Source organism: Lactuca serriola, chromosome 1 (assembly GCF_051521515.1).
Source record: "Lactuca serriola cultivar US96UC23 chromosome 1, Lser_US96UC23_V15, whole genome shotgun sequence".
Classification (NCBI taxonomy): Eukaryota; Viridiplantae; Streptophyta; class Magnoliopsida; order Asterales; family Asteraceae; genus Lactuca; species Lactuca serriola.
This window is the reverse complement of record NC_136408.1, coordinates 227,885,856-228,030,034: the sequence shown is the minus strand read 5'-3', so window position 1 is coordinate 228,030,034 and position 144,179 is coordinate 227,885,856. Positions and strand designations below refer to the sequence as shown.

General features: G+C 41.0%; 1 protein-coding gene across 1 annotated transcript; it reads left to right on the top strand.

Annotated features, from left to right (window-relative positions):
- Nucleotides 1–82,942: 82,942 nt before the first annotated feature.
- Nucleotides 82,943–84,505, top strand: LOC145049693 (uncharacterized). Its single transcript, XM_078998069.1, has 2 exons — nt 82,943–83,607; nt 83,871–84,505. Exons 1-2 carry the CDS (start codon nt 83,004–83,006, stop codon nt 84,293–84,295), a joined length of 1,029 nt encoding a protein of 342 aa, XP_078854195.1. The 5' UTR covers nt 82,943–83,003; the 3' UTR covers nt 84,296–84,505.
- The last annotated feature ends 59,674 nt before the right edge of the window (nt 84,506–144,179 follow it).

The window sequence follows — 144,179 nt, the reverse complement described above, 5'->3', positions numbered from 1 at the left end:
CCCTTCTGGTTGATGAGGTGTCCAAGGAATTACACCTCGCGCAACCAGAACTCACACTTGGAGAACTTCGCGAACAGTCTCTCCTTCCTCAAAATCTCTAGCACCTCCCTCAGGTGCTCCTCATGCTGCTCCTGAGTCTTGGAATAAACCAAGATGTCATCAATGAATACTATCACCGACCGATCCAACAACGGCCTACATACGTGGTTCATGAGGTCCATGAACGCGGTTGGGGTGTTGGTGAGCCCAAACGGAATCACCATGAACTCATAATGACCGTACCGGGTCCTGAAAGCAGTTTTCTGCACATCCTCATCCATGACTCTCATCTGATGATACCCAGAGTGTAAATCGATCTTGGAAAACCAAGACGCTCCCTGCAGCTGATCAAACAAATCATCTATCCTTGGGAGTGGGTAACGGTTCTTCACCGTTACCTTATTCAACTCCCGATAATCAATACACATACGGTGCGACCGGTCCTTCTTCTTCACAAACAAAATCGGTGCTCCCCAGGGCGAACTGCTTGGTCTGATAAAACCCTTGTCTAACAGCTCGTGCAGCTGCGTAGACAACTCCTGCATATCTGGGGGAGCCAATCGATACGGTGCCTTGGCTATCGGAGCCGCACCAGGGATTAGCTCAATCCCGAACTCGACCTGCCTCTCGGGAGGTATTCCAGGCAAATCCTCTGGAAATACATCCGGGTAGTCTCGCACTACCGGAACATCATCAACTGTTATCTTGCCCTTCTCCCGGGCATCTAAAACATAGGCAACATAACCGATACAACCCTGTTGAAAATAGCGCCTTGCTCTCGCCGCTGAACATAGAACTGGTCCGCGCTGTGGCCTCTCGCCCTGAATCACTAATTCTCCCCCACTGGGAGTACAAACCCTCACTAACTGCAGCTCACAGTCTATCACTTCCCCATTGGGGCTTAGCCAATCCATACCTACTGTAACCTTATTCCCTCGCAAGGGAATAGGGACCAAGTCCACCGGAAACTGCTCATCGAATAAGTGTAGGGAACACCCTCTGTGCACCCTTGCAACCCTAACGGTCCTATCAGCTGCTATCTCAACCTCAAGTGGACAATCTAACTCCCTTGGAGGTCTGCTAAACCTCTTACTAAGTGCAACAGAGACGAATGATCGGGTAGCCCCAGAATCAAACAATTCTGTAGCTGAGATGCCGTTCATTGAGAACGACCCTGAAACCACGTCAGGAGTCGTTCTGTAACATCCCGAAATATCAAGAGTAGAGTTGAAGGGCTAAAAGTGTAAATTGGGAAAGAGCGACTCGGCGAGTCCATGGGTGGACTCGGCGAGTAGAGTCGCGACTTGGTCGCGTGTTAAGTAGCCGACTCGGCGAGTCAGTAAGATGGACTCGGCGAGTAGGCGCTGAATGGAGAAAACCCTAATTCTCGGGGTTGAGCCCTATATAAGGAACATTATGTTTCCTCCCCAGCCTCCTTATCACCCCTTGAGTCCCAGAAACCCTAAATTCGTGGAGAAACCCCATTGATGAGTGATTGGAGCTTGGAGAGGTGGTTATTAAAGAGATCTTGAAGAAGAAGAAGCTTGGAGCAAGGGGCTTTGCTTGGATACGAGTTCCATTGCAGTTGGGGCATTCTTTTGAGGTAATATCTCGTCCTTGGGCTGTTAGTTTTATGGATTCTTCATTATGGGGTTGTGGGGAGCATATCTTTTGGTGTTTTTAAGTTTAGAGGTTAGATCTGAGGTTGCTACCTTAGATCTGGAATGGAGAAGGGTTGGAATGCCTGAAAGTCCCTGTGTTCAAGTGTGTAGTGAAGCAATCATGTCCCAAACCCTAGCCCTAAGTGTTAAAGGTCTAGATCTCCTTGGATTCACGTAAAGATTGCCACTTTACGTGATGGATGGGGTGTAGGAGGCTAGATCTATGTTTTGGATCAATTGCATGGCCTGGAGTGCTCCTGTATGGATTCAGACCGGTAGTACTCGGCGAGTCACATGGGTGGACTCGACGAGTTGCTTGAAGATGAGCTGGAACTCGACGAGTTGGAAGAACAACTCGGCGAGTAGGTTGAAGATAGCCTTAGACTCGGCGAGTCTGTTCTTGGACTCGGCGAGTCTTGTCGAAGAGTCCCAATATTTTCTGGTTGAGTCGAGAATCGGCGAGTCAAGGGATGACTCGGTGAGTTGTGGGCGAGTGGACTCGGAGTTGTTGGACTCGACGAGTCTCGGGGTGACTCGGCGAGTTAGGTCGCGGATTGAGGGAAGTTCTGAGTATGGGGACTCGGCGAGTCATCGGGTTGACTCGGCGAGTAGAGTCAGTCAGGGGTTGACTTTGACCTTGTCCAAAGGTTGACCAGTTGTCTTCCAGGGGTATTTTGGTAATTAAGGGTATTTATTGAGTTGAGTATTTTGGTGTTCAGTGGAGGAGTTCGTGTCGGAGTTTTGAGCAGCGGGATCTTATCTTTTCAGCCGACAGATTCGAGGTGAGTTATCCTCACTATATCAACAGGGTCTAAGGCACCAAGGCGGGCCCTTATCGGATTGAGATCCGGGTAATTGTTGTTATGTTACTGCTTTGATATGTTTGCATCCTGAGAGCTAGGATGGTATATGTTAGAGAACTGATTGAGATCGGTATCCGGAGAGATAGGGTGATGCTATGCTAGTGACCTGTTAGGTCGGTATCCTGGTTAGGATGATGACATGTTATGTGACCTATTTGATCTGCTTGTTGACTGTGAATTGCTATATGATTGTATGTATATGTGCACATGGTTGTTTGGACTGGAATTGGGTTGAGGCGGGTCCTGCTTTGTGCTGTAAGCCAAGATACCCAGGGCGGACTGGTTGTTCCGAAGGCCCAGCGAGCGGTCCGGATAGGCTGTAGGCCCCAAGAGGGCGGACCAGACGTGCCGAGGCTCGGAGAGTGGACCAGGCCGACTGAAGGCCCGGTGTGGGCGGACCAGTCATACTGTAGACTTAGAGAGCGGACCAGGTGGATTGAAGGCCCGGTGCGGGCGGACTAATCACACTCCAGACTCGATGTATGTGGTTAGATTCGGAGAGTGGACCAGGTGGATTGAAGGCCCGGTGCGGGCGGACCAATCACACTGCAGACTCGATGTATGTGGTTAGATTCGGAGAATGGACCAGGTGGATTGAAGGCCCGGTGCGGGCGGACCAATCACACTGTAGACTCGATGTATGTGGTTAGACTTGGAGGGTGGACCAGGTGGACTGTTGGCCGGTGCGGCGGACCAGTCCCACAGTAGACCCGAAGTGCATGGCTGTTCTGTGATCAGATATGTTGTGGCATGTTATGCGTGTATAGTATAGTGGTTGGTATTTTGGGGGTATCCCACTAAGCTTTCGGGCTTACAGTTGTGGTTTTATGTTTTTTTCAGGTTCTTCAGGAGACCGTGGCAAGGCGAAGGCGTGATCGTACCGCTCCTCATGATTTTGTAGTAATGTGATTCTGGGAATACGTTAAATGTTTTGTATTGAAAACCTTTTTGTAAAGATTTAATGGAATCGAGTGGTTTTTGGAAAATTTAAAATTGGTTGTATTTTTCGGTCGTTACAAGTTGGTATCAGAGCCTTGGTTTGAGTGAATTGGAGAAACACTCGTGTAACTCCAGTCTCAAATCGAGGAGAGTTTTCAAAAGAGTATTTAAAATGGTTTTCAAAATGAGTAAAGGAGGACGCGGAGGTACGATCAGCCGGAGCCAGTAAGTAACCCCAAAATACCATGCATGTTATTTGTTTTTGAGCTTTGATAGAACAGCATGCTAGTGTTAGGCTAGGGATCTTCAGGATTTCATGATAATTTTGGCTAATTTGTGATGCCTGTAGCCTAGGGTTTCCTTGTGGGAGATTTTCAGTGTTCCTCTAGTGGTGAGGGTTGAGCGTTGTTATGCATGTTTCTCTAGGGTGTTGTGGTAGTAATTCATACAAATATGGGTAGGTGTGGAAGGTAGTATGGGCCCGTACTACTGAAAGCACAGGACCCATACGCGTATCAGGGAAACCATGATCTCTAGGGTTAGGTTGAGAGAGTTGGATCCCAGGTTAGTGGGAAGAGTCTGAGTTTTTGCGTGGTGTTTTTCAGTATGGAGATTCCGAGGCATGATGAGAGTGGATCTGGATCAGGATCGGGAGCAGGAGAGGGAGTTCCGGGCGGGTCAGTACCGCCCGAGGTTATCGGTCAGATGAGCACGTGCGAGTTGGATGCGAGGATTCATGATATCCTGCGTGATGAGATTGCTGAGTTGTTCCGGGCTGAGTTGCCGGAGCTGTTTGGGTCGATTAAGACCGCCATGGTTGAGTATTTTGATGAGCGCTATGCAGCTCTCACGGAGACGGCTGCCACGACGACTACAGCAGCTGTAGCAGCGGCATGGGGAGGAGCTGGTCGGGGCTTTCAGTATCGGGACTTCGACAATACGAAGTCTCCCACCTTTGATGGAGTTCAGGACCCGATTGTTGCTATGAGGTGGTTATCGGACGTGGAGGGGTGTTTCTTCACGTGTTCATGCCCTGCTGATCAGAGGGTGAGGTGTGCTCTGAACCTGTTGAGGCTCAGGGCGAAGGATTGGTGGAGATTGAACACGGGGTCATATTTAGATGCGCAGAGGGCTGCGGTTTCATGGGATCAGTTCAGGGAGATGTTCGGCACTCGTTATGTTCCGCAAGTTGAGAGGGAGATATTGGCTTAGGAGTTCCTTGAGCTGAAGCAGGGTTCGGAGTCGGTGACTGAGATCACCAGGATGTTCACTGAGAGGGCAATGTTTTGCCCAGAGTTAGCTTCGGAGCAGGCTCAGATGTCTCGATATCTGAGCATGCTCAAGAGGGATATCAGACAGTTTGTGTCTACCCAGAGGTGCGAGACCTTGTTGGAGTTGCAGGAGGCCGCTAGGCGGCGTGAGTTAGAGATTGAGTTGCAGTTGCGTTAGCTGAGTCAGGCTCCGGTGCAGTCGCAGCCGGCGCCGAAACGGTCCAAGACCGTTGATGTTAGAGTGGGGGATTTGAGCAGCCACACTTGTGGGAAGTGTGGGAGGGGTCACACCGGAGTTTGTAGGTCCGGTGGTGCATGCCGCAAGTGCGGAAAGGAGGGGCACTATGCGAAGGATCGTCGGCAGTCAGCACCGGTTTGGGATTTGAGGATTTGTTATCATTGTCATCAGGTTGGACATTTGAGGGTCAACTGTTCACAGCTTGCTGCAGGACCGGTGCAGGCTCCAACACCGGCCACTTTGAGGATTACAGGTGGAGGTCAGGGTGGAGCGGAGCCCCCAAGGGCTCAGGGTTGGGCTTATCAGCTTGTGGCAGAGGAGGTCAGAGCAGTGTCGGATGCAGCTGCGGGTATGTTTCTTTCTTGATATCTTGTTATCTCGTGATTATTTGTGGTGTATTGTTTATGTGCTGGTATCTTTGTGTGGTTTTCGATGCGGTATTCGTCGTTTTGAGAGTTTTGCGTTGGTTATGGGTTATTGTATTGGGAATTTTGTTGATTATCATTTATAAGGGTTATTAGTGGAAACCTGGCATTGGGTTGAAGGCCGGGTAGCATCTGTTTTTTTTAGGAATGGTTAGATGCAGGTTGAATTTCTTTTGAGCGGGTTATCAGTATTGATGTGGGATCTTGTTAGGTTGTTTATGCTTGTGGGAAGCAGTCCGCGTGTAAGTGTTTTCTTTGTGCAGAGTTGTTCTGGGAGGTCGGTGATGGCGACCGATGGATGTTAATTAGTGCTACAAGTGGGGGAGAATTGGAGAATTCTCCTGGAGATCGATGAGTATTTGAGGGTGCTTAGCTGTTGGGATTCAGCAGTGTTCTGTCAGCCCAGAGTATAGGCTGATAGGAGCAAGAGTTGGGCATGTGGGGCGGGATACAGACCTTGGGCATTTGATTGTGGAGGGCCTGGGAACAGGCCGGGATCGAGCATTTGTGATTGAGACAGAGTTCGGAACCCTTAAAGGGCTAGAATAGTACGCATAGGAGGATTTCCGGGAGTGATAGCTCGGAATGATGAGTGCTAGTTGAGCGGTCCGGATAGACTGAAGGCCGGTAGGCGTACCAGTCAGGCCGAAGGCTCGGAGAACGGTCCAGCCTAACTGAAGGCACTGAGAGCGGTCCAGCTTGGCTGAAGGTTCTGAGAGTGGTCCAGATTGGATGAAGGCCTGGTGAGGCGGTCCAGTCATGCTGAAGAGTCTGTAGGTATTATTGGATCGGTTCGAGGATATGTATTGTGTATGTTGCAGCGTGATTGCATTAGCAGGTCTGGCCCTGGGTAGTAATCTTGAGTAGTTGAGATAGTGCATGGGCTTGAGAGTCCCTGTGACTAGAGTCAGAGCATGCGAATTGCTTGGATAGCGTTTATGCTATAAAGGGGTGGTGCAGTGTTGGGTGAGCATCGTGGCAATTGTCGTGGCGACAAGGCGGCCAAGTGGATTTCCTTGGTAAGGGAAGAGAAAGAGGAGTGTAGCTCCGAGAGGAAGAGTAAATTCACGGAAGTGAAAGCGACAGTGTAGAGTTGCGATCGGAGAGGTCCGACGGTGGTCTTTGAGCAGCGTGATTGCGGTGGTAGTATGGGATGACATCACGATGGGATGTCTGCTGAGGACGCGGAAGGGATTCTGCGGGTGTAGAGCCAAGAGTCTCAGGATGGATGCAGGGATGGAGTCTGGGACTCCCGGCTTGATTCTGATCAAGGAGTTGTGTATGTATTAGTGGTTCATCCTGGGGGATGTTTGAGGATATCATCAGTGTATCGGGTTTTCCCAACCTGAGGGTGCTAGAGCTAGTTCAACATGTGTATGTGATTGCAAGAGGAGAACTCGTGGGAGTTGCTCTAAGATTGAAGAATGGGTCTTTCTGTGAGCATGGAATGGATAGAGTGGGATTCGGATCGAGGATCCGATGGTTCATGGTTTTCTAGCTCATATGGGTCGAGTGATGGTTGTGATTTGGTGCAGTGATGCATCTTGGGTAATTCTCGATTGTTGAGTGTGATTATCAGAGGGTACAGCCGGTGCCCGGTTTGAGACGGTGGTCAGGACACCGCAAGGAAAGAGGAAATGAGTTCGAGTTCGATGGTCATGCCTTGAGGAACCTGGTCTGGTTAGGGCCAGGTGGTGCGTCATGGGAGTATTTTGGAGTTGAGTTGCCGTAGGCTTCGAGGACGAAGCCTAATTTAAGTGGGGGAGAATTGTAACATCCCGAAATATCAAGAGTAGAGTTGAAGGGCTAAAAGAGTAAATTGGGAAAGAGCGACTCGGCGAGTCCATGGGTTGACTCGGCGAGTAGAGTCGCGACTTGGTCGCGTGTTAAGTAGCCGAATCGGCGAGTCAGTAAGATGGACTCGGCGAGTAGGCGCTGAATGGAGAAAACCCTAATTCTGGGGGTTGAGCCCTATATAAGGAACATTATGTTTCCTCCCCAGCCTCCTTATCACCGCTTGAGTCCCAGAAATCCTAAATTCGTGGAGAAACCCCATTGATGAGTGATTGGAGCTTGGAGAGGTGGTTATTGAAGAGATCTTGAAGAAGAAGAAGCTTGGAGCAAGGGGCTTTGCTTGGATACGAGTTCCATTGCAGTTGGGGCATTCTTTTGCGGTAATATCTCGTCCTTGGGCTGTTAGTTTTATGGATTCTTCATTATGGGGTTGTGGGGAGCATATCTTTTGGTGTTTTTAAGTTTAGAGGTTAGATCTGAGGTTGCTACCTCAGATCTGGAATGGAGAAGGGTTGGAATGCCTGAAAGTCCCTGTGTTCAAGTGTGTAGTGAAGCAATCATGTCCCAAACCCTAGCCCTAAGTGTTAAAGGTCTAGATCTCCTTGCATTCACGTAAAGATTGCCACTTTACGTGATGGATGGGGTGTAGGAGGCTAGATCTATGTTTTGGATCAATTGCATGGCCTGGAGTGCTCCTGTATGGATTCAGACCGGTAGTACTCGGCGAGTCACATGGGTGGACTCGACGAGTTGCTTGAAGATGAGCTGGAACTCGACGAGTTGGAAGAACAACTCGGCGAGTAGGTTGAAGATAGCCTTAGACTCGGCGAGTCTGTTCTTGGACTCGGCGAGTCTTGTCGAAGAGTCCCAATATTTTCTGGTTGAGTCGAGAATCGGCGAGTCAAGGGATGACTCGGTGAGTTGTGGGCGAGTGGACTCGGAGTTGTTGGACTCGACGAGTCTCGGGGTGACTCGGCGAGTTAGGTCGCAGATTGAGGGAAGTTCTGAGTATGGGGACTCGGCGAGTCATCGGGTTGACTCGGCGAGTAGAGTCAGTCAGGGGTTGACTTTGACCTTGTCCAAAGGTTGACCAGTTGTCTTCCAGGGGTATTTTGGTAATTAAGGGTATTTATTGAGTTGAGTATTTTGGTGTTCAGTGGAGGAGTTTGTGTCGGAGTTTGGAGCAGCGGGATCTTATCCTTTCAGCCGCCAGATTCGAGGTGAGTTATCCTCACTATATCAACAGGGTCTAAGGCACCAAGGCCGGCCCTTATCGGATTGAGATCCGGGTAATTGTTGTTATGTTACTGCTTTGTTATGTTTGCATCCTGAGAGCTAGGATGGTATATGTTAGAGAACTGATTGAGATCGGTATCCGGAGAGATATGGTGATGCTATGCTAGTGACCTGTTAGGTCGGTATCCTGGTTAGGATGATGACATGTTATGTGACCTATTTGATCTGCTTGTTGACTGTGAATTGCTATATGATTGTATGTATATGTGCACATGGTTGTTTGGACTGGAGTTGGGTTGAGGCGGGTCCTGCTTTGTGCTGTAGGCCAAGATACCCAGGGCGGACCGGTTGTTCCGAAGGCCCAGCGAGCGGTCCGGATAGGCTGTAGGCCCCAAGAGGGCGGACCAGACGTGCCGAGGCTCGGAGAGTGGACCAGGCCGACTGAAGGCCCGGTGTGGGCGGACCAGTCATACTGTAGACTTAGAGAGCGGACCAGGTGGATTGAAGGCCCGGTGCGGGCGGACCAATCACACTGCAGACTCGATGTATGTGGTTAGATTCGGAGAGTGGACCAGGTGGATTGAAGGCCCGGTGCGGGCGGACCAATCACACTGTAGACTCGATGTATGTGGTTAGACTTGGAGGGTGGAACAGGTGGACTGTTGGTCGGTGCGGCGGACCAGTCCCACAGTAGACCCGAAGTGCATGGCTGTTCTGTGATCAGATATGTTGTGGCATGTTATGCGTGTATGGTATAGTGGTTGGTATTTTGGGGGTATCCCACTAAGCTTTCGGGCTTACAGTTGTGGTTTTATGTTTTTTTCAGGTTCTTCAGGAGACCGTGGCAAGGCGAAGGCGTGATCGTACCGCTCCTCATGATTTTGTAGTAATGTGATTCTGGGAATACGTTAAATGTTTTGTATTGAAAACCTTTTTGTAAAGATTTAATGGAATCGAGTGGTTTTTGGAAAATTTAAAATTGGTTGTATTTTTCGGTCGTTACAAGTTGGTATCAGAGCCTTGGTTTGAGTGAATTGGATAAACACTCGTGTGACTCCAGTCTCAAATCGAGGAGAGTTTTCAAAAGAGTATTTAAAATGGTTTTCAAAATGAGTAAAGGAGGATGCGGAGGTACGATCAGCCGGAGCCAGTAAGTAACCCCAAAATACCATGCATGTTATTTGTTTTTGAGCTTTGATAGAACAGCATGCTAGTGTTAGGCTAGGGATCTTCAGGATTTCATGATAATGTTGGCTAATTTGTGATGCCTGTAGCCTAGGGTTTCCTTGTGGGAGATTTTCAGTGTTCCTCTAGTGGTGAGGGTTGAGCGTTGTTATGCATGTTTCTCTAGGGTGTTGTGGTAGTAATTCATACAAATATGGGTAGGTGTGGAAGGTAGTATGGGCCCGTACTACTGAAAGCACAGGACCCATACGCGTATCAGGGAAACCATTATCTCTAGGGTTAGGTTGAGAGAGTTGGATCCCAGGTTAGTGGGAAGAGTCTGAGTTTTTGCGTGGTGTTTTTCAGTATGGAGATTCTGAGGCATGATGAGAGTGGATCTGGATCAGGATCGGGAGCAGGAATGGGAGTTCCGGGCGGGTCAGTACCGCCCGAGGTTATCGGTCAGATGAGCACGTGCGAGTTGGATGCGAGGATTCATGATATCCTGCGTGATGAGATTGTTGAGTTGTTCCGAGCTGAGTTGCCGGAGCTGTTTGGGTCGATTAAGACCCCCATGGTTGAGTATTTTGATGAGCGCTATGCAGCTCTCACGGAGACGGCTGCCGCGGCGGCTACAACAGTTGTAGCAGCGACAGGGGGAGGAGCTGGTCGGGGCTTTCAGTATCGGGACTTCGACAATACGAAGCCTCCTACCTTTGATGGAGTTCAGGACCTGATTGTTGCTATGAGGTGGTTATCGGACGTGGGGGGGTGTTTCTTCACGTGTTCATGCCCTGCTGATCAGAGGGTGGGGTGTGCTCTGAACCTGTTGAGGCTCGGGGCGAAGGATTGGTGGAGATTGACCACGGGGTCATATTTAGATGCGCAGAGGGCTGCGGTTTCATGGGATCAGTTCAGGGAGATGTTCAGCACTCGTTATGTTCCGCAAGTTGAGAGGGAGATATTGGCTTAGGAGTTCCTTGAGCTGAAGCAGGGTTCGAAGTCGGTGACTGAGATCACCAGGATGTTCACTGAGAGGGAAATGTTTTGCCCAGAGTTTGCTTCGGAGCAGGCTCAGATGTCTCGATATCTGAGCATGCTCAAGAGGGATATCAGACAGTTTGTGTCTACCCAGAGGTGCGAGACCTTGTTGGAGTTGCAGGAGGCCGCTAGGCGGCGTGAGTTAGAGATTGAGTTGCAGTTGCGTGAGCTGAGGGAGGCACCGGTGCAGTCGCAGCCGGCGTCGAAACGGTCCAAGACCGTTGATGTTAGAGTGGGGGATTTGAGCAGCCACACTTGTGGGAAGTGTGGGAGGGGTCACACCGGAGTTTGTAGGTCCGGTGGTGCATGCCGCAAGTGCGGAAAGGAGGGGCACTATGCGAGGGATAGTCGGCAGTCAGCACCGGTTCGGGATCTGAGGATTTGTTATCATTGTCATCAGGTTGGACATTTGAGGGTCAACTGTTCACAGCTTGCTGCAGGACCGGTGCAGGCTCCAACACCGGCCACTTTGAGGATTACAGGTGGAGGTCAGGGTGGAGCGGAGCCCCCAAGGGCTCAGGGTTGGGCTTATCAGCTTGTGGCAGAGGAGGTCAGAGCAGTGCTGGATGCAGCTGCGGGTATGTTTCTTTCTTGATATCTTGTTATCTCGTGATTATTTGTGGTGTATTGTTTATGTGCTGGTATCTTTGTGTGGTTTTCGATGCGGTATTCGTCGTTTTGAGAGTTTTGCGTTGGTTATGGGTTATTGTATTGGGAATTTTGTTGATTATCATTTATAAGGGTTATTAGTGGAAACCTGGCATTGGGTTGAAGGCCGGGTAGCATCTGTTTTTTTAGGAATGGTTAGATGCAGGTTGAATTTCTTTCGAGCGGGTTATCAGTATTGATGTGGGATCTTGTTAGGTTGTTTATGCTTGTGGGAAGCAGTCCGCGTGTAAGTGTTTTCTTTGTGCAGAGTTGTTCTGGGAGGTCGGTGATGGCGACCGATGGATGTTAATCAGTGCTACAAGTGGGGGAGAATTGGAGAATTCTCCTGGAGATCGATGAGTATTTAAGGGTGCTTAGCTGTTGGGATTCAGCAGTGTTCTGTCAGCCCAGAGTATAGGCTGATAGGAGCAAGAGTTGGGCATGTGGGGCGGGATACAGACCTTGGGCATTTGATTGTGGAGGGCCTGGGAACAGGCCGGGATCGAGCATTTGTGATTGAGACAGAGTTCGGAACCCTTAAAGGGCTAGAATAGTATGCATAGGAGGATTTCCGGGAGTGATAGCTCGGAATGATGAGTGCTAGTTGAGCAGTCCCGATAGACTGAAGGCCGGTAGGCGTACCAGTCAGGCCGAAGGCTCGGAGAACGGTCCAGCCTAACTGAAGGCACTGAGAGCGGTCCAGCTTGGCTGAAGGTTCTGAGAGTGGTCCAGATTGGATGAAGGCCTGGTGAGGTGGTCCAGTCATGCTGAAGAGTCTGTAGGTATTATTGGATCGGTTCGAGGATATGTATTGTGTATGTTGCAGCGTGATTGCATTAGCAGGTCTGGCCCTGGGTAGTAATCTTGAGTAGTTGAGATAGTGTATGGGCTTGAGAGTCCCTGTGACTAGAGTCAGAGCATGCGAATTGCTTGGATAGCGTTTATGCTATAAAGGGGTGGTGCAGTGTTGGGTGAGCATCGTGGCACTTGTCGTGGCGACAAGGCGGCCAAGTGGATTTCCTTGGTAAGGGAAGAGAAAGAGGAGTGTAGCTCTGAGAGGAAGAGTAAATTCACGGAAGTGAAAGCGACAGTGTAGAGTTGCGATCGGAGAGGTCCGACGGTGGTCTTTGAGCAGCGTGATTGCGGTGGTAGTATGGGATGACATCATGATGGGATGTCTGCTGAGGACGCGGAATGGATTCTGCGGGTGTAGAGCCAAGAGTATCAGGATGGATGCAGGGATGGAGTCTGGGACTCCCAGCTTGATTCTGATCAAGGAGTTGTGTATGTATTAGTGGTTCATCCTGGGGGATGTTTGAGGATATCATCAGTGTATCGGGTTTTCCCAACCTAAGGGTGCTAGAGCTAGTTCAGCATGTGTATGTGATTGCAAGAGGAGAACTCGTGGGAGTTGCTCTAAGATTGAAGAATGGGTCTTTCTGTGAGCATGGAATGGATAGAGTGGGATTCGGATCGAGGATCCGATGGTTCATGGTTTTCTAGCTCATATGGGTCGAGTGATGGTTGTGATTTGGTGCAGTGATGCATCTTGGGTAATTCTCGATTGTTGAGTGTGATTATCAGAGGGTACAGCCGGTGCCCGGTTTGAGACGGTGGTCAGGACACCGCAAGGAAAGAGGAAATGAGTTCGAGTTCGATGGTCATGCCTTGAGGAACCTGGTCTGGTTAGGGCCAGGTGGTGCGTCATGGGAGTATTTTGGAGTTGAGTTGCCGTAGGCTTCGAGGACGAAGCCTAATTTAAGTGGGGGAGAATTGTAACATCCCGAAATATCAAGAGTAGAGTTGAAGGGCTAAAAGAGTAAATTGGGAAAGAGCGACTCGACGAGTCCATGGGTTGACTCGGCGAGTAGCGTCGCGACTTGGTCGCGTGTTAAGTAGCCGAATCGGTGAGTCAGTAAGATGGACTCGGCGAGTAGGCGCTGAATGGAGAAAACCCTAATTCTCGGGGTTGAGCCCTATATAAGGAACATTATGTTTCCTCCCCAGCCTCCTTATCACCCCTTGAGTCCCAGAAACCCTAAATTCGTGGAGAAACCCCATTGATGAGTGATTGGAGCTTGGAGAGGTGGTTATTGAAGAGATCTTGAAGAAGAAGAAGCTTGGAGCAAGGGGCTTTGCTTGGATACGAGTTCCATTGCAGTTGGGGCATTCTTTTGAGGTAATATCTCGTCCTTGGGCTGTTAGTTTTATGGATTCTTCATTATGGGGTTGTGGGGAGCATATCTTTTGGTGTTTTGAAGTTTAGAGGTTAGATCTGAGGTTGCTACCTCAGATCTGGAATGGAGAAGGGTTGGAATGCCTGAAAGTCCCTGTGTTCAAGTGTGTAGTGAAGCAATCATGTCCCAAACCCTAGCCCTAAGTGTTAAAGGTCTAGATCTCCTTGGATTCACGTAAAGATTGCCACTTTACGTGATGGATGGGGTGTAGGAGGCTAGATCTATGTTTTGGATCAATTGCATGGCCTGGAGTGCTCCTGTATGGATTCAGACCGGTAGTACTCGGCGAGTCACATGGGTGGACTCGACGAGTTGCTTGAAGATGAGCTGGAACTCGACGAGTTGGAAGAACAACTTGGCGAGTAGGTTGAAGATAGCCTTAGACTCGGCGAGTCTGTTCTTGGACTCGGCGATTCTTGTCGAAGAGTCCCAATATTTTCTGGTTGAGTCGAGAATCGGCGAGTCAAGGGATGACTCGGTGAGTTGTGGGCGAGTGGACTCGGAGTTGTTGGACTCGACGAGTCTCGGGGTGACTCGGCGAGTTAGGTCGCGGATTGAGGGAAGTTCTGAGTATGGGGACTCGGCGAGTCATCGGGTTGACTCGGCGAGTAGAGTCAGTCAGGGGTTGACTTTGACCTTGTCCAAAGGTTGACCAGTTGTCTTCCAGGGGTATTTTGGTAATTAAGGGTATTTATTGAGTTGAGTATTTTGGTGTTCAGTGGAGGAGTTCGTGTCGGAGTTTTGAGCAGCGGGATCTTATCCTTTCAGCCGACAGATTCGAGGTGAGTTATCCTCACTATATCAACAGGGTCTAAGGCACCAAGGCCGGCCCTTATCGGATTGAGATCCGGGTAATTGTTGTTATGTTACTGCTTTGATATGTTTGCATCCTGAGAGCTAGGATGGTATATGTTAGAGAACTGATTGAGATCGGTATCCGGAGAGATAGGGTGATGCTATGCTAGTGACCTGTTAGGTCGGTATCCTGGTTAGGATGATGACATGTTATGTGACCTATTTGATCTGCTTGTTGACTGTGAATTGCTATATGATTGTATGTATATGTGCACATGGTTGTTTGGACTGGAGTTGGGTTGAGGCGGGTCCTGCTTTGTGCTGTAGGCCAAGATACCCAGGGCGGACCGGTTGTTCCGAAGGCCCAGCGAGCGGTCTGGATAGGCTGTAGGCCCCAAGAGGGCGGACCAGACGTGCCGAGGCTCGGAGAGTGGACCAGGCCGACTGAAGGCCCGGTGTGGGTGGACCAGTCATACTGTAGACTTAGAGAGGGGACCAGGTGGATTGAAGGCCCGGTGCGGGCGGACCAATCACACTGTAGACTCGATGTATGTGGTTAGATTCGGAGAGTGGACCAGGTGGATTGAAGGCCCGGTGCGGGCGGACCAATCACACTGTAGACTCGATGTATGTGGTTAGACTTGGAGGGTGGACCAGGTGGACTGTTGGCCGGTGCGGCGGACCAGTCCCACAGTAGACCCGAAGTGCATGGCTGTTTTGTGATCAGATATGTTGTGGCATGTTATGTGTGTATGGTATAGTGGTTGGTATTTTGGGGGTATCCCACTAAGCTTTCGGGCTTACAGTTGTGGTTTTATGTTTTTTTCAGGTTCTTCAGGAGACCGTGGCAAGGCGAAGGCGTGATCGTACCGCTCCTCATGATTTTGTAGTAATGTGATTCTGGGAATACATTAAATGTTTTGTATTGAAAACCTTTTTGTAAAGATTTAATGGAATCGAGTGGTTTTTGGAAAATTTAAAATTGGTTGTATTTTTCGGTCGTTACATGCTCGTGCCTCCTCTGTCGTCAGCTGAAAAGCCCTACTATTTGCCACCGGCGTCTCAGATTGGCCCTGACGGCCATCTGTAATCCTCAAGGTAGCAGGAGCAGGTGCTGACACCTTTCTTGCAGCAGCTAAACTCGGACACTGGGACTTTTTATGTCCCCTCTGATTGCAATGGAAGCAAATCAGATCTGATGCTGCAACGACGGCAGTAGTGGCTGTACGATCCCTGCTCATATGCCCAGTCCGACCGCACTTGTAGCAGCCGGCACTCCCTGCTTTGCACGCCCCATCGTCTAATCTCCCACACTTGCCATACCTAGCATGACTCTGCTGACTCCTAGCTCTGTGATCTGAACCCTTGGGCTTTTTGCCCGCATTCCCTGTACCTAGAGCCGCCTCCGGCTTCCTTTTTCTCTCCATCTCAAGGTCAATCTCTCTCTCTCTCTCTCTCTCTCTCTCTCTCTCTCTCTCTCTCGAGCCCTAGCAATCATGTCATCCAGCGTTTTACAGCTGGACCGGCTCACGAACTGACGTATATCACTCCGCAGCATCTCATGATAATAAGTCTTCTTCATTTCCTTATCAGCCGCGTACTGAGGAACAAGAAGAGCCCTCTCCCTGAATTTGGCGGTAATCTCCGCCACTGTCTCTGTAGTTTGGGTAAGATCCTGAAACTCGCGTGCTAACTGCTGCACCACAATAACCGGTGCGAACTCGGCTCTGAATCTGGTAGTAAAGTCTGCCCAGGTCATAGCATCCAGGGTTGCGTCATCCCCGATGGCATGACCAATCTCCTCCCACCAATCCTGTGCCCTGTCCTTCAGAAGACAGGACGCCAATCTGACCTTGTCCCCCTCGGGACATCTGCTAGTGCGGAAGGCGTTGGCCACGCCTGCCAACCATCTGGTGCTCGCTATGGGGTCCCGTGCCCCGTGATAATCCGGAGCCCCGCATGCCTGGAACTCCCTAAAAGTAAGCGTGCGAGACCCCATCATGGCCGCCACCTCAGCACGGAAGGTGCTCAACCTCTCGTCCATCATCTCTAAGATACCCTCCTTGATCGAACTGAAGATCACATGATTCTGCTCAAGTATGGTGCGAGTAATCTCTGAAGAGAGAAACTCCTTAGTCTGCTCATCCAACTGCCCGACCTCCGGGCCTGATCCTGATCCCCCTCCGGCACCTGAACTGCCGACTGCTGGTCTTGGGCGTAATACCACCATTCTGAAACACAACAATATAACGTCAGGAACGTTGATAATTCTCGAGGGATCACTACTACACAAGTTTCCTGATCTCATCTCAGCTTTCCTTGATTCGAGTACGGATCCTCTGCTTCCAGTAGTACGGGCCCATACTACCTTCCACATCTATCCGTACTTTCCTCAAGTACTGCCTCGACTCCACCAAGTCACTTCTACTACTACTGATCTCTGCTACTCTCATCCTAGGCTTGCCCTAGGGAAATCTATGACTATACCCGATCCAGTCCTCAGCTGCTGAAGGCCTCCTTGTGATGCTAACTAGCCGTCACCTGAATGTCATCACATGCCGTGAGGCTCAGATAATCCTTCAAGTAGAAGACTCGTCCCTATAACGGTTAGACTCAGACAAGAGCTGCGCAATAGGGCTAAGTCTAGCACTCTGAGATTATTCAACCCTGTTCACATGTGACGTGACGCATTCACCTAATGGCTAACTCCCAACACTTAGAGTCCCATAAAGCACAAGCAAGCAGCATTCAGACATAGGAGACTACTCAAGCAATTCTATCCTCGTAATGGGAAACTGTACTAGCATACAATGCTAAGCTCCTACTATCAAGCATAACCTAAACAGGCTATCCTTCTGCTGTATACTCAAAACTAGCATGCAATTCTCATAAAGCTGAAACACATATAGCAGGCACATAAGGCATCCTCCTAGATCCTTAGTCCTATTCTAGCATGCTGTTCTACTGGAACTGAAATAGATAATCATAATATAACTTGTATGGTAATTTGGGAGTACTTACTTGAGCTCGGTGATCGCAAACACCACACCCTTTTCCTTTTATAAAACTCTTCTTCCTTCTAAGTTCTTTTTTTTTTTCAAAAAATCATTTTCGAAAACATTTTTCTTTTGAAAATCTTTACCGTTTCCTTAGTTGGAGTTCAGACACACCCGAAAGTGTATCCGAATCCCTTAAACCAAGGCTCTGATACCAACTTGTAACGTTCCAAAATACGACCCAATTTTTTTTTGTTTAGTAATTACTAAAACACCATGTTAATATCATAAAGTAAAAACTCGTACGTCAATATCTTAAAACAATAGCAAAGTATTACGAGGAAACTATATCAAGACTGTATCAAACCACATCTATGAAAAGCTAAAACAACTCCCAGGACAAACTGAAGCTGTGGTGTGTGCGATGCCATCAACCCGAGCTCTTCCCTTTACTTGCGGAAGTACCTGAAATCAAAACTAAAACTGTAAGCACAAAGCTTAGTGAGCTCCCCCAAACTACCACATACCATACAATATCATATAAACACATACTGGGCCTTGCCCACTGCATCAGACCGAAGTCCGGAACTAACCAGGGCCTTGCCCTCTGCATCGGACCGAAGTCCGGAAACTACATCGGACTGAAGTCCAGAACTGACTGGGACCTTGTCCCCTGCATCAGACCGAAGTCCAAAACTAACTGCATCAGACCGAAATCCGGAAAATGATTGAGGATAACACCGCATAGCATAAACATATCGACTAGCATGAACACCTAAACTGCATACAGCATCGGGCTGTAGCCCGGAACACATAATCCATAAACCCTGTCTGAGCCACGAAGGCATCAAACATCCTAACTACTGCATCAGACCGAAGTCCGAAAACTACTGCTAGTTAGACGGGCCGACATTGTGGCCTTAGACCCGTTCCTACTGAAAGGAAACTCATCTCGTGACACTGGTTGCTGAACTCCTGAGTGAGAAATCCCTGACGGCTGCTCCGGCTGCTTCCCAGCTATAATGGGAAATAAATACTAAATCAGAATAGGGATTCCCTTATGGGTAAAATGACCATTTTACCACTACTATGGTGTGGGACACAACAGGGCCCAAAACCTCAATTCCTTCTAAGTCCATCTATGGCCCCACTATAGGCCCACTAATGGCCCAATTTGCTATATTGGGCCTAGAACCCTTTTATTGGGCCTTACACAAGCCCAATACTAAATCCTTGGTCCTTAGCAACTGAATTCTGATGGGCCATAAAGGCCCAAGGACCCTAAGCCTGAAACCCAGCCCACGCCGAGGCCCAACACTCGAAGCCCAAACTGGTAGCATACGCGGGGCGTACACCAAGGTACGCTAAGCGTACTGGCTGCTGGTTTGTATGCGGCGCGTACTTCCTTGTACGCCCAGCGTACAGCCCTGTTAAGCCAACATCTCATTAAGTGCTTAATAATCTGATCTAGAAGCTACAAATCCAGATCCTAAGCTTATTCGATGACTTAAGCCATAAAGTTGCTTACTTGATGGCTTACAAGCCTCATAAAGGCTCAAACTCTCACAAATAAGATTCTACTTCCATAAAACCAACTAGATCTCATGCATGGTTCCATATAAGCCTCAAAGATCAAAACTTTACTGCTATGGGGATACTTGAGCTTCAAGGATAGCAATCCCAAGCTCCAAAAACGTAGTTGTAAGATAAAGGTCCCTCCTTTGGACCTAAAAGGTCCAAACTTCCAAAAACTCCTAGATCTAAACTTACAAGAGGAAAGTTGGAAGCTTTATACCTCTTTTGAATGCCAAATGAAGGAATGATCCCAGATCTATGAGCTCAAGGTACTCAAGTTCTCCTTCTTCCACCTCTCTTCTTCTTCTTCTTCTTCACAAAAATAAGCTCAAAGATCAAACACACACAGGCAAGGAGCAAAGGGGACGGACTAGGGTTTCTCTGGGGTGAATGATAAGTGATGAGGCCAAATGGGAGGCTATAATGGGGGTTTAAATACGTCTTAAACCCTAAAATTAGGGTTTTTCCTCTGGCCGCGTACGCTGGGCGTACACTATGGTACGCTGCGCGTATGCCTCTCCTTCCCGCGTTTCATTTAGCCATTACGCCCAGTGTACAACAGGTTACGCCCCGCGTACGGCTTATGGGCAGGCTATAACTTGGCCCAAAACAAAAGGCCCACTCTTATATATAATTCTATAATACCCCAAATAAAACTTCAAAATTTAAATAAATTTATACCTCGGAAAACGATCGTCACAGTAGGTCAGGGAGAATAATTGGAGGAGGTGGAGGAAGTGAAGTATTATTTCCAGTTCCATCAATGCACGACAAAGAGATTGATCTTTCACCTTGATTACCATCTGGAATATCATCTTCGTGAGGAAAGCTTTTTCCAAAAAGATAAGGAAGACCATAGTTGTCAAAATTAGACATCTAAAAGGGGAGAAATTCAAGTAAGTTGATTTAATTAACACCCAAATGAAATATTAAGGCTAGGACCCGACATAATAATTTACAATTCGGAAGAGGGATGCCGTAATCTAATTACAAACTATTTGTCGGTAGGTAAATGACGATTTACGAATTCCACCATGAAAACGAAAATTTTTAAACGAATTAGGCTTTAAATGAAACTCCTAGATATTTTGATATTCATTTAATTTTTCAATGACATGTTTGATCTCGATTATGCCCTTTAAGTTTGTGACAGGGGTACCGAGGATCACAAAAAAAGTATGAATAACCATGCAAATTAGCTTGGTACTCTCGATGTCATTAATCACCTAATCAATGCGCCGGTTAACTGCACACGCTCTATTGATCAATGATAATTTACAAGCTACCCATTGCCATCCTTCATTAGTCCCATATTAGTGTGCCGGTTAACCACACACGCTCCGCTAACGACCAATAGGGTGCAATGTGCAATTTCATGGGTTAGCATCAAATTCACATTTTTCCTAAAGTATCTAAGATTGGGAATTTATAAAAGGTTTAGTTACTTTATATTTCATTATACTTTTAATGAGGATTTAAATGTCCAATCAAACCCGTTCGGCTAACGAACCTCCACTGGTCAAGGGTGTTGTGGGTAAGAGTGGATACCCAATGACGGTCATTTTACAGGCCGCTTCCTTAAACACCCCTTACAAACCAGCTTCGTGAATGAGGCCTACTAATGGTAAGACTGACTTTTAACTTATACATATATAATATATTAGACTTCTAATTTTATATAGTATAAGGGTGTATTTTAAACCTTTAAAATAATAAGAGGTTTAATCATTTAATTAAATTAGACTTTTAATTCAATTAAAAATTTAAAACATTCTATTATGGATTTATTAATACTCTTTTAATTAATTATCAACAAAGCCATAATTGAAACCTTTTAATTCTAAATTTAGGTTATGAAACCAAAAGGTTTTAGTATTTAATATTTCACAATTAAAACTTTTAATTAAATTTTAAATTCCAAAATTTGAGGGCAAGTTTTGAAACTCTTCAAAACCTTTTGAATTCCAAAACTTGATGGCAAGTTTTGTAACTCTTCAAGACCTTTTGGATTTTAGAACTTAATGTTTCATAAATGAGACTTTTCAAGTTCCATAACTTAAGGGGTTTGAAACCTCTTTTGATTAAAATTTTAAACTAATAAAATAATCACATAATTTATCCTTTAACAATTTGACCTATTTCAACTCATATAGCAAAATGATTCAAATTCTACAAATAATTATTTTTTCACAAAATCAAGTAATTATCTTAAAGTTTGACAATCATCATTTAATTGGATGAGGATAATCATCACTTTATCAAAAAAAAATTGAATTTTATGATCTAAAACAGTTTGTGGTAATGATCCTAATCCAATTCTAGCAAAAAAACCCTGAAAAACTGCAAACAGATGATCTAGCTCGTCGAGTCAGGAAATGGACTCGTCGAGTTCATCATCATACGACCCAACTTGTCGAGTCCACTCATGGTACTCGTCAAGTCCCGCAGTAAGAGGCCAAATATGTCATTTTTTCAGCTTTTAATCAAACAATTGCATCAATATAACAGAAAACACCCTAGAGTCTGATACCACTGATGGGTTTTGAGCACTTTAACATCCCTATGGTGCACATACAACCCTAATGATTTGTATCTAAGTTTTCTCTAGTTATACATGCAATTTTCATTTTCCAAGGCATAAAGCCTAACTAGCATACAACATTGATATTTAAAGCATAAAAAACAAGTAAAATGATTACCTCTTGTTGTAGCTTGTAGAAGTTGGCCTTTCAAGAGCTTAGCACCTCAAGTGTGATGCCTCAAATGTGTCACAAACACCAAGAACAATGGAGGACAATGAGAGAGAACTTAGAGGCACCAAAAATCGACTAGCTTCTTCTTAGAATGCACATGTATCATTTTTAGGGCTTAGGATATACATATATAGTGTAGAATTCCAAAGGTCATTTGTAAAAGCTAATCCATACAATTAGGCTTTTGACCCAATAATTCATTTGGGGCTAACACTTCATGGACTCTCACATAAGCTTAGTGCATTACTAATCAATCATGGATCATTAGCCTAAACTATATGTATAACTGATTTACATAACCAGCCCCCGTTAATTTAATTAGTCTCTTTTGATCACTAAATTAGTTCGAAATTAATTCTTTATTAATACCAATTAAATAATATAATTTCTCAATTAATATATTATACTTATAATATATTAATAATTCAGAAATAACATCTTTCTCAAATATCCATCCTATCAAATTGCTTCGGTGAAGTCAACGCAAAATGGACCATGCTACTATCGGGTCAAGTACATATCAATTATAGTTATGAGCTTAGACACCTAATCCAACAGTGACTTCTGGCCAGAAGGCCAAAATCTTCATTAAATGTTTAATCTCTTCAGACATAGACCAATAACCTTATATTTAGTTCCTAAATAGATTCTTAATGGATAAATTTTCCAATTTTATCCATTAGGATGGTCCAAACAATCAAGATCTAGTCTTTAAGTCTCAAAGGGGCCAAGAATGCATCTTTCTCAGCTAAATCCATTGTGACAATCGTCAAAATTTGAGACAGTTCTAGATTTAAATAAACTTAGTTGCACATGTAGGAACGACACATACTAGACTTTTTAACTTGGAGCTATGTCATAACCTACTAGAAACTTGGAAGCAAGTAGAATCGAAGGATAGTGTATTGAGATTTCACATTTGTATGTGAATTCTACAACTACTTAACTGTAATGACTATCTATATTCGGGTCATTCCTCGAATTGAACATCTTTGCAAGAATCACGTAGACACATCATGCACTTGACCTAGAAGTACAACTTAGGTCAAAGTCTCATAGAAACCTAAGTCAAATTTGAAACTAGGACTAATATACTTCATTCATCAAATTCACTTGAATCTCGGAGCCACTACATAGAATGCCATTAAACCGATAAAAATGAATTAAAAACATTATTTCTAACGTAAATAAGAGTTACGAAACAAAAAAATAATGTTAAGTCTCAAAGATTCAATTTATGTTTATATCCAAAGATTTACAAAATTCCTTAAAACCTTAAAAGTCGTAAAAACTTAAATTTATGAAGTTTTATATTAAAACCCATAAAAGCTTTTATAAACACTATAATATCAAATTAATATAAATAAAATGTGGAAATATAATCAAGAAAATTAATTTAATTCATTAACATTAACCTTACACTTATAAGCTAAAAATCCGAGAGTTATGAACAAAATTTATATAAAATACACATTTTATATAAATTGAAAGAAATTTTATAAAAATGAAGGACTTAATTAGAAAAAGAAAAAAAAATCAAATATCCTCTCTCCTTTTCAAAATTTGGAATCCCTCTCTCTCTCTCTCTCTCCCTCATTTCTCCTTCCAAATTCAATCATTTTCACTTCCCATTCACTCCACCTTTCTCTTTTGCTCTCTAAAAAAATTCTCTCTTAATTCTCTCTATCAATGTCGAAACTAGAAGCAATATCACTACGAGAGATTTTTACATTCAATTCTTCATGAGTCCATAAGCATTTATGTATTTTGGTAGAGTATAACCCCAAAGAGATGACGAGAGAGATGAGCTATTCAGAGAGATAGAATCTCTCTTTTCTCTCTTTTCTTCTGTCTAAAGCCCCCACTCTTTACCTCTATGAATTAGCTCCAAAACCCATGAAATTTCTAGAAACTATCCCTCATTTTACTCAAAAATCTTCATCATTTGAAGTTGATATTCAAGGTAAAATTAATTTCATTATAGTTTCTTTACTTTTCTTTCAAAAGTTTCATGTTTTCTTGCATTTTTCTCCCTTTTCTACACTTTTCTTTGAAATTTGATGATGAAGTTGGTAGACTTTCACCCAAAAACAACATGCATGTTGTTAGAGGTGAAATCTAATGATTAAAACCTAAATCAAATCCATCAACTTGAGTATTACAAGTTTTAAAGATACAAAACCACATACATTCAATTTTTTCATTTAGAAACATATTTTGAACAAAATAAGCTCATTCATGGTCTTCAAATCATAATGCAAGTGATGAACATCAAGCTTAAAGGCATGATTATCAAAGTACATTGTTAAGAATGCTCATAAAGTATTTATTCATAAATAAATATCTAAAACTTCTTTTCTGATCAAATTTGATTTTTTCCAGAATTCAACCAACAAAATAAGATGATCTGGAAGTTTTCAGAAAATAACTTGTCTTTTTTGATTTATTGTACTTTTTGCAAGAAAATAGAGCAATAATTCATATAAAATACCTTTGATGATTAATAAATTCTGGTAAAATCCGGGTATCACCTATGTACAGAGTAAAGACTTTTTATGAACTTGTATGCATTTCTAAGACTGTTTTCCATTGATTTCTAATTTATTTTTGTTGAAGAGAAATAAAGAGCAAAATATAGTTATAAATGTCCAAAGCCATATTTCATAATTTTCTCTTCTTCTAGACATCATAAAGAATCTGTGAAAAATTTTCCAGATTTTTCCAAGACAGTTTCTTATTTTTACTGATTTAATGAATGTTTAAGGGATTAAATTGATGAAAAATAGCTACACTTACCCAAATATTATTAACCTTCATCTGAATATCTTATATTAGATATAAATCATAAATAAAAAGTTAAGTAAAATTTACCTATTGTTTAATAATTTGTCACGAATTAGTGCTTATTTAAATGAATAAAACAAAGAGAAATAGTTAAAGTGTTTGAAAATCAATTTTGATATTTTTTACAAATTATATATGTTAAATAACAGTGGCACAAAATGTTTGGAGACTTTAATAAACAGATTCATATTTATATTGATTTTTGCTATAATAAATACAAAAAAAATCATAAAATCGGGTTAAACTGTTTGAAAATCAATTTGAGTATTTTTTTCCCAGTTTATATACATTGTATAACAATTTTACAAAAAGATTGGGAATTTTTATTAGCTGTTTATTATTTTTCACGAGTTTATGATGTTTTCAAGGAATTAAATGGTAGAAAAATGGTTAAACATATTTAAAAATAATGAAAAATTACAAGAGAGTTCTAAATTATAGTTAGAACTGAAATGTAAAGTTTTGGAAATTTTTGAACTGGTTTGATTTTGTTTTGGATTTTTAGTTTGTAAAGCCTTTCCAAAAGTGCTAAAATACATTTCAAACAATAACACAAAATGAGATTTGTCACTTGCAAATGTTAATAAGTCAATTGGTGTATGGAAATCTGAATTTTTAGAAAAGTATTTGTAACTTGTACAAAACCTAATTTTGACACAATATTGACATACTTCTATTGTAGAAATTAAGTATACTATTGTAGAAATTGTTTGTTGTATTTAATTTGACTTGTATCAAACTTGGTTGCTATATTTTTCTATGTATGTGTATGATATTGTTAATTCATGACCCATGAGGGCTTATCGCGTTTTATTCCCTGGATTCAGTTCACACAACTCATTAACTCATTTGAGCCCATGGTCATTATGGATAGCGTTATTAGGAGGTAGACAACTCCTCACTCGCATGATTTGCTTCAGTGCATTTTACCATTATTTCTTCCTATGTTAGCGATAGACATAACATTCAAGAGGGCATTCGGTCTTAGGCTTGGGTTGTGAACTCATGATTTGATCACTATGCACATACAAATTTTTTTTCTCATTATAGCAACAAACTTTTATTACTGGAAACTTATTTACTTGTCTTAGCAATGAACTTGTTTGCTGTTTGTAGCAATGAACTTGTTTGCTCTTTGTATCAACGAACTTGTTTGCTCTTTGTAGAAATGCACTTGTTTACTCTTTGTAGCAGTGAACGTGTTTACTCATTCGAGCAACAGACTTTGTTTCTCATATTAGCAACAAAATTCTATTTATGGAAACTTTATTACTCATTTTAGCAACGAACTTATATTCATGAAAACTTATTTACTTATTTTAGCAATGAACATTTGTTTATGGAAATTGTTATCAATATTATGATTTTCATGATTTCAAACTATATTATGTTATAAACCTGTGAGTACTCACCAACTATTTTTATAGTTGACGCTCGTTTTACATGCTTTTTCAGGAATCATCTAGTAAGAGGCACGTAGAGACACAACACTTGTAGGAGCATTTGCATGTGTCGACTTTCAAATACAATGTAATTTATTTTAAAAAGCTATTCAAACTCACTGTAAACTATAATGATTTTTAATACTATGGTTGGTGTTGTCTTTTAACTTTTGTTATGAGACCTTTTGTAATGCCACGCCCTGTGTTTCCGCTTTAGCGGGGTGTGACATCCATTAAGTCTAAGTCTCCAAACTTCTGATCTGAATTAATATGATGTTTAAATGGTTAAAGTTTCCAAATTTATCCATAATAATGTCTCAAGCTTTCAAGATCTAAACTTTAATACACCAAAATGACCTAAATGACCAAAATAACTTGCTTGACTGAAAAGGAAGGCAAAAGATCAAAACTTTCCTAGTCCATGAGGTCCAAAAAAAAAACATTCTAAACTGATCAAAAAGGTGTTGGAGTCCATATCTGAAACATACAATGTTCTTGGGACCTTGGAGAGTAATAAATTTCCAAACTTTATTCCCAAGTCTCACTCAAAACTCATTAAGATGGACCAAAACACCAAATACACTTAGATCCAAAGATGAAATGCAATAAAGCTTGGAACTTTATAACTTACAAAGGTCTAGAAGGTAGATGAAAGTTGAGATCTTTAATTTCCAAGCTTCAAGGATCAATATTGCATGAAAACATTGTGCCAAAACCACAAATTCTCCAAAAATGGATGCGTGAGGAGAGTGGATGCTTGAATCTTGAAAATAGAGGCTAGGGTTTCTCCCAAGAGGTTCTAGACATGATGGAGACTATGAAAATACCCTAAAACATGAATGCTTACCTTTAAATACCTTGAAACCTCTAAAACTTTGGTAGGCTTTAGGCTGCATAGTTCTCATGTCGTGAGAATATATTCTCACCTTGTGAGCACTCTCATGTCGTGAGAATTACTTTTCACCTCGTGAAAACGGGTTTTCACCCAATTTCACTCCAACTTTAAACATTCATAACTTCTTCGTTTCAACTCCGTTTTCGACGATCTTTATATGCACAGATTGGTATTGACGAGCCCCACAACCCTATATAATTACTTTTGACTTAAATCACATAAAACTAAAATGCTTAATTCATAAAATAAGTTTGAAACATCACTTTTACCATTTTACACTTTGACTCCAAGACACAAACCAAGACTTTAATCACTTATCTAACAATATAATCATCCAATAAGGTCTAAGTCCCATTACCTTGAAGCCCAATACCTTTACTTAATCCATTCATTGTTTACAATCCCGAAAATAAGAAACTTCTCGAAACATGATGTTACAACTCTCCCCCACTTAAACTGGACTTTGTCCTCGAAAGCCATCTTGGTTAGGATGTTTGAAAACAACGCCAACACATTCCATAAGATTCCTCCAATCACTTCGAAATCAATGCATTTTATAAATAAAACTTGAGATCACTCGGAAACCCACAACTACCAACAAACAATCCAATAACTTGAAATGCTCAGCCGCAACCAGAACTGTAAGACCCAACTTCTAGAGATAACCACTCAAACCTGGAACACTCAAAACTACAACCACAAATTAACTCCATCAGTATACTTCCCGTAACCGGGAACCCATCAGTTTAAACTTTAGAAACCATACCCTAAGACTGATGATCGTCCATATGTCATACCTACCCCTAGTCCCTAACTAGGATCACCCTAAATCATGCATAAAGAACACTCAAAAGACACCAATCGTGAATTTCCATAATCCAAAATCTGAAAATTATGCCCAAAAACCTTAAATACGCACTTGACTTCTTGATAAGTAATCATCAGCCAACTGCTCCCACGAGCATAATGATGGTCCATCCACGAATTTCACGTCACATCCAAATCCCTTATTAGCTCAGATGCATATCTACCTGATAAATCCATCGAGACATTTACAACGAACTTCATGACTCAAGATATTGAAACTGACACCCAAGATTGGTAACCAACTCCTAATAGACAACCTACAAGAAACGGGGTCATAATGAAAGCATTTCAGAAGGAGACTTCTGATGCATAATTAATACTCCCAACAACCTTTTACTGTCCACACGATCCAAACCAGTTGGTCACTAAGTCTCCTGACTCCCAACAATGCAGTAACACCCAAACATGCCAACAAGACTAACAATCCAAGGCCTAAGAGTCTCAATCAAATGACTACTGGGTTCCATCCATATGAATCATACAACCACTAGTCCACGATACATCATGACACCCTCTATCTATTAGAACAATAATCTCACGGTACTATGGCGATCTCACTGCTATTCCACCACTATCGTGAAGACTCACGACCTATACCACAGGAGCCTAAAGATACTCAATCACCAGTACACCGACTTGCAGGAACCCAATCAACATTCCCATCAATGCTAACCGGACACATCACTGTCCATACCTTTTTATCACACATAATCACTTTCACAGTACATGTTGTTACCAATGCAAAATCAGACGAACACATGGTCACACACAACAAGAGGAAGAGATAGGCGGCCAGAATCTTGTTCCAATTCAGAAGCTATAAAATACAATAGAACCATACCAATAAATTCAGACCAAGTGTTTTCATGCCATCACACTCAGCCCATATATACTACCTCATGACCATAATCGAGGCACTACCACAATATACACCCCCAAAGGGAGACACATAACCAAATCTAGATCTACGACATTCCTCCAACCTTACACCCTTATCCAAAAGGTGAAGTACCAACAAATATAACGAAATGATGAGCCTCAATCATTGACCAAAACATCCTCATGAACGATCGACACAAGATCCCACACCTCGATTGAAACCGAACAGACCCCATCAATAAGTAACAAGCTTGATAAAACTTCCAAATTTATTCGGAATTGTTGTCAAAACCCTGGTTGCATCAATCCAAATACCAACCCTGCCGACATGACATGCTAAAATTGGATTCTGTGTAGATCCAAAGCCACACGTGAAAAACTAAACAAAATTGCTCCAACGTACGAACTACCAATAACCTAGGACACCTGGCAAAACAGAGCCCGCTTTGAACAATACTTCCAAAACTAGCAATTGAGGGTACCCATACCTAGAAACCAAAATGTACAATGTACAAATAGGTTAACACATCCATTGAACTTCAACTGATAAAACTCGAAACATTCAAATAACCTCAACTATTGACGATAAACGAAATGACAAATAATCGAGAATGCATTGAAAACTAATGCAATGATTCAATACAGTAGTGAACAAAACCCAAGTGGACTAAGCATGCCAAACTCTGAAGCTGATTTACCAATCAACAACTACCTATCCTAGACTATAGATAACAATCTATACAAAAAGTTGACAAATCCCTCAACAATCGATTCTGAACGTGAGCGAACCAAACGCCTCATGCTCTATTCATTGACATTCCCGAAAGGAGCCATTGGATACGATAAACCAAACAACCTCCTTCCATGAAGATAACTCATGTATTCCTGAGCACGTACATCTGATGAAAAATTTCCCTGCACCTTGTTTTCACCAAATCTTGAACCAAAATCTTGCATACTCGAACCACAGATATTTGTGACCCATTCTTCTGAAAACCATAACCTCTAACAAATCGATGATCCTAAAAGAAGAATAGCCAGTTGTCCCCCACTTAGGGTTTGGACTACCACCAACACATTACACATATCAAGTCTCAAACTGGATCAACCAGATACATAACATCCTATACCTTCGAAATGTATAACAAAACACAAGATAATCTTCTAGATGAAGATCAAGCAAAATCAAAGAGATTCTGAATCTCAGATGGAGACCTCAAAAACTCCCCAATCATAACTGCCTCTAACATCAAGAATCTCATGTAGATGCACAAGCAATAAGTATGATATTTCATTCATAAGCCCCATTCTCTATCTAGAAATGAATGGACTACTAGACACCTTGCCTATAAATCCACAACCATCAATTCATCGCGAGAATCATTCATAAATTCAAGAGGCATCATTCTTATAGTCGGGATACATAAGGGACAATAAAGTTGTCATTCCTGATTCACTTCCCAGATCACCTGAAACAATCAACTAGCACCTAACCTAACTATATTCAAAGAAATTAGACCCATGATCTCATCTTAAGACAACCATACTACAAGGATCCTCTTGTAGTATGGGTCCACATCCTGACTCTGAAAATCACATGTCTGCTCTCCCTTTCCTTCGAACATGGAAAGATGGAAGAACATAACCCCTGTTGTTGATAGTGTCATCTCAATCCGTATGTCAATCACTCAGCCTCCTACTGCAATCCTATATCATCCCAAAACTTCATAGTAAAATTTTCATTTTAAAACAATAAACCACACAAACAAATTGTTCTAAAACCGATCAAAGTGAATATATTATTTAAACATCAGAGTAAATATTGAAAATTGCCAATGCGGATAACTCTGGTGGATGCGGTGCAATCACGCCAAGCCCTTCCCTTTCATACAAGAAGTGCCTGAAACCATAATCATAAAATCGTAAGCATAAAGCTTAGTGAGTTCGCCAAAATACCACATACCATACATACAATAGAGAATTGTATGTGCCATCCATAGCCTTATAATTTCCATTATGCCATGAGTCGTATCATGGTCTTTACGTTCCAGGTCGGGGGCCAAACCCTGGGTCTCACAGACAAGTACTAAAATCCACTTCCTGGTCTTCCATGCAAGTATCACAAAGACAACTAGCATACTACATACAACCGTCAAGGTCCAAACCGTGGTCTTGCATATAATTTTCCGAGAGCCGTATGCATGTCTTTATGAAATTGCTATTGGATTAGGTGTCTAAGCCCATAAATATAATTGGTATATACTTGAACTGATATTAGCATGGTCCTTTTGGGTTGACAAGATGACTTTGGAGAGAGAGGTTATTTAATGATTTATTAATATATTATAAGAATTATATATCAATGGGAGATCATATTATTTAATTAGTATTTAATCAAAAATTAATTTGGTATTAATTTTGGGATTAAAGGAACTGACTAAAAGTAAGGGGACTGGTTATGCAAATCATTGATAGTTGCAAACCGGGATGCTGGACTACCTTGGAATGGGTTGGACGAAATCTATAGAAGGCCATATAGACATCGCCCAAGGCCTTCTAGAAGGGAGGTCCATGGGTTTCTTGGAGCCTAAGTTAGGAATTAGGGTTTTCCCTGGAAACCCTAGCAGCCACAAGTATATAAAGGCACCTACACCTCTTGAAATCGGCCACTGCTTCACAAGGAGAAACCCTAGCCGATTTATACCCCTCTCTCACTCATCCTTTTCTTTTGGTTTTTGTGATTCCATTAGAGGTGCAACACGTGAGGCACTCAAGCTTTCAAGAGTCAAGATCATCCATGGATTACTTGTTATTACGAGATAACAAGAAAGGTACAATCAAACCCTAGTTTTAATATTGATTTCTGAAATTATATGCTAGTATTAGGGTTATTGCTTTGGAACTTCTATATGCATGTATAACTAGAGAAAAACTTAGATCCAAAGCAATTAGGGTTGCAAGAACACATAGGAATGTTGGTGTGCTCAAAACCCATCAATTGCCAGGTGCCACCACCTAGTCTTTCTACATAGCATAATCCTATGGGCCGACATTGGTGCCTTCGACCCCCCAAGTATAGTGAGGAGACTCTCCTCAATCCGAGATAACTGAAACACACACATGTTGCTGCTACCGGGTTCCTCACACTGAACACATCCGAATTATACTTAATTAATATATAGGACAATTTCTCATAATTCAAGGTCCAATTCATTTATCCTTATAATAGTGGGTAAAAGACTACTTTACCCTTCCTATACTTGGCCCAACAAAGCAAGGCCCGAACTCAAAATGACTCAAGGTGAAAAAATTGCCCAAAATCCATACAAATGCGTACGCCCAACATACCTATCTGGTACCAACATACGATGCTAAAGCACAAATTCATTTCCAAACCTCTTAATGCCTTAAGAAAACATGTATAACTTCCATATTTGATTCATATGATACATCCTAAGCCATAAAGTTCTTGAATTTATGTCTTTTCATGGCTTACTGGTGTCCAATCCAAAGCCCTAAATCTCTTACTTCATCAAAAGATCACCAACTCATGAACAGAAGGAAAAGAAGGACCAAGATCACATTTTTATGGTTCCTAATAACTCCATAATGGATAAAGTTTCCAAATTTATCCATTAGAATCCTCACAACCAAGATCTAGTCTTTAAGTCTCAAAGGGACCAAAAGTGGATCTTTTTCAACTTAATCCATTATGTCCAAGTCTCTAACTTTTAGATTTAAATCAATATGATGTTTAGATGGAAAAAGTTTCCAACTTTATCCATAACAAGGTCACAAACTTTCAAGATCTAAACTTTATGCACTAAAGTGACCAAAAGCTCATAACACCCAAAACTAGCTAGATCTAACAAATACATCATCAAGATTCAAGCTTTATACCTCTAAAAAAGATCAAGGTGAACAAAATCTGGTTCTACAAGCTCCAATGCAACCAACACTTCTCCAATGAGGTCCTTCTTCTCCAAGATGCACCAAGAACACTCCAAAGCATTCAAGAACACCTTCTTTTGCTCACCAGGCTCAAACTAGGGTTAGGGTTTCAAGGAAGGGTGTTGGAGATGTGGAGGTTGATAATGGAATGTGTTTGGGGAAGTTAAGGAGCTTAAATAGGGCTCAAACCACAAAAATAGGGTTTGGATTCTGGTCGCGTACGCCCAACTTACTCCTGGTATGCCAACGTACTTCCGGTATGCCCAACGTACTAGACTAAGCTCCAAACTTTCCTAACTTCTAACGGTTATAACTTCTTCGTTCCAACTCCGTTTTCGATGATCTTTATATCATGGAAAGTTATTAAGGAGCTCTACAACGCTAACTAATTACTTTTGACTTAAAACACATCGAACTAAAATCCTTAATTCATAAATGAAGTCTGAAACACCACTTTTCCCATTTTAGCATTTGACTCCAAAGCCCAAACCAAACTCTTGGATCACATAATCTACATTACCCATATCCAAATGGGTCTAAACCTCTCTTTCCCCAAAGCCCGAAGCCTTATGATACTTGATCTTTGGGTCACGACCCCGAATTATGAAACGAATCAAAATAGGGTGTTACAAATCCTCAAGCTGATCATCAAAATCGTTTCCTTCTTGAGTCTCACAAATCAACTGGAACTACCTCGAGCAAGGCCCTCGTGACCTCAAAATCAACTAATTCGCATGGGTCTGTACCATTCAAATCCAAACTGACATGGCCATTGAGGCCCAAACAATCACCGGACCCATCCTCATCCTAAGCAACCATAACTGATAAACCGAATAAGACAGAAACACATTGCAATGAATGATGGTGTCAAACCATACAATATATCCTCAATCAGATCCTTATAATCCCTATAATTTTTTCTCGACTCGAGTACGTATCTTGTGCTTTCAGTAGTACGAGCTCAATACTACCTTCCACACCTATCCATACTTTCCTCAAGGATCATTCTGGATCCTCTAAGTAACTACTCATTTCCACTACCATCCGATCAAAGCACATATACATGTTCTCAAGCTAATACCCACCGCTAAACAACACATCAATTCCTCTAAGGAACTTCTTAGGCTCTCATAGGATTCCAACCTCACCCTACCATCAGCTGCTGAAGAACCCCTATTAATATCAACTAACTACTTCATGAATATAATTACATGCAACAAACCTTAAATAATCTTTCAAATACAAAACCCAACCCTACAACGGTGGGACTCAGAAAAGTTCTACACAATAGGGCCAAATAAATCACTCTAAAATTATTTAACCTTTACTGCATGTAACTTAACATATTCACTTAATAGTTAGTTCACATCAGTATCAATTCCACAAAGGACAAAGCAAGAAATATTTGGGCAGTAACACCCTAAAACATAAGGACATCCTCCAACTCACTTGCTACTACGATGCTAGGAACTTCCACTAACACTGTTGGTTTCCTTATGCATGAAAATTATACACAAAATGGAATTACGTAGATTGTTGAATGAATGATTTTACCCTAATCCCACAACCAGACAAGGAACAGGAAATTGGGCCAAATCGATCCATCTAGGGCTATATGATCCTAATCATATACAAATTTTGAAGCATACACCTAGAAATCAATTCCACCAACATAGTTTCCAAATCTAACATAGCATCCAATTCCTCCTATGCTACAAGGTATCACAAATCAGACAATTCTATCCAACATATGGAGCCCATACTAGCATGCAGTTCCAAAAGCTCAATCAACAGGTCCTAGCATTCTATCATGTAATCTTGACCAGATCCATAGCCCTAATCTAGCATGCAATTCTCATATACTCATACAAAAAAAATAAGCATAACACATGTATGAGTATTTTGGGAAATACTTACTTGAGCTCAGCTGATTGCACGCATCACACCCCTTTTTCTTAAAAATCTTTCTGGAAAATAAATTTTCTTTTTAAAAGATTTTAGAAACCCTCAGTTTGAGTTCAGACACACCTGAGAGTGTGCCCGAATCCCTCAAACTAAGGCTCTGATACCAACTTGTAACGTCCCAAAAATACTAAGTAAAATATTCATTTTATATAAGTCAAAACCATTCATTCATTATCCCAAAAGTAGGTCATAATAAAAGTATTCTCAAAACATCAGAGTAAAATCATAAATATTCAATGTGGAATAAATCTCTAGGGGATGCAGTGCGATCAAGCCGGACCCTTCCTTTTGAAATCAGTAGTACCTGAAAGCATTTTAAACATAATGTAACATCTTGATTTCCATGTATTTACCTTTTGATCATTAATTGTGGAATTGTTTGCAAATAGGTTCCTTATAGCGTTTTGGAAAAAACGCATTCTTATCAGAATGCGTAGCGTCCATCTAGGTCGCGTAGCGTTCTCGACCTGAATGCAAAACCCTAATTTTTAGGGTTTGGAACCTATATATTCATCATTAACTCCCAAGACTCTTTCATGTAATCAACCTCCAACCCAACTTCGTCCCCATGAAAACCCTGATCCATTTTCAGGCTTTTTGTGCATTCTTGAGCCATTAAAGTGTATTTTGTGAACTTGAGGAAGGGAGAAAGAATATGAGACCATCTTAGAAGAGTGGAGCACCTTGGATCTAGAATCACATCTTCATTTGGCATCTTTTGGAGGTAAAAAACTTTGAACTTGATGAAGTTATGTTAGATCTTGTTTAGCCTCGGTTTTATGTTCATTTTGGTCCTATAAGCTTGGTACTATGAGTATGGGTTACTCTAAGTCATATAAGCTGTCCTTTCATACATTTTGGATCATTTATAAGCATAAAAATGTAGTCTTAGTCATTAGTTTCCTTCCATGCATGAACTAGGATGTATTTATGGGTTAAGAAGTTAGAATTTTTGGTATTGGGCTCTTAATAGCCATGTTGGACTATAAGGTTGGAAACATTATGGTAAAGGACATCATTTGAGGACTAGATCTAGAATTGGATGAAAAGAGCTTAAGGATTAAGCTCTTAATAAGAGAAAAATGGATCAACTGAAGAACACTTAGCGTTCTGCATGAAAACGTAGCGTCTGAAGTTCTTATCACGATTTCTAATCAAAAGCTTGAGTACGCTATACGTCCATTCTGAACATTGTGCATACTCAGCTGAGTTGACTCGCATGACTTCTTGACTTTTTGACTTTGACTAGGATTTGACCAATTTTGACATAAGGGTATGTTAGGTATTTTTGAGTTGTAATTAAGGTTGGTTACTATTTGATGAATATGTGACGGGTCATGGGTGTAGCTGATATGCGGAGCCACAACAAATTCAGCTATTTGTTCGGATTGAAAGGTGAGTCTCCCTCATTGTAGTTGTGGGTCGAAGGCACTAATGCCGGCCAACTAGGTTTTTGTAAACACTTTATGGTTAATGGGTTGTTTTTGAAAAATTTTAATTTATGATATTTTGGGATGTCACAAGTTGATATCAGTGCCATGGTTTGAGAGAATTGGATAAACATCATGTGAATCCAAACACAAACTAAGGAGCTGAAAAAGTTTTTAAAATGGTTTTCACAAGTAACCAAGGAAGGATGTGATGTGTACGATCAACCAGAGGAATAAAGTATACCCCAAGTTACCACACTATTAGTTGATATTATATTTATTGTAGAACAGCATGCTAGTGATAAGCTAGGGATCTTCAGAAGTTACATGATAAAATTGCCTGATGTTTTTATTCCTGATAGCCTAGGGTTACTTCTTGTATGAAATTGACATAGTTACTATAATTGCTTAGTGTATGCATCATAGTTGTACATAACTAAGATTTTATAGCCTGAGAATGTTTGGTTTAGGCTTATTTTCTGTTTCTTGTGTGGGTGTGGGCTCAGGTTAGAATCAAGTATTCGACTGTCTATAGGATCCAGTGTTATGTATGACTAGCATACACGAGTGTTGTAGGGTTGGTGGAAGTTTCATGGGTGAGTATATGTGTGAGCAACCAACCAGATGAAGAATGTTTAGCCATTCTCAAGAGGGTGAGGATAGAATGTATGCTTGTCCTAGTTGTTGTATTTGGTTCTGGGTGGTTGTGATGATCCTTGAGAAAATGTGGGTAGTTATGGAAGGTAGTATCGGTTTGTACTACTAAAAGCACAAGACCTATATGCTTAGCAAGGAAGTCACAAACCCCAAAAGTTTAGTCTCATCTTGTGATTCTTGCAATGTGTATTGTGTCTTTTTCTGAGGTGTCTTGGTTTAATTTTAGAATGGTGGAGACGATAGGATCAGGATCTAGAGCGGGTGGCCAAGATAGGCCAGGATTCATGATCAGATTCGGGAGATCATCACACGTAACACTTGAATCCTGGTACAGTTCTTATTTTACCCTTGTTATTGAAACATTTTTCATTTTGGTCCTTGTGCAGTACACGTGGCGTACCACTCGGTACGCTTAGCGTACAAGCAGTAAAGAGAATTACACGGGGCGTACCACTTAGTACGCTTAGCGTACTGATCCAAATTTGGGATGGGGCTCCGAGCACATTTGCAGGACGTACATCCATTCACGTTGGGCGTACATGTGATTTAATGAAACCCAAATCTAGGGTGATGCACACTCTATAAACACCTTAAGTCATTAGGGTTGACCTCTTTACTAGCCCCTAAGCCTTCAAAACCCTAGAACTCATTCCTTAGCCTCCATATTGTATTTTGAGCTCATTGTGTCTATTTTGGTGTGTTTTGGTCCATATTCAAGAAGTAGATTCCTGGTGCAAGGTTGTTGATCAAGGAAGAGCTTGTGGATCCTGATTCTCTACTCCATGTCTAGCTTGTTTGAGGTAAAAGCTATGAACTTGATCATTAATGGCTTAGATCTTATATATATATATATATATATATATATATATATATATATATATATATATATATATATATATATATATATATGAGTTTTGGTCCCTTTTTGGCCTTATGAATGAATCTAGTGGTTTGATACAGATCTAACAAATCACTATAATACTCAATCATGCAATAATCATGATAACAATCCAAAGGGCCGACCTTTGTACCTTCGACCTGTAAGTATAGTGAGGAACACTCACCTCACGAGTAGTGCAGAACTGATAAGATCTAACTCTGAATCTCAGCTCCCGACTTAAATGCCTACAACCACGATGTGACCAATTCCATCGAAACCCTGAAATACCCAAAATGCCCTCAAAAGTCAGCTTGGTCCACCATGGTAAAAGCCAAAGTCAAATGTCAAGGTCAACAGTCCATGTTGACCCAACTCGTCGAGTGCACCAACAAACTCGTCGAGTTTCTATAGTACTTAGATGGTCAGGAAAACCCTAGCCAACTCGCCGAGTAGGCTGGAAAACTCGCCGAGTTTTCCCCAGCTTAACTCATTCAGTCCTTTTATTAAATCTAATGCTTTAAATTGTAGATCTAATATTTTGGGACTGGGAAACCAAGTAAAGTTGCCAACTTTACGTTCATGCCTACCAAAAAAAGCTCTAGAACTCATAAAATGGTTAATAAAGAACTTAATGCCTGGATGAGACCTAGAACCTCATAAAGCTTGCAACTTTAAGCCAAGTGAGGTCACAAAATGGCCAGATCTAATGTGACAACCCATGAAATGCTCAACCCCTTTAACAATATGACAATGATCCAATAATCACACTAAAACTTTCAAGGAAGAGATCTAAGAAATAAGAAAGAAAGGTGTTGAATTATACCTCAAAAGACTACAACAAGTGGAGAGGTCTTGGATCTATAGCCTTCATTTCAAACTAGACACCTCGAACTTCAAATCTCCTTCAAAAGAGTACGAAAATCAACTCTCTAAGTTCTCCACAAGCTCACACACTCAACTTCGGAAGATGATGCACGAAATTTGGGTTTTTGGACAGAGGAGGCTGGTAAGGAGGCCAGCCAAGGGACTTAAGGCCTTTAAATAGTGTGCAACACCCTAAAAATAAGGTTTCTTACTCAGCTGCCAACTCGCCGAGTTGAGGAACCTCGACTCGCCGAGTTGGTCCATAAATATCCGCGGCCAAACATCACCTTAGCATGCCGAGTTGAGGCTTCCAACTCGTTGAGTTCCAAAGAAAACATGTTTAAAGAATTAAATTTCATGCGTGAGGATTGGGATGTTACAAATCTCCTCTAATTGGACTAAGCTTCGTCCTCGAAGGCTGCTGCGGTGAATAATTCCGGATAATGCTCCCGCATCTCCACCTCCGACTCCCAGGTCCACTCAAATCCCCTCTGATGCTGCCAACGTACCTTTACCAAAGGTACTTCCTTGCTCTGCAAAAACTTTACTTTTCTTTCCAAAATAGCTACGAGTATCTCAACATGATCCAGGCACTCATCAAACTGAATCTCATCTAATGACACAACCGCATCCTCGTCTAACACGCACTTCCGCAGTTACGAAACATGGAAAGTGCTATAGATCTGACTGAGCTCCTCGGGAAGGTCTAATCTGGAGGCAACCTTGCCAACCCTGGCTATAATTTGGATTGGTCTGATATATCCGGGGCCCAACTTCCCCCTTTTCCAGAAGCAAATCACACCTTTCCAAGGTTAGACCTTCAGCAACACCATATCACCGACCTGAAACTCCAACTCAGATCGGCAACGGTCGACATAGCTTTTCTTCCGACTCTGAGCAGTCTGCAATCTCTGTCTGATCTGCTGAATCATCTCGGTAGTATGTATAACCACCTTGGTCCGACCCATGAACCTGTGACCAACCTTGTCCTAACAAACTGAGGTATAACATCTCCGCCCATACAAAAGCTCAAAAAGCGGAGCACCAATGCTAGAGTGGAAACTGTTGTTGTAGGAGAAATCTGCAAGAGGTAGGTAGGAGTGCCAATTCCCACCAAAATCAATGACGCATGCTCGCAACATATCCTCGAGAGTCTGGATGGTCCGCTCACTCTGCAGATGATAAGTTATGCTGAAGTGCAGTCTTGTGCCCAACTCCTCATGGAACTTTAGCCAAAAATGGAAGGTGAACCGAACATCACAGTCTGAAACAATAGAGACCGGAACCCCAAGGCAAGCAATGATCTCACAAATATACACATTAGCCAACTTCTCGGCCGATGAGCTCTCCCGAATGCCAGAAAGTGGGCACTCTTGTTCAACCAATCCACAATGACCCAAATAGTATCAAAACCCTTTGCCGTCTTCAGAAGCTTGGTGATGAAATCCATTGATATCTGCTCCCACTTCCACATGGGAACCTCCAAAGGCTGCAGCTTGCCATGCAGCCTCTGATGCTTGACCTTGACCATCCTACAAGTTAAGCGCCTCTCGACGTACCAAGTGATCTCCTTCTTCATGCATGACCACTAATAGCTCAACCTCAGATCCTGGTACATCTTGGTGGCTACCGGATGAATAGAAAAATGAGACATATGATCCTCCTCTAACATAATTTGTCTGAACCCACCAGACATAGGAACCCATACCCGACAGAAATGGGTCAACAAACCACGACTGTCCAGAACAAACCTGTTGATCACACCCCTGATCCTCTCAATCTTCCAATTTTCTTCCCGCACCCCCTCTGCCCGAGCCTCCCTAATCAATCCCAAGAGCGGAGAATCCACATATATCCTTATACATGTCACACCCCCGAACCAGACAGCGGAAACGTCCAAGGGCTCGCGTGACTCAAATTGAATATCGTCACAATGAATATACATGAAACATAACATAAACTTCACCATGCATTAATACATTACAACTGACATTGGTCACATCAAGTACATTGTTTAAACACTAAATAATCATAACATAAATTGTTTAGTAGTTTTCAAAAGCATAACACCCTAATATACTTGGTATTACTCCTCAGCTTACCTGTTACCTGAGAATACAAGTTATTTTGAAAAACGTCAACATATGGAATGTTAGTGAGTTCATAAGCAGTGTTGTTGTGAAAATGTTTTGTGTATTTTATAAAAACCCAGAAAATCTGATATTTTCTGAAAATACAATTGTTTATACCAAAGTGTGAAGATCCATAAGTTTGTGCATGAATGATTTCAAAGCGTGTATAAATGAGAAGTTTTGCATTATAGTTATTGAAAAGTACAAGTCAATGGTGTTGATTTCCTCGAAAAACCCGATGTTTTCCGATATTATCATATAATTGTTTTGAATTGTTATACCATCACAAAGAATGATCATGATTTTCCTTGATTACTCGGGTAGTATTTGATTTATTTTGTGTGAATCGTTATAACCATGCATGATAATGACTAGTTCGTCTGTCTTGGCATTCTAATGAATGCCAGAATTGATCTTAAGATTTTGTCACCCTAGACTGGCCGAGTCTAACTGTAGCGAACAACTGAGGTGTGGGGGAGTCACCCCCGTATAGATATATACACAAACTCTCGCTCTCCCTCCAGGAGACTTTGATTATAACTACAAACTACAAACGACCCATAAAGGTGCCGCCCGTTATTACTCACTGAATCCAAAATTAATTTGATTACCATTGATTAACGACCTGTATTTTTTTTACTGAATTGAAGGTAAGTCTAACAAACGAGGAGAAGAGGATTACAAGGTCCTGCTAATCTCGTGTATTATTTAAGGCTATTGAGTATACGAAGGACACGTTGGCCCATTTAGCATTTGATTTATTTGGACCTTACTAGCAATGCTAATGGCCCTTTTTCAGCCCTTTTTTAATAACAAAGTAATTGACTCAAAATATTGGTTTGACCTTTTCATCCCTTTTTTAATAAAAATGACAATTTTAGTCCCGTATTTTTAAAAAGAGACATTTTAGGCCCTTAAACCATTTTCTTGACATTTTTGACCCATAGACTTGTTTAAGTGATGTTTTTAGCTCAAAATTTACTCTTTGGCAGTTTCAGCCCCTCCAGTAAAGAGTTTGATAGTTAAAGTCCAATCTTTTTGCAACTTTTACAATTTTGGCCCAAATTTCGAAATTCTTACATTTTTTATTCTTTTTGGAAAAATATCATTTTTAACCCCTGTAACAGTTTTGTTTACCCTTTTTACCCCATGTTTTGAGAAATTTACCATTTCAATACCTTGAAAACAATATTTTCGCAATCTTTGGGCCTATGGGCCGAAAAGCCCAAAAATTTGGCCCATTAAGCTACAAATTACATTTCTAGTCCTTTAAAGAGTATAATATTCATAAAACATTTATTTTTACTGTTTTGACTCTTTTGGTCCTTAAGAAAACCGTGAATGACAAATTTCAACCCAACTTTTGTTTATTTGACAAATATAGCCCAAATGGGTTTTATGTTGCAATATGTTTATTATCACATTAATTTTTCTTGACTTGTTTTGTGTAACATACATTAGATCATGTTTATCTTCCTCCTAGAGCCATAGATCTCGAGATTTCTTTCATTTTTTGTTACATATTTACCACATAATCACATGAAATCACACATAACATACACATACACATAGATCTACACATTTTACTTGTATTCTCCCCCATAAAACTTGTAAAAACCGAAAAGAGATGGGTATGAACTCACCTTTGCTTGTTGTTTTCGATTTGAAGAAGAAAGGGAAGAGTTTGATGTTATTTTTCGGCCCTAGCAAGCTTTCTTGGTTTAATTTCGAACTTAAGAAGCTTCTAAGGAGTAGATCATGAAAATTGTGTGAGTTAGGATGAATTTTTGATGAAATAAAGAGACTAGGTCATGGATTTAAATAATAACTTACCGATGATGGTGATTCTTATGGAATAACCTCTTGAATTTCCCTAGATCTCGAAATTTTTTGATGAAGAAGTGAAGAAGTTGTTGTGAGTTCTTGAGAGAAGCTTAAGTGAATTGTGTGCGTGTGGTTTTCCTTTTGGCCAAGAATTAAGAAGAAAAGGAGAAGAGAGAGAGGTGAAAGGATGGGTGTATGGAAGTATGTGATGGTGCATGGAAATCTATAATGTAATAAGGAGGTGGCTAACCCTCCTTATTTCCTTGATTTTATTTTGTTTTCCACTTGGGCCAAGAAAAGGGAGAAGAAAAGAATAGTTTGGGCCTTTGTGTTCTTGAGTCCATATTATGGGCCCATTTTTGATGATTTTCGGCCCATTTGGTCTTTGGAGATGGTTCACGACCCAATATTAATCAAGGTATGAGTTTTATGGCCCATTAGGGCTAATTAGATTTGTTATGGCCCAATAAGGCCCATTAAAGATAACTGGTTCATTCTACGCTTATGAGGCCCAAAATGTTAAGTTTCATGCAAATGGGTCCAATTAAGGCCCATTTAAGAGTTCTAATCCCAAAATAGTCAAATTAGAGGCTTATTGGTCCATTAGGCCCAATAAGAAAATCCTAGTCCAAAATGGACTTAAACCGGGATTTTAGGGTTTCCAACTTTTGTTGACTATTTGAATGTTCGTTTAGGGTATTTGATGGAATTTTGTTGACATTATACAAACACCATACATGTTTTCAAGTTTTAGCTACATTGTCATTCTTTGTTAAGTGTTTACAACGTACCATAATTCCTAGTTGTGACAATACATGACATCCCAACAGAAAGTCCAGCCAACTTGCGGCTCAAGGCATCCGCCACCACATTCGCTTTACCTGGATGGTAATGGATCTCACAGTCATTATCGTTGAATACGTCCAGCCACCTACGCTGCCTCATGTTCAGGTTCCGCTGATCCATAATGTGCCTCAGACTCTTGTGGTTCGTGTAGATGCTACATTGGACCCCTTAAAGATAATGCTCTAAATCTTGAGGACAAAAACCACACCCCCAATTCCAGGTCATGCGTGGGATACCTCGTCTCATGTAGCTTCAACTGTCGGGAATCATAAGCTATCATCCGTCCTCTCTACATGAGAACTGCTCCCAATCCGGTGATGGACGCATCATAGACAACCACAAAATCCTCGATTCCCTCAGGGAGGGTCAAAATTGGGGTCTTGTAAAGTCTCCGCCTAAGGGTCTTAAATGCTGACTAGTACTCAGGGGCCCTCCAGAACTCCACCCCTTCCTCATCAAATGAGTGAGGGGTACTTAATCTTGGAGAAATCTTGAATAAATCTCCGGTAGTACCCTGCCAAACCCAAGAAACTCTTGATATCCGAGGAGATTTCGGAACCTCACACTGCATCACCGCCTCAATTTTGGCCGGATCGACCCAAATCCCATCCTGGTTAACGAGGTGTCCGAGGAACTGAACCTCTCCTAACCAAAACTCGCACTTCAAGAACTTAGCATAAAGTTGTTCTCGACTCAAAACCTCCAGGAGCTCACGAAGATGCTCCTCATGCTACTCTCTGGTCTTGAAATACACCAATATATCATCAATAAACACAATGACCGAGCAATCAATCATCGGCCTGCATACCCGATTCATCAATTCCATAAATACCGCAGGCACATTGGTGAGCCCGAATGGCATCACCATGAATTCATAATGCACATAGCGATTCCGGAACGCGGTCTTCTCTATGTCCTCTTCCCTCACCTTGACCTGATGGTACCCAGACCTCAGGTCTATCTTGTAGAACCAAGATGCTCCCTGTAACTGATAAAAGAGATCATCAATCCGTGGAAGGTGATAACAGTTCTTCACCATCATTGTTTACAAATTGTTTCCAAAATAAGTTTCACATAAGAGAAATCCCAAAATCGTAAGATAAAATATGAGGAGGTTCACGATCACGCCTTTGCCTTTCTGCGATCCTATGAAGTACCTGAAAGACAATCCAAAACTATAAGCCCAAAGCTTAGTGATTTTCCCCCAAAATACCACCATAACACATAAGCATAAATATCAAAGCACAACACGTATATAGAACCTTCAACATGTCTGGATCACCGCAGCGGGCCTTCAGCCTGTCTAGACCGTTCTAAGGGCCTTTGGCCTGACTGGTCCGCCTCACAGGCCTTCAGTCTATCCTGGCCGCCCTGGGTCTATTGGCCTTCAGCACAAAGCAGGACTGCCTCAACCTAACCACACACATATTGATGTATACATAAATCATAAACATATAATCAATCAACAGACAAGCATAGATCTTATAGATCAATAAGCATAACATTATCCTATCTACCAGGATACATATTTAACAGATCACTATAATACTCAATCAAGCAAAAATAAGGATAACAATCCAAACGGTCGGCCTTGGTGCCTTCGACCCGTAAGTATAGTGAGAAATAATCACCTCACAAGTAATGCTGAACTGAAAAGATCTAACTCTGAATATCAGCTCCCGACTCAAATGCTTACAACCACCATCTGACCTATTCCATCTAAACCCCGAATTACCCAAAATGCCCTCAAAAGTTAGCTTTGTCAACCATGGTCAAAGTCAAAGTCAAAGGTCAAGGTCAACAGTCCATGTTGACCCAACTTGTTGAGTGCACCAACAAACTCGTCGAGTTTCTACAGTACTCAAAGGGTCGGGAAAACCTTAGCCAACTCACTGAGTTGGCTGGAAAACTCGCCGAGTTCTCCCCAACTTAACACATTCAGTCCTTTTTATCAAATCTACTGCTTTGAAAATGTAGATCTTATACTCTAGGGATGGTAAACCACGTAAAGTTGCCAACTTTACATTCATGCGTGCCAAAAGAAGCTCTAGAACTCATGAAAGGATTAATAAAGAACTTAATGCATGAATGAGGCCTAGAACCTCATAAAGCTTGCAACTTTAAGCCAAATGAGGTCACAAAATGGCAAGATCTAAACTGATAACCCATGAAATGCTCAACCCCTTGAAAAATCCGACAATGAGCCAATAATCACACTAAAACTTTCAAGGAAGAGATCTAAGAAATAAGGAAGCAAGGTGTCGACTTTATACCTCAAAAGTCTGCAACAAGTAGGGAGGTACTGGATCTATAGCCTTCCTTTCAAAATAGACACCTCAAACTTTAAAGCTCCTTCAAAAGAGTACCAAAATCAACTCTCAAAGCTCTCCACAAGCCCACACACTCAACTTTTGAAGATGATGCATGAAATTAGAGTTTCACGACAGAGGAAGCTGGTGAGGAGGCCAACCAAGGGACTTAAGGCCTTTAAATGGGCCGAAACACCCTAAAAATTAGGGTTTCTTACTCAGCTTCCAACTCGCCAAGTTGAGGCACCTCTACTCGCCGAGTTAGTCCATAAATATCTACGGCCAAACATCACCTCAACACGCCGATTTGAGGCTTCTAAGTCGTCGAGTTCCAAAGAAAAAATGTTTAAATAATTAAATTTCATACCTGAGGATTAGGATGTTACAAGTATGCCTTGCGTACTCAGTCTGTTGGGCTTCACATTCTTTGGGCTTTAGATGGGCCATTCCTTTGGGCTTTGATGCATTGGTTCTTGTTGGGCCAACTGAAGACGTATGTTTTGGACTAGAATAAATCATTGGGCTTTAGGGTAAGGCTCGTGTGAGGGTTTGGGCCCAATTTGGAAAATTGGGCCATGGATGATTAATTGATTTTGGGCCTTTTGGACTATGAGTTTGGGCCTTAGGATTGGACAAAATTAGGTGAGCGGTAAAATGGTCTTTTTACCCCTCACCTATTGTTAGATATAGACTGGGACCCAAATGTTAATTGGGTGTTATTTTGTATGGATAGCTCGGGGATTCGTCGGACTGGCAGTCATGGATTTTTAGTGAGATTCAGCAGTCAAGGTGAGTTTCCTCATTAGGTTTAGCGGGTCTAAGGCACCAATGCCATTCCTTATAGTTTATGTTAAGATGCTAGGAGTCTGCATGATCCTTGCATATGTTATGTGCTGTTATGTATACCGGGTGGGGCTCAATGATGGGCGAGACCCGATGACTGAAACGTATGCTATTGTTATGATCATTGTATGTGTTAGCTTGATTATGTGATATATATTGTATGTGTACAGTTGGTCGGGACCGATGTCAGGCGGGGCCTAAGAATAAAAGATCTTTATACCGAGCGGGGCTAGTTGTCGGGTGGGGCTTGATGCAGGGCAGGGTCCGATGTAGGGTGGAGGCCTAGTATGTGATTTATTATGTATAGTATGGAGTAGTTTGGGGAGCTCACTAAGCTTTATGATTATGGTTTTCAGTTTATGTTTCAGGTACTTCTGGTTCCAAAAGGAAGAGCTCAGGATAACTGCATCGCACACACCATGTAGTTCCGCTTTTGTGATATACTCTGATTGTTATGATGTTTGATACACTTATTTTCACTTGGATTGTATTGATGATGATTTTGGAATACATTTTTATCTAAATTAAAAATGAAATTTTTGGGTCATATTTTGGGATGTTACATCGCTACTGCGGTGCCTGCTACTGTCTGGAGGTCTATGGCAGAGATTTTTGGGTCTATCAAAATCGCTATGATTGAGCTATTTGATGATCAATATGCTGCTCTTCCTGAGGCTGTTGTTGCTGCAGCTACCATGAATGTTTATGCAACAGGGATTCGAGGGGAGAGATCCTTCTAGTACGGGGATTTAGACAATATGAAGCCCCCAGAGTTGGATGGTGTAACATCCGAATTCTCAGGTATATTATTTGATTCATTTATTTTGGAGTTTGTGGAGGGACTCGGCGAGTTGGTGCTTAGAATCGCTGAGTAGGGTCGCGAATTCTCATCCGGATTAATGACCGGACTCGGCGAGTTCATGATTGGACTCGGCGAGTCCACGTTGTTTTATGAAACCCTAATTTCCCGAGTTTGGGACCTATTTAAAGGCCCTTAGGGCCGTCATTTGTGGCTACCAAACCCCAGAGAGAAACTCTAAAAGAGCTAGAGCGTTTGTGAGAAGAAAGGAGCCATTTCTTGATCTTTGTGGTTGATTCTTGCAAGAAGGAGGTGATTCTAGCTTAGAGGAGACCAAGGAGGTTGTGCATCTGGGGATTTCTAGCAAAAGACTTCATCTTTGAGGTATTATATCACCCCTTTATCTGTTTTGTTGAAGGAATCCATAGATGTAGAGTTTTTATGTCCTTTATTGGAATGAATTGTGAGAATATGGCCCCTATTCATATTGAGACTTCAGATCTGGACCCATAGTGGTCTAAAGAGCTTATTCTAGCTTGCTTTATGTTGAGCTATGGAGGTAATGAGCTTAGGGTGTTGTTTTTGGGGCTAAATCACCAAGTGAAACCTCCTAGACGTCACATGAGTGTCAAGATCCGAGCTTTACGTGATTATTAAGCTTGGGAAGGTCAGATCTATGGATCAAAGGAACAGATCTGACCTCAGGAGGCTAATTGAGTTTATGCATGGCATGAACTCGCCGAGTCCAAGGGCAGACTCGACGAGTAGGGCTAGGGTTTCCCGTAAGTCACTCAGTGAGTAACTTGCCGAGTTGGGGGGAAATGACTCAGTGAGTCAGAGGGGGGATAGAGGACTGGAGTTGAAGGTGGAACTCGCCGAGTTGATCTTGAGACTCGGCAAGTTGAGTCGGGGTGGCCCCACGATTCATGACAGGTGTAGCTCGTCGAGCAAGGGGAAAGACTCGATGTGCCAAGCGAGACTAAAGAGATAGTGGACACGTGTAGACTCTCCGAGTCGCCCAAGTGCACTCGACGAGTCGGGTCAAAGTTTGACCGTTGACTTTTGTTGACTTTTAGGGTTTGGTCAAGAATGGGGCCGTTGAGCCAAGAGAGGGGTAAAATGGTCTTTTACCCTTCTGAGGATGCCAAGAGAGAGTTGAGTCTAGTCTTGAGAGTTATATTTATGAGAGTATTTACCTAATGTGATCAGGCGGAGGCTAGACCATATTTCTACCGAGTCAGAGATTTACCGAGATATCTGAGGTTAGTCTTCTCACTATACTTTACCTTGAGTAGGTAATTAGAGTTATGTGACAGAGTTATTGTATGCTATCTATGTGATGTGTTGCACTGCATTATTTCTATGTGACTTATGTCGTGTGTATATCAGAGTTAGAACCGGGAGGTTCACAGAGCTAGGACCAGAGGGTCCATAGAGTTAGGGCCCAAGGGCCCACAGAGTTATAGGCTCGAGTGGCTAGTATGTGATATGTGTGGTATTTTGGGGAACTCACTAAGCTTCGTGCTTATAGTGTTTTGTGTTATGTGTTTAAGGTTTTCTCAGGATCACGGGACGACACCGGCTCGATTGTACACACCAGAGGAAAAGTTTGTTTTGAGGATCCTGATTGTTTTGAGGAAAAGTTTATTAAGTGATTAAACAAAAGAGTCATGTATTGTAATTAAAATAAAAAGGAGATTTTTATGAAAAGTGTTAAAGAGATAAACTATTTTAAATGAAAAATTTGTTTTGAAAATTTCGGTGTTACAAGTTGGTATCAGAGCCTTGGTTTGAGGATTCAGATGCACCTTCGGGTAAATCTGGACTCAAACTGAGAAAGTAAGAAAAGTTTTCAAAGAAATGATTTTCTAAAGGTGAATAAGAGTTTAAATAGAAAGCGAGAAAGAGCAGTGTGTACAATCAGCCAGAGCCCGAAGGGTGATTTCCTAAAATACCTCTATTTTTGTGATTGAGATATTTATGATACATTTTATGAGATATTATGCATGCTAGAGACAGGCTAGCTATTTCATATCTTAGGACTAGAGTGACCTGATTTGTGATGCCTTAGCCTAGGAGTTGCTGTTATATGTGATGCACTTTTGAGTATGAGTGAGAGTATTCAGTTGGAATCCTTCTAGGGGATTTGAGTAGAGGAGTAATCTAGGAGAGGCACCTAGATGAGTATTGTGGTGCTTATCGAGAGAATATTTAGAACCTGCGATGGGTAGAGTTGCAGAGTTCAGTGGTACTTTGGAGAATGAGTAGAGCAAGCGGAGCTATCACCCGGAGTGAGTTCTATGTATTCTTCGATGCCCGAATGCTGCTTGCTTCGTGCTTTGTGGAACTCTCGATGATGGGAGTCAGCTACCGAGTGAATATGACGATATTCAGGAGGTAGATGGCTGGCATCATTAGGAGCTCTTCAGCAGCTGATGGCATAGAAGTGGGAGGACCAAGGAAGATCCTAGGGAGTAACCTTAGCCAGATGAGTACGCTGGCGGAGTAGAACATATCGCTGAGGAGCGAGCACGTGTGACGGAATTGGTGAACGAGAAGATTGAGCAGCTACTTAGGAGCTCTGGGATGGTCCGTGTGGAAAGTATGGGTAGATGTGGCAGGTAGTATGGGCCCGTACTACCGAAAGCAGAGGACCCATACTCGATACAGGGAGTATTCTGAAGGTTCTAAGGAGCAGACCGAGGAGTGATGTTATGGTTTGAGTACCATACATCGAAGTAGACTGAGGAGTGATGTTATGGTTCGAGTACCATACATCGGAGAAGATTGAGGAGTGATGTTATGGTTCGAGTACCATACATCGGAGCAGACTGAGGAGTGATGTTATGGTTCGAGTACCATACATCGGAGCAGATTGAGGAGTGATGTTATGGTTCGAGTACCATACATCGGAGCAGATTGAGGAGTGATGTTATGATTCGAGTACCATACATCGGAGCAGATTGGGAAGTGATGCCATGGTTTGAGTACCATGCATCTTAGCGGATTGAGGAGGTGATGTTATAGTTCGAGTACCATATATTTAGCCGATGAGGAGAGATGTCATGGGATGAGTACCATGGTTCTTAGCAAATGATGCTTGCGATTCTCCGATTGTCCAGTCAGTATTGATTGGTGGAGTTTGGACGCGATGGGGTTTTAGGCCTAAGGGCCATGATTGAGTCCGAAGAGGCATCCCTTAAGAGGGAGGTCAAGAGCATTTCAGAGTATTATTGGTAAGATGTCAGATGTAGTTGCAAGACTCATGGATTAGTAGAGAAGGCATTTATGGGGGATTGCGGTCTGAGTGAGCAATCAGTCGATGGAGGAGATGTCACCTTTTGAGACCTGATGGGTGCTATTTATGTTTCTTGTGGGAAACAAGAGAAACGTGAGATTTCAGATCTAGGTTTAGGAGTAAACCCTACGGGTTGACATTAATGTCGATTTTTCCACTAGTATAGCAGGTAGCAGGTCTTCCGCGAGGAAATGATCTACCATGAGCAGGTAGTCAGTGGGGACTGAGATGGTCAAGGACCACATTACACCCTAATTGGGTATAATAGGGCGTGTGGTAGCGGTATCAGCGGGTAATCCAGACGAGTATATCAGAGCGGTGGCTATTATGTCCATGATGGGTATTGAGTATGGTAGTGGAGTCCCTATTCTCGTGATGATTCACGTGTTGGAACGGGGGTTGAGAAGTTAAGGGTGAGGAGTTTGATGATTTGTTGTTCAGTCTAAGAGTCAGTGATAGTACTAGACAGTTGAGATGTTCGGTATTGGGATGGTATGAGGCTCCGTACGGCTAGGGGCAGTCGTGATGAGAAATTCCTAAGGATTTCATCAGAGATTTAGGGTATTTGAGGTTTCTTGATCCCTACGTGGGGAGATCATTGGGCGTTGTGTGGCACCTTCCAAGCATAGATGCGATGTTTCTGATGGAAACCGTCTGTGGGGTAGATTGTTGATGCGTCAATTGGTGATGGTTCGAACCCTAAGTGGGGGAGAACAGGGTATTTTATTGGGGAAACCATAGATTTGTGAAAGAGCGGTTAGGGGTTGGATACAGAGACCTGCAGCTCGAATTCATGAGACCAGGGTCATTGGTGATCAAGGAGAGGTGCAAAGCGAGATAATGCATGTGGTGCGTGTCTGAGAAAGGATGAGTGTCTCCACGGCAGGTGGCCGATGGTCAAGAATCTGGTGGTGGTCAGGGCCGTTTCGAGTGGTAGGCTCGTAATGATGGTATGGGCAATTGAGGACTTCTGGGTCGAAGTATGGATAGAAGATTATCAAGCAGCCAACTCCCGGACCGGTATGTGTATTTTTGCTCGGATTTTGAGCGGTAGGGGAAAGGGTTTCGGAGGATCATCAGCGTGTTCTGAAGCGTTAGCGCTTTCTTTTTATTCCAATTTAGTGTTCGGATACACTGAAGTTGCGCCTTGGGTAAATGAAGAATTATTTATGGGGTTCAGAGGAAATGTATTGTTGTATCTGTATGGTGCTGGGAGTAGTAGATCAGTAGTTGAGGAAGAACATTGTGATGTTCTGTAATGGTGTTCCGTAATACCCGGGTATAATGTTCCGATTTCGGAGTTATTTGGAATCTTGAGTTTGAGACGACTAGTGGTGTATCATGTATCTACAGTTCCAGTGGGAGCCCTTCAGGTATTAACATCAAGAGGGATTAATTAAGAAAGTGGATCTCCGCAGAGTTAGGTATTTTTTTATAGCGGTTACCGCCAGAGTCTGTGATGCACATGTGGGACAAGGGTGTGTAGCTATCTATGATAATCTACGGAGCATGGGTTAGTGGATGTAGTGTGGCGTTGTGATGAGAATGAGAGTATGGGGTGAAGCTACGGGGAGCCGTAGTATTCACTAGTCAGAGGGTGTTGTGATGCTACGGGGAGTCGTAGTACTTACAAGTCAAAGGGAGGGAGTCGTGGTACTGCAGGGAGCCGTAGTACTCACTAGCCAGAGGGTGTCGTTATGCTACGGGGAGCCGTAGTACTCACAAGTCAGAGAGAGGGAGTCGTGGTACTGCGGGGATCCGTGGTACTCACTAGTCAGTTGGTGTTGTGGTGCTACGGGGAGCCATAGTACTCACTAGTCAGAGGTTGTCGTGATGTTGCGGGGAGCCATAGTACTCACTAGACGGCAAGAGAGTGTGATGATGGGGTGTTCTCCTATTAGTGTATGATGTAGAAGAGTTTTAGGCTTGAGTAGCCCTAGTATTGTTTTTTTGGAGCCTGGTGGTTGAACCAGGGGTGAGACTGGGGTCTCCGTCTCTGTTGGGAATCATTATATTTTGTTCTGAGTTGTGATTGTCACAACATGAGGAAGTTGGAAAAGTGGTATTGCACGGGGCGCAGGCCGATTCATGAGAAGAGTATCTTATTGGGTAGCGAGGTTCCAACTTTGGGTCGGACCAAACTCTCGAGTTGAGTTTGGAATTGATGGTGCATGGGTAAACGAGATGAAATTCTGGAATTCTAAGGTGAATTCTTGGATGAGGGTATTGTTGTCGTCCGATGTCTAAAACCTATATAGGTCAGTAATCGTGTACGAGAGATACCGCGAGATGCACATGAGATATGCACAGCAGACATCAGAGGTCGGGGTTGAGTCGATCTTCGGTTGGATTGTAGTTTTCGTATGAGGTAAAGAGAATTTTGTGACTTGTGTGTCACTGGGCCGAGATAGTTGACACGAGAAGGAAGTTAGTGAGACATTTTGAATCATGTCATGGGTAACCATGGAAGTTCAACTATGGGGTTGAGGTTTTATGAGTTTTCCTATAGCAACAACCATCATTCGAGCATCGGTATGCCACCCTTTGAGCTGTTGTATGGGAGGAGGTGTCGGACCCCAATTGTTGGGTGCAACGTGTGATGGGTAGTACAAAGATTGCGCTTCAGACAACCGAGCAGATTTAGCAGGTCAGACAGAGGTTGTTGACCGCTTAGAGTCGCCAGAAGAGTTATGCGGACAGGCTCCGGTCCGAGCTCGAATTTCAGGTCGGCGATTTTGTGCTCCTGAAGGTCTCTCCTTGGAAAGGAGTGATCCGATTCAGGAAGAGGGGCAAGCTGGGGCCCCGATATATTGGACCTTTTGGGGTGATCGCAAGAGTAGGCAGGGTAGCCTATCGTTTGGAGCTACCTGCAGAGTTGGGCCAGATACATGACACCTTCCACGTGTCGCAGCTGAGAAAGTGTATAGCCAACGAGTCGGAAGTGGTACCATTAGAGGATATTCTGGTGGATGCAAGCCTGAACTATGTTGAGAGACCGGTGGTGATTAGGGATCGGAAGATCAAGGTTCTGAGGAACAAGGAAGTGCCTTTGGTGCAGGTCCAGTGGCAGCATCGAAAAGGGTCAGAGTTGACTTGGGAGCCGGAGCGAGAGATGCGTGAGCATCATCCAGAGTTGTTTGCAAAGTGAGACTTCGAGGATGAAGTCTGATTCTAGTGGGGGAGAATTGTAACATCCGGATTCTTAGGTATATTATTTGATTCATTTATTTTGGAGTTTGTGGAGGGACTTGGCGAGTTGGTGCTTAGACTCGCCGAGTAGGGTCACGAATTCTCATCCGGATTAATGACTGGACTCGGCGAGTTCATGAGTGGACTCGGCGAGTCCGCGCTGTTTTATGAAACCCTAATTTCCCGAGTTTGGGACCTATTTAAAGGCCCTTAGGGCCGTCATTTGCGGCTACTGATATGTGCATATTTAGTGTGTATTTATTATAGTTCTTTTATTCGTATATTAGCTAAATTATCGCATATTATGGACAAAAGGTACTTAAAAGTGTTAAATTATGTTTTTCAGTCCAAAGATGAAGCTCGGAAGCAAAAGGAAGCAAGAGAAGCGGTTAGGAGCTCGAGAGTGGAATGAAGAAGGAAAAACACTAAAAAAAGCTTCTACTCATCGAGTCAGATAGCTACTCGACGAGTCCAGTCGAGGAATCAGAAGGATAATGACTCGGGATCCCAGATAGTTATCGCAATACGAGGAATGCGAGAGGGACTCGACGAGTCACCAATTGACTCGACGAGTCGGACCGCTTATTTATAGATAATTCCACAGATCGATGAAGGGGGAGTTCTGGGACGATTCAGAGGTTTTGTTACGATTAAGAAGCCTGAAAAACCCTAGAAGACGAAGAAGGAAGCTAGAATTCAATTCCGGAGAGTAATTAAGATAAAATTACATCATTCCATTTATTCTGTTGTTTATTCATCATGACTAAGCAATTTGACTTTGATTGTTTGCTGTTATTTACTTTAATTATGAGCTAAAACCTTTAAACTTCTATTTGGGGATACGAAATTGGTAGTATGGTTTAATTGATTGGTAGGATTAATTCTATGTTGGTTAATTTAGTTATTTTAGCTTGCTAAAGAACCTTGTGTGTGAATGATAATTGATTTTCTGTTAATAGGGAGATAATTAATTAGCATGAACATCTATTAGTTATCAATCTCATATGCTTAGTGAACACTTTTTGTCATATGTCTAGTGTAGTGAACATGAAACTAGGATTAATAAGAAAATCAAGTAAATTTATGTGCAAGCTTGTGAGATGACCATTAAATTAGAAGTTAATTAAAAGGATAACTTAATTAGCTATTGCAAGTCTAACTTAACCCGAATATTATATATAGTAAATTTAATTGAAATAGACAACTGCCCATTGTTTAAATTGATTTATTTGCTAAGGATTAATGAAGTGAATACGGAACTAATCAATTGAATCGGTAACTAGCAAAAGAATTAATCCATTGCACTTTTACCTTGAAATCAACCATAGGATCAATTAAGTTGAACTAAATAGAAGTACTTCTCCGTTATTGAATCTAGTCAAAGTCTTTATTTTCTAGCTTAAATTAGTAATAATTAGTAAGTTTCTAGTCTTGTAAAACTAGAGAACAACTCCTGCTTTTTAATTAACTTAGATTAAATTAGTTTTTAGTTTAATTTGTCGTTCCCTGTGTTCGATACCCTGCTTATTTAGCTATACCACAATTGATAGGTTCACTGCCTTTTGTGTGTTATTTGATAATTAAAAGTAGGTTTAAAACTAGTTGGTTTCACACACATCAAGTTTTTGGCGCCGTTGTCGGGGAACGGTTCTAAAATTGATAATAAAGTCTATATTAATCGATCCTTTGTGTGGGATTTATCTTACACAAAGTTATTTACAAAGCAAATCCAGTAAGTAGACTTAGTTTTATTACAATTCCATTTTTTTTACTAGAAAATTTTCTTTTCTGTTTTTGCCTTGCACTCGCCGAGTGCACTCGCGTCGACTCGGCGAGTCCATCGCTGTGTTAGTCTTTATTTTTATTCCGTTTTTGTTCCTTTTACGCGTTTCGTTTCTTTTGTTTCGTTTTTTTTAGCTGTTTCATGACCCGAGGATCGGACACACCTCTAGTACCACCTTTGGAAGACCCGGAATCCGCACTAAAGAGAAGCAAGGGAAAAGCCGTAGGAGAAACCGCAAGTTCAAAGAACTCACCATTCAAGAACTTGAAATCCGTTTTCAGCAAGAAGAAAGGCAGCAAATCAGGAGCATCCAGTGCCTCATTAACAATTGAAGAACCAATTCACGAAGATATCGAGTACGAGACCGAGGAAGAAAAAGAGCATATTTCCGAGCACGAAACCGATTCCGAAGAAGAGTTAGCTATCATTATGGCTAACATCGATGAAGTCCCCATGGGGGAGTGGAAGAAAAGGATGCGTGATGACACCAGGCCGGGACTTGTGCAACCCGCAATTCCCGCAACCGCTACGTTTGAGCTAAAGGGCCATATTCTCGCTCAACTCAAGGAGATCCCTTTTTACGGGAGAGATCATGAAGACGCTTACAAGCATTTGGACGAAGTAAATGATGTGGCCGATTACTTCAACGTGCCTAATGTTCCACGCGAGACCCAGCTTCTTCGAATGCTCCCTGTCACGTTTAAAGGCGTTGCAAAAGATTGGTTAAAATCACTTCCTCCCGGATCAGTCACCACATGGGCCAAGATGAAAGAAGAGTTCATTGACCATTTCTGCCCACCTTCCAAGATAGCCAAGCTAAAGAAAGCCATTGCCAACTTCGAGCAACAACCCGGAGAATCTCTTTATGAAGCTTGGGAAAGATACAAGAGCCTACTTAGAAATTGCCCACACCATGATCTTAATAGCCAACAAGAGGTCTCCATCTTTTATGATGGAGTTAATGTCACCACAAGGCAACTACTCGATTCACAAGGCCCGCTCACCCGAAAGCCACCTCCGGAAATAAAGGAATTAATTGAAGAATTCTCTAAGCATTCTAGAGAATACCACAATCCGAGGAATGAAGTGAGTCGTGGAGCAGTAAACTCGGTGAACGATGGCATGGCGGCGGTAATAGCTAAACTCGATAGCCTAGACCGAAGAATGACGAAAATGGATCAAACGATCCATGCTATTAGGGTAGGATGCGAAAATTGTGGCGGCCCCCATCTTACCAAGGATTGTGATCGAGACGATAATGGAAATAGAAAGGCTCAAGTATTCTATTCCAGTGGCGATAGATACGATGAAGACTGGAGGAAACCGAAGAAGGAATGGCTCCCATACGAAGAATATAAAAAGGCTAAGGAGGAGAAATACAAACAGAGGGAGAGGGGATTCTATCAAAAGGAAGAGCCGGTGACGGAAAAGAAGGCAAATTTAGAAGATATACTTACAAGGTTCATAACCGCGTCTGAGAAAAGACATAATGATCATGATGTAGCAATGCAAGAAACCAGAAACATGTTGAGGAATCAGCAAGCTTCCATTCTCAACATTGAGAAACAGCTGGGATAGCTTGCACATCAAGTGAATGAAAGAAGACCGGGTCAACTTCCAAGCAACACCGAGCCCAATCCAAGAATGGAGAACGTGAGCGTAATAACCTCCAGCGGTGAAGAAAAATTTACAGAAACACTAAGAGTCTCCAAGAAGAAGGCAGAAAAGGAAGAAAAACCAGAACCAGAAAAACCCGACCAGACTCGCCGAGTCACTCTCATGGACTCGACGAGTCCAGTCGGGAATGAAGATACTGCCAGTTTTCTAAAGCCATACAATCCTCCTTTGCCATACCCAACCAGAGCCATGTCTGCAGAAAAAGTTCAAGCCTATAGAACCTTCATGGAGCATGTTAAAGCTTTACAAGTCAATATGCCATTTGTGGAAACAATGCTCCAAACTCCTAAATACTTTAACTTGCTTAAAGGCCTTTTTGCTGCTAGGAAAGATCTGGCTGAAGTCGCGGAGTTATTGATGAGTGAGCTGCCTGAGAAGAAGGGTGATCCGGGTAACATAGTAATTCCGTGCCAATTTGGTAATGAAGTTTCTACACGAGCATTGGCTGATTCAGGTGCAAACATTAATTTGATGCCCTATTCATTCTTTAAGAAGCTGAATTTACCAGCACCAAGGCCGGTAAATATGAGAATCCATTTGGCAAACAAAACAATAATTCATCCACAAGGCATTTGTGAAGATCTCCTTATCAAAGTGGACAAGTTTATTTTTCCAGTAGACTTCGTGGTGGTGGAAAATGAAAGAAGACCCCGAAATACCAATTATTTTGGGAAGATCATTCTTAAACACCGCGTGTGCCCTAATTGACATATGTGAGTCTACATTGACATTAAGAGTGGGTGATGAGTCGGTGATGTTTAAAGCTAATCCAGAAGTCAAGCAAGAAGAAGAAAAGAGAGAAGAAATCTCATTTATCCAATTGGATGATGAGGTATTACAAAAAGAGCTTGAAATTTTACTAAAAGAAGACCCAAGTAAGTTCACGCTACACTCTGAAGGAGTTGAAGATGCTAACAAAGACTTGGAGGAGCTAGAAAAGCTACTGGAAGGAGCCAGCTCAGAAAACACTCCAGAATTGATGGAACCCGATCAGACTCGCCGAGTCACCATAATGGACTCGACGAGTCCAGTCGATTTGGATAAAAACTTGACCAAAGCTGATTTGTTTGTTGATAGTTCTTCACATACCCGGGGTTCAGTTACTGTTTTTGATTCTTTGGAAGAACAATCGGCAGAAGAAGTAAAAGGAATGGAGGTCCAACACGCCGATGTGGCATGCCTTGATACGATGCCATTTGGAGAAGAGTTGAGCACAAAAGAGGATGAAGACATAAAGGGAAGCAGAGTGGAAGCTGATCACCAATTCACCACTAAACCTAGAGCACGGACCATTATGAAATATGAAGTTATTAAATTTAAAGAGAAGGAGGTTCAAGAGTTGGTGAAAAAGAATGGGTTGAAAAAGAAGAGGAAAAGAGAAGCCCAAACAGCTGAGGATGATACTGAGAAAAGGAGAAGAGACGAATTGAAGAGGGCTTACAAGAAAAAGATTCACGCCTACAAGACCAAGTATAAACCACAAAAAGTGAGGCGTACATTCCCGATGCTTGAAGATGACAAAACGTAAATGGGAAGGAGTCTAGCTAATGACTCCTTAAAAAGAAGCGCTTGGCGGGAGGCAACCCGTCGTTAGAGTTTGCTTTCTTTTACTCTTTAGTTTTTTTTTAGTTTTTGTTTCGTGTCACGATTTTAATCTTCCAAATCATCGGACATGTCTGCTTGAGAGTGTGCCTAGCTTAAGGGTAGGGTGAAAAGATTTTGAATAAATAACAAAATTTTGAAATTCAGTAATGTTTTACAAGAGACTCGCCGAGTCTGACCCTGAATCGATGAGTCGGTTTTATTTACAGAAAAAAATAATTTCGAAATTACTTTTACATCTGGTAAATAGGGTTTTAACCCTAAAATTCAGTTTCCACACCACACTCGCCGGGTACCTCTTTCTCAAACTCTCTCTCAAGCATTCAAGTTTTCTTCAAATTTTCTTCCAATTTCTCAAGGTTTAAACTCAAAAGATAACAACTTTCTTCTTGATTTCTAGAAAGAATGTGATTATAAGGTCATCTATACCTGCAATTGCATGAAAAAAAAAAACCCGTTTTTGAAAAGTAATGAAATTCTAGGGTTTCGATTTTTCATGAATATTGTTGTATTGAACGTTTATTTTGGCCTTATTACTTAGTAGGAAGTCCCTGAACAAAACCCTTGACAGAAATTACAGGTTTTATGGTCCAATTTACTGCGACCCGTCGACTGACTCGTGCAGGTTGCGAGACTCGTCGAGTCGGGCATGGACTCGACGAGTCCAATCGATTTACAGATACAATCCAGTTTTTAATTATATTTTGTGTTTCTGGGTTTTGTTTACATGTTTTGCAGAAATCATGTTCAGAAGAGGACAATCCTCAAGTAGTAGCCAAGGGGAGTTTCCATGGCTAAACTTCCCGCAAATTGAATCCGCTTCAACAATGAGGAAGTGGAAGAAGAAGCTCTCCGACATTAAGAAGAAGGAGGTATATGTGCCGAACAGAATTGATTAGGAATGGCTGCAAAGTGTTAGATATGAAGAAGAACTAGCTCCTTACCTTTTGAAGGAGTTCCAACATGAAGGCCAAACAATGATCTGCGATGGGTGGAGCCGGGTCTTCCGTATACAAGAGCCGGTCTATTTAGAGCTTTGTTTGGAGTTTTTCTCCACAGTGTCTTTCACCGGGGGAGTGGATGTCTTTCACCCAACAAGCTTCAGTTTCTGCCTTGGGGGAGAATTTCGTCAATGCTCGGTAGTGGATCTTGCCTGCCGACTAGGGATCTACGATCACCCCTTGGTTTCAACAAACATCTTTCGGGCCTTTTTAGCACAAGCACATATGGCATTTCCCGATGGAGTTACAAGCACGGGTTGGTGGAACACCATTGGAAATAAAGTTTACATCCCGAAGTCTGCACAAGAAGGGAGCATCCGTTCCCCAACTCACCGCCTTATTTCCTCCACCATCAACCAAAGGAAAGACGATGACAAGGTCTCCAACCTTGACGTTTTCTATTTATGGAGTATAGTTACATCCGGCGTCTTTTGCAACATCCCGTGGTGTATTGCTTCATACCTTTCGGAGGGTGCGGTCAAAGATCGCAAAACCTCCCGTATCAATGGAGGAATGTTTGTCACCCGATTGGCTAATTCATTCGGGTTGATGAACCGCGGTGCCTGGAACTTCATGACATTGATCCCGACACCTCCGTTCAATCCCATTCTTTTCCGAAGAGCACGGATAATTGAAGACTATGGTGGTGGCCATTATGCCATTCCAAACGATGACCCCGTTGTTGGTCCCGAAGCACCGGGAAGGAGGGTAAGATCAAGAAGAGAGCGGGATGTGGAGGACGAGCCGCCAGTGATTCCGGTCGAAAATGAAGACGTACCAATGGATTGGTACAATGTAGAGATGAGGCGGATGCAGGATCAAATGGCGAGGGGGCTGAACTTTTGCAACCAATCCCACATACGACTTTTTGACCACTTCAATATTCCACATATTGATGGTGGGAATTACCCATTCATTCCATCTTGGGATGAGAGGATTGGTGCACGACAAAGCGGAGCCAGGGGAAGTGGAGCCGCCAATGATGATGAGGAGGATGAAGATTAATTTTGATGTTTTTGTTTATTTTTCAGGATTGAATTATGATTGCTTGCTTAGGATGGTTTAGAGATGTAAAGCATGGATGTTTTCGCGAGTGAGAGCGAGTCAAGGAAGCGGGTTTTTAACGTCAAAGTGTCGAGTCCGGTCCTAGGGGTATGAGCAATTGAGTCCAAATGTGAGGAAGGGTTAGAGAAGTTTTTAGAGGCTAAAACAGTTGCAAAATACCAAGTTTTTTCGTTCAGTGGCCTACTTGACGAGTGCACTAAGCTGACTCGATGAGTCGCCTTGTATTTATACATATTCTGAGAAGGCGCGCTGGTACTCGACGCGTCCACCATAAGACTCGACGAGTCGTTCAATTTTTATACCAACGGACTGTTGATTTGATGCTGCTACTTGTCCCACTTGCTCACTTATTTCTCCATTTCCATTCTTGAAGATCTTACACTGATTTCCGCGTATTTGGAACGACCCACACGAGACGAGACACCCAAGGCATGGATGAGATGTTACCATGTCTAAAGTTGAAGTTGGAGCTTAAATAAGTGTGATCAGCCTATCCACTGCTATCCCAGGGGAGTTTGTTCCAATTCCCTCTTTAGTTTCTTTTTATGTTTTTATGCATCATATGCAATGAGGGCATTGCATCACATAAGTGTGGGGTAGGGGGTTGGTTACATAATAGTCAATTTTAAAAAAAAATTTGCATACCAAAAGTATTATTTAGGTCTTAAATTAGAAAATTTTGGTAAAAAAATTAGGATTCCATATTAGAATTGTGTTAATAATTGCATGATAACCCAAATGTTTAGTTGAGCCTATATACGTTCTAGTGCATTTGTGGCTTCCTTATTTCAGTGAAATCATGAGACAAAAACACAATCTTGCTCAGCCTGAGGGATGCAATATGTTTAGCAGCCTAAACCTGAAATGTATCCAGGAAAATTTTTATCATTAGCCAATAAAGGTTGAGATTGAGCGCCCCTGCTTAAGCATGTAGGGTTTTGAGTGAAAGAAAAAGTGAGGTATACATAAAAAAAGAGAGAGAATTGCAAGAAAAGTTATAAGAATTTTGGAGCAAATAAAGTGAAGATCAAAAGATCAAAATTCGAAGAAATCCAAAAAAGTTGAAGATGCCAAAAGTCAATACAAGTTGGTGAATTCAAAGATATCAAAGATCAAATTATCAAGAAAGTGAAGAATTCAAAAAAAAAATTCATAGTGGTATCGGAAAATTGTAATTTTCTAGAATATGTATGCTTGGGTTGCTCAATTAAAAATACCTTGAGGGTAAAGAGGTTTTCTGCGGATGGATTCGGAGGGTTGCATAAAACAAGCATAGTTCGGGGTGAGTGGGTGAATGTTTATGAGGATTGTGAGTATTTGGAATATGGGGGGTTCTTTAGGAAAAATTTTAGACACAAATGCATGCGTTGCGGTCTTGGCATAATGGCTGGGTTAGATTGGAGTTGTTATACATAATTCTAATGTGTTAAAATTCAGTTTTGCTTGAGGGCAAGCAAAAGACAAGTGTGGGGTATTTTGATATGTGCATATTTAGTGTGTATTTAGTATAGTTCTTTTATTCGTATATTAGCTAAATTATCGCATATTATGGACAAAAGGTACTTAAAAGTGTTAAATTATGTTTTTCAGTCCAAAGATGAAGCTCGGAAGCAAAAGGAAGCAAGAGAAGCGGTTAGGAGCTCGAGAGTGGAATGAAGAAGGAAAAACACTAAAAAAAGCTTCTACTTGTCGAGTCAGATAGCTACTCGACGAGTCCGGTCGAGGAATCAGAAGGATAATGACTCGGGATCCCAGATAGTTATCGCAATACGGGGAATGTGAGAGGGACTCGACGAGTCGGACCGCTTATTTATAGATAATTCCAAAGATCGATGAAGGGGGAGTTCTGGGACGATTCAGAGGTTTTGCTACGATTGAGAAGCCTGAAAAACCCTAGAAGACGAAGAAGGAAGCTAGAATTCAATTCCGGAGAGTAATTAAGGCAAAATTACATCATTCCATTTATTCTGTTGTTTATTCATCATGACTAAGCAATTTGACTTTGATTGTTTGCTGTTATTTACTTTAATTATGAGCTAAAACCTTTAAACTTCTATTTGGGGATACGAAATTGGTAGTATGGTTTAATTGATTGGTAGGATTAATTCTATGTTGGTTAATTTAGTTATTTTAGCTTGCTAAAGAACCTTGTGTGTGAATGATAATTGATTTTCTGTTAATAGGGAGATAATTAATTAGCATGAACATCTATTAGTTATCAATCTCATATGCTTAGTGAACACTTTTTGTCATATGTCTAGTGTAGTGAACATGAAACTAGGATTAATAAGAAAATCAAGTAAATTTATGTGCAAGCTTGTGAGATGACCATTAAACAAGAAGTTAATTAAAAGGATAAATTAATTAGCTATTGCAAGTCTAACTTAACCCGAATATTATATCTAGTAAATTTAATTGAAATAGACAACTGGCCATTGTTTAAATTGATTTATTTGCTAAGGATTAATGAAGTGAATACGGAACTAATCAATTGAATCGGTAACTAGCAAAAGAATTAATCCATTGCACTTTTACCTTGAAATCAATCATAGGATCAATTAAGTTGAACTAAATAGAAGTACTTCTCCGTTATTGAATCTAGTCAAAGTCTTTATTTTCTAGCTTAAATTAGTAATAATTAGTAAGTTTCTAGTCTTGTAAAACTAGAGAACAACTCCTGCTTTTTAATTAACTTAGATTAAATTAGTTTTTAGTTTAATTTGTTGTTCCCTGTGTTCGATACCCTGCTTATTTAGCTATACCACAATTGATAGGTTCACTGCCTTTTGTGTGTTATTTGATAATTAAAAGTAGGTTTAAAACTAGTTGGTTTCACACACATCAGCTACCAAACCCCAGAGAGAAACCCTAAAAGAGCTAGAGCGTTTGTGAGAAGAAAGGAGCCATTTCTTGATCTTTGTGGTTGATTCTTGCAAGAAGGAGGTGATTCTAGCTTAGAGGAGACCAAGGAGGTTGTGCATCTAGGGATTTCTAGCAAAAGACTTCATCTTTGAGGTATTATATCACCCCTTTATCTGTTTTGTTGAAGGAATCCATAGATGTAGAGTTTTTATGTCCTTTATTGGAATGAATTGTGAGAATATGGCCCCTATTCATATTGAGACTTCAGATATGGACCCATAGTGGTCTAAAGAGCTTATTCCAGCTTGCTTTATGTTGAGCTATGGAGGTAATGAGCTTAGGGTGTTGTTTTGGGGGCTAAATAGCCAAGTGAAACCTCCTAGACGTCACATGAGTGTCAAGATCCGAGCTGTACGTGATTATCAGGCTTAGGAAGGTCAAATCTATGGATCAAAGGAACAGATCTGACCTCAGGAGGCCAATTGAGTTTATGCATGGCATGAACTCGCCGAGTCCAAGGGGCAGACTCGGCGAGTAGGGGTAGGGTTTCCTGTAAGTCACTCAGTGAGTAACTTGCCGAGTTGGGGGAAATGACTCAGTGAGTCAGAGGGGGGATAGAGGACTGGAGTTCACGCTGGAACTCGCCGAGTTGATCTTGAGACTCGGCGAGTTGAGTCGGGGTGGCCCCGCGATTCATGACAGGTGTAGCTCATCGAGCAAGGGGAAAGACTCGACGTACCAAGAGAGACTAGAGAGATAGTGGACACGTGTAGACTCGCCGAGTCGCCCAAGTGCACTCGAAGAGTCGGGTCAAAGTTTGACCGTTGACTTTTGTTGACTTTTAGGGTTTGGTCAACAATGGGGCCGTTGAGCCAAGAGAGGGGTAAAATGGTCTTTTACCCTTCTGGGGATGCCAAGAGAGAGAGTTGAGTCTAGTCTCGAGAGTTATATTTATGAGAGTATTTACCTTATGTGATCAGGTGGAGGCTAGACCATATTTCTACCGAGTCAGAGATTTACCGAGATATCCGAGGTGAGTCTTCTCACTATACTTTACCTTGAGTAGGTAATTAGAGTTATGTGACAGAGTTATTGTATGCTATCTATGTGATGTGTTGCACTGCATTATTTCAATGTGATTTATGCCGTGTGTATATCAGAGTTAGAACCGGGAGGTTCACAGAGCTAGGACCAGAGGGTCCACAGAGTTAGGGCCCAAGGGCCCACAGAGTTATAGCCTCGAGTGGCTAGTATGTGATATGTGTGGTATTTTGGGGAACTCACTAAACTTCGTGCTTACAGTGTTTTGTGTTATGTGTTTTAGGTTTTCTCAGGATCACAGGACGACACTAGCTCGATTGTACACACCAAAGGAAAAGTTTGTTTTGAGGATTCTGGTTTATTAAGTGATTGAACAAAAGATTCATGTATTATAACTAAAACAAAAAGGAGATTTTTATGAAAATTGTTAAAGAGATAAACTATTTTAAATGAAAAATTTGTTTTGAAAATTTTGGTGTTACAGATGGGGTCAGGGACCCGATTATGGAGATGAGGTGGTTGTCTGATGTGGAAGGTTGTTTCTTCACATGTTCTTGTGCTGCTGACTAGAAGATCAAGTGCGCCCTGAACCTTCTCCGGTTAGGGGTGAAGGATTGGTGGAGATTGGTGACAGGATCTTGCACTCCTGAGCCGAGAGCTGCTATTACTTGGGAGTAGTTCTCGGAGATGTTTCATACGAGATATATCCCCTTGCTGGAGAGGGAGAGATTGGCTCAAGAGTATCTGGATATGAGACAGGGGATTGAGACGGTGACAAAGATCACCAAGATGTTTACTGAGAAGGCTCTTTTCTGCCCTGATTTTACTACTTCTGAGCAGGCTCAGATGACCCAGTACTTGAGTATGCTCAAGACGGATATCCACCAGTTCGTGTCCACCCAACGTTATGGTACTGTCACACCCCAAAAACCGAAGGCGGAAACATTTCCGGGGTTGACTCCACGTTGAGTATCAAATCCAATGCACATAGTAAGTAAAGTAAAACAACCATTACATTACATATTGAAAAGTTTTACAATTGTTTCAAAAACAAAGTTGTACAGTTGTGATACATAGTATATATAAACAAAACGAGACAAGTCTTCTGCGTACTCCATCTGTGGACAAAAGGATCTTCGGTACATGTTCTACACTGACCTGAGAACACAAGCGGTTTGAAAATCAGCATAACGCTGGTGAGTTCATAAGCGGTTTTTGTTTTGTGAAAATGTTCAAGTTTCCTTTCTGTTTCTGAAAATGTTACACACACCAAGAAAATCCCATATTTTCTTAAAAGGTTGGTTACTGTTTCACAATATGTAAAGAAAATTTGTACACTGAAAAACACGTTTACCCATGTGAAAATGTATAGTTAGGTTATCTGGTTTGTTACACTGTTCTGGTTATGTACTAATGAACTCCCAGGAAAGTCCCATACCTTCCTGATTATGTATTACCAATTGTGAAAGATGTAAGGTTATCCGATTTGTTACACTTTTCTTGTTATGTAAATGTTTCCCAGGAAAGCCCCATGCTTTCCTGAATGTTGGTTTCCAATGTGAAAGATGTATTCTGTTAGACCTGGTTATGTACAAGGTTTCCCAGGAAAGTCCCATACTTTCTTGAATGTTGGTTTCCAATGTAAAAGATGTATTTTGTAAAACGTGGTTATGTTCAGTGTTTCCCCAGGAAAGTCCCATACTTTCCTGAATGTTGGTTTCCAATGTGAAAGATGTATACCAAAACCTGGTTATCTTGTGAAGTGTGTTACGTTATTCATTATTACTATTGAGTAAATCTCTGTTATCCTAATTGCGAGTTCCATAACCATACGATAGACTAACTGTGGCAATAAGAAGTCCACATCACCTTATGACTTTCGTCACCCTTGAACCATTTCGGTTCGGCTGTAGGTAGCAGCCAGGTGTGGGGTAGTCAGCCCCGTATAGATCTATACACTCAAGTCACGCTCTCTAATCCCAGAGATTCTGGTTACGGGTGCAGTCCTCCACTCGTGTATCTCTGTGGAGTGTTTGCCGAGGACGTGTCTCCAATCATACAGGACTAACGAATTTACTAGTAATAATATGATAATCCTCCACTCGCGTATCTATGTGGAGTGTTACCGAGGACAAAACAGTGTATAAGTTTTATGTTCATAGGTTCTAATGTCATGCTTTTAACTAATAAAATGTGGAAAACCATTTGTGAAATATATAAAACATAACAGTTTATAAACCCATTTCACAAATAAATGTTTACGTGATCTGCATGTTCAAACGGTTATCAGTTGTATCAATCAGTGTTAAAAGCATATAAAATGTGAAACACACTCATGAAAACAAGTTTTGAGTACAAGAAATCCCTTGTACTTTGCTTGTGTTCCCCCCTGAAAACAGTGAAAACAATGAAAAAGGGTAGGGGTATGAACTCACCAGACTCGGAAATGCGACGGTTTCAGACACTACACGTTGGTTTGGGGCTTGATTACTCGCGATGTTCCTATGTAAAATGAAATAATGTCCAAATATATCTAATTAGATCTACATATACTAATTAGATGCAACATTATACGCCGATGAGGTAAAACACCTCAAAACGAGTGTTTGGAGTGACCTGGGTGACATCTACGAACGTGTAATGGTACGAGGGACTTGGGATTTGAGTTTACTCCCCAAGAGTAAACACTTTAGGGAGTTTACTGCCATAAAACCCATACATACATGAGTTCACGGCCGTGAACTCATGTTTGGGTGATTTTGAGTGTTAAATGGTTTATATGGACATGGGGAATGCTAGTATGGATTTTTCTAATGCCATGGATTGAATTGAATCAATATATACATCACAAATGGGAGTTCACAGCTGTAAACTTGGATTTTATGGCCGTAAACTCCCCCAAGCTCAAACCATAATTAATTTGTGATGCTTAGGACAATCATATATGGTTCTAACTAATTTTCCAAGCCTTGGTATGAATTTAGGGTATCATTTGACACATATATAGGAGTTTACGGCCCATGAACATGTTCTTGGAGTTCCTTGGCCGTAAACACTTAATAAGAGGGTGTTTGATGTGTTTAAGGTCCCCAAACTATTTTTAGATGGTTCTAGGATTTATTCTAAGGCTTTTGGTTAAGTTACAAGACATTCTAACATGTAAAAGTGAGTTTACTCCCCATGTTTGAGGGGTTTACGGCCCAAGAAACTACATTGGCCGTAAACTCATATTAATCCCTCAAAAATCCAAGTTAAGGTGTTCCAAGTCCCGGTTTGCAAGCCTCAAGGTCGTATCTAAGTCCCAACAATGATTTGGAAGGGTTAAATTGCTCAAAAACCCCAATATTATGTGTTTACGGCCCAAACATGCTCCTTGGCCGTAAACACATGTTCCAGGTCCTAAATCATAATTTAAACACGGATTTGAAGGCTTAAGAGGTTGAATAACAAGCTAGGAAGGTTACCTCTATGATTTGTAGCCTTAAATCTTTGATTTTGGACCTTAATCTATGATGAGGAGAGAGGTTAGAGAGAGAGAGTAGTGAGAGAGAGAGAGAGCCAAAAGCTTCAAATGGAAGCTTTGAACACTTTAAATAGTGTTCGGGAATTGGACATGGCGGCATTCTACCCGATACCAGCGTTAGACGGGGCTTTTAGTCGCACCCGACCAAGTTGCCATAACCCGATATGGCTGATTCTAGAAATGTTCCGATCACTAGAATGGGGTGTTAGAATAATTTTTAAATGTATTAAGACACCCATTAAGTCATTTTAGATCAATACCAGCTAATGACTTAATTAAACGACGAAATCGGTATCGAATTTGGAAATGACAATTGGTTGATCGAAATGGTTTATGAGAAGGGTTACAAGTAATGATACGAAATTTCGGTTTGTTACATTATCCCCCCGCTAGAGGGAATTTCGTCCCGAAATTCAAAATTAAGATACAAGACAAGATACAAATCATGGATCTGGAAAGAGTTGTGGATACTTTTGTTTCATTGAGTCTTCCCGCTCCCAAGTGAACTTCGGTCCCCGCTTGGCATTCCAGCGAACCTTCACTAAAGGGATGCGACTTTGTTTCGTACGTTTGACTTCTCGATCCATGATTTCGATCGGTTCCTCCACAAAGTTGAGGTTTTCATCGATCTCGATCTCGTCTAAAGGAATCACTAGGGTTTCATCGGATAGGCACTTCTTGAGATTGGAAACATGGAAGACGGGATGAATGTTACTGAGCTCGTTGGGTAAACGAAGTTTATAGGCTACCGGACCGACCCTAGCGAGGATCTCAAAGGGTCCAATGTACCTCGGATTAAGTTTCCCATGCTTACCAAAGCGTACAGTGCCTTTCCAGGGCGAGACCTTCAACAGGACACGATCTCCAACCTGGAATTCCAGTGGTTTCCGACGGTTATCAGCGTAACTCTTTTGGCGATCACGTGAAACTTTTAGTCGTTCTCGGATTTGGATAATCTTCTTGGTGGTTTCACGGATGATTTCAGGACCAGTGAGAGCACTGTCGGGGACTCGACTCTTGGCTAACTGTGTATCCCCCACTTCGGCCCAGCACAGAGGGGATCTGCACTTGCGATCGTATAGGGCTTCAAACGGGGCAGCCCTAATGCTGGTGTGGTAACTGTTGTTTTCTGATTTATAATAATGTCGAGGTTCTTGTATCGTTAAATAAGTTATTTTGTATTGACACAATCGAAGGGTTAATCTTCGAAATGTTAAATTTGGTATTGAATCTTAATATGAGCCGTTATAACCATACATGATAATGACTAGGTTGAATGTCTTGGCATTTTTCCAAATGTCGGTATTTGCTCAAGGTTTTGTCGCCCTAGACTGGCCTAGTCTAGCTGTAGCGAACAACTAAGGCGTGGGGGTCACCCCGTATAGATCTATACACAAACTCTCGCTCTCCCTCCAGGAGACTCTGATTTTAACTACAAGCTACGATTGTACACTCAAGGTGCCAACCAACACGTCTCACTAGATTCTTAACCTTTCGTACTATGTTTAATGTTTACGTGTATGTGGTAGGTTATCAAACCCAAAGGTACATATGTAAGTATACGAAGTTCAATAGTTATGGAAGGGTATAGCTACGATCTACTAAGCATTGAATTTCAGTCCAAGCCCAATTAGCATGTAAATGGGTCACAAATGTCTAATAAAATGTAAGTGGGTAATTTGGGCCCAATAGGCATGTAAGTGGACCACCAAGGCCCAACAAACATGTGACTCATAGCTCAGGCCCAAATTAACTTATAAATGGGTCGCAAGGCCCAATAAACATGTCATGGAAAAATATTGGGCTCAATATACACTTGAATGGGCCCTTAAGGCCCATTGGCCATGTAATGTGAATATTAGGCCCAATAAAACTATTATCGATGTATTTCGTCCGTTCGTTATTGTTTCGTTGTTTATTTTAGCTCGTGGTTAACCAAATTTATTATAAAAAGGTCACCTTTTTTATAAGACAAAATTTTTGGTCAAAAGCCTCAAAATTTCAATTAAGGCCTAAAGTTTTGTAAAAATGACACTTTAGTCCATAATTTGTAAAAATTTGTAATTTTGTCCCTAATGCCTAGAAATTCACGGTTTTAGTCCAAATATATATATTTTGACATTTAAGGCCCATTTTTGCCGAAAAGTGCATTTTCAACCCCTTGTTTGTAGAAATTTACAGTTTCGGCCCAATTTTAATAAAAGTTATATTTTTGGTCCAATTTGGAAATAAATGTTATTTTCACCCATAAATTTGGTTTATTTAAATTTATGACTCAAATTTTGCTCAAATAAGATTTTTAGTCCCAAAACTTTCCCTTTTTCGCAATTTTGGGCCCAAAACCGTCAGACCCAAAAGTTTGACCCATTAAGCTAAAATTTACATTTTTGCCCCTTTAGAAAGTTGGCTTTTCATAAAAATCCATTTTTATACAAGTAGAACCTGTTTGATCCTTAACAAAGTTTTTGCCTTAATTTTTTTTTTGTCTTAAACATATGACATTTTTAACTTGATAATATGATGTATAAGGTGTCTTAGTTCATGGATCTTAACTCAATGTTACTTAAGAAGTCGTGATTTGCAAAGATCTAACATATTTTTACAAAATGAACTAAGAAATCACACAAGACATGCATATAACACACATATCTACACATTTTACCTACATTCTCCCCCAAAAATCATGTAAAACCGAAAACAAGGTGGTATGAACTCACCTTTGCTTGTTGTTCTCGTTTTTGAAGAAGAAATGGAGAGATCTTGACCTTTAGCAAACCTTCTTGAGTGATTTTTTTCACACCCCCAAACCAAGGATGGCGGAAACGTCCGGGGGTGGAGGACTTCATGTACAGTATCACAACAACGTGTATAATAGTGCTCAAAGTAAATACAACCTTCATAAATATAATTGAAAAAAAAAAGTTACACCAATGTATATGTTTACATGTTTCAAAATCAATTACATTATGATGACAAAAATAAATTGTTGACGGTTTAACGTCCCATCCTCAAAGCGCTGAAGTTTTCCTGTTTCACTGATTTCCTGAGAATACAAGTAGTTTTGAAAAAGTGTCAACAATTAAGTTGGTGAGTTCATAAGAGTTTTGTTTGAAGTAGAAACCGTTTTCCTTATAAAATCGATATAGTTTGATTTCCAGAAAATCCAATATTTTCTTAGTTAAGTATGAACAGAATATTTTTATATGATGCGTTAATGAACCCTAGAATGACCCGTAGATTTCCCCTATGATCGTCCAACGTATATAAGTTATATAAGATTTAGGTTAGATAAAACGTTGAATATAGTGGGTCTGCCCTAGGTCCACAACCCAACGAGGAACAGGAGATGAGGCGGGCCCCACCAATTCTAAGCCAATCAAGACTAAATTCTTATATGACTCAAGCATATACGCTCAGCGATTATGGTTGAAGTCTAACAATGCGAAATTGAATGTGGACTTAAATCCAAAAACCGGAACCAAACCCTAGTGCAGTGTACGAAATAGTAATAGTGGCTATGAACATAAACTATACATATCATAGTTCATCAAATAGTGATAGTGACTAGTGAACATGTACTATGCATATTATAGTTTACCAAAAGTGGTGGTGATGGTGAATATAACATATACATATCATAGTTCATCAAATAGTGATAGTGGTAGTGAACATGAACTATGCATATTATAGCTTATCAAAAGTGGTGGTGATGGTGAATATAACCTATACATATCATAGTTCATCAAATAGTGATAGTGATAGTGAACATGAACTATGAATATTATAGCTTATCAAACGTGGTGGTAATGGTGAATATAACCTTTCTTGTAATTAAATTCGTAGTGTAGATGAAACATAAATTATACCTATTATAGTTTATCACTTTGTTTGTAATATATATATATATATATATATATATATATATATATATATATATATATATATATATATATGCCATAACTATACCGATTATAACTAGCATGTTCGTTTGTGGGGGTATAATGGGCTTAACTATACTTATTATAGTTTATCATAATTGTTCATAGTGGTAATAACTCTTTTGTATGTGTAATACCTTTAATAATGTGTTTGTCATGTAAAAGAACCCTAAACTATACCTATTATAGTTTATCAAATATTTGTTTGGGTAGTGAGCATAAGCCATACTTGTCATAGTTTACCAACGTTTGTATTTTAATGGATATAGCCTTGTAATACCATTTATATATTTACCATACTTATGGAGGTAAGAATCCATTTGTTTTCTAATGTATGTCTATATAATAAGACAAGATGACATATATGGTAATAACATATCATCACATGAAGGTACACACCTTGCTCAACAAATTACAAGGTGTATATGAAATTAAAAATATTTTTCTAGTATTGCCATTTCTATTCTGTTTTTAGAAAATTCATAGAAAAATAATTAAAGGTGCAAATCAGAATCTGTAAATTCTGAGAGTTTGGAAAATGAGTCTAGTTTGTTCATAATGTTTATTATAAATTTTAATGACCTCTTACTTGTGTGAAAAAGTCCATAATCACAGACTGGTCCGGATTGATGTTTGAAATGATAGGCAGTTTTGTAAAAATCACCATAAATTGTAGAAAAATCGTATGGAGATGTGCAAGTAGTCATTTTAAAGCTAAGAAGTGGAACTACATGCACCTAAAACAGTTTTGAAAACTAAAATGCTTAAGTTGTCCAAAACAGTCCGTGAATGGAGTTGAACTTTTCTGATGAAGGCTGTTAGAAAAGTTTAGTTATGTTCTTGGTGTTTTTAACTTGTATTCCCCCCCTAAAAACTTGAGAAAACATAAAAATGTAGGGGCATGAACTCACCTTGAGTGATTTCAAAAGATGGATGATGGAGAGAAGAAGTGTTCAACTCAAGAACACTTGAAGAATCACTTGAAGATTCGAAGATCTAACACAATTATGATGGAGTTTGTGTAAGGTATCCATGATTTGAGTAGAAAGAAGTGAAATAATCATAAGGAGAAGGGATTATGCTTACCAAATGTGGAGGAAAAACCCAAGATCAGCTCTTGAGTCTCGAATTCTAGAGAGGGAAAATGAGAGAGAAAAGAGTTTGATCTTTTTGGTGAAAAGAGAGAAAATGAGAGAAATGAGGAGAGAGGAGGCTTTTCTAGCCTTTGACCAATTGTGGGGTTGGAAAAAGGTGGGAAAAGTACAATGAAGTGACTAGGTAAGGGTTGATGGGGAATAGTGACATGGAGTGGGTAATGGAGGTTGCTTGTGTCATAAAATAAAGGAAAGTCAACACTCCACCTTTGTACTTCACCCACTCTTTTGGATAAGGTTTTATCCTTAAAAACGTGATAATTTAATAATTAAGGGTCCTTATATGTTAAAATAAAGTTTTGGGTGAAAATCCCGTGTTAAAACAATTAAAAACGGGCCTAAAACGCAAATTTAGACGAAAACCGGGAGAAAAGAGGCTTCCCAGCGAGACCTCTCGGTCCTAGGCCGAGGTTCGGTCCCTAATGATGCCGAGCCAGAGCGAGATGGGGCAAACCAGAAGCGAGAAGCGAAGGCGAGGGGCTCGGTCCGAAGCAGTCAGAAGCGAACTAGACAGAGGGCACCATGATCCGAAATGGACCGAAGGTTCGGGTTCGGGTGTGGCATGCGAGGTTCGGGCCCGAGAGGACCTTTCGGGTTCGGTTCAGCAGCCTTCGGCTCAGAAGGGTTCGGTCGCTTAAGAGGACTTTCAGGTCCTAAGAGGGGTTTCGGTTCCTAAGAGGACTTTCGGGTCCTAAGAGGGGTTTCGGGTCCTTAAGTCCGTTTTTCGCGTAGACTTCCGTTTTTGGGCTGTTTTCGCCAAATTTGAGGGTCGGGATGCCCCGAGTGATTATAGAAAGTTGAGAGAGATTTTGAGAGAGATTTGAGAGAGATTCCACATACTTAGAGAGATTTGGGAGAGATTTGACATTCTTGGAGAGATTTCACATACAAAGAGATATTTGGGAGAGATTTCACATTCTTGGAGAGATTTGGAAGAGATTTGACATTCTTGGAGAGATTTCACATACAAAGAGATATTTGGGAGAGATTTCATATTATTGGAGAGATTTGGGAGAGATTTGACATTCTTGGAGAGATTTCACATACAAAGAGATATTTGGGAGAGATTTCACATTCTTGGAGAGATTTGGGAGAGATTTGACATTCTTGGAGAGATTTGGGAGAGATTTGACATTCTTGGAGAGATTTCACATACAAAGAGATATTTGGGAGAGATTTCACATTCTTGGAGAGATTTGGGAGAGATTTGACATTCTTGGAGAGATTTCACATACAAAGAGATATTTGGGAGAGATTCTCGATAAAATGGGATAGAGTGAAAACGATTGAGAGCGGTTTCATGTGTGACCTTTTTGAGTGTCCGGCTTCGCAATGCAAGGTCCGTAAATCTCGTTAAGCCTTGTTTAAGGATCTTACACACTCTCGATGAGTATGCAACATTGTTTTATCGGTTTGGCTCGTTACTTACCATAGTTTTAGGTTAAGGAGATCTAGATGTACGCACTTTTTGATTTATGATCTCTCATTAGAATAGCGAGTTGTTTAGAAATTACATAACGTAAACTCTAGTTTGTTGACTTTAGTTGACTTTGACTTGACTGAAGATTGATGGTTGTCACAATTTTCGAACCTAGGGAGCTTCTAAGAGTATGACCACAAGTATTTGTTTAGGAGGAGTGATCTAACATAAGAATGAAGTTATATAACTTAGAGGTGTAGTGACTTACCAAGGATTTATGATTTTTGTGAAGGATCCTCTTGAAGCACTTAGAAATTTCGAATTTTTTGATGGAAGAGAGGGGATGTTCTTGAGTGCTTGAGAGAGTTTGAAGGAAATTTTTGAAGATGTGTGTGTGTGTTTTCTTACTCTCGGCCATAAGTAGAAGAAGAGAGGGAAGCGAGAGGTGAGGATGTGATGGATACTTGGATGCATGAGATGTATGGGTTATTTAGTGGGTAAATTGCATGGAAGTCCATTATACAATAATGATGTCTCTAATGCTAGTTAATCCTCTTATTTCTTTTTTTATACATGGGCCGAGATTTGGGCTAGGAGGAAGGAGGATGAATTAGTTTGGCCTAATTCTTTCTTTGGTTCGAAATTATGAGGTCCATAGAGAAAATTATCGGCCCATTGGGCCTTTAGGGGGGTTCTTGGCCCAATAAAAGTCCATTAGGGTGATTTAAATCATTTATGACCCAAAAAGGCCCAAGAGAGGTAAATTAGTCATTTTTAGGCCCATATGGCCCAAAAGGTTAAATTTTATGAATGTGGGACCTTTTAGAGCCCAATTAGGGTTTCTAGGCCCGCATTGGTCCACTTGGACACTTATTGGTCCATTTGGCCCAACAAGAAAATCCTAGACCATACTAGACTTAAACCAGGGTTCTTAGAGTTTTCAGACTCTTTGTTGGACATGAGAGATGCATTTAAATGAGCACTGAGTGATATTTACTTAGAGTATATGTTTTACAATGGTTGAATGGTTACACATGAATAGAAACTCCTAGCTAAAATGCTAGTTGTTACAGAAAAGAAATAGAAGTTGAGGAGAATGAGAGATGGGATGGTGACTGGTGGGACCCAACTTAAATTTCTCAAATGTGGTTTCAGGTTTAGGGTGAGGAGATACATATAAGTGGGATCTATTAATTTTTTTAAATATGTAAAATATAAATACATAAATAAGAAAATTAATTAAAAGTAAACTAAAAAGGGCACAATAGTCTTTTGAGGTAAGATATGGACCAAACACACAACGAAAATAAACAGTAGTTATCATCCGAGTTAAAAAATAAGTTTGGAACCAAACGCACAAATTAGCCAAACCACAGGGACCATTCATGTAATTTACACTTACCTTTTGGGTTAGTTCATATCTGGGTAACTATCTTTTTTTGTATACATCTAGATAGCGAACATTTTGTAAGCGTTTACATATGACTATTATGACCGGAAGTAACCTGCTATAGTGGTAATAATGGTCATATGTGAACACTTCCAAAAAGTTCATTACCTAAATGTGTACAAAAAAAGATAGTTACCCAGATGTGAACAAACCGAAAAGTTAATTACCTTAATAAGTCTATTTCCCATGTTAAATTGATGCAAGTATTTATATATTAGATAAACAAGTAGGTTTGATTGTTTTCAGTCAATGTATATATTTATGAAATCTGATAGGACGTTCTAATTGATCAAGATGGGTAAAAAAAAGAAGGGGGGAATTTATTTAAACCTAATGTCGAACAACGACAAGGAAAAGAGCTGGGGTGTAGATCGGCATACTCGACATATTTTCTAATCAACAAATTATTAACACATAGTTTTCAAAATAAATCTTTTGAACAAAACAATATGATTAGGTAACTATTTTTTTTACACATCTAGGTAATGTGCTTTTTGGAAGTGTTCACATATGACTATTATGACCGACTGTAGCAGGTTACATCCGGTCATAACCGATCATAATGGTCATATATAAACACTTCCAAAAAGTTCGTTATCTAGATGTATACAAAAAAAGATAGTTACCCTAATGTGAACAAACCAAAAAGGTAAGAGTAAATTACCCGAATGGTCCCTGTGGTTTGAGAAATTTGTGCGTTTGGTCCCTAACTTATTTTTTAATTCGGATGATAACTACTGTTTATTTTTGTTGTGCATTTGGTCCATATCTTACTTCAAGAGACTATTGGGCCATTTTTAATTTATTTTTTTAATTAATTTTCTTATTTATGTATTAATTTTTTTTTATATATTTAAAAAAATTAATTGACCCCAGGGTAGTAGTAGGAATTGAGGTTTCAGTAGGTGCAGGTTCTTGGTTATTGTAAGTGGGTGGGGAAGGCGGTGTGATATTTATAGGTGAGGATATTTGTGGTGAGAGTGAGAGATTTTCTGCTTCGGATGCAGATACACTTGAGAGGGGTATGTCATCCCAAATTTTAATGATCGGATGGGTGGATGATGAAGAAGTCTTGGAACCCGGTTTCCTCTTACGAAGGTTAGCTTGCTTTCGTAACCTTTTTGTAATCTTCTCTATCTCCGTGTCAATTGGCAGTGGTGTACCCGTATGAAAAGATCTAGGCATAAACAATTATTAACACTGTGTCACCAACAACAACGCAAATTTTTTAAGTGTTTCACGCCCAACAAATAAATGGGTACAAAATGACTCCGAAAACACTACTACGTTGCACTAAAAATCTAATACAAGGTAAGCAGTGTCGATCCACAGATACACGAAACATGTGACACCCCCGAATCAGACGGTGGAAACGTCCAGGGGTTGGGTGACTTCACCTTGTAATATCATCACATTGTATATAATTAAATCAAAGACAACATCATCATCACACATGAAATATAACAACCATCACAGTTTACATCAGTGTGTTAGTTTACAAATTTCATTCCAAATGTCAAATGTATGATGATAGCAATTATATGCAAAAATCCACGTGTTCTTGATGACCAACCTGCTTAACGATTCCCAGAGAATACAAATTATTTTGAAAACGGTCAACATATATAATGTTGGTGCGTTCGTAAGCATGTTTGTAAGAAAAGTTTTGTATCATTTGTAAACTCCAGAAAATCCGATATTTTCCGCAAAAATTGTTTGAGCGTTTTGTTTCAAATCTTGTATTATAGCATGTGTGTTCATATTTTGAAAATGTATAAAGTGAGGGTTCTAGAAATTTCTATATTTTCCATTGTAAGTAAAATGTAACACGTCGTGTTTGTTTCCCAGAAAATCCGATATTTTCTGTCTGTAAAAGAGTTGTAGTCTTTAAACCATAAGACCCGAGTGTTATAGAAATGAATAGCTCATACGTGTATCAAAAGTATAGTATAGGTATTCCGTAAATTTATCATGTTGTTAAACTCTATGTAAGTCATTATAACCATGCTTGATATGACTGATCTGCCTATCATGATGTTTTTCAGGCGTCGACTTGTTTAAGGTATGACATTTGTCACCCTAGACTGCCTTAGTCTAGCTGTAGCGAACAACTCAGGTGTTGGGTTCAACCCCATATAAATCTATACACAAACTCTCACTCTCCCTACAAGAGACTTTGGTTATAACTACAGGACTTAAGGTTGTACACTAAGTAGGTCCGAATGAAAGAACATCTCACAAGATCCTTAACTAAATTTACGCGAACATTGTATCATATTGTTTACCATTTTAAAATAATGTTTCGAGTATGAATTTGATTACAAAACATTGGTGATGAAAATACCATTTGTTTTTATCAAGGTGTCAAGTATTGTTTGTTATTGGCCCGATTAACATAAAATGTGTTGTGAGGCCCAATAAGAAAGTCAAAGGGCCTATAAGGCCCAAATAACATGTAATGAGAACACAAGGCCCAATAAGCATGTAAATAGGTAAATAAGGCCCAATAAACATGAAATGAATATATGAGGCCCATTAAACGTGTAAATAAGTCAATAAGGCCCAATAAACATGTAATAAGTATACAAGGCCCAATTAAGTGAAAATAACGTAATTAGCCCGTTTGTTACTATAATGCTTGTTTTGGCTCAATTACTACCAAAGTGACATAAAAGGCCCACTTTCCTTAGAATTGACCTTTTGGCCCAAATAATCAAGATTTTTCAATAAAAGCCCATTTTTGTCAAATTTTAATTATTTGGCCCACTAAAACCAAAATCTACAACAAAGTCCATTTTTCATTTTCAAATGACATTTTTAGCCCATTAAAAACTAAAAGTTTGTAAATAAGGCCCATTTTGACAAAAATGACATTTTAAGCCCATTAAGGCCAAAAATTTACATTTCAAGCCTATGAAACTGTGAATTTTAACATAAGGCCCCTTTTTATGAAAAATGACCATTTAAGCCCATTAAAACCGTGAAGGCCCAAAATAAGCGCATTTTATTAAAAATAACACTTTTGACACATATAAAACAGTGAATGTCATAATAAGTCCTTTTAAGAAAATGACCATTTTGACCCCTTTAAAACCGTGAATGTATTAAGAACCCATTTTTATCGAAAAATGACTCTTTTGGTCCTCTCAAAACCGTGAGTTGTCACAAAAAGGCTCACTTTTTTTATTTGCCGAAAATGGCCCCTCATTAGGTTTTCTTCTGTTTTAAAGTCTTCTTTAACATGTTTTATTTTTTCATCAACATAATGAGTTACATAAAGTAACTTACTTTCCTAAGATCTTCAAGACTTGGAAATATATCAAGTTTATGAGGGTTTAACATAGATTTATAACACATTTGCACAAAACATCATAAAAATACACACAAGCATACATAAATACTTAGATCTAACACAAAACCAGCTTGTATTGTCACCCAGAACATAGTAAAACCGAAAACAAGGGGGTATGAAGCTCACCTTGGGTGATGGATTAGTTTTGATGAAAAATGAGAGGGAATGAAGGTGTTTTCAGTCTAGCTTGGTCCTTTGATGAGGTTTTTGGACTTAGAGAGTTCTAAGAAGCAAGAATCACGAAATGAAGTGTTTATGAGTGATAAGTTTATCATAAGAATGAAGTTAAACTTCTTGAATAGAAGTAACTTACCAAGAATGATAGACTTTGATGAAGATTTATTGATACACACACACAAAGTCACAATTTTTAGAAGGAAAAAGGGAAGAATTTTTCTTTGTGTTCTTGAGAGATATGAGAGGGTTGTTTGTGATTAAAAAATGGATGAAGTGAGGAGTGTGGTTCTTGGCCGAGAATAAGAAGAGAAGAGAGAGAGAGAGAGGATTAATTAGCTATTATATGGTGGTTTATGGAGTTTGTGTTGGATTAGATGTCTATGAACATAACTATTATTGGTATGTACTTGACCCGAGAGTAGCATGGTCCATTTGGGTTGCATATCATCATGACAATTTGTTAGGATGGAATCTTGAGAGAAGGTTATATATGATTTATTAATATATTATAAATACTAATATATTAATATGAAATCATATGGTTTTAATTAGTATTGATCAAGAATTAATTTATAATTGATTTAGTGATCAAAAGGAGACTACTTAAATCTATGGGGACTAATTATGTTAATTAGTTATATTCATGTGTGTTGGGCTTCGAATCCATGTTGGACCAAGTTTATATATGGATACATAAAGAATTGGGCCACATGAACCATGGATCATAAGACCCATGGGTATGGATTTGGGTTATATCCATGACCCTAGAAATCCCACATATAAATACATACTTCATTTACCAAAAACGACACTTATGTATTCTTGGAGTTCGTGGTAGTTTTGTGTGCATGGAGATTCTCTCTCAAGTTCCTCCTTTGTCCATGATGTGTTGTGATTCCACTTGAGGCTTCCACATTATTAGGGCTAAGCTCTTAAGGCTAGATACATCAAGACTTCAATCTCCACCATAAGGTATGTTATCCTAACTAGATTCATGTGTGGTATATGACAATTGTATGCTAGTCATAGGTTTAATACCTTAGAAACACCATTGCATGTATAATTAGTGAAAACATAGATCCAAGGTATTTAGGGTTACATGAACACCTTAGGAGTGTTAGAATGCTCAAAACACAACAGTTTGAAATTATTTACATGTGAGGCAATTAGCATAGATATACACTATACATTAGTGAGGTGTCAAGTAATAGTATAATCGCCATTGTTTTTTATAAAAACCAAGAGTGGAGAGGGGAGAAAAGAAAAGGGTATTGGGCTTGATTACCAATCAAGAATATTTTAGCCCAAATACGAATTTTCGGCCCATTGGGCCCACATATGTGTTTACGGCCCAAAATGATAAAAGGAATGGGTTTTCGGCTCATATAATCAAAGAAGATGGTTTTCGGCCCCATAAGGCCCATGATTAGTCTTATGTCCCAAGATGCTATTGTTTATTGAATGTGGGTCCAATTTGGGCCCAAATGAGGTTTCTTAGCCCAAAAGAATCAAGTTGAGGGTTTATTGGTCCATTAGGCCCAATAAGAGGATCCTGGTCCAATAAAAGTTTGAACCAGGAAGTTAGGGTTTCGAACCCAAAGTTGAGTGAGTGTAGTGCATTGAATTAGGTTTAGGGCTTCATGTGTGAATTTTGATTCGAATTGTTGTTGTTGAATGGATAACATGTATAACATAATACTTAGGGTTACAAGGATTCTCCAAAAGTAATTACACATGGACAAAATTTCGTAGCCTTAAAGTACTAGTTGTGACAAAACAAATGCTTATACCTTTTGCGTAAGGTACAAAAATCGTCATAGAAGTGGTGGGGTTTATATGCAATGATTTAAACAACAAAATAAAACAATAAGTAAATGATCGATTAAATGAATCAACTTTAGAATTTGTGAGGACTCAAACTCTATGCAAAACAAGTTAGCAATGTGATTCCAAGGATGATATGATATCTACTCAATTCTACCTAAGTTGGTGCTTGAAAGTGTTAACAAGCTCTAACACTTCCCCTTCACCAAGTTGTCAAATTCGAAACAAGATCTTTGAAACTAACCTAACCTTGTAATTCAAGTCTAAACAAGCTCTTAGATAGAAATCAAAAAGTTGTAATAAGATTTATGTGATTGTACCCAATAACACCCAATACTCCTCACAAGCTCAGGAGCGTAAGAGTATGTAAATAAGATTTACACTATATTTATTCAATGGAAGCCAATTTAGTGCTTGTTACTTAGTCCAATTCATAAACCAATTACTGATTTTGCAATTAGATAACTTAAATGACCTAACCTAATTCAAATGGCCAATAAGAATTACAATTAGAATCAAACATTCCATTGAAACAAAATCAAATTCACTAGATAGAAAATGGAAGAAAACATCAAATCACATGATTAAAATCACAACCAAAAATTCAAGACATGAAGTTGGAGAAACTAGGGTTCTAGCTATACATGACTAGAACAAAATCACAAATCAAAAAAATGAAATTAAAGTGCTTACAAAATGAAATCAAATTTTCCATAATGTTAATCAACTCCAAAATTCTCTAGAAAATAGCCTTCTTTGCTCCAAAATCTGATAGATCAAAAAATGAAGTTGGTTGCCTCTTTTTAGGAAAGATGAGAAACTGCCACTAAACTCACGTCCATGTTTACACAGTCCGTGTAAATTTACGCTGACGTTTACATAACCCATGTAAATGCAATAAGTAGATTGCTCAAAATGGTTGGGACATCAAAGTGTGTTGCTGAAGTATGCTCGATTCCACGACCCATGTAAACTCATGCCTTAATTTTCCACGGCCTCGAAAGTTCCTAAATGGCTGAATTCTCCAAATTTTCCATATCTCCCTCCCTGAGGCTCTGAAAGTCGTGAAATTTTGTCCGTATCTTCTAGTCGCCTCCCTAAGTGACATCCCACCTCCAAGAGTCCTTGAAATATCATAAAAATGTACGAGTAAAATAATATTATAGAATATCTAGAAAAACATGTAAAATGAGTGGACTTTAAGACTAAATACAATGCCATGAAATGAAATAAAAGTACAAAATGGTGCATAAAATGCAGCTAACATATGGTTATTTTTAGAAGTGTTAAAAATTTAGTTATTTTGTTTAAAAAAAATCTTTTAACTGTTTCTATTAAATTTATCTTAAAACCATATATTAGAACTTCTAATGGGTGAAGTGTGTAACTTCTTATTTTGACAAGAAATATAGCCCCTTCTTGTCAAAGTAGAAGGACCTATACTGTAACATTGACTTGTTTTATACCGTTGCAACCATCCTGTTCTCTTCCCCAAAATAGATACTCAGAACTGAGAAATTTCAATTGAACGCTGAAGAAACAAAAATGGGTTCTTCCTTATCATCAACAAACGCATGGATTCTCTCCTTAAAAGTTCTGTTGTTAGCGTTCGGCGTCGTATCGGTGGCTATGGCGGTGGAATACATCGTTCCGCTGCTGTTAGACTTCGCCGTCAACGATCTCCCGGCGATGTGGTCCCTTCTCCAGTCGTATCTCAAACCACCGTATCTCTACCTTCTAATCAACGTTATTATTTTCACAATCTTCGCCACATCAAGCTTCCACCACCGCATCATGCACGAAAATCAATCTCAGCCACCGTTGGTTAATCCACCGACGTCGAATCTCCAAGGAGTTCCGATTCAACATAATTTTGGTATGTTGGAGCCCCCATTGGTGGTTTACGACACTGCGCCTATCGGTTTTGAAGATCCTCAACCTCCGATTTCAGATCTTGAAACAGCTCCGATGAATGATTTAGAGGTGGCTGGAGTTGAAAACGAGGATGAATTTGTGATTTCAAGGTCCAGCTGGAATCCGCCGCCGCAGATAAGCAACTATCAACCACCGCCGGTGATTACTCAGTCGGAGAAACCACTCTTTACTTCCCGATTCGCACACCCGAAACAGACAAAAACCAGTCCCGATGGTAATTTTCTCAATTTCTTTACTTTAATTTTTTTTTATTTAAATTTAATTTCGATAAATTGCAGATTTTCATTTCAAACTTTAGTTATTTAATCGACTGATAATTACGAACAAGCTGTAACATTAATTATCGTCCATGTTTGGATATTTGAATATTTGAAAAATAAAAGATATTTAGAAATTATTTTTTCAAGTATTAAATATACATAATCGTAACGGCTATATTTTACTTTTGACAAAGTCTTACGACGCCGTATTATATAGGTTACAGGGCCCTAAAGGTATCGAAGCCGAAGAAACAGGAGACGTTAGAGAGCACGTGGAAAACGATAACCGATGGCCGTCGCATGCCGCTCACGCGCCACCTCCGGAAATCAGAGACCTTCGAGAACCACCGTAACTCGGATGTGTACCCGCTGGAACAACAACCGGCTGCGGCGGTGGGCAAGGGAAAGAAGGTGATGAAGAAAGCTTCGACGCTAAGAGACCGTACGAACTACGACAACCAAAACAACCGTCCTCCGTCGCCGGCGTCCGGTGGGAAAGTGAGGAAAGATGGGTCACTGAGTCACGATGAGTTGAACCGGCGAGTGGAAGCGTTTATAAAAAAGTTTAATGACGAGATGAGGCTGCAACGACAAGAGTCGATGAAACAGTACACAGAGATGACAAACCGTGGGACCCATTAAAGAAGTACTTTTTGCTATAAAATTTGTACCTTGTGGAGTTATTATTGATAATTCATTTATTTTATCCCCGGAGGAATGTATTCGTTACCTTTCCACCCACTGATTAATGTGGGTTTTAATAGGTATAGATGTGCTATGTTCCATGTTTTAAGGAAATGGATAATTTCTTTATCAATGTTATTTAACATAATCATGTTGTTTTGTTCAAAAGTTTTATTTGAAAACTATGTGTTAATAATTTATTGATTAGAAAATATGTCGATCTACACCCCATCTCGTTCCCTTGCCGTTGTTCGACATGAGTTTTAAATCAATTTCCCAATTTCCCCTTTTTTTTACAACATCTTGATCAATTAGAAGTTTAGAACGTCCCATCAGATTTCATAAATATATCCATTCAGTTAAAACTTAAAACAATCAAACCTACTTCTTTATCTAACATAGAAACACTTGCAAACGATTTAACATAAGAAATAGAGTTATTAAGGTAATTAATTTTCAGTTTTTTATATTTGGATAACTATTTTTTTTAATATATATATATATATATATATATATATATATATATATATATATATATATATATATATATATATATATATATATATATATTTAGGTAACGAACCTTTTGATCTCATAATTATTTTGTATATATAAGTATTCATATATACCCTAATTATGGTTATTTGAAAACATGATATTTGGACAGAGTAACAACTAAGTACTGTGCATATCCCAAAATTTGACCAGCATAACTTATAGGTAGTATGTTATCCTAGGTAATTGGTCATTATAACATCTATGTATTATCTCTTCCTACATTACCGAACATCATATCTCTTAGGTATAATATTATAACTTATAACTAGGCATAATATCTATAGCTACATTTTCCTAAGTTTTACGCTTTATAAAATGATTTGATATTTGTAACGATAAATATATTTGGATAAAACCATTTGATAAGCATGTATACCCCCATAAAACATTTAAAATTGTGAAAATATGGGTCGTATACTCACCCTAGTCGCATGAAACCTTTAACGTAGATTTGAATCGAGATCGGGACTCCAAGAATCGCTCTGGATGACAGCTACTTCGGGAGAAAGAGAGAGAGAGAGAGAGAGAGAGAGAGAGAGAGAGAGAGAGAGAGAGAGAGATAGAGATATTTGAGGATGCATGAAACTGGAATGGCATAGCCCTCTATTTATAGTTGAGTTTTGGAGGTGAATGTCGGGCAAATATCTTCGTGCACCGCGCGTGACAATCGTGGATCCATCCGGAAGCTGGCACATGTCACCCCCGCACTCGACCACATCTCTTGCAATCTACTCGAATCGAGTGTCAGGTGCGCGGCGTGCAAAGACACGCACTTGGCATGCACGATCTAAGCCTTCTCTATATCTATGTGATGATCTCAATAGGTACTAAAACTATCCTTCAGGTTGTTTTGGTTAGTTTTGACTTTCATTTTCGTGCCTAATTGGGTTAAAAATAAATGATTTTATAAAAATCATATCTTTCTCGTACGGACTCCATTTTTGGCAAACCTTTTCCTAAAGTTTATATCTCAAGGAGTACTACGAAACTCCTTTTTGCACTTTTAGTCAAAACTCAACCAATCTCTAAGTACTGTTTTGACGTAAATAAATTTTAATTATGCGGTTGATTTATTTTTATAAAATACATAACTCTTTCCTTTGGAGTCGGAGTTTTACGAATCTTATATCATTGAGATCACGTTAACGAGTACTATCCAAGTACGTTAACCATCTTAGGAAACGTTACAACTTTTCGGACGTTAATTTTTTAGTCTAATGGATGTTTTTAACAAATAAATGTAATGACACATTTGATTCTTATTATCTCAAAGATCAAATAATAAAATAGTAAGCTATTACATCTATTTTTCTACTATTTCTAATGACGATCGGTGACGGAAACCTCACGGTTGTCATAGTAGTACCATGAGCTTATCATTTTCATGATTAGAAGGTGTCACGATGTATCATGAACTAGTGGCTATATAATGTTGGGTTAGGTGTCTAAGCCCATAACTATAACTGGTATAAACTTGAATTGATAGTAGCACAGTCCTTTTGGGTTGTCTTCAAAGCTGGCAATTGGACATTATTATTTTGGAAAGAGATAATGATTTATTATTTGATTAATAAATTGGTATATATATAATTTGGTAATGTATTATGAGAATAATATATTAATTAGAAATTATAATATTTAATCAGAAATTAATTTGAATTAATTTGTTGATTAAAAGAATTAATTAAAGGTGTAGGGACTGAAGTGCAATTGTTCAATAGTCGAGCAAGAAGCAATCTAGAACCATCCGTAAGGCATTGACGGTTTTTAGAGGACCTTTAGGGTTCTATAATTCTCCATGTAGATAATTAGGAAGCTGGATAATTACCCGGTTCAAGATAATACTATCATATTGGGTTTAGGCTTTTCTAGGGTTTCCTGACTGCACTATAAATAGGCCCTTAAGGCTATGAATTCCGACACTTATTGTTTTAGACAGATCTAGCAGAAATTCTTCTTAGCCCTCCTTGTAACATCTAAAAATTTTGAGCCAAATTTAAACTTTTTCAACATAAAAACCAAATACTGTTATTACAAAATGTTTTCAATATATTATTCATCAGAGTGTCCCGGTAACAAAATCATAAGGATGATGAGCGATACGGTCACGCCTTTGCCTTGCCACGATCTCCTGATGTACCTGAAACGGTAAGCCTGAGGGCTTAGTGAGCTACCCCCAAAATAACAATACCACACCGATAATACCATATCAATAACAAATAACAACAATATGCATATTGGGCCTTCAGCCTGATTGGACCGCCTTGCAAGGCCTACAGCCTATCTGAATCTAATCCGAGCCAACGGTATGACTGGACCGCCATGCGGGGCCTACAGTCTATCCGGACCACTCGCTGGGCATGTTGGCCTTCAGCACAAAGCAAGACCACCTCAACCCATCCATTAACAAATAACCATGTGTACATAAGTAACATATACTGACATATACATATATCTGATATAACTATCTCACAGATCATCAATCATAACAACCTCTCATAACCAGAATACCGACCTAAGCAGGTCACTAACATACCAATCCTAATGGATCATAAGAGCATAACAACATACTATCTATCCTAATACCGATCTAACAGATCATAATCACATGTAGCATACTATAACCAATATAACAACTAAAAGGGTCGGCCTTGGTGCCTTAGACCCTTTTGATTTAGTGGGGATAACTCACCTCACTAGAATCTCGGGATGATACTGTCCACTCCTCCAGATATAAATCCAACCACCTCGCCTGTACCCATAAGTGATCCACTCAATAATTACTCAAATTACCAAAATGCCCTTGGAGAGGCACAAGACACTCCCCGGTCAAGGTCAAAGCTACTTGTACCATAGTCAACAGTCCATGCCGACTTAGTTGCTGAGTACAATTTTCCCTTTCATCTAGTCCCTTCTGGTCCAAGAATTCTCGACTCGACTCGCCGAGTCGATATGCGACTTTGTGTTTGGAAACCCTACTGACTCGCCGGGTCATCTCCCAGACCTCGGCGAGTCCAAGCGGGACCAATTTGGGCAAAACCCTCCTCGACTCGCCGAGTCATCTCTTAGACTCGCCGAGTCCATACGAACACTCCCATAATCATGCAATTCTGAACTATCTCTTCGTTCCAAACAATAGATCTAGGTCCCTAGAGTGCATTAGCAACGTAAAGTTGCTACCTTTACGTATTTGGATGACTAAAAATCCAGATCTAATCTTGAAATGGAACTTTACTCATAAGCAAGGGTTCTTCCATGACCATATTATGAACTTTATGAACTTAGGGCTCAAAGGAGGTGAAACTTCAGATCTAACTCCCACACCATAATCCCTTCATGAATAGCTAAAGAAAGCCCTAATCTATACACATGAAATATTCTAGAAGAAAAGAGATCAAGGTAACAACTTGTTACCTCCAAAACATGCCCAAACTGAAGTAGACTATGGATCCACACGAATTCCTTGATGCTAGCCTCTTGATCTACAAGTTTCCTCCACAAAATCACTTTCCAAAGCTCCAAAACACTCACAAGGCTCACACACACACACGGAGATTTAGGGTTTCTGGCTCTCAAGGGGTGATAGAGGACAATAGGAGGCGCTAATGGTCCAATATATAGGGTGCAAAAACCCTGAAATTTAGGGTTTCCCCTGCCAGCACCTACTCGTCGAGTCCTCTTCCCAACTCGGCGAGTCAATCATTCAATGACGTGTCTCGTTCCGCTGATACTCGACGAGTCATAGCGTCGAATCGTCGAGTAGGACTTAAAACATGAAATCTAAATTGGATATTAATGATACCTGATAGTTAGGATGTTACAATTCTCCCCCACTTAATTTAGATTTCGTTCTCGAAGTCTGCTGTAGTGAATAACTCTGGGTAATGTTCCCGCATCTCAGGCTCCGGCTCCCATGTCCACTCATATCCCCTCTGATGCTCCCATTGTATCTTCACCAATGGAACCTCCTTGTTTCGCAGAACTTTCACTTTCCTTTCTAAAACGGAAACCGGTCTCTCAATATAATTACTAGTGCCTCCTGGTCCATAATGCACTTTTGCAATTGCGAAACGTGAAAGGTGTTGTGAATCCGACTGAGCTCATCCGGTAAATCCAACCTGTACGCCACTTTACCAACCCTGGAAACGACCCTGACCGGTCCAATATAGCCGGGACCCAACTTTCCTCTTTTTCTGAAGTGAATCACGCCCTTCCAGGGTGAGACCTTCAACAGTACCAATGCATCAACCTGAAACACCAAATCCGATCCGCGTCTATCAGCGTAACTCTTTTGTCGACTCTGGGCGGTCTGCAGCCGCTTTCTGATCTGGTGGATCTTTTCGGTAGTCTGCAAAACTACCTCCATCCGACCCATCACTCTGTGTCCAACCTCACCCCAACAGATCGGGGTTCTACATCTCCGACCATACAACAGCTCAAAAGGCGGGGAGCCAATAGTGGAATGATAACTGTTGTTGTAAGCAAACTATGCAAGAGGTAGTTGGGAATCCCAACTCCCTCCGAAATCAATAGCACACGCCCTCAACATATCCTCGAGGGTTTGAATGGTCCGCTCACTCTGCCCGTCGGTCTGAGGATGAAACGATGTACTAAAGTGCAGCTGCGTACCCAATTCCTCATGGAACTTCTACGAGAAACGAGAAGTGAACCTGACATCCCGTTCGGAAACAATAGAAACCGGTACCCTGTACTGAGCAATGATCTCACGAACATACACATCGGCCAATTTCTCAGCCAATGAACTTTCCCGAACAGCCAAGAAGTGAGCACTCTTGGTCAATCGATAAACAATAACCCATATAGTATCAAACCCCTTCGCCGTCCTCGACAACTTAGTAATGAAATCCATCGATATTTGCTCCACATGGGAATCTCCAAGGGCTGTAACAGAACATGCGGTCTTTGATGCACGGCTTTGACCATCCAACAAGTCAAGCACCTCTCAACACACTCAACGATTTCTCGCTTCATACACGGCCACCAATAACTCAAGCTCAGATCTATGTACATCTTGGTGGCCCCTGGGTGAATGGAGAAATGAGACTTATGAGCCTCCTCCAAAACGGTATGTCTGACTCCCTAGACATCGGAACCCATACACGACCATATCGGGTCATCAATCCTCGTCCATCTTGCACAAACTGGGTGTTTTCACCCTTAATCCTTTCTTTCTTCCAATTCTCTGGTCTCATACCCTCAACCTGTGTGTCCCTGATCAAACTCACAATCGGAGAATCTACGACTATGCTCATACATCTCGCTGGGGTGGAAGACCCCACTGACTTGCGGCTCAAAGCGTCCGCCACCACATTCGCTTTACCGGGGTGGTAAAGGATCTTGCAGTCGTAGTCCTTGACTACATCCAGCCACCTGCACTGCCTCATATTCAGGTTCGGCTGATCCATGATGTGCCTCAAACTCTTGTGATCCATGTATATGGTACAACGGACCCCGTATAGGTAACGCCTCCAAATGTTGAGAGCGAATACCACCTCTCCCAACTCTAGATCATGCGTAGGATATCTCGTCTCATGTGGCTTTAGCTGCCGCGATGCATAGGCTATCACTCGTCCTCTCTGCATGAGGACTGCCCCCAAACCCTTGATGGACGCATCACAAAATACCACAAAATCCTCAACTCCCTCGGGGAGTGTCAAAATTGGCGCCTTGCATAACCACTGCCAGAGGGTCTCCAATGCCCTCTGTTTCTCTGGGGCCTACTGGAAATCCACCCCCTTCCTCGCCAGACGAGTGAGAGGTACCAGAATCTTGGAAAAATCCTGAATAAACCTCCGGTAGTACCTTGCCAATCCCAAGAAGCTCTTGATATCTGAGAGAGATTTCGGAATCTCCCAGTACATAATCGCCTCAACTTTGGCCGGATAGACCAAAATCCTTTCATGGTTAATGACGTGTCCAAGGAAATGGACCTCTCGTAACCAAAACTCACACTTCGAGAACTTGGCATAGAGTTGTTCACGCGTCAAAACTCCCAATAACTCCTGCAGATGCTCTTCATGCTGTTCCCTGGTCTTGGCATACACTAAGATATCATCTATGAATACAATAACCGAACGTTCGAGCATCGGCCTGCAGACCTGATTCATCAGATCCACGAACACTGCCGACGTGTTGGTGAGCCCAAACGACGTCACCACGAACTCGTAATGACCATAACGAGTCTGAAATGCGATCTTCTCCACGTCTTCCTCTTTCACCCTGACTTGGTGATATCCGGAGCTCAAATAGATCTTGGAAAACCAAGATGCACCTTGCAACTGATCGAAAAGATCATCTATCCTTGAGAGTGGATAACGGTTTTTTATCGTTAACGTATTCAACTCCCTATAATCGATACACATTCGGTGCGAACCGTCCTTCTTCCTGACAAAAAGGATCGGTGCTCCCCATGGAGAACTACTCGGACAAAGAAACTGCTTACCCAACAGTTCCTGCAACTGAGATGACAACTCCTACACCAAATTTAAACTTTTTTGATCATAATTAAAAATCAAATAGCATTGTTTACAAAAATGTTTTCGAATCAATATCCATCAGAGTGTCCCAAAAACATAATATAAGGATGAGGAGCGGTACGACTACGCCTTTGCCTTGCCATGATCTCCTGAAGTACCTGAAACAATAAACTGAAACCGTATGCCCGAGGGCTTAGTGAGCTACCCCCAAAATACCAATACCACACTGACAATGACATATCAGTAACAATCAAACAATCAACATGCATACTGGCCATCGGCCTGACTGGACTGCCGTACTGGGCCTACAGTCTATCTAAATCTATCCCGAGACTTCGACATGACTGGTACGCCTTGTGGGACTGCAGTCTCCCCGGACCGCTCATAGGGTGTGTTGGCCTTCAACACAAAGCAGGACCACCTCAACCCAACCAACAAGAAAATAACCATGTGCGCATAACTATCATATACTGGCATACACAAACATCAAACATATCTATCTCACTGATGATCAATCATAGAATTCTCTTGTAACTAGGGTACCAACCTAGCAGGTCACTAACATACCAATCCTTACGGATCATAATAGCATAACATACTGTCTACCCTGATTCCGATCTAACAGATCATAACCACATGTAGAATACCATAACAATAAGAACTTAGGGGCCGACCTTGGTGCCGTAGACCCTATCGATATAGTAAGGATAACTCACCTTGCAAATGTCGACTCGGAAGTTAAACTCCAACTCTCGGATCACTTGACACAGGCTCCACCACCTATGATCATAGTACAATATACTCGTAAGTCCTTAACCTTATAAGGTACTCCATAACCCACTAGTCAACCCCTGGTCAAAGTCAAAGTCCTCAGTCAAGGTCAACAGTCCATGTTGACCCCCAACACACCAAGTACCCTCGGCTACTCGTCGAGTTCCTTGAAGCGCATTCCAACTCGCGGAGTCATCGGGGTGACAAGTCGAGTTCCTTCGATTCTTGTCCAAAATTTAAGGCCACCCGTCGAGTTCCCTCCTCGCAACTCGACGGATACACACGCATACATATCTTAGGGAAAACTCATCCGACTCACCGAGTTGTTCTTCAACTCGTTGAGTCTTATGGTAATCTTCATCGGACTCGCCGAGTTGTTCATCCAACTCGTCGAGTTCACAACCATCTTCATGTGACTCACCGAGTCAACCTTGCGACTCGCCGAGTCTATTCAGTCCTTTTTCCATACAAACTTGTTTTGAGCCATGCAGCGGTTCCAAATCACAGATCCAAGCTTTTAGGGCATGCTTATCAAGTAAAGTTGAAAACTTTACGTGCATTCATGGCTATAAAGGGTCTAAATACATATTTTAAGTTCTTAATGGAGCTTCATGTTCAAGAGGGACCTCAATCATGACCAAAAATGTAACTTTATGCTTCTAGAATCCAAGGAGGGTCCAAATCTGAAGTTACAACCACAGATCTAGCCCATAGCTCATCTTTCCAACTTAATATCTCACAAAAAATCCTAAAACTCAACCAATAGAAGAGATTCACAAGGACAAAGGCGATTTGGTTACCTCCAGAAGACGATAACTGAGATAAGTGTTGATTCCCACACTCTACTTGCTCCAATCTCCCTCTCCTCCAAGCCTTCACCCTCCAAAGACCCTCTTTTCAAGCTTCAAACACCCAATGGCCACAAACACACGTATTAGGGTTTTAAGGAGCTCTTAAAGACTGCAAAGAGGCCAAAGGAGGTTGAGGCTCCTTTAAATAGAGGTGTAAACCCCAAGATTTAGGGTTTTATCTGCCAGCTCCTACTCGTCGAGTCCCAATATGGACTCGTCAAGTAGGTCACTTAACACGCGATCCCACCCCGCTGCTACTCGACAAGTAGGTCAACCCACTCGTCGAGTAGAGCTTAACCCAACAAATCATATGTAAACAATACCTGAGAATTAGGGCGTTACAACTCTCCCCCACTTGAACTAGACTTCGCCCTCAAAGTCCGCTGGGATAAACAATGCCGGGTAATGCTCGCGCATCTCCGCCTCCGGCTCCTATGTCCACTTGGATCCCCTCCGATGTTCCCACTGTACCTTTACTAAAGGTATTTACTTGTTCCGTAGAATCTTCTTCTTCCTTTCCAAAATAGCCACAGGCCTCTCCATATAGTTCAGGGGCTCATCGACCTGAATGTCACCCAACGATACCACTAACTCCTGGTCCATAGTGCATTTTCACAATTGCGAAACATGAAATGTGATGTGCATCCGGCTGAGCTCCTCCAGAAGCTCTAGCCTATAAGCCACCTTGCCAACCTTGGCAACAATCCTGAATGGCCCAATATAACGGGGACCCAATCTTCTCCTCTTCCTGAAGCGGATCACACCCTTCCAGGGTGAGACCTTCAGGAGAACCATGTCACCCACCTAAAATTCCAGCTCAGATCGGCGTTGGTCGGCATAACTTTTCTGCCGAATCTGAGCGGTCTGCAATCGCTGTCTAATCTGCTGTATCATCTCGGTAGTCTGCAAAACAACCTCTGTCCGACCCATCACCATGTGCCTAACCTCGCCCCAGCAGCTTGGGGTCCTACACTTCCGCCCATACAACAGCTCGAAAGGCGGGGCGCCAATATTGGAATGATAGCTATTGTTGTAGGCGAACTCTGCAAGCGGTAGGTGGGAGTCCCAACTCCCACCGAAATCAATGACACACGCCCTCAACATATCCTCGAGGGTCTGAATGGTCTGCTCACTCTGCCCATCAGTCTGTGGATGGAACGCCGTACTAAAGTGCAGTCTCGTACCTAGTTCCTCATGGAACTTTTGCCAAAAACGGGAAGTAAACCTGACATCTCGATCGGAAACGATAGAAACTGGAACCCCATGGCGAGAGACAACCTATCTGACGTACAGGTCGGCCAACTTCTCTGTCGACGAACTCTCCCGTATGGCTAGGAAATGGGCACTCTTGGTCAATTGATCCACGATAACCCATATAGCATCGAACCCCTTTGCCTTCTTCGGCAACTTCGTGATGAAATCCATTGCGATCCATTCCCATTTCCACATGGGAATCTCCAGAGGCTGCAGCTTGCCATGCGGCCTCTGATGCTCGACCTTGACCATCCTACAGGTCAAGCACCCCTCAACAAACCAAGAGATATCTCGCTTCATGCCAAGCCACCAATAACTCGAACTCAAATCATGGCACATCTTGGTGGCTCCCGGGTGAATAGAAAAACGAGACTTATGAGCCTCCTCTATCACTGTCTGCTGGACCCCTCCAGACATCGGAACCCAAACCCGACTGTAACGGGTCAACAATCCGCGACTATCTTGAACAAACCGGGCGCTTTCGCCCTTAATCCTCTCCAACTTCCAGCTCTCTGGTCTCATACCCTCAATTTGAGCATCCCTGACCAAACCCACCAGCGGGGAATCCACCGCTATCCTCATACACCTAGCTGGGGTTGAGGACCCAACTGACTTGCGGCTCAGAGCATCCGCAACCACGTTCTCTTTACCAAGATGGTAAAGGATCTCGCAATCATAGTCCTTGACCACATCTAGCCACCTGCGCTACCTCATGTTTAGGTTCGGCTGATCCATGATGTGTCTCAAACTCTTGTGATTCGTATATATAGTACATCGGACCCCGTATAGATAATGCCTCCAAATCTTGAGAGCAGAAACCACTGCTCTTAACTCAAGATCGTGTGTAGGGTATCTCGTCTCATGCGGCTTCAGCTGCCGCGATGCAAAGGCTACCACCCGTCATCTCTGCATGAGGATTGCCCCCAAGCCTGAGATGGATGCATCACAAAATACCACAAAATCCTCAACTCCCTCGGGGAGTGTCAACACCGGTGCTTTGCATAAACACTGCCGGAGGGTCTCAAACGCCCTCTGCTGCTCAGGGCCCCACCGGAAATCCACCCCCTTCCTCGTTAGACGAGTGAGGGGTACAACAATCTTGGAGAAATCACTAATGAATATCCGATAATACCCTGCTAAACCCAAGAAACTCCTGATGTCTGAGGGAGATTTCCGAGTCTCCCACTGCATAACCGCCTCCACCTTGGCCGGATCGACCAAAATTCCCTCCTGCTTAATGAGATGTCCGAGGAACTGGACCTCTCGTAACCAAAACTCGCATTTCGATAACTTGGCATATAGTCGTTCTTGCCTCAGCACCTCCAGCAGCTCCCTGAGATGCTCCTCATGCTGCTCTCGGGTCTTGGAATACACCAAGATATCATCTATGAACACAATGACCGAGTGATCGAGCATCGGTCTGCAGACTCGGTTCATCAAATCCATGAACACTGCTGGCGCATTGGTGAGCCCAAACGGCATCACCACGAACTCGTAATGACCATAACGAGTCCGAAATGCGGTCTTCTCCACGTCTTCCTCCCTCACCCTGACCTGGTGGTATCCTGATCTCAAATCAATCTTGGAAAACCAAGATGCACCCTACAGCTGATCGAAAAGATAGTCTATCCTCGGGAGCGGATAACGGTTCTTCACCGTTAACTTGTTCAGCTCCCTATAGTCAATGCACATCCTGTGCGAACCGTCCTTCTTCCCGAAGAAAAGGATCAGTGCTCCCCAAGGTGAACTACTCGGACGAATAAACTGCTTACCCAACAGCTCCTACAACTGAGATGATAGCTCCTGCATATCAGGCGGTGCCAAACGGTACGACGACTTGGCGATAGGGACCGCACCTGGCACTAGATCAATCCTGAACTCAACCTGCCTCACCGGAGGCACTCCACGTAAGTCCTCCGGAAACACATCAGCAAACTCTCTAACCACCGAGACCTCTGAAACTGAGAGCTGCTCTCTAGCCCGCATATCTACCACATACGCCAAATAACTGGCACACCCGTGCTGAATATACTGTCGAGCCCTGGCTGCCGAACAAAACCCTGATCCCAAACTAGTGCCCTCACCATATACTACCAGTTCTCCCTTACTTGGGGTTCAAACCACCACTCGCTGTTCCTCACAGTCGATCATGGCGCCAAAACGGCTAAGCCAATCCATCCCTACAATCACGCATACATCCCGCATGGGGATAGGAATCTAATATATCAGGAAGGACACCCCGAAAATCTCCAACTCGTATCCTCGGTAGATCGAAGAAGTAGAAACCCCATGCTCGTTGGTGATCGAAACTCGCAACGGACACTCAAGATCATCTATCGGCACACTGAACCCTCTAGAGAAGGTCTGAGATACAAACGACTGACTCGCCCCCGAGTCAAATAATACCAAAGCAGGCAAAGAGTTCACTAAAAATGTACCTAACCATAGGTACAATCATTAAGCATAACACAACTATAATAACTGAGATAGAGAATAGAAACGTACCAGTAACCACATCCGGTGTTGCCTTGGCCTCCTCGGCCGTGAGCTGGAAGGCGCGACCCTGAGCCTTCGGAGGCTCCACCTTGATTGGCCTCCCATCTCCAATCCTCACAGTAGCTGGCGTGGGACCCTGCGCCGTCTTGGCGGTGAGCTGCGGACAATTGGTCTTCACATGACTAACCTGATGACAATGGTAACAAATCTTCAAATCAGCGGGAGGGGCGGACTGACGGAAGTCCCTGGCATAGTGCCCCTCCTTGCCACATTTGTGGCACCCACCACCTGCTCTACAAACTCCCGAATAAACCCTGCCACACTTTCCACAAGTGTGGCTTTGCTGAACCCCAGACCGTGTATCAGCAGTCTTAGACCGCTTAGGCGCCGGCTGAGATTGTGCCGATGCTTGACGTTTCTCCTTCAACTGTAGCTCTATCTCCAACTCATGGTGCCTCGCGGCTTCCTGTAGATCTAGGAGGGTATCACAATGTTGAGTAGCCACAAACTGCCGTATATCCGTCTTGATTATACTCAGATAACGAGTCATCTGAGACTGCTATGATGCAAACTACGGGCAAAACATAGCCCTCTCAGTGAACATCCGGGTAATCTCCATCACAGACTCCCCATCCTGTCTCAATGTCAAAAACTATTGAGCAAGCCGCTCCCGTTCCACGCGCGGAACGTAGTGGGTGCGAAAGATATCCCGTAACTGCTCCCAAGTAATAGCAGCCCGCTATTCATTAGAATATGAACCTATTGTAAATCTCCACCAGTTCTTTGCCCCGAGCCTAAGCAGGTTCAGAGCACACCAGACCTTCTGGTCAGCCGGACATGAGCACGTAAAGAAACAACCCTCCACGTCTGACAACCACCGCATAGTTCTGATCGCATCCTGTGTACCATCAAATGTCGGAGGTTTCATATTATCGAAGTCCCGGTACTGGAAAGCCCTATCGGCTCCTCCTCCAACCCCTGCCGTAGTTACAGCCGAAGTGGCTACAACGGCTGCTGTCTCTGCCAGAGCTGCATATCGCTCATCAAAATACTCAACCATCGCGGTCTTGATCGACCCAAACATCTCTGGTAGCTGCGCTCGGAAAGCCGCAGCGACCTCATCATGCAGAATCTCCTGGATCCTGGCATCTAGCTCCTCAGTCCCTATCTGAACCACGGGCTCAGGTGCTACCGGCACCTCTGACCCTCCGTCTCCCGACCCTGACCCTGATCCGGATCCCAATCCTGATCCGGACCCAGCAGCAAAACGTCTCGTCACCACCATACTGAAAGGTACACTTAAGACATCAGATAAACAACATAATATCGAGAGACCAAAACCCATAAATCCTAGGGGTTGTGACTTCCTTGCTACGCGTACGGGTCATGTGCTTCCAGTAGCACGGGTCCATACTACCTTGCACACCTACCCATATTTGTCTCAAGTATCACCACAACGCCCTAATACTCTACTCAACATAATGTGCGCTCAACCCTCACTACTAGGGGACATCGCCTATCTCACAACTGATCCCACAGCTTTGCACAACTCACACCACCATGGAACTTCCATCAGCCCCTGCAGCGCTAGTGTATGCTAGCCGCACATAAAGCTGGACCCGATAGACTTTCGAATATCCAATCCTACCCTAAGGTCGAATCAGACATTCTCAGGCTATAAGATCTTGACTATACACAGCCCTGATGCATATACTAAACATCTACAGTTATGATGTCAATTCCATATACAAGAAACCCTAGGCTAATATGTATCATATAATCAGGCAATTCTATCATGCGATTCCTGAAGATCCCTAGCCTAGCACTAGCATGCTATTCTAACATATTAGAATATCAAATACTGTATGGTATTTTGGGGTTTACTTACAGGCTCCGGCTGATCGTACCCTCTGCATCCTCCATCCTTTATTTTGAAAACCATATTTAAAACTTACTTTCTGAAAATCTCCTTGATTTGAGACTGGATTCACATGAGTGTTCCTACAATTCACTCAAACCAAGGCTCTGATATCAACTTGTAACATCCATAAAGTTTACACCAAATTTAAACTTTTTCGATCATAATTAAAAATGATGAGTTATGAATTAACTCTTTGATCGATTAGATCTTTGTAACAGGTAGGTGATGAACGTAAAACAGTAAACAAAACACAAGTATGAATCAAAATGTGTCGAATGATTAGATTACTCGATCCTCAGCAGAGCTCGACTAAGAACTTCCACTGTAGAGGATTCTAGGGTTACAAAATAAGAACGATGATATTCTGAACAATACTTTTCTAATAAATACTAATCATTTCCATCTAGAATGCATGCAAGCATCTATTTATATTAAACCCTACAAAACTCACGGATGGACAGGACCATACCGGAGATAAACATGGACTAGCTAACGAGCCCAATAGATGCAACACTATACTGACCCTAACAATCCCCCCCTTTGCGTCAATTTGGAGCGAGACTATCGTTTCTTCTTGCTTGGGCCAGCAGCGGGAGCCTTCTGTACTGTATCAAACAGACGTGTGATAAGTGCAAGTATTGTCTGTCTGAAGCGAGTGTACCATTGAATCATATCATCAAAGTACTTGATATCATCCGCTGTGTTCTGCTTGCATCGATGGATGATCCCTAAAACGTGTTCCAAACAGGCAGTGGTGTAGAGATGTTTGTCTGACAAGGCGAAAAGACATTTCTGTCCTTCATTCCTAGTAAACATGACGGAGTTTCTCTTTGGGTCAATCTTCCCCATCTACATCATGTTGAGATCAGTAGCAGAGCCAACAAGAGATATGGTGGGCTTCTTCTTGAATACGCTCGCTATCTCCTGATCCATCAAAGCAACTTCCATGACATAGCATACAAGCATCCTCTTAAAGTGGTCGATGATCGGACCATATTCAGCTTCGTTTGTAAGAAGGATGTTGTGCAAGATAATCCAATGATGGGGATTAAGGTTGGGCAGATCTGCAAGTGAGATGGCATGTTCGGTCTTGGCAGATCCCCGTAGTACCTTGAACCGAACGTTGGTGAAGTTGCCTTCCCTGAACGGCTTTAGGACCCGAACATTGATGATTTTCTGAGCGCTCCAAGTTTGGTATTGAGGTTGAGCTGCCCTCAGATAAAATTCAACTAAGTCCCGATCAACCTGTGGATGAGGATGGGGGAACTCAGCAATGTTGTCGAAGGCATGAAAAACAAACGCCTTTTGGGTCAATGGCATATCGAACTGAGAGTCGACAGTGTTAGAACAATCTAAAGAGATCACAGGTTCTAGCCACAAGATACTTGGTGTTTCGATAGCCTCTTTAATCAGCTTCTCAAGAGTCCAAAGAGGAAAAAGAGTTTTCCTGCTCTCGAGAAGGTCGTGGGCTTCTTTCTGTCTTCTTTTGGCTTCTTCAGCCTCTCTAGCCACACGAGCACTAATGTCAGCCTCTTTATCTCGACCCTGTCGCTTCAAAAGGTCGGCAATTGTCTCCTTATCATCTTCATCGCTCTCCTCAGCAATATTCTTGCCATTGTCTTTTACACCGGAACCAGAGGCTTGGCCTACTGGAGGAGGTTCGGTTGCAGTTGAAGTAGGAGGAGGTTGAGACATATTCACTTTTTCTCCCCTTTGTTTCGAAATGGACACGAAATCAAGGAGCCCTTCAAGTTTGCTCAGTAGAGAGAGGGCGGGAGCAAGCTTCTCTGCAAGGTCACGCCTCACAGAATAATTGAGGATCGGGTCATGTGCTTCAAGGATGTTTGAGATAGCCTAGTGGACATCCGAAACACACGATTTAACCACCTCTCTTTTAGATCGAAGAGAGTCAATCTCCTATTGAGAGTTGGAGAGTTGAGTACTCTTGACCTTCAGAGCGGTAGTCTTCCTTGCGAGAGCATCCATGAGAGAGTTCTCAGCAGCTAAGTCTTCTTGAAGCTTAGAGAGACGCTCCTCAATGGTTGTTTTGAAAGCTGAGTTGTCATCAGAAATGGTTTGTCGAAGTGAAGCGAACGACTTCAGCTCTGATGCAACTGAGTTAGCCAGCTGGTTAACAATGGGTTCCAGCTTTGTTGAGGTGGCTTCAGCGGTTTCCTGTAAAGATTTTAACAAGGAAGAAGCATCAGTGAATAGTTTATCGACTTTTTCAGTCGCTGCCTCACATGCTTTGGTTGAGGCGTCTATGGTTGCAGTGGCAGAATCGATAGAAACTTGATGAGCTTTAGAGAAAGCCTCAACAATTTTCTGAATAGCAGCTTCACAAATGGAGGACTGAGATGTGGAAGATGAGGCGATGAGCGAATCGATTTTGTCATGTAGCTCCTTGAGATGCCTCTTTGTGATAGGAGCATCATCATCATCGTCACTCTGAACTTGAAACGGACTGTAATAGACCGAGTCAAAGGTCATGTCCTCCCCGCCAAGGAGTGGTTCGTCATCCTCTGATGCATGAGCAGGAGAAGATGGTGGTGGTGAAGCTGGATGCTCGGTAGTAGTAGTAGTTTCGGGTTGGGTGGTGTGGGTTCGGGTGCTGAGGTGGATGTTGGTGCGTCAGTATGAACCCCCGTATCAGATACGTTGGTTCTAACATCTGCAGTGGTGGTGGTTGCTTCGGTAAATATAGGTGGTGGTACTGGGATGGAGGTAGGTGGTATTTGAGTGGTGGAGGTAATGGGGGGAATAGAAATAGGAATGGTAACTGGTGGAGTGGAGATAGGAGAAGTAGAGAAGTGAACTTCAGGGGTTGGAGATCTTGGTGGAGTATTACCACGAGGAGAGCCTTCAGAAGCAGAATTCTCTTCCTCAGATTCGCTTGAGGATGAAGCGATAATTAGTTTTCGCCTCGGTTGGGTTTTTCTCCTCTTCTGTGGTGGAGATTGAGCAGCCTTAGTGGTTTTCCTTTTCTTAGGAGATGGGCCTTTTGCTCCCTTTGCAACCTGCTTGCCCTTATCAGCTTTCTTTCCTCTGGGGGCAGACTTGTCAGCATCATGAATCGACTTCAGCATTTCTGGAGTAAGGTCTCTCGGACCAGATCGTCGGAACTCCTTGTACGTTTGAATGATCCGGCTGTCGGCAGGAACATCACCATACATTGTTTCAGGGATAGACCCGTTGAAGGAAAATTTTGATGCGTCAGAAACAATGATCTTCGTGGTATGGAAAGTACCAATCGAAGACATTGGAGCACCAGCGACAATGGGGACGTGGTACTTGTCCATCACCCATTTCGTGACAATAGTACAAAACCTGGCATAAGAGATCTCTGAGTGTCGAGAGGTGGAAGAGAGACTCTAAATGAGTTGTTGCCATAGGACCGACCCGTAGTCCATGTTGATGCCATTGTAGATCCCGTACATGATTGATAGGAACTGACGACTTGCCCCATCGGATCCAGCACTTCTTTCAGATAAGCCCTTGAAAAGCACAGTGAACTTCCCATTCCACTGAGGGGGCAGGCACGATTTCTTGAATTTCGTAACCGTAGTGAGCACCTCAGTGTACCCCATGTTGTAGAACATGTTGAACAGATGACCCATCGGAATGGTTTCAGGATTAACCCTCGAAGAATCAGGTTCAAACCCTAACAGTGTACAAAACCTTTTCTTGGAAATCGACGCCTTGTGCTCGAAGACATCGAACAAAATCCTGTCGATGACCTTGTCGTAGTGAGCCGTGGCAAAAATCTGTGACAGGAACTCCATTGGAACAACTTCAGCCCTGGTAAGAGCAGGAGCGATTGGCGAGAACTTCAGGCATTCAATGATGGGAAACATGAAAGCGTCATATGCCTGAGGAGTAGGATCAATGATCAAACTCTGCTGAGGAAGAATAGGCAAGATGTGAGAGGTCGCGTGAACTGATGAAGAATCCGCCATTGTTGAGAGGAAGGTGGGAGAGATGATGAACAGTAGAGTTTGGAGGAATTTCTTGCTCTCTGGAAATATAGGTGCAGTAAAGAGGTAAACGATGGTTTACATTGCCTTTTATACTGTGGGTAGAGGAGAGCGAAGAATCTTTCCCAAATCTTCGATTGAAAAACGAAGGGTTTTTCGGAGGCGACTGACGCGTGACAGTTGGGGTTGCCGATGAGCACACAGGAGAGAGAGTGTCAGTCCCTAATCACACGCCTTCCCATCAGACGCCGTTTGGAGATGAAATGGTTCCTATTCACATGCTTTTCCTTTATGCGCCGTTTGAAATCAAATCAATTAGACTCCCGCCTGAGTCACCATGTCGTCATTAATTCCTTTAGAGTTTAACGACATCTTTAAAGTGAAATCCCCACGTGGATCAATATTAACCACAACCTTTTTATAACAACCAATCCAATTAAAATGCTTTGGAATTAATGAAACCAGAATTTTGAAAAATCTAAAAGATTTTCGTGCTAAGTGTGTAAAAGAAAAGAAATAAAGCAACACGTTTGAGGGATTATGTGATGTCAATAAAGACAAGAAATAATTGATCCCGGGCACGAATCTCTTCCTTAAAAGTCAAGAGAGACTTTAAAGTGTTTGTGTGGTTTCCCGTTGAATAACGATCAGACTCTTATTAAGAAGTGTTGAAAGGATTTTTTTTTTTTTTTTTTTTTTTTTTTTTTTTTTTTAATTAGGCTTATGTAGGTGGCTTTCGCTTCGATTCATAATTCATGATCTTGATATAAGATAGAAATCGAATGAAGTACTTGTGAGACCAGTGTAGTCTGTTGAACAAGTAGGTTGGAGATAATTTAAATAGCAAGGTAAACTAAGATATGTGAAATCTCAAAAAAAAAAAAAAATTAAAACAGGATCGCAAGGGAAGAAATGTTATTGGATTTAACAATTTCATAGGAATCAGTCAAAAGAAAAATAGAGATTTCATGTGGTACCCCCATGGATAAGTCCGTCAATTCATTAGTGAAAGCTAGAGCAAGTTAATTGTTCACCGTCAATGCATAGTAGGTATTGAATTGTGGGTTTCACGTAGCACATAGTGACACGAAGCTAAGATCATGAACACAGAAATTGTGTAACCATAAACCTCAGTGGTAATGTGGTAATGTCTGAGAGTCTCAAGGGTTACGTTTGTGAAGCGAATGAGATGGAGAATAGTAATGTAGATGGTGTAAAGAAACCCAAAGTACCTCTGCTATGAAAAATAGGGACTAAGCAGAAAACTCTTATCTCATGTGAGAAGAGAGTTAGGTAGCTCATGATTAGAATAAATGTGAGAGCCTAATTGGGAAGACAATGTTTGTTTGTACCAAGTCAGTAAGGCTTTTATTCAGAATTAGATGAGGCTTTGGACACATACAGCAGCATGCTTCTAGGGACACTTAGCTAGTAAAATAATTTACCCACAAAAAGATATACAAAAAGATAAAAGCCAAAATAAAAAATAAAAAATAATTTTGGAGTTTTTGAATTTACGAAAGAAAAAAAATATTTTTGGAATTTTTGATCGAAATAAATAAAAAAATGAATACAAAAATATGTTGGAACCGAACCCGAGCGTTCGGTCTATTTCGGTTGAGAAAAATTTGGAACCGAACCCGAGCATTCGGTCTATTTTGGGTGAGAAAAATTTTGAAACCGAACCCGAACGTTTGGTCCATTTCGGTTGCCAAAAAAATAAAAAAGAAAAGAACTTTGACAATAAGATAAATGAATTTGGAAAAATAATACAAAAGATTTACAACCAAGGAAACTACCTTTGAGTGATAAGCGAAGATCAGATGATACAACCAAACCCGAGCGTTCGGTCTATTTCAGTACACCGAAGAAAGACCCGAACCTGAGCGTTTGATCCATTTCGGCATACAAGAGACCCGAACCCGAACGTTCGGTCTATTTCGCTTCTTACTTGTGATCTTGAGAGGTAATTTTTGGTACTGACTCCGATTCCATCATTCCTAGCCCTTGTAGAATTTTGTTGAAAGAAGCTTCAGGAAGAGCTTTGGTGAAGATGTCAGCCAGTTGATCAGTGGTTCGAACAAAATGAATTTCGACGTTCCCATCTTCCACATGATCCTTAATGAAGTGATACCTCAGTGCTATGCGCTTGGTCTTGTAGTGTTGCACTGGGTAATGACAGATCCTAATTGCACTCTCAGATTCGCAATATAGTGGGATCTTTTTCATATTGAGTCCATAGTCCCTGAGTTGGCTTTGGATCCAAATCACTTGAGATGTACATGAGGCAGCTGCGATGTATTCTGCTTCAGCTGTAGACAGAGATACACAAGTCTGTTTCTTTGATTGCCATCTAACCAACTTCCCGTCAAGGAATTGGCAGCCTCCAGTGGTGCTTTTCCTGTCTAGTCCACAACCTCCAAGGTTTGCATCTGAGTAGGCTTGAACGAAGAAACCTGAGTTTGATGGATACCATAAGCCGAGAGAGGTAGTTCGTTTTAGATACCGGAGTATGTTCTTCAGTGCAAGCATATGAGGTTCACGAGGATTCGCCTGAAATCTAGCACAGTAACAAACAGAAAACATTATATCAGGCCTGCTAGCAGTAAGGTACATTAAAGAACCGATCATCTGGCGATATAGCGTAATATCAACTGCTGGTTTATCCAAGGATGGAGTGAGCTTGGTGCCAAATGCCATTGGAACTTTAACCTTTGAGTCTCCCATCATGCCGAATTTGGCAAGGAGAGTCTTGGTGTAGGCTTCCTGGTTAATAAAGATGCCTTCGGGTCCCTGTCTAATATTTAAACCAAAGAAAAAGTTAATTGGACCCATTGAACTCATTTCGAATTTAGTCTCCATCAGCTTTCTGAATTCGGCTGTTAAGCTAGGATTCGTTGAGCCAAAGATGATATCATCGACATAGATTTGAACAATCATAAGGTGGTTACCTTCCTTCTTACGAAAGAAGGTTGGGTCAAACGAACCTTGTTTTAATTTGGACATCTTTAAAAACTTGGTTAGCATTTCATACCAGGCCCGAGGTGCTTGTTTCAGCCCATAAACCGCTTTGTCCAGAATATAGCAGTGATTGGGGTACATTTCATTGACGAATCCCGGAGGTTGCTCCACATACACCGTTTCTTCAAGTTCTCCATTTAGAAATGCGCACTTTACGTCCATTTGGTAGACCTCGAAGTTCTTGTGTGCAGCATAGGCAAGGAATATTCGAACAGATTCCAACCTAGCTACAGGAGCAAAAGTTTCCTCATAATCGATTCCTTCCTCCTGGCAGTATCCTTTCACCACTAGACGAGCTTTGTTTCTTATTACATTGCCTTCCTTGTCCATTTTATTTCTGAAGACCCATTTGAGACCAACAACCGAGGCATCTTTAGGAGTTGGAATGAGGCGCCAAACCTTATTTCTTTCGAACTCATTAAGTTCGTCTTGCATAGCTTGAACCCAATCAGAATGATCAAGAGCAGTGTTTACTGTCTTAGGTTCAACTTTTGAGACGAAAGAGTTAAACATGCAGAACTCTACTTTTGAGAACAAAGAAGTTTGTTTTGCCTTTAGTTGAGATCGGGTCAAGACCTTTTCAGAGACATTACCCACAACCTGTGAAACAGGATGATCTCTAGTCCATTTGACAAGAGGAGGGTAATTTGGATCATAGGATGGATCCAATTCAGCATTTACCATCTCTTCTAATTCAGATTGACTGTCATCGTCATAAAACATATCGGCATTCTCCCCCTCAACTGATGAGCTTTCAGGTGTGTCTTGACCTTCCGGTGCTACAGGAGTTTCGGGTGCATTTGAGCTTTCGGGAGCTACAGTACCTTCGGGTGCAGTAGAGCTTTCGGGTGCGGCTGGAGAAGAGTTCTCCCCCTCAACTTGTGAACTCGGCAGTTTTGAAGAAGATGGATTCTCCCCCTCAACTGAAGCACCGTGATGAGAAGGTCCATTTGGAACTGATTCTCCTTCACCCAGTCGTTTGGCAGCGTCATCGACGATTTGCTTCAGATGGTCAACTTTGTTGTCTGCTGCATTGGCTTCTGAGAGAGTAGCCTTCTCTGGTTCATCGAATAACTCCACAAACTGCTCAAACAAATTTGCAATCGAGGCTGTGACTTGGCCTGTTTGAGAGAAAATTCTCCAACTGTTTCTTCCATGGCCTTCAGTTTCTTGACGTAGCAGTCGTCAAAAGTCACATAATACGTTTCTTCAATCTTCCTCAAATGCTTGTTTAAAACCCGGTATGCTTTTGAAGTAAGAGAGTATCCCAGAAAAATCCCTTCATCGGCTTTAACATCGAACTTGTTACGATGTTCTTTAGAATTGAAGATAAAGCATCGTGAGCCGAATACATGGAAGAATTTGACGTTTGGCTTCCTGTTGTTGATGATCTCATAAGGAGTAAGAGTGAAACGCTTATTGAGATAGGACCTGTTCTGCGTAAAACAAGCTGCAGCAATAGCATCAGCCCATAAATATAGAGGTAGAGAAGCGAAACTTAGCATGGTTCGGGCCGCCTCACACAAAGATTGGTTTCGTCTTTCGACAATCCTGTTTTGTTGAGGGGTGTAGGGAGCTGAGAAGTTGTGACTGGTTCCTTTTTCTGCTAAAAAGTCTTCAAATTCTTTATTCTTGAACTCCAGCCCATTGTCGCTTCTGATGTTGCGAACGACTTTCCTCAGTTGCACTTCAACCTGCTTAATAAACATCTTTAGCTTGAGAGTTGCCTCAGATTTGTGATTCAGAAAGAACACCCATGTAAAACGTGAAAAGTCATCAATAATAACAAGAATATACTTGCTACCGCCAATGCTTTCGATAGAAGATGGACCACACAAGTCAATGTGAATTAACTAAAGTGGTTCAACGACTTTAGTGTTTATGATGGATGGGTGACTTTGACGACTCTGCTTCCCCATTTCGCACGCAGCACACAAATGTTCTCGATCAAACTTGAGCAATGGAAGACCCCATACATGACCTTCGATGACAAGTTTGTTGATATCTTTGAAGTTGAGATGAGAGAGTCTTCGGTGCCACAACCAGCTTTCGTCAGAATGTGCTTTGGATAATAGACAGATAGCTGGATTTCCTTTGATGGGTTTGAGATTGAGAGGAAACATTTCGCCTTTGCGCTCTGATTTGAGAATTAATCTTTTTGTTTTCTTCTCTATTATTTCCGAACCCTCATCATCAAACGAAACTTTAAGACCGGTACCTCCAACAAGCTGAGATACACTGATGAGGTTATACTGTAGTCCTTCAACGTATGCAACCTTTCTAATCGTGAAGTCTCCATTTGTTATCATCCCATAACCTTTAATCGTGCCATATGAGTTATTCCCGAACTTGACATTCCCGCCATTTGGAAGAGATCGAAATTCCCTCAGCTCTTCCTTCCTTCCTGTCATGTGACGTGAGCAGCCATTGTCAATATACCATTCTTCGTCGAACTACTCGTCACTGTTAACCTGCAAAAATCAAGCAGATTTAGGAACCCAAAGTTTCTTGGGTCCACGTGAGCCTTTCACAGGAACAGGAATAGTAAGAGAAATGTCAACAAGATATGTTCTTTTTATTAAAGTTGTTTCATCTTTCTTCTTAATAGTGAAAACTTTAATTTTGTTGGGATTTGTTACAGTCGGTTTGGATTCAGGTTCAGGCGTTTGGGCCTTGGAATGCTTTTGATCATTCTTGACTGAGGAAACCTTCGATTTTCCTTTCAAATCTTTTGAAGATTTTGGATTTTGAGTTTGAACAGAATTGGATTTAGAATGGGGTTGAGAAGAATTAGAATGAGAGAATTTAGACTGAGAAGTTTTCTTGACTTGAGGTTCTAAGTGACCCTTTTGTTTTTGGTCATTAGTGGGACCGAACCTAGAACCTTGGTAGCTTTTGCTCTCGGAACCGAACCTTTCCCTTCGGTTGTTATTCCTTTCAGAACCGAACCTCTCCTTTCGATTGTTATTACTTACTTGCGGCCTGACAGTACTTTTCTCTGATCTTGAGTTTTTGTCATGATAAGAGAAATGGGCGTTTTGAGATCGCCAAAACTGTTTTCGCTCTGAGAGATTCTTCTTGTATCTCAGATTCCTTTGCTGCTTCTGATCCTTCACTTGCTTCGACTGTCGATGAATGTTGGCTTTTTGCTTTCGCTTCCTGTCAGCCGGTTCACTTTTAACAGATGATGTTTCGATTGTAGGAGTAACTTCTTCTACAGGAACTTCTTTTGCACCACTAGTACTTGGCACATCGAAGTTGTCAGGCTTGTTTAGAGGCTCTGGCACATATCTTCCTTTGGTTTTCCATGAGGTCCGCTCTGACAGACCAACGGTTTCGTCAGCATTATCTATAGGAGCAGACCAGAAAAATTCATCACAACCATCTGCATTATCTTCGTTTACTATGGCGGTGAGTTCGGCTGTCTGATGTTCGGTTACTCCTGTGACCTTATACACCTGATTTGGTGTTGTTCTTACCTTTTGATACACAACAACTTTTTCTTCAAGAATCGGGGACTTATTTTGGGACAAACGAGCAAACTCCACAGAATTTTCAGAAATAAGATTTTTGTGGTTTTCGGGTTCGCTCTTGACAAACTCAGAATAGTTGACTTCAACCTCTACAGAAATTTCACTCATATCATCATCCTCATTGAGCTCAGACGCGTTTTCAACATCAATTTTATTTTCTGAGCTCAAGTTGGCATCCTCATTGAGCTCAAGTTGGACAGGAGGGCCAAGGACCCTAAACTAGAGACCACATTTTTCTCTTGCAAAACAATCTTTTCTTGGGATTTTAAAATCCCCACCAGCTTTGCCAACGAATAAGATTTAAATTGCTCACGAGCTTTAACAGTGGACACAATCGCTCTCCACTCGGATCTAAGGCCATTCAAAAAGGTTACTTTTTGTTCAATCAGCTTCCTTTCTATATCGTGTTTGATCATCTTGCTAAGAAGATGATTGAAGCGATCGAACGTCTGAGTAACAGTTTCATCAGAATTCTGCTTAAATTCACCAAACTCAGACAAATGCAAGGTCTGAATAGAATGCTCCAAATCCTCATCAGTGGAGTATAGCTCTTGCAGCCTATCCCAGATTTCTTTAGCGGTGCTACATGAACTCACTAGCCTGAATGTATCTGATTGCAGAGCGAATCGAATCAGTCTCAATACTTTAATGTTGCATTGAAACTTTTCCTTTTCGTCTTGAGCAACATCCTTTACGTCCTTTAACAGATCATTATACTCTTTCTGGGTTTTAATGATTTTTGATGTTCCTGAATGAGCAAATGGTCCAGAAACGATTGCTTCCCAAATAAGGTATCCATTGTCTTCCAATCCGATGACATAATCTTCAAAGTGATGTGCCCAGACTTCGTAATACTGGGTGTAAAGAATAGGAATCTTCGTCGTCGATCCAATGCTGTTAGAGATGTTGATGGGATTAGATTGTGACTCGTCCATACTTGATCGTTTTAACCTGTTTGAAATATTAGACTTGTAATATTTGATATTAGGGCAAAACAAATAAATGCTGAGTTATGTCAATAATGGAATGACGACTCAATAAATATTAGTTAATGCGGAATAACCATAATCGCAAACTCTTTCACAGAAAAGATGTGTATGAATTACACAGCCTCCTGCTCTGATACCAATTGATGAGTTATGAATTAACTCTTCGATCGATTAGATCTTTGTAACAGGTAGGTGATGAACGTAAAACAGTAAACAAAACACAAGTATGAATCAAAATGTGTCGAATGATTAGATTACTCGATCCTCAACAGAGCTTGACTAAGAACTTCCACTGTAGAGGATTCTAGGGTTACAAAATAAGAACGATGATATTCTGAACAATACTTTTCTAATCAATACTAATCATTTCCATCTAGAATGCATGCAAGCATCTATTTATATTAAATCCTACAAAACTCACGAATGGACAGGCCCATACCGGAGATAAACATGGACTAGCTAACGAGCCCAATAGACGCAACACTATACTGACCCTAACAAGAAATGAAATAGCAATGTTTACAAAAATGCTTTCAAATCAGTGTCCATCAGAGTTTCTTAAAATCATAACATAAGGATGAGGAGCGGTACTATCACGCCTTCGCCTTGCCATGATCTCCTGAAGTACCTGAAACAATAAACTGAAACTGTAAGCCTGAGGGCTTAGTGAGCTACCCCTAAAATACTAATACCACACTAACAATGCCATATAGGTAACAATCAATCAATCAACATGCATACTCGCCATCGGCCTGACTAGACCGCCCTACTTGGCCTACAGTCTATCTGAATCTATCCCGAGCCTTCGGCATGACTGGTCCACCTCGTGGGCATGCAGTCTCCCCGGACCGCTCATAGGGTATGTTGGCCTTCAGCACAAAGCAGGACTGCCTCAACCCAACCAACAAGCAAATAACCATGTGCGCATAACTATCATATACTGGTATACATAAACATCAAACATATCTATCTCACTGATCATCAATCATAGAATTCTCTCGTAACTAGGGTACCGACCTAGCAGGTCACTAACATACCAATCCTTACGGATCATAAGAGCATAACATACTGTCTACCCTGAATCCGATCTAACAGATCATAACCACATGTAGCATACCATAACAATAACATCTAAAGGGCCGACCTTGGTGCCGTAGACCCTATCAATATAGTGAGGATAACTCACCTTGCAGATGTCGACTCGGAAGATAAACTCCAACTCTCGGATCACTTGACACAGGCTCCACCACCTATGATCATAGTACAATATACTCATAAGTCCTTAACCTTATAAGGTACTCCATAACCCACTAGTCAACCCCTGGTCAAAGTCAAAGTTCTCAGTCAAGGTCGACAGTCCATGTTGACCCCCAACTCGCAGAGTATCCTCGGCTACTCGTCGAGTTCCTTGAAGCCCATTCCATCTCGCCGAGTCGTCGGGGTGACTCGTCGAGTTCCTTCGATTCTTGTCCAAAATTTAAGGCCACTCGTCGAGTTCCCTCCTTGCAACTCGACGGATACACACACATACATATCTTAGGGAAAACTCATCCGACTCGCCGAGTGGTTCTTTAACTCGTCGAGTCTTATGGTAATCTTCATCGGACTCGCCGAGTTGTTCATCCAACTCATCGAGTTCACAACCATCTTCATGTGACTCATCGAGTTAACCTTGCGACTCGCCGAGTCCATTCAGTCCTTTTTCCATACAGACTTGTTTTGAGCCATGCAGCGGCTCCAAATCATAGATCCAAGCTTTTAGGGCATGCTTATCAAGTAAAGTTGCAAACTTTACGTGCATGCATGACTATAAAGGCTCTAAATGCTTATTTTAGGTTCTTAATGGAGCTTCATGCTCAAGAGGGACCTCAATCATGAACAAAACTGTAACTTTAGGCTTCTAGAATCCAATGAGGGTCCAGATTTGAAGTTACAACCTCAGATCTAGCCCATAGCTCATCTTTCCAACTTAATATCTCACCAAAAACCCTAAAACTCAACCAATAGAAGAGATTCACAAGGAACAAGGCGATTTGGTTACCTCCAGAAGACGATAACTGAGATAAGTGTTGATTCCCACACTCTACTTGCTCCAATATCCCTCTCCCCCAAGCCTTCTCCCTCGAAAGATCCTCTTTTCAAGATTCAAACACACAATGGGCACACACACGCATATTAGGGTTTTAAAGAGCTCTCAAAGACTGTAAAGAGGCGAAAGGAGGCTGAGGCTCCTTTAAATAGAGGTGCAAACCCTGGGAGTTAGGGTTTCATCTGCCAGCTCCTACTTGCCGAGTCCCAATATGGACTCGTCGAGTAGGTCACTTAACACGCGATCCTACCCCGCTGCTACTCGATGAGTAGGTCAACCAACTCGTCGAGTAGATCTTAACCCAAAAAATCATATTTAAACAATACCTGAGAATCGGGGCGTTACAATTCACATGAGTGTTCCTCCAATTCACTCAAACCAAGGCTTTGATACCAACTTGTAACACCCAAAAATTTTAAGCGAAATTTAAACTCTTTCAACATAAAAACCAAATACGGTTTTTACAAAATGTTTTCAAAATATTATTCATCAGAGTGTCCCAGTAAGAAAATCATAAGGATGAGGAGCGATACGGTCACGCCTTTTCCTTGCCACGATCTCATGATGTGCCTGAAACAATAAAATGAAACTGTAAGCCCGAGGGCTTAGTGAGCTACCCCCAAAATACCAATACCACACCAATAATACCATATCAATAACAGATAACAACAATATGCATATTGGGCCTTCAGCCTAACTGGAGCGCCTTGCAAGGCCTACAGTCTTTCTGAATCTAATCCGAGCCTACGGTATGACTGGACCGCCATGCGGGGCCCACAGTGTATTCAGACCGCTCATTGGGTATGTTGGCCTTCAGCACAAAGAAAGACCGCCTCAACCCATCCATCATAAAATAACCATGTGCACATAAGTAACATATAATGCATATACAGATATCAGATATAACTATCTCATAGATCATCAGTCATATCAACCTCTCATAACCATAATACCGACCTAACTAGGTCACTAATATACCAATCCTAATGGATCATAAGAGCATTACAACATAATATCTATCCTAATACCGATCTAACAGATCATAATCACATGTATCATACTATAACCAGGATAACACCTAAAAGGTCCGGCCTTGGTGCCTTAAACCCTTTGATTTAGTGAGGATAACTCACCACACTAGCAGCTCGGGATGATACTGTCCACTCCTTCAGATATAGCTCCAACCACCTCGACTGTACCCATAAGTGGTCCACTCAATAATTACTCAAATTACCAAAATGCCCTTGGGGAGGCACAAGACACTCCCCGGTCAAGCTCATAGCTACTTGGTCCATAGTCAACATTCCATGCCGAATTAGTTGTTGAGTACAATTTTCCCTTTCATCAAGTCCCTTCTGGTCCAAGAATTACTGACTCGACTCGCCGAGTTCCTAACAAACTCGCCGAGTCGATATGCGACTCAGTGTTTGGAAACCCTACTAACTCACCGGGTCATCTCCCAGACCTCGCCGAGTCCAAGCGGGACCAATTTGGGCAAAACCCTCCTCGACTCGCCGAGTCATCTCACTGACTCGCCGAGTCCATATGAACACTCCCATAATCACGCGATTCTGAACTATCTCTTCGTTCCAAACAATAGATCTAGAACACTCCCATAATCAAACGATTCTGAACTATCTCTTCGTTCCAAACAATAGATCTAGGTCCCTAGAGTGCATTAGCAACGTAAAGTTGCAACCTTTACGTATTTGGATGACTAAAAATCCAAATCTAAGCTTGAAATGGAAATTTACTCATAAGCAAGGGTTCTTCCATGACCATATTAAGAACTTTATGAACTGAGGGCGCAAAGGAGGTTCAGATCTGAATTTTCAACTTCAGATCTAGCTCCCACACCATAACCCCTTCATGAAATGCTAAAGAAAGCCCTAATCTTTACACACGAAAGATTCTAGAAGAAAAGAGATCAAGGTAATAGCTTGTTACCTCCAAAAAGTGCCCAAACTAAAGTAGACTATGGATCCACACGAGTTCCTTGTTCCTAGCCTCTTGATCCACAAGCTTACTCCACAAAATAACTTTCCAAAGTTCCAAAACACTCACAAGGCTCACAAACACGGAGATTTAGGGTTTCTGGCTCTTAAGGGGTGATAGAGGACAGTGGGAGGCGCTAATGGTCCAATATATAGGGTGCAAAAACCCTAAAATTTAGGGTTTCCCCTGCCAGCACCTACTCGTCGAGTCCTCTTCCCGACTCGGCGAGTCAATCATTAAATGACGTGTCTCATTCCAATGATACTCGACGAGTCATAGCGTCGACTCATCGAGTAGGACTTAAAACATGAAATCTAAATTGGATATTAATGATACCTGACAGTTTGGATGTTACACTCCTCATAATCCTTAGTTGCTAGTCATGGGTGTGAACCACTAGAGGCATGATGGTTGTGGTGCTAGCTGCCAAAAGATTTGAAGAAGGATTCAAAGGTTGTTTATAATAACAATCTCCAAAGTAAGTTTCTTAACCTATTGATTTAGTTTTCATTAGAGAAGTTTTATAGGATGATAGTTCATAGTATGTTGCCTAAGCATGAAAGACATAGATCCTCCATTGGTTGGATGTGTCATAATCATTTGAATTGTTTGAAGGTTTTCCGCTTAGTGCATAGTTTTTTTAACCTATGTTTTCCATCAGTGGTATCAGAGCCTTATGGCTATCTTTCATGTATTTGCACATTAGTGAATTGTTCAAACAAAAGAAACATTTTTTTTCGAAAAATCCCTACTCACGACGTGTGCATTATGTCTCACGACTTGAGCTTGGTTCAGATCCGAAAACTCTGAACTTATACGCCTAATCTAATTTAGTGTGATAATTATCTGCTATATTGACTTGTAAAATCATATTTTTCTGAATATATCATGATAATTGCCAAAAAAATTAGGAGATAAGTATTTGACTTGATTAATTATTTGGTGATTAATATGATTAATTTTAAGTGTTTAAATAATTAATTTGGATATTAATAGGAATTAATAATTAATGTCAAATATTACCGGGTTTATTTTAAATTTAAATTAAAAGTTTTAATTATCGAAATTTAAAATATATATTAGTATTTTTTGAAATTTTTTAAAAGATACACCCTTATACTATATGTAACATTAAAATGTAATATTGCTATATGTATAATACGAGTCAGTCGAACTGCTAGTACGCCTCATTCACGAAGCCGATCTATAAAGGGGGGGGGGTATAATAAAAGTGTCTATAAAATGACGGTTGAATGGGTGTCCACTCTTACTCACCGCATCCTTGATTGGTGGAGGTTCATTAGCCGAACGAGTTTGATAGGACAAATTAGTTCTCAATAATAACTACGATGGATTATAAAGTAACTAAACTTCTGTTTTTAATTCCCAATCTTAGTTACTTTAGGAAAAAAATGTGAATTTGTATGCTAACCCATGAAATTGCACATTGCACTTTATATGTCATTAGTGGAGCGTGTGTGGTTAACCGATACACTAACATGGACTAATAAAGAGTGGCAATGGGTGTCTCGTAAATTATCATTGATTAATGGAACGCTTGTGGCTAATCGACACATTAATATGAGATAATAAATGACATCGAGAATACCAAACTAATTTGCATGGTTATTCACATCTTGTTTGTGATCCTCGGTATCCCAGTCATAAATGGAAGAGCATAATCAGGATTAAACGTGCCATTGAAAAGTTTAATGAATCTCAAATGATCTAGGAATTTCATTGAAAACCTAATTCGTTAATTTTTTTTGATGGTGGAATTGGTAAATCGTCATTTACCTACCTTTATATAATTTACAATTATATTACGACATCCCTTTTATATGTTGTGAATTATTTAGTTGGATCCTAGCCTTGATATTTCATTTTGGGTGTTATATTGATGTATATTCTTATCTGACTAAAACTATCTTTCTTCTCTTTCAGATGTCTACTCCAAACAATGCTTCTGGTTCCTCCTCCTCCAACCACAACAACAACTTTTCATTTCTTAACATCTGCTCGAGGGTGACATTAGATGGCACCAATTACAACGATTGGATGTGCAACATAAAAATGTCTCTTCGATTTGAAGGCAAAGAGTACGTCCTTGAAAAAAACTCCTTGAAATATATGAAACAAAAGCTACTCCTAAAGAACCACATGAGTATAAGAAGCACTGTAATGATGCAACAACATTTGCTTACATCATGGTGGCGACTATGAATCCTGAGCTACAAAGGTTCTATGAGGATTGCTGGCCATAGGAAATGAACAAGGACTTCATGGAAATGTACCATCAACGATATTGTCAAGAAAAGTACGAGTAAGTAAAGTCCCTCATCACTAGTAAGATGAAAGATGGAGAGTTTGTTAGTAGCCATGTGCATAGGATGCAATGATATGTGGATCGCTTGTTGAAGCTGAATGTGAACTTTGATGAGGTATTGGCTATTGATATACTCTTTCACTTATTTCACAGTTGTTATGATCAATTTATCTTGAATTATCATTTGAACAACCAATAGCTCACATTGGATCAACTCCAGAACCTCCTGCGAATGGATAAAACGAGAATGAAGGGAAACACTATTGCCTCTACTCATGCTCTTGCTCCAGTTTTGGCCATTGGGCAAGGAAAGGGAAAAAAGGAAAGGTCCTGTGAAGCAGAATTGGAAGGGAGAGTCCCAAGCTGGGACGTCAAGCAATGGTCCCAAGGGAAAGTCCAGTTCTAAAGCTCCCTTACCTCTGATCTCAAAGAGGCCACTTGCTTCTACTGCCACGACAAAGGTCATTGGAAACGAAGCTACCCAAAGTACTTGATAGATGTTAATGATGGAAAGGTGATGCCAACCTCGACAAGTATTTACACTATCTTATCTAATAACTCATCATATTCTCATTCTTGGGTCCTTGATACAGGATGCGGTTTTCACATTTGTTCTGATTTGAAGGGGCAAAGAACAAGTGAGGATGTGGATCATGTAGTGATGAACTTGATCATGGGCAATAGGTGATCTTCACTTGTTACCAAGATTGGAGTTTATAGCTTAATGCTTAGTAGTGGGTTAGGTTTGGATTTGATAAATTGTTGCTACTCGTCAGAGATGACACAAAACATCATTTAATTTCATGCTTTATTTAAACGAGGTTTTAGATATTCTTTTAATGATGAGAATGGATCTATTTCTGCTTTTAAGAATATGTTTATTTTTTTTATTTTGAAGCTTTACCTTGTGATGGTTTATATGAAACTATGATGATTGTAGGCAATTTAGGTAATAGTGTTTTTGAAATTGATTCGTCTAACGGTATAGATAAAGCATGCTTGTTGCATTGTCGTCTTGGACATGTTAACAAGAAAGGCATCGCCTAACTCCAAAAGGATGGAATGTTGGAATCATTTGACTTAAGGTCAGATGATACATGCGAGTCTTGTTTACTAGGAAAGATGAAAAAATCACCTTTCACTGGTTCTTGTGAATGAGGTGAAGGATTGTTGGATCTCATACACACAGATGTGTGTTGACCCTTCAGATCCACCACAAGAGATGCGAATCGATTCTATGTGATATTCACTGATGATTATAGCAGATATGGCTATATTTGCTTAATCAAGCATAACTCAGGAACCTTTGAAAAGTTCAAATAGTTTAAACAAGAAGTCAAGAATCAATTGGGCAGAAAGATAATAATGCTTAGATCCGATAGAGGCGGTGGGTATCTTAGTATCGAATTCCTCAACTACCTCAAGGAATGTGTAATAGTTTCACAATTGACATCTCCTAGGAAACCACAACTTAATGGTGTGGCTAAGGGGCCTAAATGAACCTTGTTGGACATGGTTCGTTCCATGATGATTTGAGCTTCACTTCCAATCTCATTTTGGGGGCATGCCTTAGAGATTGCTGTCCACATTCTTAATATTGTACCAACTATGAAGGTTGCCAAAACACCTCAGAGAAGTCCTTTGGATATTTGTTCAACAGACCTAGCGGGAACGTGGTCTTCGTAGCACAAAGGGGAGTCTTTCGCGAGAAAGAGCTCATATGCAAAGAGGTCAGTGGGAGTATAATTGATCTTGAAGAATTCAAGAGTCAAACAGTGAAGGAACCTCTGAAAATGCTAGGGCTCAACGTAAGGAAGAAATTTTAGTTGAACCAATTGACGAGTCTTTACCTCTTATTCGTTCTAGTAGAGTTAGAATGCCATCTAAGTTTTATGGTTTCCATATTACTACAGATGGTGATATGTTTATTAGTGATAATACACTAGTTAATTTGGATAACCCTTCTAACTACAAGGAAGCAATGGCGGGCCCTGATTCTACCAAGTGGAAAGAGGCAATGGACACCGAGATCAAGTCATTGTATGACAATCAAGTTTTGAATTTGGTTAACAATGTACCAGGTCATAAGACAGTTGGGTGCAAATGGATCATCAAGAAGAAGACCGACATGGATGGACAGGTACACACCTTCAAGGCTTGACTAGTTGCAAAGAGATTTACTCAAACCCTTGGGGTTGACTATGATGAGACCTTCTGACAAGTAGCTAAGATAAAATCTATTAGGGTAATGCTTTCCATAACTATGTTTCATGACTATGAAATTTGGCAGATGGATGTCAAGACCACTTTCCTTAATGGGAAATTGGATGAAGATGTTTACATGAGTCAGGCAGAAGGTTTTGTAGATTCTAAGTATCCGAATAGAGTGTGTAAGCTTGAGAAGTAAATCTATGGATTGAAACAAGCTTCTCGCAAATGGAATCTTTGTTTTGATGAAAAGGTCAAAGAGTTTGGATTCTCTAGAAGTGAAGATGAATCTTGTGTATATTTCAAGGATACTGGGAGTATTGTAACCTTCCTAGTATTGTATGTTGATGACATACTTCTTATAGGAAACGACATTCCAACTTTGCAAGAGGTTAAGTATTGGATTGGAAAGTGTTTTGCTATGAAGAATCTAGGAGAGGATGCCTATATTCTAGGGATAAGAATTTTGAGAGACTGGAGTAAAAGACTAATTAGAGTTAGTCAAAGTATGTATTTAGAAAAGGTACTAAAATGTTTTAGTATGGAAAATTCCAAGAAATGAGAACTGCCTATATAGAGTAATACCAATCAAAGTAAGACTCAAAGCCCGAGTACTGATGCAGAGATAGCAGAAATGAGTAGAGTTCCATATGCTTCTGCTATTGGATCTATCATGTATGCTATGACATGTACTCGTCCTGATATTGCTTTTGTTTTGAGCATGGTGAGTCGTTATCAGGGAAATCTAGGTAGAGCTCATTGGATAGCAGATAAGAATATTCTCAAGTATATGCGAAGACCTAAGGACTAGGTCCTTGTGATCGGTGGCAGTGATATGTTGAGAGTAACTGGGTATAGTGATACCAACTTTCAAACAGACAGAGACAACATCCGGTCTCAATTTGGATGGGTTTTTACCTCGAATGGAGGAACGGTAACCTGAAAAAGTTCCAAACAGGAGACGATGGCTGATTCTAATTTTGAATCAGAGTACAAAGTAGCGAGCAAAGCATCAAAGGAGGCAATTTGGTTAAAGAAATTCATTGGAGACCTTGGAGTTGTTCCAACCATCAAATATTAAATGGAGATTTTCTGTGATAATGAAGGGGCAGTTTCCTTGACAAAGGAATCAAGAGATCATGGGAGATCAAGACATATCGACATAAAATAACATTTCATCAGACAAAGGGTAGAAGAAGGTCACCTTGTCGTGAATAGGGTGTCATCTGAAGAGAATCCTGTAGATCCCCTCACAAAGGGTCTGAGTAGGGTTAAGCACATTCAGAATGCTAGGAGCATTGGTCTGAAAGATGATATTAGTTTTAATAGTTAGATAGTTATTTTTAGAAACTTGTAGCAAAATAAATGTAATTGATTTTTGGTAATTAAATAATAGAGATTTATTTATGAGTTAGATTACTACCTTTATTATATTGTTTATTTTGTGTTTCATTTTGCATGTTTACTTCTAGAATAATTAGATTATTCAAACTCCACAATCGTTCGTACTTTTGGAAGCAAGTAGGGAATTAAGGCTGTCATGAATTGGGTTGTAGATTGTCTAAGGGTTTAGACATAGAAATGGTTTCCTGCAACGTTTTGAAAATAGGGATTTTAAGTATTGGATTAACCCACACTCATAGAATGAATTTATCACGAGTAATTATGAGACTATAATATCTTATAACCTTTAAACGGAGATATATGAGTTGTGGTTTACAAATCGGTTATGCATTGATGATATGTAAATGTATCAGTAACTGATGTTATAAACGTATTGTTGTGAGAAATTTGATGACTAGATGGTACAAGAATGTAAGTCAAAGTTTATTTGTTCCTTTTTCCATAACGGGAAAAATGATATCTTTGGTGTCACACCCCCGGACTAGACGGTGGAAACGTCTGGAGGCGGGTGACTTCTTTGTGCAGTATCATAACAATTGAATATAAATGAAATAGAGCAATCCAAACTCCATACATTGAGATAACAAGCTTACGTTGTTTACATATTGTATTTGCCCTTCGATTTACATAAAAGAGATATAAGTAGAAAAATTCCAAACTACAGCTACATAGTCCTGCATCCGCGTCCCTTGTTACCTGCTTACTAGACCCCTGAGAATACAAGTAGTTTTGAAAAGCATCAACTAAAAAGTTGGTGAGCTCATACATGTTTTTGTATAAAATAGTTTTACACTTATTTAGAATCGTTCTCATTATAGTTTCAGAAAATCCGATATTTTCTATAAAATCGTTTGAAGTCTTACTTTGAAAAGTATGGATATATGCGTGCATGTCGTTACTTTTGTTAATCCTCATAAGGAGTGAGTTTGAAAAGTAGTGTGATTTGTAAAGGCGAGTTGTTTTCGAGAATAGTTCTTTTGAGTAGTAAAAACCAACATATTCTAGGAAATCCCCTATTTTCAAAAAGGGAATAAAGTTGTAAATCTTGTTTTTCTTATCGAGTAAAATTGAGTGTGCATTCTAGTTTTCGTTATCGAAATCGTATAAAAATCGTTTTCCCCAGAAAATCCTATATTTCCTGCTATAAATTATTCATAAGTTCTGTTTCCAACCGTGTATACTTGCATATACGTGTGTGTTAGTTTATTGTTTTCAAAATCGTTTACAAACGTTGTTCCTAGAACATCCTATGGTTTCTTATTGGTAAAATAACAGTATTAAGAATCTAATACTTGTTAGGTGAAAGAAATCAACATGGCGATTGTGGACATTCTACGAAATGAAAAAGGACAGTCAACACAACAAATGCGGACCACCACTGCCATGCATAGGACAGTCAACACAACGTGCCAAAATATATTTATGAGGTTTTCCTTACGTAAATTTCTAGCTAACATAATGTATTCTAGTGAGTCGTTATAACCATACTAATATGATCGAGACCTATTTTGGAGTTTCTAAGGTGCCCTTGTTTTGTTAAAGACATTTGTCACCCTAGACTGGCCGGTCTAGTTGTAGTGAACATCGACGGTGCGGGGTGTCAACCCCGTATAGATCTATATACAAATTCCCGCTCTCCCTCTAGGAGACTCTGGCTATAACTCCTTATAGGACTTTATACGTATGCTAATATATTTATATTTAGGTACTTTTGAGATTTGTCTGACTAGAATACTAATAACCTTTTGAGCAATTGTTAGAGATCCATTATTTGTTAAATAAAATAATGGTATTTGTACTCATTAAATAGAAATATCGTTTTTGTTCCATCTCGTTTATTGTACTTGTTAACTGGGTGCCTCGTGTTCGTTTCGTTTCGTTTATTGTAAAATAAGCCATTTTGAACGTTTATCAGAATGGCCCACTATTATTGGAGTTGGCAAAAATGGTCTTTCCATTCTATAAATTATCGGCTCAGGCCCATATTAGCCAAAAGAAAAAGTGTCAAGTTATAGTTTAAGTAAATTTGTGACTTCAGGTTATGACACATATTTTCTGTTTTATGACATATAAAACATTACTTACTATTGGGTCTTATTGTGTTGCGTCTTGGGCTCAGTTTGGTTAGCCCAGTTTTGTATCCGGTTTGGGCCTGTCCAACCGTGATTGGTTTATTAGGGTTTAGTATTTAAGGTGCATGCATGCATCCTTAGTAATTACGATTTTTATTATTTTTCATCATTGTATTGTAAACCCTAGCTCCCCTTTACAGTGGAAGTTCTTAATCGAGCTCTGCTGAGGCGTGACTACATTTGAATCATCTAGCATTGTATTGATTCCATCTTGTGTTCATTGTTTCATTTAATATAATTGTTTGTTCTTCTTAGATTAACCTGTAAAAGATCTAAACGATCTTAGAGATTTTATCTCATCAATTGGTATCAGAGTAGGAGGCTGTGTAATTCATACACATCTCTTCTGTTGAAGAACTTATTAGGGTTTTCCGCATTGATTGTTATTGATTGAGCCGTCATTCCACATTGGCGTATCTCATTAATTATCAATCTTGCCCTAACGATAAATTACAAGTTTGATCTTAAGCAGGTTATTGATCAAAAATTATCACAATGTCTATGGAAGATTCACAATCAAATCCGATCAATATCTCCAATAGTATTGGATCGACAACCAGGATACCAATCTTGTATACTCAGGATTATGAAGTCTGGACACACCACTTCGAATATTATGTAATCGGTTCAGAAGATAATGGGTATTTTATTTGGGAAGCAATCACACTTGGTCCATTTGCTCACTCAAGCACTTCAAGAATAATCAAAACGCAAAAGGAGTATAACGAACTACTCGTTGATGTGAAGGAAGTTGCTCAAGACGAAAAAGACAAATTTCAATGCATCATCAAAGCATTAAGGATGATTAGGTTCACTTTGCAATCGGATACCTTTCGGTTAGTAAGCTCTTGCACTACAACAAAGAAGATATGGGACAGGCTGAAGGAAGTATATTCTACTGATGAAGATCTGGAGCATTCGATTCAAACTCTATTACTTTCTGAATTTGGTGACATCAAAAAGAAGACCAAAGAGAAACTTATCCAGGCTTTTGATTGATTTAATCATCTTCTTAGTAAGATGATAAAGCATGGGATCGAAAGAAAGTTTATTGAGCAGAAGGTTACCTTCATGAATGGTCTTAGACCTGAATGGATGGCAGTTGTGTCTACTGTGAAGGGAGATGAACAATTCAAATACTACTCTCTGGCGAAGCTGGTGGGAATTCTGAAGTGTCATGAGAGTGCTATGTCAAAGGAAATGAATGTGGTTTCCAACTTGGGTTCGTTAGCTCTAATCTCCAAGGGAAAAAGTGCAGTTGAAGAAGAAGAAGAGTTAGATCTTGCTGACTATGATTTAACTGGTGAAGAATACGCTTTGATGGTGTCCAATCTGAGAAAGTTTATCAAAAGAAAGTTCCCTGCCAATAAGAACCGAAACTGGCAGGGAAGTTACAGTTTCGAAAAGGTGAAAGAGGAACCGAAGATGGTTTCTAAGACTGAAGAATCGAAGAAGGAAAAAAAATATTGGAGGTGACTCAGGATTTGATTGCCATTATTGTGGAGGCAAGAATCATTTGGTCAAAGATTGCATGATGAGGAAGACATCCGAATGGGTTGACGAAGACGATGAAGAAGCGAACCTCCTAAGATGATTGGAGGAGATCAAGAAAAAGAAATCAGCAACTAACAATAATACCATGAATGCTTTAATTGTGCAGGGTACTGGTGATGATGATGAGTTTGGTGGAGTTTAGGTGTGGTCCACAGATTCAGAGGACAAAGAAGTAAGAAAGCCCACTCATGGCAGGGCTCTGCTGGTGAAAGAAGAAAAGGTTGAGGGAAGATGTTTGATGGTGACGGATGGTGTGTCACAGATGCTAGGATACACAACCGATGGTGGACTGGATGATGAGAAAGAGCGAGAGGAAAGATGTTTCGCTGCGAAGCCTGTTAGTGCGCAGATCAACGAATGTGATGAGTTGATCAAGAAGGTACAAACTATTCTTATTTCTCTGAAAACACCCATCACAAACTATGAAAAGGAACTAAATGGATTAAAATCTAAATTTTCCAGTTTAAGTTGTAGTCTTACCCAAACTCGTGTCACAAACTCTAACATGACTGATCAAATTAGCAGGGTATCATTGAAGAGTGAGGAGAGGCGAATCTGGATTGAGCAAAAGGAGAAGGAATTAATTGGGTCTAGGGATGAAAAAATCTATTTGCAATCAGACAGTCTTAAGATTTTAAAACAACAAAATGTTTTTGGTTTGATTGCTAAAAGACTATTTTAATATTACTCAGTTACATCTCGATTGTGAAATAGGAAAGAAAATACATAGCATGATTTTACCCTTCCTTGAGCTAAAGGAGGATGAAGTCGATGCCGAAGCTTACAACTGTGAAAATGTTGTATGTTCTGATGAAATATCTCCCACCTACAAAATTGGTCTTGAAAAAATAGAGTCCTACATAAGGTCAAAAAACCATAAGGACATGCTTAAAAATCTGTTGGATGAAAATGACAAACTAAAAATGAGAACCGAGACTATACAGAAATTTGACTCGTTGAATGGCAAGTTGAGGTTAGAAAATAAAATTGATGTTGAAAATGCATCTGAACTTAATGATGATGATGACATGAGTGAAATCTCTGTAGAGGTTGAGGTTGACTGCTCAGAAATTGTCAAGAGCGAACTTGAAAACCACAAAAATCTCATCTCTGAAAATTCAGTTGAGTTTGCTCGTATGTCCAAAGATAAGACCAAAGTACTTAAAGAAAAAGTAGTTGTATACCAAAAAGTCCAAACTACTCCTAATCAGGTCTATAAGGTCACTGGAGTAACTGAACATCAAACAGCCGAACTCACAACATTAGTAAACGAAGATAATGCTGATGGCTGTGATGAATTCTTCTAGTCTACTCCAATTGACAACACTGATGAAACTTTTGGCCTATCGGAGAAAAGATCCTAGAAAGTTAAGGGGTGGTATGTGGCAAAACCACTCCATAAGTCCGACAATTTTGATGTGCAAAGCACTAGTGGTACAAAAGAAGTTCGAGTCGAACCAGTCAAAGAGGCAAGCGAAATCTCATCTCTAAGGAGTGAAACACATGCTCAAAGACTGAAGCAGAAAGCTAACATCCACAAGGCCCTGAAACAGGTGTCCGAACGAAAGCACAAATGCAACTTGAGATATAAGAAAAATCTCACATAAAGGAAACAATTTTGGCGATACCAGAATCCTCATTACGTTAGGTATGAAAAGACAAACAAGTCGCATGGAGAAACAAGAGCCAATTCCACTTCAAAAAATCAGTCTCCGTCACATGGCGAGAACAACCGAATCAAGGTTTTCAGCTACTACCAAGAAAACAACCAAAGACATAGGTTCGGTTCACAAATTCACAACAACCGAAAGGAAAGTTTCGGGCATCAGGTGATAAACAACCAAAAGGGTACTTTCGGTCCCCAAAGTAAAACAGACCGAAAGGGTAATTTCGGTCCCCGGGGCAATGACAACCGGAGGGAAGCTTTTGGTCCTCAATATGTAAGCAACCGAATGGATGGGTTTGGTCCTAAGTCCACTTGTGAGAAGAACCGAAGGGAAAGTAGTTGCTGTTCTCAACCAAGGAAGAGCACACTCAACAAAAGATTCAAAAGGGAAAGGAAAGCTCTTTCCAGAAGACAAAAGACGCCTGAAAGAGATCCGAAAGCATGCAAACATCAAAACCACAAATCCTACTTCTAAATCAAATGAGTCCAAATCGAATAAAATCAAAGTTTTTACTGTCAAGAGAAAAGATCAAAATATATTGATAAAAAGAACTTATCTGATTGATGTTTCTCTTACAACTCCCTATTCTATAAAAGGCTCACAAGGACCCAAGAAGCTTTGGGTTCCTAAATCTGCTTGATATTTTGCAGGTTATTTGTGCCGAGTAGTTCGACAAAGAATGGTACATTGACAGTGGCTGCTCGCATCACATAACAGGAAGAAAGGAAGAACTGAGGGAGTTTCGGTCCCTTAAAAATGGTTGAATGGTGAAATATGGCAACAATTCATTTGGAACAATCAAAGGCTATGGTATGATTACAAATGGTGACTTCTCGATAAGAAAGGTAGCATACGTTGAAGGATTGCAGCACAACCTCATCAGTGTCTCACAACTGGTTGTTGGTACCGGTTTAAAGGTTTCCTTTGATGATGAAGGCTTAGAAATTGTTGAAAAGATGTCCAATAATATTCTGATGAAATCGAAGCGAAAGGGAGAAATGTACCCTCTAAATGTCAATCCAATTCGAAGGAAACCAGCTGTTTTCCTACTAACGAAGGCACACTCAGACGAAAGCTGGTTATGGCATCGAAGGCTCTCACATCTCAATTTCAAAGACATCAACACGCTGGTGCTTGGAGATCAAGTTGGAGGTCTTCCTTTTCTAAAATTTGACAAAGAACATTTGTGTGCAACTTGTGAAATGGGAAAGCAAAGTCGACAAAGTCATCCTACTATAATCAACACAAAAGTGATAAAACCACTATAGCTACTACACATCGATCTGTGTGGTCCTTCTTCAATCGAAAGCATTGGTGGAAACGATTATATACTTGTTGTTGTAGACGATTTCTCTCGCTTCACATGGGTATTTTTCTTGAAGCAAAAATCAGAGGCCACTACCAAGCTCAAACTCTTTGTAAAACAAGTAGAGGTTCAACTATGAAAAGTGGTTCGTAACGTGAGAAGCAACAATGGCTTGGAATTCAAGAACAAGGATTTTGAAGACTTTCTAGTAGAGAAGGGAATGACTCACAACTTTTCGAATCCTTATACTCCACAACAGAATGAGATCGTTGAAAGGCGAAATCGTTCTTTATATGAAGAAGCTCGAACCATGCTGAACTTTGCTTCCTTACCTCTGTATATCTGGGCTGATGCTATTGCTGTTGCTTGCTACACGCAGAATAGATCGTATCTGAATAAGCTCTTCTTAATCACTCCTTATGAGACCTTGAACAACTGAAAGCCAAATGTGAAGTTCTTTCATGTGTTTGGTTCAAGATGCTTTATCTTCAACTCAAAGGAGAACCGAAACAAGTTTGATGCAAAGGCCGATGAAGGGATCTTTTTGGGCTACTCCTTGAACTCAAAGGCATATAGGGTTCTGAATAAACTTTCAAAGAAAATTGAAGAAACCTACTATGTCACTTTCAACGATAACTATGTCAAGAAGTTGAAGGCAACTGAAGGTGCTATGCAAGAAATCTTTCCACAATCCGGTCAAGTAGCGGTGCCGAATTCAAATCTTTTCGAGCAATACATGCTGCTTTTGGATGAACCAGAGAGAGCTATTAATTCTGAATCCAATGCTAAAGATAACCAGGTCGACAATCTGAAGCAAATCATTGACGACGCTGCAAAGAAGATGGCAGAAGAACAACCGAAGGCAACTAAAATGCTAGTGACAAGCAAACCTCCAAAAGATAATTCTCATGTTCAGGGGGAGAGTTCGTCTTCATCGGATAATTCTAAGTCATTAGTCCAGGGGGAGAATCAATCCTCGTCAAGTCCAACTGAAAGTCCAGTTGAAGGGGAGTGTTCTAAAACAGACATCAAACTCATATCATCATTCGAGGGGGAGAATGAAAATACGCATGATGATGATACTCAATCAGAACTCAAAGAAGAAATAAACGTAGAACTAGATCCCTCTTGTGATCCAAATTACCCTCCTCTCATCAAATGGTCCAAAGATCATCCTCAAAGTCAAATTATTGGAGAATCATCCGAAAAGGTCTTAACTCGATCACTACTGAAAGCGAAATAGGTTGCTGATGAGATTAAAACTTAATCTTGAAGATCGATTAGATCTCAAACAGGTAAAATAAAGATTAAACAGCAAGAACACGAAAACAATAAACAACTCAAGAATGAATCAAACGTGTCGAATGATTATAAAACAACCCTCAGAAGAGCTCGATCAAGAACATCAACTGTAGAGGGTTAAAAGGTTTCCAGGAACGATGAAGAAAATCAAAGCTATCGTAATTCTCTATCTTGTATTCTAGATCGTTTTTCTAATATGCATGCAAGCACATTATTATATAGTAAACCCTACAAGCTCACGGTTGGACAGGCCCAAACCGGAGTGCAAAACAGGACTATAAACCGAGCCCAATGACGCAATATTAAACAAATCTGCAACCCAACAATCTCCCCCTTTGCGTCAATTGGAGCGAGATCTTCACTTCTTACTTGGGCCAGCAGCAGCAGCCGGTACCTTCTTCTTTACAGTCTGAAACAGACGAGAGATAAGAGCAAGTATCGTTTGTCTGAATCTGATGTACCATTGAATCATATCGTTGAAGTATTTGATATCATCCACTGCATTCTCTTTACACCGATGGATGATCCCCAACACATGCTCAAGACAAGCAATGGTATAAAGATGTTTATCCGCTAAGGCAAAGAGACATTTCTGTCCTTCAGCCCTAGTGAACATGACCGAATTACACCTTGGGTCAATCTTTCCCATCTTCATTTGGTTCAGATCACTGGCCGAGCCAACAGGAGATATCTTCGGTTTCTTCTTGAAGACAGTGGCAACCTCCTGATCCATCAGTGCTACCTCCATGATATAGCATACTAACATCCTTTTGAGATGGTCTATAATCGGACCATATTCAGCTTCATTCGTCAAGAGGATGTTATGCAGAACAATCCAGTCATGGGGGTTGAGGTTCGGTAGATCTGCTAAAGATATGAGATGTTCGGTTCTTGCAGACCCTCGGATTACCCTGAACCGAACGTTGATGAATCTACCTTCGGTATATGGCTTCAAAACCCGAACGTTGACTATCTTCTGAGCGCTCCATGTTTGATACTGTGGTTGAGCGGCCTTCAGATAGAACTCAATAAATTCCCGATCAACCTCCGGATGAGGATGAGAGACTTCGGCAATGCAGGCGAAGGCGTGAAAGATGAACGCCTTTCGGGTTAAGGGCATGTCGAACTGCGAGTCGACAGAGTTGTAGCAGTCGAAGGAGATCACTAGTTCGAGCCAAAGGATGCTCGGAGTATCGATAGCCTCCTTAATCATTCTCTCTCGAGTCCAAGCATGGAAAAGAGTTTTCCTGCTCTCGAGGAGATCGTGGGCTTCTTTTTGTCTGCGTTCAGCTTCTTCAGCTTCTCGCGCCACACGAATGTTGTCATTATCAACATGGCGACTATTTTTGCGTTTCAGCAAGTCAGCAATGGTTTCTTGATCATCTTCATCTTCTTCCTCAGCTATCTTCTTTCCTTTATCCTTCACACCAGAACCCGAAGTTTGACCAGTAGGAGGAGGTTCGGTTGTGTGAGCAGCTTTTGAGGAAGGAGGTGGTTTCGATCTGGACTTCACTTCTCCCCCTTGTTTAGGAGTGGACACGAAACTAGGTAGCCCTTCTATTTTACTGATCAGGTCCAGGGCAGGAGCAAGTTTTTCTGCAAGGGTTCGCCTCACAGAGTGGTTGAGAATCGGATCGTGTGCTTCCAGGATGTTGGATATGGCAGAGTGTACATCCGAAACACATGTCTTGATGACCTCCCGTTCGGATCGAAGAGCGTCAAGTTGTTGCTGAGAGTTGGAAAGCTGAGCGCTCTTGATCTTGAGGGCGGTGGTTTTGCTTGCAAGGGCGTCCATCAACGAGTTTTCTGTAACGAGATCCTCTTGGAGTTTAGAGAGGCGCTCGTCAATGGAGGCACGAAGGGCCGAGTTGTCGTCACTAATTGATTGGCGAAGGGTAGCGAACGACTTCAACTCCGTGGAGACGAACGTGGCCAATTGTTGAACGATTGGTTCCAACGTTGTCTTTGTGGCATCGGCGCTCTCCTGTAAGGACTTTAACAGGGAAGAGGCGTCAGAGAATAGTTTATCGACTTTTTTGGTCCCCGCCTCACAAGCTTTTGTCGAAGCGTCAATTGCTGCAGTGGCAGAAGCAACAGAATCATGTGGAGCCCTGGAAAAGGCATCAACGATCTTTTGAAGAGCAGCTTCAGAGAGAGAGGATTGTGAGTTAGAGGATGAAGCAATAAGCAGATCAACCTTCTCATGCAGCTCCTTAAGATGTTTCTTCGTTACTGGAGCGTCCTCATCATCGTCGCTTTGGATCTGAAACGGACTGAAATAGACCGAATCAAATTGCATGTTCTCCCCGCCAAGGAAAGGGTTATCTCCGTCAGAGGCATGACCGGGAGATGGAGGTGGTGGTGAAGCTGGTGGTGTAGTGGTGTGAGTGGGTTTAGGTTGAGTTTGAGGAGGGGTAGGTTCGGTTGGTGTTTGAGTGGGAGTAGGTTCGGGTGGTTGTTGGGTTTCGGTGGTATGTATGGGTTCGGTTACTGGTGGTGGTTCGGTTTCATCGGTATGAACCCCCGTATCAGATACGTTGGTTGTAACCTTTGCAGTAGCAGTTGTTGCATCGGTGAAAATGGGTGGTGGTATAGAGAAAGAGGTTTTAGGAATGTTGGTGGTGGGGATTATGGTGGGAATGGAAGTGGGAATTGTTTGAGTAGGAGAAGGGATTGGTGAGTTATGGATTTCCATGTCAGGAGTAGGTGATCTGGGTGGGGTGTTGCCTCTTTGAGAGCCGTCCGAATCCGAACTGTCACCCTCTGACTCGTCGGAAGAGGAAGCGATAATGAGCTTTCGCTTTGGTTTTGTCTTTCGCCTCTTCTGCTGCGGGGACTGAGCAGGTTTAGTAGTCTTCCTCTTTTTGGGAGAAGGGCCTTTAGCCCCTTTTTCCACTTGCTTTCCTTTTTCTGCCTTTTTGCCTCTTGAAACAGGCTTATCGGCATCATGTATAGACTTGAGCATTTCCTGTGTGAGTTCCCTTGGTCCTGACTGTTTGAACTCCTTAATAGTCCGGATGATCCGGCTGTCAGATGGAACATCGCCGTACATGGTCTCCGGAATAGAGCCAATGAATGAGAACTTTGATGCATCTGAGACGATAATCTTCGTGGTATGAAAAGTACCGATCGAAGACATCGATGCACCGGCAGCAGTGGGGACATCAAATTTATCCATCGCCTATTTTGTGATGAGAGCCCAAAACCTTGCATACGACACCTCAGAATGTCGTGAAGAAGAAGAGAGGCTTTGGATGAGTTGTTGCCAGAGAACCAACCCATAATCGACGTTGATCCCGTTGTAGACACCGTACATGATTGACGGGAAGAGTCGACTAGAGCCATCGGATCCTGAGCTCCGTTCAGATAAACCTTTAAAAAGAACAGTGAACATACCGTTCCACTGTGGCGGCAAGCAAGACTTTTTAAATTTCGCGACGGAGGTGAGCACCTCCGTGTACCCCATGTTGTAAAACATACTGCAGATATGGCCAATCAGAATCGTCTCCGGATTAACCCTGGAAGGGTCAGCAGCAAACCCTAGCAATGCGCCAAATCGTTGCTTTGAAATCGAGGTCTTGTGATCAGAAACCTCGAAGAAAACCCTATCGACTGCTTTATCGTAATGTGCAGTCGCATACACCTGCGAGAGGAGCTCCATAGGCACAGATTCAACCTTAGAAAGTGCAGGAGCGATCGGCGAGTACTTCAGGCACTCAATAATCGGGAACATGTAGGAATCGTATGCCTGAGGGATTAAATCGATCACCAAACACTATTGAGGGCGAATGGGAAGGATTTGGGAAGTAGCGTGAACTGACGATGATTCTGCCATTGTTGAAGTTGGAAAGAAGAAGATGAACAGTAAGGGTTTAAGGGAATTTTTGCTCTCTTGGGAATTCGGATGCAGTAAAGAGGTAAATGGGAGAGGAGACTGCCTTTTATAGTGGGTGTAAGGAGAGAGAAAAATCTGTTCAAATCTTCTATCGAAATATGAAAGGTTTTTCCGGAATGACAGATGCGTGACAGTTATGGTATGCGATGATCACGCATGAAAGAGAGTGTCAGATTCCTTGTAACACGCCGCCCAACAAGCGCCATTGCAGAAGAAACCGTTTGAAATTCACACGCGCCTGTTTGTGCCAGAGAGGAACCGCTTCATCTTCGCACACGCGTCCATAACGTCAATTAAAGAATGGGCGTTTCAAATTTGCATGCGTCCCTTTTTACCGCCGTTTGAAATTCAATCCGTTTATCTCCCGCCTAAGTCAGCAACCCTTCATCTTATCTTTTGAATGGCATCTTTTGAATAAATCTCCCACGTGGATTATTTTTTACCACAACTTGTAAATAACCTCCAATTCAGTAAAATAGCCTGTAATTATTAGTACCAGAATTTTGGAAAATCAAAGATTTTCGTGCTTAAGAGTGTAAAAAGAAAAGAAATAAAGCAACTCTTTTTAGGAATAAATGTGATGTCAATAATGACACGAAACAAATGATCCCGGGCACGAATCTCTTCCTTCAAGGTCAAGAGAGACCTTAAAGTGTTGATATGGTTTCCCGTTGAATGACGATCAAACACTTATTAAGAAATGTTGAAAGGCTTCTTTTAATTAAGCTACTTAAGGGTGGCTTTCGCTTAGATGCAACAATTCTAATCTTGAAATAAGAAAGAAAGTGAACAAAGTACTTGTGAGACCGGTGTAGTCTGTTGAACAAGTAGGTAGGAATTAATTTTAAAGTGGCTTGGAAAATATGAAATCTCAACACAAAAAAAAAAACTAGATTCCAAGGGAAGAAATGTTATGGGGTTTAACAATTTCATAGGAATCACACAAAATAAATTTTGAGATTTCATCAAGGTACATCCGTCAATTCTTTGGTGAAAACTTGAGCAAATTAATTGTTCACCGTCAATTCAGATTTGGTGTTGAATTTTGGGTTTCACTCAGCTCGTAGTGGCACGAACCTAAGATCATAAACACAGTTGTTGTGTAACCATAAACCTCAGTGGTAATTTCTGAGAGTCTCAAGGGTTACGTGGATGAAACGAATGTAATGGAGAAATGTAATGGAGATGGTGTAAGAAAGTAAAGTACCTCAGCTGCAAAAAAAATAAGGACCAAGCAGAAAACTCTTATCTCATATGAGAAGAGAGTGAGGTAGCTCACGATTAGAATAAATGTGGTAGCCTAATTGGGAAGACAAGGTTTGTTTATACCAGGTCATTAAGGCTATTATTCAAAATCTTATGAGGCTTGGGACACATACAACAGCATTCTTCTAGGGACACTTAACTAATCCAGCAATTTTTATCCCCATAGACGAACGAACACACAAATAAAATAAAAAAATATTTTTGGAGTTTTTGATATATAAAAAAATAAATTAAATTAAAATAAAAAACAAGCAAGAAGAAAAAAAATAAGATTTAGAAAGATTAAAAAAAACTTTGGAAAATTTGGTAACCGAACCCGAGCGTTCGGTTGGTTTCGGTTTGAAAAATTTTGAAAAACCGAACCCGAGCGTTCGGTTGGTTTCGGTTTTGAAAAATTTTGGAAAACCGAACCCGAGCGTTCGGTTGGTTTCGGTTTTGAAAAATTTTGGAAAACCGAACCCGAGCGTTCGGTTGGTTTCGGTTTTGAAAAAAAATTTGGAAAACCGAACCCGAGCGTTCGGTTGGTTTCGGTTTTGAAAATTTTTGGAAAACCGAACCCGAGCGTTCGGTTGGTTTCGGTTTTGAAAAATTTTGGAAAACCGAACCGGTTTCGGTTTTGAAAATTTTTGGAAAACCGAACCCGAGCGTTCGGTTGGTTTCGATTTTGAAAAATTTTGGAAAACCGAACCCGAACCTTCGGTAGGTTTCGGTTTTGAAATTTTTTTGAAAAACCAAGGAATTTTGACATTCAAGTAGGTAATAATTTAGACGAATAGATAAACAAATTTGTACAAGAAATTTACAACCAAGAAAACTACCTTTGAAATGATGAGCGAGTGCAGATGATGCAAACGAACCCGAACATTCGGTCAATTTCGCTTCTTACGTTTGAGATCGAGAGGTAGTTTGTGGCACTGATTCTGATTCCATCATACCTAGCCCTTGTAGAATTTTGTTGAATGAGGCTTCGGGAAGAGCTTTGGTAAAGACATCAGCCAGTTGATCAGTGGTTCTAACAAAGTGTACTTCAACGTTTCCATCTTCCACATGATCTCTGATGAAGTGATACCTCAGTGCTATGTGTTTGGTTTTGGAGTGTTGCACTGGGTTATGACAGATCCTAATTGCACTTTTAGAGTCGCAATATAGTGGGATCTTTTTCATATTGAGTCCATAGTCTCTGAGTTGACTCTGGATCCAAATCACTTGAGAGGTGCAGGATGCAGCTGCAATGTATTCAGCTTCTGCAGTGGACAAAGACACACACGTTTGTTTCTTTGACTGCCAGCTAACCAACTTCCCGTCAAGGAATTGGCAGCCAACAGTTGTGCTTTTTCTGTCGAGTCCACAACCTCCAAGGTCCGCATCTGAATAGGCTTGAACGAAGAAGCCTGAGTTGGAAGGATACCATAGACCTAGAGAGGTGGTTCGCTTGAGATAGCGTAGAATGTTCTTCACTGCAAGCATGTGAGGTTCACGTGGATTTGCCTGAAATCAAGCACAGTAACAAACAGAAAACATTATGTCAGGCCTGCTAGCAGTGAGATACATTAGTGAGCCTATCATCTGTTGATAGAGCGTGATATCAACAGCCGGTTTGTCCAGGGATGGGGTGAGCTTGGTGCCGAATGCCATTGGGACTTTGACTTTGGAGTCTCCCATCATACCAAACTTTGCTAGGAAAGTCTTCGTGTAAGCTTCCTGATTGATAAAGATGCCTTCGGGTCCCTGTCTAATATTTAAGCCAAGGAAAAAGTTAATAGGACCCATTGAGCTCATTTCAAATTTAGTCTCCATCAGCTTTTTGAATTCAACTGTTAGGCTAGGATTCGTTGAGCCAAAGATGATATCATCGACATAAATTTGAACGATCATAAGGTGGTTACCTTCCTTTTTGCGAAAGAAGGTTGGGTCAACCGAACCTTGTTTGAATTTAGACATCTTTAAGAATTTAGTTAGCGTTTCATACCAGGCTCTCGGAGCTTGTTTCAATCCGTATACAACTTTATCCAGAATGTAGCATTGATTTGGATACCTTTCATTTACAAAGCCAGGAGGTTGCTCCACATACACAGTTTCTTCGAGTTCACCATTGAGGAATGCACACTTGACGTCCATTTGGTAAACCTCAAAGTTTTTGTGGGCAGCATAGGCTAGAAATATTCTTACAGATTCCAGCCTAGCTACGGGAGCGAATGTTTCTTCATAATCAATCCCTTCCTCCTGACAGTAGCCTTTCACGACCAGACGAGCTTTGTTACGAATTACGTTTCCTTCCTTGTCCATTTTGTTCCTAAAGACCCATTTAAGACCAACAACCGAGGCATCTGGAGGAGTTGGAATAAGACGCCAGACTTTGTTCCTCTCGAATTCGTTCAGTTCATCTTGCATAGCTTGAACCCAATCGGAGTGATCAAGAGTAGTATTAACTGTCTTTGGTTCAACTTTTGATACGAATGAGTTAAACATGCAGAATTCGACTTTAGAAAACAAGGAAGTTTGTTTTGCCTTGAGTTGTGATCGAGTCAGAACTTTTTCAGATACATAACCAACAACTTGAGAAATAGGATGATCTCTGGTCCATTTGGTGAGAGGAGGGTAGTTTGGATCAAAGGTTGGATCTAATTTAGCGTTTATCATTTCTTCTGGTTCGGACTGGCTTTCATAGTCGTAAGACATGTCAGCATGCTCCCCCTCGATAGATGAGCTTTCAGGAATGTTTTGAGCTTCAGAGGTTTCTTGAGGTGTGGAGCTTTCAGGCGTTGGTGCACCTTCGGATGGTGTGGCACTTTCGGTTGGTGAAGTGCTTTCGGTTGGCAAAGTGCTTGGCTCCCCCTCAACTTGTGAGGTCGGCTGAGTTGACGATGGTTGATCCTCCCCCTCGACTGAAGTATTATGTGATGGAGGTTTGTCAGAACTTGATTCTCCTTCATTCATTCTTCTTGCAGCGTCTTCAACAACTTGCTTCATGTGATCTACGTTGTTGTCTGCTGCGCCTGCTTCTGATAGAGTGGCTTTCTCTGGTTCATCAAAGAGCTCCATGAACTTCTCGAATAGATTAGCGATCGAGACTGTGACTTGGCCAGTTTGAGGAAAGATTTTCCCAGCTGTGTCTTCATTGGCCTTTAGCTTTTTGACATAGCTATCATCAGAAGTCACGTAGTAAGTTTCTTCGATTTTCCTCGAATGCTTGTTTAATACCCTGTACGCCTTAGAAGTGAGAGAATAGCCCAGAAAGATTCCCTCGTTGGCTTTGACATCGAACTTGTTGCGGTGTTCCTTGGAATTGAAAATGAAACACCTAGAACCGAACACATGGAAAAACTTCACATTGGGCTTCCTATTGTTGAGAATCTCATAAGGAGTGAGCGAGAATCGCTTGTTGAGATATGACCTGTTCTGTGTAAAACAAGTAGCAGAAATAGCATCAGCCCAAAAATAAAGATGTAAGGAAGCGAAACTTAGCATGGTTCGGGCGGCTTCACACAAAGATCGGTTTCGTCTTTCGACAATCCCGTTTTGTTGAGGAGTGTAGGGAGCTGAGAAGTTGTGACTAATTCCCTTTTCCGCCAGGAAATCTTCGAATTCTCTATTTTTGAATTCCAGACCATTGTCGCTCCTGATGTTGCGAACGACCTTTTTCAGCTGTACTTCAATCTGCTTGATGAACACCTTTAGCTTAGGAGTCGCTTCAGATTTAAGCTTCAGAAAGAACACCCATGTAAAACGCGAAAAGTCATCAACAATAACAAGAATATACTTGCTACCACCGATGCTTTCGATAGATGAAGGACCACACAAATCAATATGAAGTAATTCAAGTGGTTCAATAACTTTAGTTTTTATTATAGATGGGTGACTTTGACGACTCTGCTTCCCCATTTCACATGCAGCACACAGATGGTCTCTATCGAACTTGAGCAGTGGAAGGCCTCGAATGTGACCTCCAGTGACAAGTTTGTTGATGTCCTTAAAGTTAAGATGAGAGAGCCTTCGGTGCCACAGCCAGCTTTCGTCAGATTGCACTTTTGATAACAAGCAGATAGCTGGGTTTCCTTTGATGGGTTTGAGGTTTAGAGGAAACATTTCACCTTTGCATTCAGATTTGAGAATAACTCTTTTCGTCTTCTTCTCAATTATTTCAGAACCCTCATCATCGAACGAGACTTTGAGACCGGTACCTCCAACAAGCTGAGATACACTGATGGGGTTGTGTTGTAGCCCTTCCACGTATGCAACCTTCCTTATCGTGAAATCACCGTTAGTAATCATTCCATATCCTTTTATGGTGCCGAAGGAGTTGTTTCCAAATTTGACGTTTCCACCATTTGAAAGAGACCTGTATTCCCTTAGCTCTTCCTTCCTTCCTTCCTGTCATGTGACATGAGCAGCCACTATCAATGTACCATTCTTCGTCAAACTGCTCGTCACTGATAACCTGCAAAAATTAAGTAGATTTAGGAACCCAAAGTTTCTTGGGTCCTAGTGAGCCTTTCACAGGAACAGGAATTGTAAGAGAGATGTCAACAAAATATGTTCATTTAATTAGAGTTGTTTCATCTTTCTTTTTGATGGTAAAAACTTTAATTTTATTAGAATTTGGTTCTTTTGGCTTTGACTCTGGTTCAGACGCTGAAACCTTCTGTTTTCCCTTTTGTTCTGTTGATGATTGAGATTTTTGAGAAAGAGCATAATGGGATTTAGAATGAGGTGAAGAAGAGTTGGAAGAATTAGCAGAATTAGATGAGATAGAATGAGAGAGCTTAGATTGAGATGACTTCTTGGCTGGCGACTCTAGGTGACCTTTTTGCTTTTGATCATTGGTGGGACTTACCGTAGAGCTTTGATCTCTTTTGATTTCTGAACCGAACCTTTGCTTTCGGTTGGTGTAGTTCTCTGAACCGAACTTCTGCTTTCGGTTGAAATCATTTTCTGAACCGAACCTTTGCTTTCGGTTGATGTTTTTCTCCGAACCGAACCTCTGCTTTCGGTTGTTGTGTCTCTCTTGCGATTCGATAGGATTTTTCTCAGACTTTAGGTTCTTGTCTTGATGAGAGAAATAAGCATTCTGGGATTTCCAGAACTGTTTTCTTTCAGAGAGATTCTTCCTGTATCTCTGATTCCTTTGACGTTTCTGATTTCTCATCTGCTTCGGTTGATGATGGATATTAGCTTTCGGTTTCGGTTTTTCTATGGCTGGTTCACTCTGAACTGAGGAAGTTTCACTTGAAGTTGTGACTTCTTTTGCTGGAATTCCTTTTTCTTGAGGAATGTCTTTCGTACCGCTTGTGCTTGGCATATCGAAGTTATCAGGTTTATTCAAGGGTTCTGGTACGTATCTCCCTTTGCTTTTCCATGAGATCCTTTCAGACAAACCTACTGTTTCATCAGCATTATCGATTGGAGCTGACCAGAAGAACTCATCGCAGCCATCAGCATTGTTTTCGTTTACAATAGCTGTGAGTTCAGCAGTCTGATGTTCAGTTACGCCTGTGACCTTGTATACCTGATTTGGAGTGGTTCTAACCTTTTGATATACAACGGCTTTTTCTGCTAAGATCGGGGACTTTTGTTGGGACAATCGAGCGAACTCCACTGAATTTTCTGAAATTAGATTCTTGTGGTTTTTAGGTTTGCTTTTCACAAATTCTGAGCAGTCAACCGTGTCCTCTACAGAAATTTCACTCATATTGTCATCCTCATTAAGCTGAGATGCATTTTCAACATCAATTTTGTTTTCTGAGCTCAAGTTGGAGTTTAAAGAGTCAAATTTTTGTATGGTTTCGGTTCTCAGTTTCAGTTTATCATTTTCATCCTAAAGGTTTTTAAGCATGTCCTTATGGTCCTTGGATTTAATGAAAGATTCTATTTTGTCCAGTCCATACATGTACGTCGGATTAACATCCTCAGATGAAATAACACTCTCACAATTATAAGCTTCAGCATCAATTTCATCCTCCTTAAATTCAAGGAAGGGTAAAATCATGCGATGAATCTTTTGTCCTATTTCACAATCCAAATGAAGCTGAGTAATATTAGTGTAAAGACGTTTGGAAATTAAACAAAAAACATTTTGCTGTTTCAACAACTTTAAATTGTCTCTCTGTAAATAAATTTTTTCATCTTTTGTTTTGATTAATTCCGACTCCTTTAGTTCAATCCACATGCGCCGTTCCTCACTCTTCGAAGACACCCTGCTTAATTGGTCAGTTAGGTTAGAATTGGTGACTCGAGTTTGAGTTAAACTACTATCTAGATGAGAGATTCTTGAATTAACACTTTTTTAGTTCTTTTTCATATGAGCTTTGTGGGACTTTAAATGAGACAAAGATGGATTGTACCTTCTTGATCAGTTCGTCGAGCTCGTTGAACTGCACGCTGAGCGGCTTTGCTGTAAAGCACATATCCTGTTGCTCCTTCGGTTCATTACTCCCACCATCAGTGTTGTATCCCCTCATCTGAGATACGTCGGACACCATCAAACACCTTCCTCCACTGCTTTCTTCTTTAGCCACACAGGCCTTTCCATGAGAGGGCTTCCTCACTTCATCGTCTTCAGAATCGGTTGACCAAACCTCCACGCCACCAAACTCGTCATCAACAACCGAACCCTGCACAATTAGAGCATTCATAGAAGGGTTAGCGGTAGATTTCTTCTTCCTTATCTCATCAAGCTTTTTCTTCAACAAAGCTTCTTCATCCTTTTCCTCATCCTTTTCAGCCATCTTTTTGAGGACACAATCCTTTGCATAGTGGTTCTTTCCCCCACAATAGTAGCATCTTACTCCAGAATCACCTTCTGCCTTCGGTTCCTTCTTAGACTCTTCAACCTTCGGTTCATCTTTAACCTTTTCAAAACTATAACTCCCCTGCCAGTTTTGGTTTTTGTTGGAGGGAAATCTCTTCTTGATGAACCTCTTGGGGTTAGACACCATCATAGCATTATCCTCAGACGTGAGGTCATAATCTTCCAAGTTGAGGTCTTCGTCTTCCATCACAGCTTTACTTTTGGACAGGAGGGCTAACGAACCTAGGCTTGAAACCACATTCTTCTCCTGCAACACAATCTTCTCCTGAGATTTGAGAATGCCCACCAGTTTCGCCAAGGAATATGATTTAAATTGCTCGTGGGCTTTAACTGTGGACACGACTGCCCTCCACTCTGATCTTAGACCATTTAAGAACGTAACCTTCTGCTCAATAAGCTTTCTTTCCATGTCATGTTTGATCATCTTGCTAAGAAGATGATTGAAGCGATCGAACGTTTGGGTCATGGTTTCTTCAGTTCCTTGCCTAAATTCACCAAACTCAGACAAGAGTAATGTTTGAATGGAGTGTTCTAGATCTTCGTCTGTAGAGTACAGTTCACGTAACCTGTCCCATATTTCTTTTGCTGTCGTGCATGAACTTACCAGCCTGAAAGTGTCGGACTGAAGGGCGAATCTGATCAATCTTAACGCCTTGATATTGCACTGAAATTTATCCTTTTCATCTTGCGCAATATCTTTAACATCTTTCAGAAGATCATTATACTCCTTTTGAGTTTTATTAATCCTTGAAGTTGCAGAATGAGAAAACGGTCCATTAATGATTGCTTCCCAGATGAGCTATCCATTATCCTCAGATCCTATAACATAATCTTCAAAGTGATGCGCCCAGACTTCATAATCATGGGTGTACAGGATGGGAATTTTCGTGGTAGATCCAATGCTGTTCGAAATATTGATGGGATTCGATTGCGACTTGTCCATAATGATCGAATAACCTGTTTAAAGATCAGACTTGTAATAAATCAGATTAGGGCAAAACAATAAATATCAAGATACGTCAATAATGAGATGACGGCTTAATAAATATCAGTAATTGCGGAAAACCCTAATTGAAACCTTTTTCACAGAAAAGAAGTGTATCGATTACACAGCGTCCTGCTCTGATACCAATTGATGAGATTAAAACTTAATCTTGAAGATCGATTAGATCTCAAACAGGTAAAATAAAGATTAAACAGCAAGAACACGAAAACAATAAACAACTCAAGAATGAATCAAACGTGTCGAATGATTATAAACAACCCTCAGAAGAGCTCGATCAAGAACATCAAATGTAGAGGGTTAAAAGGTTTACAGGAACGATGAAGAAAATCAAAGCTATCGTAATTCTCTATCTTGTATTCTAGATCGTTTTTCTAATATGCATGCAAGCACATTATTATATAGTAAACCCTACAAGCTCACGGTTGGACAGGCCCAAACCGGAGTGCAAAACAGGACTATAAACCGAACCCAATGACGCAATATTAAACAAATCTGCAACCCAACAGTTGCATTATTCTCTCAAGTAGAATTTTGTATGTCCAACTCGTTCGTCTGCAAAGTTGAACCGAAGACGGTGAATAAAGCTCTTGATCATTCCGATTGGGTTCAAGCTATGCAAGATGAGCTGAACGAGTTTGAACGAAACAAAGTATGGCGACTAATTCCAACTCCAAAGGATGCTTCGGTTGTAGGACTAAAGTGGGTTATCAGGAATAAGATGGACAAGGAAGGAAATGTAATTCACAACAAGGCTCGGTTGGTTGTGAAAGGGTATTGTCAAGAAGAAGGCATAGATTATGAAGAGACCTTCGCTCCAGTTGCAAGATTAGAATCGGTTCGAATCTTTCTTGCTTATGTTGCACACAAAAACTTCGAAGTCTATCAATGAGACGTGAAGTGTGCGTTTGTCAATGGAGAACTTGAAGAAATGGTGTATGTAGAGCAACCGCCAGGCTTCGTGAATGAGAAGTATCCAGATTACTGCTACATTCTGGACAAGGCAGTATATGGCCTGAAGCAGGCTCCCAGAGCATGGTATGAAATCCTTACTCGATTCTTGAAAATGTCCAAATTTAAACAAGGTTCGGTTGACCCAACCTTCTTTCGTAAGAGAGAGGGTAACCACCTTATGATAATCCAAATTTATGTTGATGATATCATCTTCGGCTCCACAAATCCTAGCCTAACAGCTGAATTCCGGAAGTTGATGGAAACTAAATTTGAGATGAGCTCAATGGGTCCGATTAACTTCTTCCTTGACTTGAATATTAGATAGGTTCCCGAATGCATTTTTATCAATCAGGAGGCGTACACAATGCCATTACTTGCCAAGTTTGGGATGTTAGGCGACTCAAAGGTGAAGGTTCCTATGGCGTTTGACACTAAGCTGACACCATCATTGGAGAAACCGGCTACTGACATGACGCTTTATTGTCAGATGATTGGGTCAATGATGTATCCAACAGCCAGTAGGCCATATATTATGTTCTCAGTCTGCTATTGTGCCCGATTCCAAGCTAACCCATGCGAACCTCACATGCTGGCAGTGAAGAATATTTTTCACTATCTAAAGCGAACCACCTCTCTCGGTCTATGGTATCCAGCCAACTCAGGATTTTTTGTCCAAGCATTCTCAGATGCTGACCTAGGGGGATGTGGATTGGATCGTAAAAACACTACTAGAGGATGCCGGTTTCTTGATGGAAAATTAGTAAGCTGGTAATCAAAGAAACAAACATGTGTTTCTCTCTCCACAGCCGAAGCTGAATACATAGCCGCAACATCATGTAGATCTCAGGTCGTTTGGATACAAAGTCAACTTAGAGACTATGGCCTGAACATGAAGAAAATCCCACTATATTGCGACTCAAAAAGTGCAATTAGGATTTGTCATAACCCAGTGCAACACTCAAAGACGAAGCATATCGCACTGCGGTATCACTTTATCAAAGATCATGTGGAAGATGGTAACGTAGAGATTCATTTCGTTAGAACCACTGATCAATTAGCAGATATATTTACTAAGGCCTTACCTGAAGCAAGTCTCAATAAGATCCTACAAGGCCTACGAATCATGGAAGCTGAATCTGTACCGAAATCGACTTCACTTCATTAAAGGTTGGAAATAAAATAGAGCGAACGCTCGGTCCATTTTGGGTTCGGTTCACCCAGGAACCGAAATGAACTGAACGCTCGGTCTATTTCGGGTTCGGTCCTACTGAACTCAGTTCACTTTAATTTTTTTAAAGGAGGAATTTCGGTTGTATACTTTTGTACACTCTTTTACATACTTATTTTTATGTTTTTCTTTTACATTTTTTTTATTTTCATAAAATCCAAAAATAATTTTCTTTCTGTTTTTATTTCTTTTTCTTTAGAAAATTTTCACAAAATACAAAAATATTTTCTTTCATTTTATTTTAGCTTTCTCATGGTTTAATGTATAAAAGTTATTCTTGATGATGGAGCTGGAGTAGGTATAAATTCTTATCTATGTATTAGTTAAGTGTCCCTAGAAGCATGCTGCTGCATGTTGACCGAAGCCTTTAAAGATTTTGAGTGAAGCCTTAATGACTTGATATATACAAATCATGTCTTCCCAATTGGGCTGTTAAATTCAATCTAATCATGAGCTACCTTACTCTTCTCATATTGAACTTAGAGTTTTCTACTTGGTCCTACTTTTATATCAGAGGTACTTTCGGTTCCTTAACCACCTACAACATTTTCCTCCATCACATTTCATATCATGAACGTAACCCTTGAGATTTTCAGCAAATGTCACTGAGGTTTATGGTTACACAACATCTGTGTTTATGATCTTAGTTTCGTGTTACTACCTACTAAGTGAAACCCAAAATTCTATACCCATAATGAATTGACGGTGAACAATTAATATGTTCTAGTTTTCACCAATGAATTAACGAAACCATTCTATATGGAGGTACCATGAAATCTCTTTTTATTTTGTGAGATCCTTTTGAAATTGTCTATCACCAAGATTTTTCTTCCCCAAGGA

Bases quoted from the DNA above. Each gene is read 5' to 3' on its own strand.
- LOC145049693 (XM_078998069.1), top strand. From the start codon at position 83,004: ATGGGTTCTTCCTTATCATCAACAAACGCATGGATTCTCTCCTTAAAA. The intron at 83,608-83,870 runs GTAATTTTCTCA...CGTATTATATAG, and splicing joins GACAAAAACCAGTCCCGATG to GTTACAGGGCCCTAAAGGTA.